The sequence below is a fragment of the Nycticebus coucang genome, chromosome 10 (genome assembly GCF_027406575.1).
Source record: "Nycticebus coucang isolate mNycCou1 chromosome 10, mNycCou1.pri, whole genome shotgun sequence".
Classification (NCBI taxonomy): Eukaryota; Metazoa; Chordata; class Mammalia; order Primates; family Lorisidae; genus Nycticebus; species Nycticebus coucang.
Window position 1 is genome coordinate 122,690,692 of NC_069789.1, and position 114,426 is coordinate 122,805,117.

Below are 114,426 nucleotides of genomic sequence, written 5' to 3' on the forward strand. Positions count from 1 at the left end.
ACTCTCAGGCCTTGAAAACTGACATGAAATCCACCAGTCAGAAGTGCACGTGGAGGAGACCAGCAAGGTGCCAGGCCCCCCCCCACTCCTCCCACCCCCCCTAAGCAGGTGTCCAGCCCTTCCAGCAAGCTGGTTCCTCCATCCACAGGAGCATCACACCTCCAGGGCTAAGGCGGCAGGTCATGGTGCCACCTTGTCCTGCATCAATCTTATGGCACACTGGTTGAAAATCACTGCTGTGCACTGGGTGCAGTGGCTCATGCCGGTAACCCTAGCATTCAGGGAGGCTGAGGTGGGTGGATTTTTTTTTTTTTTTCAGTTCTTTCAGCAACATTTATTGTTAGGTGGATTGTTTGAGTTCAGGACTTCCAAGACCAACCTGAGCAAGAGTGAGGCCCTGTCTCTACTAAATGTAGAAAAACTAGCTGGGCATTGTAGTGGAAGCCTGTAGTCTTGCTACTCAGGAGTTGAGGCAAGTGGCTCTCTTGAGCCCAAGAGTTTGAGGTTACTGTGAGCTACAATGATGCCATGGCACTCTACTCAGGGTGACAGAGTGAAACTCTGTCTCAAAAAACAAAAAACAAAAACCCATAAAACAAACCACGAAGCAAAGCAAAGAAAATCATTGCTGTAGAGGATTAGTATTATTATTGCTGTTGTAATTATTACTCAGTGTAATTATTACTCGGGGCTGCCATGAGTAACATGAGTAGTACCCTGCACTAGCGGAACAGAAATCTGAGCCAGGGCCTTTTTCTTCACATCCAACGTTCAACAGGACATGTGTACAGAGAAGGTGAATTTTTAAATTCTCACTAAGTTACATCACAGAGAATAGGGCAGCCCTGGTACTATTCACACCACCTCTGACCACAAAAGCAGATTTCAGCCCTTTGTGAGAACATTTACCTATTTTATAGCCTCCTTAGCTGTGTTGACTTCTTTTGAGCATATCACAGATTTCTTAGCCTTTTTGAGGCACTTTTGTTGTCAACTTAAGCAAATGTCAAGGCAACACTGAGGGACTATGAGAATTCTCAGGCTGCTAAGTACCAAGGACAGGACGGGTGCCCCCTTGCCAAGTGTCTCTCCTCCCTGGCACTGCTGTCCTTTTGTGCTGCAGGGAAAGGAAAAAGACCCAACTCCACATCACAGAAGGCACGTGTGCTTGTGTGCGCATGCGTGCACACACACACAGATCCACTTATCTTCTTAGAGGGATTTTGCAGGTTCTTGGAAAACCGAATGATATTTGTGCTGGAACTCAGACCTGGAGAAGGTATCAAGAGAACTCATGAGAAGTAGATCCAGGCCTGGGTACATACCCAACAGAGTTGAAAGCAGGATCTGGAAGAGTTATTTGTATGTCCATGTTCATGGCAGTATTATTTATAACAGTCAAAAGTGGAAGCAATCCAAGCATTTACCCCTGAGCGAATGGATAAATAAAATGTGGTGTATACATACAATGGAATGTTGTTCAGCTTTTCAAAGGGAGGAAATTCTGACACATGCACAAACCTTCAGGACATTATGCTAAATGAAGCCAGTCACTGAAGGATGATTACTGTATCATTCTACTTATATGAACCACCTATTGTGGACAAGTTCATAGAAACAGAAAGTAGAATGGATTGGGGAAGAAGGGAAGGGGGATTATTATTCAGTGGATATACAGGGCCAGTTTTGCAAGATGGAAAGAATTCTGTGGATGAATGGTGGTGGTGGGGTGATGGTCGTGGAACAGCATGGAAGTATTTAGTAGGTAATGAATTGTACTCTTACAGAAGATTAAAATGGTAACTCATATGTTATGTGTCTTTTACCATAATTAAAAAGACCAAAAGAAAAAAGACAAATTGAAAAAATTATAAAAAAGAAGAAAAAAATAGAAAAAATTTGAAAAGAAAGAAAAGAAATAGATCTAGGCCAAAATGCCCCCTGGAGGGTCCAAGTCTGAGGACCTCTCTTTTCCAGCCATGCTCATGAAATGGGATGAGGAGCCGCTGAGCCGAGGGTTGGTACTTTCCTGGCACCCGGGATCCTGCTCCAGGTTTCCCTTTGCATGCCTGGGACTGTAGAATTTCCTGCCCAACGGCCTCAAGTTCACATTAAGTGCCTCAGAGGTCTCCTGCTTAGGCCCATCCTCCAAGGGCAGCCTGTGCCTCTAGAGTCTCCCACTTAGGCCTGAGGGACGGTCACTTGATGGTTGGATATGGGTGTGAATGAAGCTCTGATCATGTGGGCTGAGGTGTCCACACGTGTGTGGGATGGACCTGGAGGTGGGAGGAGGAAGGCAGGCCAGGGCTCAGACTATTGCATTCCTGTAAGGAAATCTGAGGGCAGAGAATATTCAATTCAAATCTTGCTTTCCAGGCCATTGTGCGAAATTAAATATTCTTATTTATTTATTTATTTATTTATTTAGATAGATAGAGTCTCACTCTGTCACCCTGGTTAGTGTGTCCTGCCATTGTCATAGCTCATAGCAACCTCAAACTCCTAGGTTTCAGCAGTCCTCTTGCCTCAGCCTCCGGAGTAGCTGGGACTACAGGCGCCAGCCACCACACCCAGCTGATTTTTCTATATTTAGTAGAGATGGGGTCTCGCTCTTGCTCAGGCTGGTCTCAAATTCCTGAGGTCAAGGGATCCTCCCAACTTGACCTCCTGGAGTGCTAGGGTTACAGGCATGAACCACCATTCCCAGCCTAAATTATTCAAACTTAGAGCTGTTAAAACTTTAAATTATTCTGAGCCTTGAAACAAATGTGACTCTGTAGCCTGAGTCCTGCAGCAGGCGATTGCAACTTTTGCTTTTTCCTGTAAATTATTTGGAATAATTGAGTGGCACCACAGATAAGGCCCCCTCAGAACATTATTCTTCCTCATGGAATGCTGAAGCAATCTTCCTCAGAATGTACCAAGCAGCGCATGAAATCACTGCAGTATACATACTGGCCTTCTACAGAAAATATTGCAATTCTGCTAAAATTGCTTCTACCTGTATAAGTGAAACCTTAACTTCCCCACTTGGGAGCACTGACCCCATCCCTTTGTAGTTTGTGTTTCCCGGGTGGCTATCCTCCAGGTTTGCTCTTGAGTAAGCTCTATACTAAATGATGTTTTCTGAATCTCCTTAGATGTCTTTGTCAGGGAGAGTGGGGAGGGCATGCTTTATTTTATAATTATTAGCTTCATCTAACACCACCGAATACTCAGAGATTGGTGTGTGGGGCTTCATGGATGTCCTGAACTAAACAGGGTGCTTGCATCTCCTTTCAGGCTGAGACTCTCTTTCTGTTTCTGAGATTGTTCGCAAACTAAAGACTCAGAGCTGATAGTTTTCTTTCTCTTTGCTTTTATCATGTCAACTGAGGAATGATGAGTGTCATCATTTTGGAAAGGAGAGCTTTATCTCTCATTTTTCCTGCAGGATGGCCAATCTGACACGTTAGGAAGCAACACCCTCAGACAGAAGCCCAGAGATTGAAGGGAACAGAAATTTATGCTCGGTAGGGTGACCAAATATACATATTCAACAAGACATAGGAGGAGTCATGAATATTTATGAAAGGAGGAACATGAATGTGTGCAAATGAGCTTTATGCTGCTCCACAGAATCCATATTCAAAAAGTGTCGTCTTTACCATGATACAAGGGTGGAGTTTGGGATCCTCTGATATCAAAGGGTGAAGCAGGGACATAAGACCCCTCCCTCAGCCAGCCTGAGCAAGAGCAAGACCCTGTCTCCACTAAAAATAGAAAAGCTAGCCAGGGTTGTGGCTGGCGCCTGTAGTCCCAGCTACTCGGGAGATTGAAGCAAGAGGATTGCTTGAGCCCAAGAGTTTGAGGTTGCTGTGAGCTGAGCCCAAGAGTTTGAAGTTGCTGTGAGCTATGATGACACCATGGCACTCCACCCTGAGGAACAGAGTGAAACTCTGCCTCAAAAAACAAACAAAAGAACCCCTCATTGTGCATTCTCTATAGACTGGTCAGAACTACCCCATGGCTGGTGACTTCTTATCAGGAAGGAACGTTGGTCAGTTGTGTAGAAACTGCAAAAAAGGATGAACAGCATTAGTGGTTGGTTGAAATCAGCAATAGAGCAAAGTCTTTTCAAAAGGGCTAGTTCTGCTTAACCCTTAAGGAAGAAAGCTTAATGGCCTTTAAAGAGGGAGGGATTATGATGAGGTGTGTCTGGCCTCCATCCTGTTATGGCCAAGAACTCAGTTTTATTTATTTTCATTTTAAAAAATTTTTATCTAGGGCGGCGCCTGTGGCTCAGTCTGTAAGGCGCTGGCCCCATATATTGAGGGTGGCGGGTTCAAACCCGGCCCCAGCCAAACTGCAACCAAAAAATAGCTGGGTGTTGTGGTGGGTGCCTGTAGTTCCAGCTACTCGGGAGGCTGAGGCAAGAGAATCGCTTAAGCCCAGGAGTCGGAGGTTGCTGTGAGCTGTGTGAGGCCACGGCACTCTACCGAGGGCCATAAAGTGAGACTCTGTCTCTACAAAAAAAAAAAAAAAAAAAAATTTTATCTATTTACTTTTTGAGACAGAGTCTCACTTTATTGCTCTCAGTAGAGCGCTATGGCATCATAGCTCACAGCAACCTCAAACTCTTGGGTACAAGTGATCCTCTGCCTCAGCCTCCCAAGTAGCTGGGACGACAAGTGCCAGCCATAGTGCCTGGCTATTTTCAGAGACAGGGTTTTGCTCTAGCTCAGGCTGGTCTCGAACTCTTGAGCTCAGGCAATCCACCCAACTCAGACTCCTAGAGTACTAGGATTATAGGTGTGAGCCACTGCGCCTGGCTGAGAACTCAGTTTTATTTATTTATTTATTTTTTTTTTGAGACAGTCTCAAGCTGTTGCCCTGGATAGAGTGCTGTGGCGTCACAGCTCACAGCAACCTCAAACACTTCTTAAGCGATTCTCTTGCCTCAGTGTCCCAAGTAGCTGGGATTACAGGCACCCGCCACAATGCCTGACTATTTTTTAGTTGTAGTTGTCATTGTTGTTTGGCAGGCCCGGGCTGGATTCAAACCACCAGCCCTGGTATATGTGGCTGGCGCCTTAGCCGCTTGAGCTACAGGTGCTGAGACAGATGTAGGAGTATAAAACCAGCCTCATTTTAGCTTAGGACAGCTCTGTGGGGCACCACAGCCTGTGGGAGTGAATGGGTCCTGGCCACTTCCCAGTCCACCACTGCCCACTGCCCAGTCCAGCTGCCCTTGCTCCCCAATAGGTGCTGTTCCCAAGAGGCCTCTGCAGTGAATCTCTCAGTCTTTGTTTCTAGGGAGACTCAGCTCACAGATGGGGTGGACCTGGGGGTTCTCTCTTGATGGGTTCCAGGGCCTAACAGTTTCCCATGAACCCCATCCTTCATGGTGACACCCCGTGTCTCTATCACTCATTGACACACACAAATACCCTACTCAGACCAAAACGTACGGACACTACCCTGTGAACCATGCACCCAATTGCTCATGTGGGGGTCAGGGAAGGCCTCTCTGAGGTGACTTCTGAGAAAGTTCCAGAGAGGAGGGAAAAAGCTGTGAAGATGTCAGAGGGAAGAATACTCCAGGCAGAGGGAACAGCCAGTGCAAAGGTGCTGAGGTAAGAAAAACCCTGGAATCTGCAAGGACATTGAGAAGGCCAAGTGTGTTGGAGTGAACTAGGAGAAGAGTATACAGATGAGCTCAGGAAGGAGGGCTGGAGGCCAGATTATATAGGGTCTTCTGGGTATTTGGATTTTACTCTGAGTAAAACAGGAGCCACGGGGGAGTTGAGCAGAGAAGAAACATGAACTAATAAGTTTTATAAGAACACTATGGCTTTGTTGTTGAGAATAGACAATTGGTTGTATTGATAAGGAAAATAGCTGACCATTGTGAGCATTTCCTAAATACCATCAATCCACCGGATCCTCACAACCACATAATATAGGTTGTGTCATTATGCCCATTGTATACAAGAGAGGTTGAGTCATTTGCCCAGGGCCACATAGCTTGTATGTGGAGGTGCTGGATTCAGCCTGTACCTTGAGGATGTGGTGCCCTCTGAACTGTCCTGGATGACAGCGTGAGGCATACCCAGAGGCCTGATGTCCACAAACCTCTGAATCTAATGAAGAACATGTCATGTCTGTGTTTGGCATCTAAATGTCCCCGAGGCAGTGACATTTCTTTGGCCCCACTTTTTGGTCAATCTCTTGCTGTATGAGTTCTGCTCCATTCAGAAGGGGTGGGAAAAAGAAAGTCCAGACTATGGGATAGCTTATTGCTTTGGCCACCTACCCCTACCTCTACCTCCCAGATGTCAAATCCAGGATTTTTTTTGTCTGTTTTCGAGATAGAGTCTCACTCTGTCACCCTGGGTAGAGTTTTGTGGTGTCATAGCTCACAGCAACCTCAAACTCTTGGGCCCAAACTATCCTCCTGCCTCAGCCTCCTCAGTAGCTGGGGCTACAGCTGTGCCTGCCTAGTTTTTCTATTTTTAGTAGAGATGGAGTCTCATTTTTGCTCAGGTTGGTCTCAAACTCCTGAGCTCAGTTGATCCACTTGCCTCGGCTGGGATTATAGGCATGAACAACCACACCTGGCCTTAAACCTACAATTGTATGTATTAACTACAATCTCCCTGTTTTTTACAATGAATGTTCTCCCTGCTCCCTGCGAGTCCGTGTCCTGGCACCCACTTTGACAATATCAGGTTAAGGACAGAATGGGCTGGTCCCAATCTGTAACTGTGGATGATCAGGAGCCCACATCTGACTGAGGGGCTGGTTGTCTCCATTCAAGCAAAAAAGATGCTCAGAGTGGAATTAAGCAAATTCTCTTGAAAATCTGTGCTACAGTCCCCCTGCTCCTACATAAACTCATAAAAGCACAGTATATTAGAGTTAGAGAATAGCCCAAAGTGACCATCTAGATCATAGATACAAAGATTTGGTGCTTTTATTTCACTTCCTAATTCTTTGCCCACTACAGGCATTAACAATCAACCCCAGCACTCTTTCACACTAAGCCTCAGAGTCCTTCTTAGATCCCCATTATCAAATGAATGAAGTTAACATATGAGATAAAGTCTATCTATAGCTCCAGATCTAGACCACAGGTGCCACTGTCAGCACACTGATTTTACTTGCAGAAAATGTGAAGCCCAGAAATGTGGAGATAATTGTACATGGTCACACAGTAATCCAAAAGGCAAAATGGGGGATTTGGGACCCAAATCTCCTGAGTCTCATCCAAGATGCTCCAAGATGGTCAGTGTGAGCCCTTGTTCTCTGTGAAGTAGACCTTTGACCCATAGATCCCCATAGATCCCAGAAAGGAATGATCTTGTTTCAAGTCTCACCTGCTGCATGCCAAGGAGAAAGGCATTAATGACGTCCTGCTGCTGAATTGTGTCCAGAGTGACCTCATGCTCCCTCATCACCCAGACCGCAAACTCCTTCCACTTCTCAAAAACCTCAATGAAACAGCTTGTGGACAAGCAAGGTGCCTCTATAGAGTGGGGAAAAGGTCAAATCGGGACGAACCCTAGCGATAGTGTTTTAGCTGTGCTGTTCCCTTTGCCTTAAACACTGTCCCCCATCCTCCCGCTCACTTTTGCTGGCTCACACCTTCTCATCACTTACATCTTAAGTTGGATGTAATATCTTCTGGAAGCCTTCCCTGACCTCGAGACTGTGTCAGGCAATGCCTCTGTGCTGCCACAGTCCCCTATGGGTCCTTGATCCAAAGCTTACTCCTTTTTTGTGAAGGGGTTCCCAGCATTGACCATTCTGAGCTGTCACTGCCTGGTGATGGGTCTTTCTCCCACTCTGGAGTGAGAGCTTTGTGAGGGAAGGTCCCAGATCTCTCAGTTACCTCTGTATCTCAGTCACCTCCACATCACCCAGCACAGGCTGGCATGGGGTAGTGGATTCAGTGAATGACAGTTGAATTGAAGGTTAAATTTTTGTTTTCCTGACCACTCTGGGTCATCAGTGTCTGGTGATGGTCTGTTTACCCCCACTGAACTGTGAGCCTCATGAGGACAGGACTGGGGCTGTCTTGACCACTTCTGTGCCTCTGGTACCCAGCAAAGAGCTGGACACAGCATAAGGTTCAAGGTTGACCTGAATTGAATGATGGGAGCTTGGAAGGATTGTGGCACCAGGGGAAAGAGTGGATTCAGGTATCTGCCCCTAAGATGGATCTCCTCGCTTTATGTTTTCAGCCCACAGCCTTAGGAAAGTCTTAAAATCCTCATCCTGGTAGTCAAAACAACAGTGAAAGACCACAGAGCTGATGATGTTGGAGATAGACGGTGAACTGGGAAGGGGGTGGTCAAAGCTGTTTTGTGCAGACCCTAGGAGGGGTCAAATGCTCTTTTAGGCACCAGGATGGGTTCCCATCACCTGCTACACAGAAGCCAGAGGGATTCCTGCAAAGCACACATCTGACCATGTCACTCCCATGCTAAAAAGCACTCTGTCTCCTCAGTGCTCTCACAACAGAGTTCAAGCTCTTAACAAAAAAAGCCTCCCATGTCTGCTGCCTAATGGTCACTCCAGCTTTTCCTTTCACCAACTCCTCCCACACTCTGGGCTCCAGAATGGAATTTTTCACCATTTCTCTGGAGTACAAAACTTCCTCATCCCTGGATGCTTGCTTGTAATCTTTCCTCTTCCTTTTTCTTTTCTCCCCAAATAAACCTCTATTCACCCTCAAAGGATCAGCTCAGACACACCACCAGCACCCCTTCTTTGAGCCCCTCTCCTACTCTTGGTCAAGAACCTTGTCTGGGCTTTCTTTCCCCATCATAGACTGGAGGTCTGTGCTGTGAGGGGGGAGCACAGGGCCCTTCGTACCCCATCGGTGGGTCCTGACCTATCCTTATGTGGGGTAACAGGAGTGGTGGTCAGTGAAAGCCATCTGGAGGAGTGGATATCTGAGCTGAGACCTGAACAGCAGCAGGAGTAGTTGCGAGCCATGTTAGCGAGTACATGCTAGGAAAAAGCAAAAGCACATTCCAGTCAAGAGTCTGGCCTCTGTGAAAGCTCTGAGGATGTACCTCAGGGAGGTTGTGCAGACCGTGCATTGTACAAATGTGCAGAACTAAGTTGAGGCCAATTATGTTTGTTTTCAGCCCACAGACACAGACACCTGGATTTGTGTATCTATTATGATAATTTGTTAGGAGAAGGTCATCAGGTGTCTTGAGAAAGAAGCACCTTTTCTAATTCAGAGAGATGCTATGTATCTTAGCAGTAGCCCTACCCCAGAGTCTCTCAAAGATTTTACATTGAATATATACAATTTATTATTCTTTTTTTTTTGGCCAGGGCTGGGTTTGAACCCACCACCTCCGGCATATGGGACCGGCGCCCTACTCCTTGAGCCACAGGTGCCACCCACAATTTATTATTCTTTTAAAAAAGAATGTTACCTTTATATTTCTGCTTGAGATATAAATGTTTGGTTTGAATGATGAGAATAAGTACTAGAGACAATGGGCATCTTTTCTGTTTATTCCAGTGAACTCCCATGAAAGAAGAGGCTCTTTCAGTTCAGTGACAGCCAGCTTATCAGATCTACAGCCTGGTACTTCTTGAGCAGGACCACTTCAAAAAGGCTGGATGTGGTGAAAGTTAAAGATAAAGATGGCAAATAGGGAGAATTCAATATGTTCATGCAGTTCAGTCTGATGTCTTTACATGTTCTCTAAAATTCCATATTTGGTGACAGCCAGGACCGAGACCAAGGCCCATTTTTCTTCCACTGTTCCTCGGATTCTGCACTGTTGCCTTGGAGGGACAATAGGTTTAGCCTGTCTGGGAGGTGGTGGGTGCCATGCCCTTGGCAGCTTGCTGAGCCAACCAGTACTTGTATCTTTTGGTCTTGGGCTTCTCAAAGTTCACAACAGACATAGGTACTCTCACAGTGTCAAGCCCATTTACAGTCACCTCACACCAGTATTCGCCCCGCTGTGTGATAGGCTCTTCTGGTAACTTTAATGTATGTGGGGCGACCACAACACCAAGATTCTTGAAAAAGTGGCGGGCAACTATTTCTGGGTTCAGCTCCCATTTGACATTGTTTTTCATTCCCACCTCGAGGTGACAACTTCTTAGAAATTTCACCGTCGCCTCACCTGCCTTGGTCTGGATTTTTTCTAATTTTCCTTCTTGTCTCAGCAATTTTTCCTCTTCAAACAGCTTCTTGTTTTCGGGGGATGCATATACAGCGAGTCCTTGAGGAAGGAGTCGATTACGACCCACAGATTTCTTCACTGAGACCAGGTCACCCCGGACTCCAAGTTCCTCTACAGACTGCGTAAGGATGAGCTCCAGGTTTTCTTTGGGCCGATGTTTAGTGTCCTCCACTAGCTTATAGACCCGGTGTCGCCGGTGCAAGCGCGGCTTTCGGCCCTCCCCAGCCAGCGGCACCTTCCACCAGCGCTCCACGATGACCGTGCCGCAGTTGTGAGAGAGGCTGAAGTCGCGCTGCGGGCCGAGGGTGCCCACTTCAAGTCGCGACCGGAGGAACTCCCGGATTCCTCCTCGCCGCAGCAGCTCAGCGCCCACCCGCAGAAGAGCTCTGCCTGGAGCCCTGACCGTGGTCGCCGCCATGTTCCCGCGCACAGAGCGAGACCCGAGAAAGGACCTCGGCGTCCTGCGGCAGAAAAGGCCCCCACGGGGCTGCCCGCGGCGCGCCTGAGCAGGCGCAGCTTTGGTCTAAGCCGAGCTGGGGGGATGGGGCTACAGCTTCACTGCTTCGCCGGCGTCGCCGTGACATAGGAGAACTGAGACAAACGCTTCCTGCTCCGTGATTCTGCATTTTCTTCACTACTCTCGCTATTGGGGGGCGGGGCGGGGGAAGGACGCCCATAATCACTGACAGATTATGGAATGCGTGTTAGGTGGAGTGACACTCGTATCTTTTTTTTTTTTTCTTGGAGACACAGTCTCGCTTTGTTGTCCCCGTTAGAGTGCTCTGGCGTCAGAGCTCACAACAGCCTCAAACTCTTGGGCTCAAGGGATTCTCTTGTCTCAGCCTCCCGAGTAGCTGGGACTACAGGCGACCGCCACAACGCCCAACTAATTTTAGAGACAGGATTTCGCTCTACCTCAGGCTGGTCTTGAACTCGTGAGCTCAGGCGATCCGCCCGCCTCGGCCTCCCAAAGTGCTGGGATTACAGGCATGACCCACCCCGCCTGGCTTCACCCCTACAATTTATTATTGTATTGATTGATTAAGAAAAGGAATGGACGCAAATGCCAGGACTATTTTTAAGGATAAGAATCTCCTAGGACCCTTTCTAGAGCCTCTGGGGGTTTGGAACCACTATCTGGAAAATGTTGACTAAGTCAGACTGTGCTTAAGAATGATGAAAAGGGTCAGAGAGAGGATGGGGCTGGTACGAGGTGATGTGGTGAGAAGAGGTGGTCTTGGACCGGAATGAGCTTGATAGGTGCAGGCAGGTGCACACATACTGTACACACAAGTCTGATGTCCCTGACCAGGGGTCCTCACCACCATGGCTCTAACTCCCCATCTTCCGGGATCTGCTCTTCCACACCCACTTGCTCAGACACAGGTCTGGAGAGCGGGCAGGGCAGAGCTCCTCAGAGTCCTCCACTGCTCACTCTGGCTGGAAGCATTCCTTTCAGGGAAAGCTGTGGAGTCTAAAAGCAGGAATAGCATTCCCACGGATGAGAAAAGGGAGGCACAGAGAGGTTGGGTAACCTGCCAGCTGTTAGAGATCCTCTGCTCCCAGCATCTGGACACCTAACCACTCACTGTGATGCATCAGAGAGAAACTTTGGTGTGGACTTACCTGAGCCTGGTGTCCCCTAACACTACCCGCTGCCTGGGTCTCAAGCTAGCCTCTGTTGGTCTCTGGAACAGCCAACTCCATGCACCTATTGGAGGCTTCTGCCTGCTCCACCTGAGCCTTGAAGCTGCACAGTACCGCTGGGGGGTTAGGTCCGGGCACACTGTGACCATTGGCCTGTGTCTGCCCCTGGACTGCAACAATAGGGCTAGTGGCCTTGAGCCCCAAGAGACTGCCACGTGTCTGTCCTTCCATCTGTGTCTGAATATCTGGCAGAAGATAGTCATCTCTCTCAGTCTCCATCTCCCTCTCGCTGTGTTTACTTCTTTTCCTGGGTTTTTCTGGGCATTTCTGTCTTTCTGTCTCTTCATTCCTCTCTGCCTTTCTCCATCTGATTCTGAGAGTTTGTTCCTCTCTGTTCTGCTCTTGTCTTCCTCCCTCTCATTGCTTCTTTCAGAGTCCCTCTCTATAGACCACTATCTCTTGGTTTTCCCATATTTCTCTGTATTTCTGCCCCTTTTTGTCTTTTGGTCTTTAGGGAATGTCTTTCTCTCTCTGACCCATTCTTGCTTTCTTATCCCCCCTCTGGGTCTTTTGCCCTCTCTGTGTCTGTGTCACAGTGATTTTCCCTGTATCTGCATTTCTCACTGTCTTTATCTATGATTCTGTGTCTCTGTCTCTTCTGTGTCTCTTTTTGCCTTTTCCCCCTCTCTCCTACTTTGTCTGTCTTTATTTCTTCCTGTCTTCCTGTCTCTGGGTTTCTCCATGTTTCTGCCTCTGGGTATTTCTAATTTATTTATTTATTTTTATTTCAGGTTAATGTGAGGGTAAAAACAACCAGGTCACAATATTTGAATTTTTTAGATAGAGTCTCTCTTATAGTTGCGTCCTGACCTGCTGGGAGAATGGGGACTGGAGACCCCATTCTTGGCAAAGGAAAGCACCCCAAGAAAAAGAGGAAAACTAAAAAGTAAGCTGAGTGAGTTGGAACAAAGAAAAGTCAGCTAGTTTACATTTAAGCTAGCCATTGGTAACAAGCTTCTTGCCTTTTCTGAAATTCTAGTCTGTTGCTGATACAGCTTACAAACACCTTGCTCGGTCTGTGAGCACTCTGAGGACAATAATGGTCATAGAAGAGGTATGATAAGTCCTAAGAAAAGATGTATCTTCTGGGCGGCGCCTGTGGCTCAGTCCGTAGGGCACCGGCCCCATATACCGAGGGTGGCGGGTTCAAACCTGGCCCCGGCTGAACTGCAACCAAAAAATGGCCGGGCGTTGTGGCGGGCGCCTGTAGTCCCAGCTACTCAGGAGGCTGAGGCAAGAGAATCGCTTAAGCCCAGGAGTTGGAGGTTGCTGTGAGCTGTGTGAGGCCACGGCAGTCTACCGAGGGCCATAAAGTGAGACTCTGTCTCTACAAAAAAAAAAAAGAAAAGATGTATCTTCTGGGGCATTTCCTGCCCATTAAACAGGCAAAGCAGATACCCATTGTGGAGATTTGCATTTGCCTGGGGCAGAGACCAAGGGAGTAGCTTGAGCTCTGAAATATGGGCAGAAGAGCTTATATCCCTTATAGAAGAGGAAAAATCTTCTGTGTTGGTGATGGGAGGAAAATGCCTTCATCCTACCAATCCCTCAGAGGAGATTAACGCTAGTGGCTTTTTTAATTTTTTTTTTTTTGATACAGTGAAAAGTTATATATTTAGAATTAGCCTGCTGGACTTGGTTTAGATGATCCCAATTTTGTTGGCAACATCCAAAGCATCATAATCAGGAGCCAGTTGAACATAAGCCTTCTTCTCACCATCAGGCCTGATCAAGGTGTTGACCTTGGCCACATCAATGTCATAAAGCTTCTTCACAGCCTGTCTGATCTGGTGCTTGTTGGCTTTGACATCTACAATGGACATAAGTGTGTTATTGTCTTCTATCTTCTTCATGGCAGACTCAGTGGTCTGGGGGAACTAACTTGATGATGGCATAGTGGTCAAGCTTGTTTCTCCTGGCGGCACTCTTCCGAGGATATTTGGGCTGCCTCTGGAGCCTCAGAGTCTTTGGCTACTGGAAGGTGGGTGAAGTATAGATCTTGCTTTTTATGTGGCTGTGGATGCCTTATTAGCACTGCCTTCTTGGCCTTCAATACCTTGGCTTTGGCTTTGGCTTTGGGAGGGGCAGGAGCTTCCTTCTTCGCTTTTGGCGCCATCTTGTGAAAAGAGCACGCTGGTGGCATTTTACTCCACAGAGAACTAGCGGAGCTTAAAGCCTCCCTAGAAATCTGTGTGTGTGACCTGAAGCAGGAGGCTCTCCCAATCCAAGGCTCAGATTTCAGATTACTGAAGGCCACCCTTAAATTAATTATAATAACAATAGAAGCTGATATGATCAATCTGAGAAACTGCTGACGTCTTTGTTCCCTCCTTCATCTTACCCTCTGGGCAAATAGACTTCGGTAAAATCAGAGTGGAACAAACATTCTGGGCCCTTGCTGGAATCCCATGGTGGGCAATGGACCCCTGAATTCCCACTTTTAATTCTACTCTATGTCTCTTGTCTTTCTTTACCATTGCTTCTAACTCCATATTTCTTCAGTTGATTGCTGCCAGTTTCCACAGGTCTCAGCGGACACTGTTCTCAGGGTGGGACCCTGACACTGCCCCTGAAAAGTATTTATTTATTTTTGAGACAGAGTTTCACTCTCTTACCCTGGGTAAAGTGCTGTGCCATTACAGCTCACAGCAACCACAAACTCTTGGGCTCAACAGATCCTCTTGCCTCAGGTGATAGAGTTAATGTAGGGACCTGCCCTAATAGAACCAACCCACCCAGGAAGAAATGAATGCATGAATGTCCTACCCAGGAAAGAGTGAAGCTGCCAATCCCTATCCCTCTGACCCTTTAAATTCCCATCCACCTTAACCCATGTGCTGACTCCTTTCTTGGGCTCAGCTTGCTCACATCTGGCTGGAAACAAAGGCAGTGTTGGGGATCAGCTTGCTCGCACCTGGGTGGAAATAAAGGCCGCATTGCCCACACAGAACCTGGACTCCAATTTCCTTTCGTTCATGTCTCAGAATAATCTTTTATTTTTGGTCCTCGACCTCTCATTTTTGGTGCTGAGAACCAGGGATAAACCTCCTTGGGAGGCCGAGATATACCCTGTAAGACCCAACTAGACAGACTCTTGTTCTGACAAGATGAAGGGAAATTGTGGTGGGGGGGCAAGGGGAACTTATCTGACCTCTCACCAAAAATCCTTCAATTTAATGGTGAGGTGAGCATTTTTCTAGAGCCCCTTTCTGAACTGTTTTAGCCTTTCTTTCCTTTTCTCCACTCCAACTCCTCTTTCCCTCTCCCTCCATCTCCGGGCCTCTTAAGCAGTCATATATAGCCCCTCTTTGAGCTTTTTAAAAATTTTCTTTCCTTTCCTCACTCTGGGCCGAAAAATTCCCATGGTCTGCGCCTCCTAAATCCGGTACTGGTCATGGACTAACCCTGGTGAGTCAGACTTGCCCATCCAGTGTGTCATGTTTGGGGCGACCTTCCCCGTGGGCCTGGTCCACTCGTCCAGCTGGCTAAAGGTCACACATGGAGGCCTGGTAATCTCCTTGATCCCAGCCTCTGCCACCTCCTTTCTCCTCCTCCCCACAAGTTCTCTTTGCATCATCTCTTTAACCTCATTTATTTATATTTTTAATCTCCAGTTTCTGATACGGGAACTGCTCAGTCACGTATTCCTGCTTCTTCACCTTTAAACTGCCTTTTAACTGACCTCAAGCCCCTACAGCTCTATCCTGACCTTAAACCTAAATGCTTCATCTTTTTCTGTACTACTAGTTGACCTATGTACAAGGTAGACAATGGCTCACAGTGGCCTGAATATGGCATCTTTGACCTCTCAATGCTCACTGATCTCAATAATTACTATTGAAAATTAGGCAAATGGTCAGAGATTTCCTATATCCAGTTGTGCCCAAGTCATGGGGTACCCCTCATAAATCACCCAAAAACGAAGTCCGATGCAAAAGCAAGAGGTGGTTTATTTACAAACCTGGGCCTGGGCTTCTCTGTTCCTGTCACAGCAGGAGAGCAGAGAAGCCCCAACCGCAGAGGGAAGAGCAGTTTTAAGGATCCAAAAAGGAAAAAGGGAGAGGGGATAGGGGCTTAGGGACCTAAACAATGTTTGAGTTGGGCTGATTGCTTAGGGGAAAGATTTACTTCTACTGGAGCCTGGGGTGGGGGAGGAAGCAGGTTGCCTATCACCTTTGGTATGCAGCTGCAAATTGAAGGCTGTGGGGCAAAGTGGGGTCAGTGAAGGCTGTGAGACAAAATGGAGTTAGTTTTAACAAAATGGAGTTAACTTGGTCCTTTCATTCCCCCCCTTTTCTAGTGCATAGAAGATCCAATCATGGGGCTTCAGCAGGTTCTATGGGCCCTAGCTCCATGCTATCGCCAGTGAATCCAGGGCTGAGGGAAGTATACTGTGCCTGTAAAACCATTATTTAAACCACATTGATCCTGGATCAGATGAGGGCTAGTAACTTATTAATTATGCAGGGACCGAAAGTTAACAGTAGTAATAGGATTACAAGTGGCCTGCTATAGTCAAAATTAAGGTTGTGAGCCAGGGGGATTTACTGAACACAGATTTATACCAGCTTTGGGACTGTTCCCGTTCAAGTTTCCTCAGGCTTTAGCCACGTGTTGACCAGCCAGCTCCCAGTATGTGGCTGGAGCAGGGCATGTTGGATGTCAGGATGATGGTGTAAAGTTGTTTTTTACCTTGGTTTCAGGGGGACCAGGTTCTGATTCTAGACTGAGACTTGGTCCTCTTGATCTTCCAGAGAGACAAAAAGTACAGACACAAAAGACTGAAAGTCCTCAAAGGGCGTTGCTCTATACGACTGGATTCCTGGGGGTACCGCTGGTCCTTGGCATGCGTTGAACTGGCTGCCGGTGACACACTGTAGACTGACAGTTTTGGCCAGGGCTGCCAGATGGGAGATGTAGAAGTACTGGCCCAGCAACTTCATGGAATACTCCTGTCACTATGGTGGCTCCTAGAATCTGGGAGACTGCTACTCATCCATCTGGCATCTTTATTTATCCTCTCTCTGTTTCCTGGCTCCTCTCTGCTGCTAACTATTCCTTTTCCTCCTGGGAGTAGATAGGGGTGAGCTCTGGAACCCAGGGGATGAGGGTAGCTACTCGTGATACCTGGTAAGGCTGGGATGCAGCCCTTTTTCCCTTAGTACTAACCCTAGTGTTCTCTTTAGCGATGGTGGAAGCATTTATTTGATGTCCACAACAGTGCATAACTGCTACTTTCTGCAGTTTCTATACTGCCTCTAAAAACTGAAGTTATCTCCTGCTGATATTTAATGTCTTCTTCTTCTTTTTTTTTTTTTTTCAGAATTTAATAGTCCCTTCTCCTTGTACAAGTCCTGTGTACTTGGAGAGTCAGAAAAGTATTTAAATTTTTCCCTTGACTTAATTCTAAGGTTCCAGTCAAGGCAATTAACTCAGCCTTCTGAGTCAATGTCGCTTGAGGGAGGGGCTTAGCCTCCACAGTCTCTGTTAAGGTGACTACTGCATACCCAGCCTGCTGCTCACCTTGCGCTGTCACGTAACTGCTTCCATTTACATACAAGTTCTAGTCTGCATCTGTCCAGGGCTGGTCACACAAGTCAGGTCTGTTAGAGTACACATTATCTGTAACTTCTGTACAGTCATGCTTAGTCTCTCTTCCACTGACTGAAAGGTGCGTGGCTTGGTTCAGAGTGTTGCATTAGAGAGCCAAAAATGTCCTTTAGTGTCCATTAAATTGACCACAGAGTGCAGTACTTTCACTCTGAGACCCTTCCCTAAAGTCAGCTTATCGGCTTCTTGCACAAGGAGAGCAGTAGCAGCTAGGGCCCGTAAACAGGGTGGCCATCCTCTTGCCACTTCATCTAACTGCTTAGAGAGGTAGGCTACAGGCCTTCGCCAGGACTCAAATAGCTGGGTTAACACCCCCCCCCAGCCATTTTATTTTTCTCTGAGATATATAGAGTAAAGGGCTTGGCGAAGTCTGGCAGTTTCAATGCAGGTGCAACTATCAGCCTCATCTTTAGCTGGGAGAAGGCATGTTCTTGTTTTCCTTCCCACTCCAAGGGTTCTCCCTCCTCTCTTTTAGTTGCCTCATACAAGGGCTTAGCTCAGACGGCAAAGTTGGGGATCTAAAGATGACAGAAGCCAACTGGGCCTATGAATTCCCGAACCTGCTTTCGGCTCTTGGAGGTGGGGAGGTGATTAATGACCTGCCTTTATTTCATGCCTAGATATCTCTACCCCTGCTGGATAGTAAATCTTAGATAACGTACTTGCTGCTGGCAGACCTGGGCCTTCCGCTTAGATAGCCACATACCTCTAGATGTCATAAAAGACAGTCCATGCCTCAGGCACAGCCCTCCTGGGTAGGGTGTCCTGAAAGGAGATCATTGACATATTGGAACAGCACACATTCTGATTCCTCAGTTAGGAATTTCTGGAGGTCACAAGCCAGCGCTTCTTCAAATATCGTGGGTGTTTTGAACCCCTATGGCAACCTGGTCCAGGTGTACTGTTTTTATGTCTGGTCTCTCTCACTGGAAAGCAAACAGCTTCTGGCTTCTTAGAGTCAGCCTTACACTGAAAATGGCCTCTTTTAAGTTCAGACAAGTGGGACACTTGGCTTCTACTGGCAGCAAATTCAGCAGAGTAGAATGCAGTGTTTACAGTTATATCACTTACTAAGAAATTCTAGAGGGCGGCGCCTGTGGCTCAGTGAGTAGGGCGCCGGCCCCATATGCCGAGGGTGGCGGGTTCAAACCCAGCCCCGGCCAAACTGCAACAAAAAAATAGCCGGGCGTTGTGGCGGGCGCCTGTAGTCCCAGCTGCTCGGGAGGCTGAGGCAAGAGAATCGCGTAAGCCCAAGAGTTAGAGGTTGCTGTGAGCCGTGTGACGCCACGGCTCTCTACCCGAGGGCGGTACAGTGAGACTCTGTCTCTACAAAAAAAAAAAAAAAGTTAAAAAAAAAAAAAAAAAAAGAAATTCTAGATAACATTTAATACTGCACAAGTTTTCCAATGTAGCCAACAGGTAACTTTTGTTGAGTCTTAAGGTTTCAAAGTAAATATAATTATTATATGTAGTTCTATATTCTTTGGCCAGTCTCTTAGTCCTATTTAATAGATCAATTTAGTAAAATAGTTATATCTCATTTTAGAGTTGACAGTACAGACAAGGCTGGGATTTAATACAGGTAGGCCACAGCCTTTTCCCCTCCTTTTAAACTATTTTTCTCTCTCCTAATTCTTTCTTTATTGAAGGCAAATTATAGTAGAACTAACTTATTTGCCAAAATAAACTGTACTTTCTTTCTTTTTTTTTTTTTTTTGTGGTTTTTGGCCAAGGCTGGGTTTGAACCCACCACCTCCAGCATATGGGACTGGCGCCCTATCCCTTTGAGCCACAGGCGCCGCCATAAACTGTACTTTCAATATACGGGGTCTGATTATTTGCATAAAGTGCAGTAAGAATCATTAATTATTAGCCATCTAGGTTCTTCTTTCTTTTAAAATTGGCTTTGCTGGAGCCTTTTATAAGGAATCTCAGGTTGGACTTTTTGAAAGCCTTTCAGAGCCCAGGTTTCATCTGTGCCATTAGATACCTGTATGCATTGGGTAAATCTCTCTTCTCTTGAGGTCCCAAAGCACATTTCGATTCCCGGACCCGTCAGCAAGTGACCTTCGTTACTTACCACAGATCAGGAAATGTTACTGATGGGTATCTGGCCAGTTTTCTAAAGGGCTTTTTTTATTGGCCTTATAAAGTCAACCTTAATTCTTTAATGCAGTCTGGATACCTCTGGAAATGTTATTCCAGCCAAAGCCTTGATAAAATGACCAGTGCATTCATCATGTCATATAAAACAAAAGATTCTTATTGAACTTATGCAAATAACTGTATTGTCATAAATTAAGAATACTTACAAATGGCTTTCAAATTCTGGAGAAATCAAGGAAGGAGAAAAAAATACATGTTTCAAACTCTGCTCATAAGTACATACATTGCTTGAAAAGCTACAAATAGCTCAAAAGACAAAAAGTTATTTTCTTGACTTCTGGGAAACAGAACACAGAAAGAATCAACAATATTTCGAACAAAAAGCCATTATAAAGTAGCCCAGTTCCATGTAACTGATTTCTGTTTTTTGTGAAGTTAAGTTAGCAATACTTATAGACATGTTATCTTTCTAATGAAAGTTCTAAAAATCTGCTTTTAGTCCGAAGGTATTCAATTTTTAAAGACATCAGTAATTTGAATTCGAGAGAATTTGTCAGCCTCTCTTAATATTTCTTTTTAGGATAAACTTTGGACTCAGCCAGTTACATAAAAAATACCTTTTTTAGATGAATTAGAATTATTATGGACAATATGTTAGGACAGATCAAGGCTTTATAATATTGGAACATATATGACCATAATTCACACAAAATTAATCACTATTTCATATTTGACAATGTTTCTTATTTATTTATTTATTTATTTTTGTTGTTGTTGTTGGCCTGGGCTAAGTTTGAACCTGCCAGTCCCAGTGCATGTGGCCAGCATTGCAACTACTGCCCTACTGGCACCAGACCCCAGATTTAGAGTTTTTATTTTGGAAGTTTGTTAAATATCAAAGGCCTAAAACATTTGTTTAAAGAAAATTACAAGCTAAAAGATTTTAAAGGAAATACATAGTCAACTGGATTACATGTAAATTCTTTCACAAATTCTCTGTTATGAGCTTCATTTAACCTGCACAGACCATCTACAAACATTCTAAACTTTCTTTAAATTTTGCCCTGCCTTTCACTTTCATACACGACCATTCTGTTTCAGGACAAAATTTATCACACAAGATTCTTTCTTTACACAATGCCATTCTTCTTTCTGTTTAATTTCTCTTACTCTCAAAAACTCACTTTCTACAAAACAGGATCCCAGTTTACCATGAAGTCACCCATTCACTCAGCCAAACTGATAATTAGAAGGTTTAAAAGGCAAGAATCTTATCCTTTGACAAAGACTCAGTTTGTAAAAATATTTTTCTATTTATACAAATTACTAATGCAAAGGGCCAATAATAAAGGCCCTTTATTATTGAGCTTTACCCAGGCATCAAGATTCCGGCAGCAGCGCTGTAACACTTGGGAGGCAGGCCTGCCCTGCGAAGGGCGGGCCCGGGAGCCACTTTCTTCACAGGGCCTTCTCTGCCATCCTGGAGCTGGTTGACATGAGCCCTGTGGCGGCCTGTCGCCAGCTGGGGGGTGGTCCCCTGCCGCGTGGCCCCTGGAGAGAAAAAAAGTCCTCCAGGCCCAAAGGTACGACCCGCCCCCTCTCCCACCCTCACTGCGTCTCCACCCCATAGTTGCTGGGACGGAGGGTTAATGCGAAATGGATGGGGGAGCAGTCGAGCTATGGGAGGGGTGGCCTGCCCCCCTGGGAGAGCACCAGCACAACCCCTGCGGGGGGGGGTTCAGCAAGGGGTGATAGGTGAAGGGCAAAGTAGATCTTTGCACTTCCTGCAAAATGGAGTAAAACGGCGCAGAAGGTTTGTAGGGTTAGGGGAGTTAGGAGATTCTCACGCACTGAGAGAACCGAACTGCTTGGGAAGTGCTTTCAGCCAGGGAGGAGGAGATGAAAAGTGCCAGTGGGTGGCCATCCAGTGTATAACGCAGGCCATTCATTTCTGCAAAGAGTCACAAGTTTATTTCTAGACACATTGAAACCGTACTCTCGGGCTTTGTCCTTGAAATCCTGGAAATGAGCTAAAGTTAGGGAAAGGGGCATTGTCTATGTCTGTCCCATGTCACCCTCTAAATATAATAAGACTCACACAAAACAAATAGCACACAAGGTACTGCCAGAAAGCAAGAGCCTGCCCTTGCTGGTTTCCAGACAAAACTGAAAATGAGACAACGGTGTAACTTCACCCAGTGGTCGCAACCCGCCTTGTCTCTCAACCAGAGGAATCACCTGGTCCTTTTGACCAGGAACTGGGGTTTCCACGTCCCAGTCTCCCATCTATGGGGCACTTCCTTTCCTACTCTGTCGGGGGTTCTGCGTCCAGACTGTAGACTTAACAAATGAAACCAACACAGAATAGGACAAGACAAATAGACAATGCCGGCACACATGCACTCACCTCCGGAGTAGGTTCTCGGTGATTTTTGGGGGCAAATCCCGGACGAGCCCACAAATGTTGTGCCCAAGTTGCGAGGTACCCCTCATAAATCACCCGAAAACCAAGTCCGATGCAAAAGCAAGAGGTGGTTTATTTACAAACCTGGGCCTGGGCTTCTCTGTTCCTGTCACAGCAGGAGAGCAGAGAAGCCCGACCACAGAGGGAAGAGCAGTTTTAAGGATCCAAAAAGGAAAAAGGGAGGGGGGATAGGGGCTTAGGGACCTAAACAATGTTTGAGTTGGGCTGATTGCTTAGGGGAAAGATTTACTTCTACTGGGGCCGAGGGTGGGTGCCATTGTCGCTCGGGGCAGACATACTGGAGCCTGGGGTGGGGGAGGAAGCAGGTTGCCTATCACCTTTGGTATGCAGCTGCAAATTGAAGGCTGTGGGGCAAAGTGGGGTCAGTGAAGGCTGTGAGACAAAATGGAGTTAGTCTTAACAAAATGGAGTTAACTTGGTCCTTTCGCCAGGATTTCCTCCTCTTCTAAAACATTCCTTCTGCTCTCACAATGGCTCCCTGTGGCCCACAGCCAAACACTATTAGTTCCCTCTGGCTCAGCGGCTCAGTCTGGGGCCCTGGACAATGCCCAAAGTTCTCCGCACTCCTGCTCAAGCTCTCCCCAAGGCAGTTCAACTGAGTGCCAAGTCCAAAAGCACTGAAACAGTTCATAGGCTACGCACATGTTCTGCTCTGTTCTGAATGAAAGCTAACACAATAGGTGCTGCCCCTTGTTAGCCGGGGGCCTACGGTCAGACCAGACCAGGAGGGAAGTTCTAGAACACCTATCAGCCAGTGGCCCAAGCCACATCCTTCAATACAGTTTTATCAATATAAAAAATAAATAAATAAATACATAAAACATTCCTTCTTTGTGTTTGTCTTGTGAACCTTCCCAAATTATCCTGGTGCAGGCCAAACTACCCCTCCCTGAGCCCTCTGAATCTCCATTGTCTTCTTTTGACCCACAGACAACCCTCCCCCTTCTGCCTTTCCATCCCCCCCTCAACTTACTCCCTTCCTACAGAATTCCACTCTATCCCCCCACCCCTCCACCACCCCACCCTCCTTCAGCTGCACATGGACAAAAAAAGATGGTATCCTGGGGTGGGTGGAAAAGGAAAGATAGCTACCCTGGATGACAGGGAAGGAAACATGGTGGACCCAATTTCTCCACCTTATACTAGATCTGTCCACACATTTAGGCCTTCCATTTCCAGATCACCACAACCTCTAAACCCCCTCTGAGAGGTTGTGGGAACGGAATGCATCATCAGGGTTCATATCCCTTTTTCTCTGTCAGACCTGACCCAAGTAAGTCAGAAACTAGGTTTGTTCTCTACAGATCCCACAAAATACCCTCAAGAATTTAGATCTCTGACTCGGTGCCTGTAGCTCAAGCAGCTAAGGCACCAGCCAAATACACTTGAGCTGGCGGGTGTGAATCCAGCCTGAGCCTACCAAACAACAATGATGGCTGCAATCAAAAAATAGCCTGGCATTGTGGTGGGCACCTATAGTCCCAGCTACTTGGGAGGTGGAGGCAGGAGAATCGCTTGAGCCTGGGAGTTAGAGGTTGCTGTGAGCTGTGATGCCACAGTACTCTACCCAAGGCAACAGCTTGAGGCTCTGTCTCAAAAAAAAAAAAAAAAAAAAAAAAAAAGAATTTAGATATCTAACCCAATCATATGATCTGACCTGGCATGATTTTTATGTTATCCTCACCTCCACCCTATTAGCATGCATTTTTATCTCTTGGTCTCCACCCAATATCTTAAAGAAAACTCCAAAAATCTCACCAAGGGCCTCAGACCCTCCAGTGAAATCTCATTGACGTGGCCTTCAAGGTCTTCAATAACCTCTCAGAGCTCCAGTCATTGGCTTCTGCCATTAGACAAAACCTGGCTACTTTTTGAAACTCCTCTGGGCAGTCCAAAAAATGAAAACCTCCCCTGGGACTGTGTTTTAAGTACAATGGGCTGGTACACTGGACAAAGCAGTGCTTGAATCCAAATGCTCCTCCCAGACTGTGGAGGTCCTCACTGGAAGTCTGACTGCCCAGGTCCTTCTGAGGATCTGGTTCACAACCACTCCCAGGACCTGGCTGCATTTCCCAACCTCCTGTGCCTAGCTGCTGAAGAGTGACAATCCTCTGGATGATCATGAGAACGCAGTATTTTTGCTAGTGGAAGGTTAGCCAATCTCTTTTGTAACAATCACAGGAGTAAGCTCTTCTACACTTCCATTTTACAAAGGTACTTTAAAACAAAGAGAGATCTCAAGGAAGGAAAAAACACCAGTCAATAAGACGATGAAACAGCGATCAGCAAAAATAATGCTCATGTCCTCAGAACAGTTATCTGTCAACCAAACCTTACTGGTCTGTGAAGAGATATGTACAGGAAGAATATGGAAAGTTTTAAAGCAGTTTGTTGGGAGTATTTTTGTTTTCAGTTGGAATAAAAAAAAACAAAAACAAAGAGAGATCTTGGTGGTGTGTATTGATGGTAATTGACTGCGCCCTTATGCTACTCTACCTTTGTGGTGTTCACTCTCTGGACACTCTTTCTCATATTCATTCCTTATTATTCCTTCATGCAGCATCCCCCTACTAGGGTAGGGTTATCCTCTCAAGTTTACAAGCAACCCTAATGATTTCTGCCAGCTTTTAAACACCTCCTTCTCAGCTGCCCTGAACTCTTCTCTCCCCCTCAGATGATTCTGTAGGGTTTATAAAGCCTGATTTCTGTTCCCTCAATCCAGCTTTTACAGTGACAAACAGACTGTGAATTACCTAATCCCTAGTCCTTATTTGATTCCTGGCCTTCTTGGTTATTTCCTATTTTAGGGCCACTAATTATGATCTTTCCCATTCTCAGTTTCAGGCCAGTAATCCTCTGCCTCATCTCCTAATTTATTGACCAGCCAGTCACCCAAAAAACAACTGCTCATATCCTTTCCCTACTTGGATATCAACCAATTCAGATTGAAGACCCAAGAGTGTCCCTGGATCCCAGGAATGTCACTCCTTTCCCCTTCCCATTTTCCTTACAAGTAGCCCACACCACCCTTCAACTGCAGGAAGCAGTCAAAGAGACACCAGGCCCATTATCCACTTCTGCTTCCTTATAATAGACTAAAAAGATGGGAATGGTAGAGTCAATGTAGGGATCCACCCAAATCGAACCAACCTGCCTAGGAAGAAATGAATGCATGAATGTCCCACCCAGGAAAGAGTGAATGTGCCAATCCCTACCCTTCTGACCCTTTAAATCCCCATCCACTTTAATCCATGTGCTGACTCCTTTCCCAGGCTCAGCTTGCTCATACCTGGATGGAAATAAAAGCCATGTTACTCACATAGACTCTGATTTCCTTTTGTTCACATTTTGGAATAATCTTTTATTTTCAGTCCTTGACCTCTCTTCAGCCTCCTGAGTAGCTTGGGACTATCCACAATGCCCAGCTAATTTTTCTTTTTCTTTGTTGAGACAGAGTCTCACTATGTTGCCCTCAGTAGAGTGTTGTGGCATCACAGCTGACAGCAACCTCAAACTCTTGGGCTTAAGCCATTCTCTTGCCTTAGCCTCCCAAGTAGCTAGGACTACAGGTGCCTGCCACAATGCCCAGCTATTTTTGTTGCAGTTATCATTGTTGTTTATCTGGTCCAGGCTGGGTTCAAACCCGCCAGCCTCAGTGTATGTGGCTGAGGCTGTAACCACTGTGCTATGGGTGCTGAACCTCTTTTTTTTTTTTTGAGACAGAGTCTCACTTTGTTGCCCTGGATAGAGTGCCGTGGCATCTTAAATCACAGACAACTCAAACCTCAAACTCTTGCCTCAACCTCCTGAGTAGCTGGGACTACAGGTACTTGCTACAGCTCCCAGCTAGCTTTCCTCCCCTATATTTAATAGAGATAGGTCTCACTCTTGCACAGGCTGGTCTCAAAATCCTGAGCTCAGGCAATTCACCTGCCTTAGCCTCCCAGAATGCTAGTGTTACCAGAATTTCTTTCTTCAGTAGGTTCTTGGTCTTGGGGATTTGAAGAATGAATCCACAGACCACAGATCAGAGGTAAGATAGGATTTTATAGATATAGATTTTATAAGCTTTTATAAGATAGCCTTTATAAGATAGATAAATCTATCTATCTTATATTTAAGGATAAATCTATCTTTTTAAAGATAGATTTTATAAGATAGCTTTTTTTTTTTTTTTTTTGTAGAGACAGAGTCTCACTTTATGGCCCTTAGCAGAGTGCCAAGGCCTCACGCAGCTCACAGCAACCTCCAACTCCTGGGCTTAAGCGATTCTCCTGCCTCAGCCTCCCAAGCAGCTGGGACCACAGGCGCCCGCCACAACACCCGGCTATTTTTTGGTTGCAGTCTGGCCGGGGCCGGGTTTGAACCCGCCACCCTTGGCATATGGGGCCGGTGCCCTACCGACTGAGCCACAGGCGCCGCCCTATAAGATAGCTTTTTTACAAAGCACCAGAATTCTGGCAAAGGGGAAGACTCAAGTTGGAAGTCTCCCTCTGGGTCCTTTGTCTAGGGGTATATATTACATTTTGGCCAGGTTTGGTAGCTGGAAAACATCTTTACAAACTTAATGAGTGTATTAACAAATGAATGAATGCAGCCCCTCCTCTAGGGCAAGGTTATTAGGTCTTTGCAGTTTTTATCTCAAGGAAAGGATTAGGGCATGTGCTCTCTACTCAAGGTGGAACCAACCAAAATGTTTCAGGCTGCTTTGTTCATGACCTTGCTAGAGCCCAGAGGGTGTGGCCTAGAAAGGGCAGCCTATTTGTGCCTAGAGATAGGGGTCTGATTTCTGAGCTCACCTGGGCCTAGAGAACGTGGGGTGTCCCTGTTCAGCCCTGAGTGGGCAAATCCTGTACCACTAGGATTATAGGCATGAGTCACCATGTCCGGCCTTGGTGATTTCTGATTAGAAAATCTCTGCACTGCCTCACCTCTCACCATTCCTCCCGCCTCTATCACTCAGGCTCTGCTATCTCCCTGTGTCCCCAATTTCTCTCAGAGAGGCAGCATAGTGAAATGGTCACAATAGCAGGATGTAGAATTAGATTTTGGGGGGTTGACACCTGATTCTACCTTAAGCTAGTTGTGCAACCTTGGGTGAGGGCTCAATCTTTCTGTGCCTCACTCTCTCCAGCTATCTAGGGGGCTGGCAGCAATACCTACTTCAAAAGATGAGAACTCAGTGAATTACCCAAGGTAAAGCACTTCATGCTTCCCTATCAGTGCTTCCTGGGTCTGGAAAGAGGACCCAAGCCAAGCTTAGTGCCTGATCACAGGGCAATGTAAGAGCCAAGTCCTGGAGTCAGGAAAGTCCATGGTGGCCCCTCTCCAGGGTCAGGAAAGTGCAGGTTGCACTTTGATGATCCTTTCCTCCTGGGTCAGAGGAGTATGGGTGAGGCTGAGCCCAGCAGCTTTTACTATCAGACTCAGATAAAACATTGGCCTGCCTCACCCTCAGGCATATGGGCAACTCAGTTACCTGTAGCCCCTAGATCAGCATCTTTGGTGGTGGCAAGCAGTTTGTTTAGCTTTTCAATCAAGATACTAGCTCCCTGTTTTTTAATTTTTTAATTTATGATGGTGTCTTGCTCTGTCACCCAGGCTGGTATGCAACAGCACAATCATAGCTCACTATAACCTTGAACTCCTAGGCTGAAGTGATCCTCTTGCCTCCTGAGTTGATAGGACTTCAGGCATGTGCCACCATGCTTGGCTAGTTTTAAAATTTTTTGGTAGAGATTGAGTCTTACTGTGTTTCCCAGGCTGGTCTTGAATGCCTGGCCTCAAGTGATCCTCCTGTCTTGTCCTCCTAAAGTGTTGAGATTACATGCATGGGCCACCATGCCCAGCTGGGTTCCCCGTTTTAAGTGACAGAGAAAGAAAAAGTCAGGCAGAGGCAGCAGAGGTGGGCACAATCACTCATGTATTGGTTGATTATGGACAGACCCCTGCCAGGACCAGGGAGGAGGCAGTGATGATGGAGACAGACCCGAACCTAGTAGATAGATATCAATCAAACTCGACTCAGAGGCCGGGTGTGGTGGCTCACCCCTAGTACACTGGGAGGCCAAGGTGGGTGGATTGCCTGAGCTCAGGAGTTGAAGACCATCCTGCCCCAGCTGGCGTCTGTAGACCCACCTACTCAGGAGACTGAGGCAAGAGGATGGCCTCAGCCCAAGAGTTTGAATTTGCTCTGAGCTATGATGCCCCGGCACTCTTCCTTGGATGACAGAGTGAGAGTCTATCTCAAAAAAACAAACAAACAGACAACAAAACCCCAAACTTGACCTAGTGTCTGTGCTCCTGGAGCTCAGAGTTTACAGAAAGAAACACAGATATAGAGAAAGAGAGAGAGAAAGAGAGAGGGAGAGGTGCAGAGAGCACCACATTACCAGAAAAGGCCACAGACAGGAAGACAACCATCAGGTCAATCAGAGAGATGCAGAGTTCAAGAGACAAAGGCTCCTCGGGGAACTGTGTCTTGATGTCTCCAGATCACAGCCTCTCTGTCTTTCTCTGCCTCTGGGTTTCACCAATTTCATTTTTCTCATCCCCTCTCTCACTTTCTGTCATCGTCTCCACATCTATGTCTGTTACAGAAAAGGAGAGGTGGAGGAGAAAGGCACTGAACACCTGCAGGCCACTAAAAAACAAAAAAGAATGTGGACATTTGTGAGGGACACTATTTGGCCTACACAGAGACCAAATAAGTGGAGAAATAGAAAATCTAAATTGGTCAGGCAACCCATATGATGAAGAGGCAAATTCCCTATCCATTAAATGGAATTCCCTTAAAAATTCCAGCAGATGTTTTTTGGGGAGGTAGAAATTGAGAAACTGATTCTGAAATCAAAATAGAAATGCAATCTATCTATCTATCTATCTATCTATCTATCTATCTATTGCTTAATATACCACAAAAAAATTTTTTTTTGAGACAGAATCTCATTCTGTTACCCTGGGTAGAGTGCTATGGGGTTGTCATACCTCACAACAACCTCAAACTCTTGGGCTCAAACACTCCTTTCACCTCAACCTCTGGTTGGTCTTGAACTCGTGAGCTCAAGCAATCAACCCATCTTGGTTTCCCAGAGTGTTAGAATTACAGGCATGAGCCACCATGCCCAGCTACCACAAAAATTTTGAAAAAGATAACTCTACTACCTGATGGCAAGAATTATTATAAATCCAAAATAATGAAAATAGCTTAGTATTGGGATCAAAAGCAACAAAATGAAGACTAGAAGAATAGAGCCCAAAAAATTAACTCATGCATGTGTATAGCTGTTTTTTGACCATCATGCCAAGGAAATTCAGTGAGGAAAGTATATATTTAACAAATATTGCTGGAAAAATTGGATGTCTAGATACTACAAAGGAACTCTGATCCATACCTGCCACCTCATGCAAAAATTCACTCAAAATGGATCATAGCACTAAACTGGAAATATCTATATAAAACTATAAAATCACTAGAAGGAGACATAGGATCAAACTTTTCTGGCCTTGGGCTGGGCAGAAGTTTTAGATTTGATGATTTTTAGAAAAATGATGATAAATTCAACTTTATCAAAATTAAAAACCTTGACTCCACATAATACACAGTTAAGCAGATAACAAGATGGGCCACGCCCATAACTCAGTGGGTAGGGCACTGGCCACATACACCCAGGCTGGTGGGTTGGAACCCAGCCAAAAAATAGCTGGGCGTTGTGGCTGGTGCCTGTAGTCCCAGCTACTTGGCAGGCTGAGGCAAGAGAATCTCTTAAGCTCAAGAGTTGGAGGTAGCTGTGAATTGTGATGCCACGGCACTCTATTGAGGGTGACATAGTGAAAGTCTGTCTCAAAAAAAAAATAAAATTATAATGTGATATTTCCGTACACTACCAAACTGGAGAAAATTAAAAGGTCAGACCTTACAAGATAATGGCAAAAATATTGTGCAACTGAAGCTCTCCGATATTGCTGCTGGGAATGTAAAATTTTACAACTTCAGGGTTGGCACCTGTAGCACAGTGGTTATGGTGCCAGCCACATGCACCGAGACTGGTGGTTTCGAGCCCAGCCAGGGTGAACTAAACAACAATGACAACTGCAACAAGAAAATAGCCGGGCATGGTGGCAGGCGCCTATAGTCCAAGCTGCTTGGGAGGCTGAGGGAAGAGAATCTCATAAGCCCAAGAGTTGGAGGTTGCTGTGAGCTGTGATGCCACAGCACTCTACCCAGGGCAACACCTTGAGACTCTTGTCTCAAAAAAAAAAAATTTTTTTTTTCTTTTTACAACTTCAGAGAACAATGTGGCAGTTTTTGGCAGTTTCTGGCAGCTTCTTACAGTTTGTGAACCTATCGTATGACCCACTTATTCCACAACTAGGTATCTACTCAAGAGAAATGAGAATATATGTACATACAAAGATTTGTGTGCAAATGTTCATAAGCAGATGTAAATGTCAAAAAAAAAAAAAAAACACCTGGAAATAACCCAAGTATCTGTCAACTAATGAATGGGTAAATAAACTGTGCCTTACCCATACAGTGGATGAGTCTCACTGATGGAAAGGAATGAGCTTCTGGTATCCACAGCAACATGAGCGAAACTTAAACAAGTTGCTCTGTAACGAAGTATGACAAACTTAGTGGCTAAATCAACACAATTTCTTCTCTTACAATTCTAGAAACCAGAAGTCCTAAAGTAATCTCACTGGGCCAAAGTCAAGGTGTTGGCTGGACTGCCTCCCTTAGGGCAGGTACCAGATGCCCTTTTTCAACTTTTAGAGGATCCCTTGGTTCACAGCCCCTCTTTGTATCACCCCCACCTCCCACTTTCCTTCTTCACATCTCCTAAGGCCCCTTATGACCATCTTGCCACCCTCTTAGAAGGATCCTTATGATTATATCTTCAGCCTGCTTGGATAACCCAGGATAATCACTCTAGCACATGACCCTTAATTTAATCACATCTGCAGGCTTGGTGCCTTGTAGCTCAGCGGCTAGGGCACCAGCCACATACACCAGAGCTGGCAGGTTCAAATCCAGCCTGGGCCTGCCAAACAGCAATGCCTACTACCCCCCAAAAATAGCCGGGCATTGTGGTGGGCGCCTGTAGGCCCAGCTACTTGGGAGGCTGAGGCAAGAGAATCTCTTTGTTGGGATGAAATGTCTGTTAAGTCCGGATGTTGAATGGTTGAGTTTAAATCTAAAATTCCTTTGCTTAGCTTCTTTTTGGAGGATCTATCCAGGACTGCTAAAGGGGTGTTAAAATCTCCAACTACTATGGAAGTGGAGGAAATGGAGTTGCTCATGTCTGTTAGAATTTCTCTTATAAATTGAGGTGCTTTGTGGTTGGGTGCATAAATATTAATAATTGAAGGCTACGTTGAACAGTTTGATGAGAATATTTCAGATTGTATATGAAACCCACACATTGTACCCCTTGATTACACTAATGTACACAGCTATGATTTAACAATAAAAATAAATAAATTAGGGTGGCGCCTGTGGCTCAGTCGGTAAGGCACCGGCCCCATATACCGAGGGTGGTGGGTTCAAACCCGGCCCCGGCCAAACTGCAACCAAAAAATAGCCGGGCGTTGTGGTGGGCGCCTGTAGTCCCAGCTACTCGGGAGGCTGAGGCAGGAGAATCACTTGGGCCCAGGAGTTGGAGGTTGCTGTGAGCTGTGTGAGGCCACAGCACTCTACCAAGGGCTATAAAGTGAGACTCTGTCTCTACAAAAAAAAATAAATAAATAAATTAAAAAAAAAAAAGAGAATCTCTTAAGCCCAAGAGTTTGAGGTTGCTGTGAGCTGTGACACCACAGCACTCTACCCAGGATGACAGCTTGATTCTCTGTCTCAAAAAATAAAATCACATATGCAAAGTCCCATTTGTCATATAAGTAACATTAGCAGGTTCCAGGATTAGGTTGTGAGCACATTTGGGAGGCCACTACTGGTAACCGAGTAAACTGAGAGTAAAGCACTTCATACATTCCAATCAGTTCTTCTCTGGGGGCAGGATGAGGTCCTAAGCTTAGTGCCAGATGACACAGCATAGCAAGAGCCAGGTCCTAGGGTCAAGGGAGTCCATGCTGGTGCTTTTCCAGGGTCAGGAAAGTACAGGTTCCACCCCTTGAAAACATTATGTGTCTGTCTGTCCCTTTCTCCTGGGTCAAAGAAAGTGCCAGGTCAGGGTCCTGGGTTCAGCAATGTGAGAAGGGTGCTACCTGATGGTGGAAAGTCATGCTCAGGCTGAGATAAGTGAACACAGACACATTGTTCCCATTTTCATCAACTATGGACTGACCCTGCCAGAGGCTGGGCATGTGCAGCTCTCAGTGGCGATGGAGACAGAGGGGAGCCCATCAGTCAGACTGGACTCACTCTCTCTGGGACTCAGAGTCTCAAGGGGAAAACAGAGACACAGGAACGGCAAGACAGTGTCAGAGAAATTTTCTGCGCTCTGAAGCCAGCCAGAGGAAGGAAGCAAACTGCGCAGCCCTAACTAGTCAGAGCGAGCAGAGACCAAGAGGCCCTGAGCGCTCCACCTGCCGGGTCTCTGGCTCTCTCTTTCCACCTGACCTCCTTCCTGTGAGCCTCCCCGCTCGGCATCTCTTGCCCCTCCTTCTGTTTCTCCCATTGCTTCCACCTGTTGTTGTCATAGAAGGGCTGGTGAAGAAGGAGGGAACAGACGCTGAACATGTGCAGGCCTCGCAGAGTTGGGCAAGGGCGGGCAGCACCGACACGCAAGCACAAATGACCTGCACACGTGGACACACGCGGTTTATGTGTTAAATTAGGTTACAGTTTGCCACGGTACAAAGGCAGCGTTAGGCCCAATTTGATTTAATCGAACTACTCCCTTTTCAGGCCAGCCACTTTCATTTTTTTTTTTTTTTTTTGGCCAGGGCTGGGTTTGAACCCGCCACCTCCGGCATATGGGACCGGCGCCCTACTCCTTGAGCCACAGGCACCGCCCTTGATTTTTTAAATTTAAATTTAAATGAATTATTTTTGCAACAAAGTCTCATTCACCATCACCCTGGGTAGAGTGCCATGGCATGATAGCTCAAAGCAACCTCCAAGTCTTGGGTTCAAGAGATCCTCCTGCCTCAGCCTCCTGAGCCGCTGGGACTATGGGTGCCTGTCGTATAACTTGGCTCCTTTTTCTTTTCTTTCTTTCTTTCTTTTTTTTTTTTTTTTTGTAGCGACAGGGTCTTGCTCTTGTTCAGGTTGGTCTTGAACTCCCGGGTTTAAGCAATCCACCTGTCTTAGACTCTCAGAGTGCTAGGATTACAGGCATGAGCCACTGTGCCTGGCCCCTGTCACTTTTGAACATACAGCACCAGCACATCCATCATAAACAGGCAAGCACGGCTGCCCATGTGAAACCGCATGCATACACAGACGCCTGCACAGTGCAGGAATATGCATATAACACACCCAGACCCATATACAGAAACACACCCCACAACATTCTAATACAAACATCCTTCATGTTCTAAAAATCATACAAGCAAGCCTCAACAACATTGTTTGTGAGGATGAACAAACAGGCAAACCAAGTAGATAAGTGCATGCCCATACACACCCACAAAAATAAACATATACTCTCACCCTCACACAGTGGCACATTCGTGTAGACTTTGGTACCCGTACCACCGTATCCCGGCCAGCCTCTAGGGAGGGGGTAAAGGGATAGGGCACAGTGGCACCCAAGCAGGAAGGGTGGGTGGTTGCACCTTTCTTCTAGGTTAACACTCCTGACAATGATGAGAAGGGGGGAGGGGACTGGATGAAGTTTCATAACTGGGTGCAAAGGCAGAGTCAGGATAAAAGGCTCAGCTGGCCGCTGCAGTGAAGACTGTCAGACTGAGACCATGGAGCTCAGCGTCCTCCTCTCCCTTGCAATCCTCACAGGCCTCTTGCTACTTTTGGTCAAGGGCCGCCCAAAGGCCCATGGCCGCCTCCCACCAGGACCCCATCCTCTGCCCTTCTTGGGGAACCTTCTGCAGATGGACAGAGGGGGCCTACTCAGATCCTTCCTGAAGGTAAGATGCAGACGGACAGGGTCTGAGGATGGGCTGGTTGCTGCCTCCATCTTGGGGAATCCCCCCACTGTCGGGCCGGCATATCTAATTGTCCAACACAGACCATTGTGCTACCTTGCTTGGAATTTCAGTGTTGGCTGACTTAGTATGGCAATCTGCCAAATAATTTTGCTGGCAGAATCCGAAAGCAGGAAAAGCTGAGAGAATGGTGTAGAGGCTGGTTCAGGCGAGCTGAGGGGTGAGACAGAGGAGAAGTCAGAGGGTAACAGGGTCATGTCATGTAGGGCCAAATAGCCCACATTAGGGACTTTACATCTTATTCTCAACAAAGAGGGAGAGCACTGGAGGCCTTGGTGAGGGTTAGGGATGTTAACTAATTACATTTTCATAGAATTACTTTGACTTGGAGGACGGTGAAAGGACTATAGGGACTATAAGAATGGAAACAGAAACAGCAGTGAAGGGCTTTGCAGAGATCAATGCAAGACATTTTTAAGTACACATAACCATTTTTATGATTTTCTTTTTTTTTTTTTTTTTTGTAGAGACAGAGTCTCACTGTACCGCCCTCCGGTAGAGAGCCGTGGCGTCACACGGCTCACAGCAACCTCTAACTCTTGGGCTTACGCGATTCTCTTGCCTCAGCCTCCCGAGCAGGTGGGACTACAGGCGCCCGCCACAACGCCCGGCTATTTTTTTGTTGCAGTTTGGCCGGGGCTGGGTTTGAACCCGCCACCCTCGGCATATGGGGCCGGCGCCCTACTCACTGAGCCACAGGCGCCGCCCTTCTTTTTTTTTTTTTAGAGACAGTGTCTCACTTTGTCACCCTTGATAGAGTGCCATGACGTCACAGCTCACAGCAACCTCCAGCTCTTGGGCTTAGGCGATTCTCTTGCCTCAGCCTCCCAAGAAGCTGGGACTACAGGTGCCCACGGCAAGGCCTGGCTATTTTTTTGTGGCAATTTGGCCAGGGCTGTGTTAGAACCTAACACCCTTGGTATATGGGGCTGGAGCCCTGCCCACTGAGACATAGGCACCACCTCATTTTTATGATTTTCGTGTCAAAGTTTTATAGAAGTTGAATATCACCCTAAAACTGTGCACAGCTCAATAAATTTTCACAAACTGCACACACTCATGTAATTCAGATGCAGTCCTCAGAACCATTCCCCACACACTCCTCCACACCCTCCTGCTACTATGACACCACAGGTTGGTTTTATCTGGGCTTTCCTGTCGGAGAAATAGAATTATGACGCATGGACTCTGTTGTCCTTCAACTCAACATTATGTCCGTGGGTGCTGGCCATGTTACTGGGGTGGTTTGCTGTTTTGTTGCTGTAGAATATTACCTTACAAAAAGCCCTCAGTGTTTATTCTAGCTCTATGTTGACAAGCACTGTGGACACACTAGATGAAAGGGTGACTCACATTCTAGGTGGGACAGAGAGGAAAGCATGAGATATTAGCACACTACTAAACATGGTGCACGATTTAAAATGTGTGAGCTATTTTTTTCTGGAGCTTTCCATTTAATATTTTCAGACTGGGTTGACTGTGGGTAATTGAAAGCAGGGAAGGTAAAACTGGTGATCATAAGAAGGATGACTCTCTCATTGACATCCCGGAGAAATCTGGCCAGACTCAAGGATATGAATGGGGATGGCACTAGATTTAGGGAACCAACCGATCGGAGCAGAGCTGGGCTAGGTCACGTGCTAACCCTTTAGTTGCTGGGTCTTGGGGAAGATTCTAAGTACCAGTCCTCCGGTATGTGAGTGTTTTAATAGTTTGACCACTAAGGTGTGTGCTGACTAATATAACCTGGGCTGTGGGTATACTTGGCAGCTCCGGGAAAAATACGGGGATGTCTTCACGGTATATCTGGGGCCAAGGCCAGTAGTCATGCTGTGTGGGACAGAGGCCATAAGGGAGGCCCTGGTGGACCAAGCTGAGTACTTCTCTGGCCGGGGCAAAATCGCCATTGTGGAGCCAGTCTTCCAGGGACACGGTGAGAGCCTCCAAGGCACTGGGAAGGTCAGGTGGGGGATGCATCAGGGAAAGGGGGGAAACAGATGGAGAAGGACCAAGAGCCTCCCTCCAAGGGCCTCTGCAACCCATCCCTCCCACACTCCAGGCGTAGTCTTTGCCAATGGGGACCGATGGAAGGCTCTCCGGAGATTCTCTGTGGCCACCATGAGGGACTTCGGGATGGGAAAGCGGAGCGTGGAGGAGCGGATTCAGGAGGAGGCTCAGTGTCTGGTGGAAGAGCTGCGGAAATCCCAGGGTGAGTCCTGGGGGTGATGGCAAAGACAGTGAAACCGACTAGCTCTCTGGGAGGCTGAGATGGCTGGATCACTTGAGCTCAGGAGTTTGAGACCAGCCTGAGCAAGCATAAGGCCCCATCTCTACAAAAAATAGAAAAACTAGCTGGGCGTTGCGGTGAGTGCCTATAGTCCCAGGTACTTCAGAGGCTAAGGCAGGAGGATTGCTCCAACCCAGGAGTTTGAGGTTGCTGTGAGCTATGATGATGCCATGGCACTCTACCCAGGGTGACAAAGTGAGACTCTGTCTAAAAAAAAAAAAAAAAAAAGACAAAGAAGGGGAAGAATGTGTGGGCAGAGACAGAGACAGACAGAGCCTGAGAGACCACCAGCTAGAGGGACAGGGACCAGAGAGAAACTGGAAACTACAGGGAGGCACAGATGGAGGGAGAGAAATGCAGGGAGTCTGAGGAAGAGGGAGATGTGGGGTGTGGAGCATTCAAGAAGAGCTCAAAGATATATAGCTGGTGGTAGCACACTATTTACTGGGCTCAGGGAAACCAATTCATGGATCAATTCTGTCTGTCAAAGGCAAAACCAGAATTTATAGAAAAGAAAGGAAAAAGAGAAAAGGGAAAACTACAGGCAATTTGAAGATTGCGAACTGTTTCCTTTTCCTTGGGTGAAGTGTGATGAGCTGCCAGTGAGCAAAGAGGCCAGGTGGGTGTTCTGCTCTCAGGCCGTCTGAGGGACCATCAAGGAAGCACCTTTGGTTATTTTTAACTTTGTAATTTTTATTTTTGAGGACAGGGTCTCATTTGGTTGCCCAGGCTGGAATACAGTGGCATGATCATAGCCCGCTGTAACCTTCATCTCCTGGGCTCAAGTAATCCTCCTACGCCAGCCTCTTGAGCAGCAGGGACTAGTGGCATGCACCTCCAGGCCTGGCTAATTTTTTAAATTTTTAGTAGACACAGGGTCTCACTATGTTGCCCAGGCTGGTCTACAACTTCTGGTATAAGATGTTCTCCTGCCTTAGTCATCCAAATCGCTGGGCCTAGAGGTGTGAGCCATCACACCTGGCCCCTATTTTTAAATTCTCCATTACTGTGTGTTTATGGGACATATAGGTGACAGGGTCCTTTTCTATCTCATTTATGCCAGGTTTTTACCATCATTCTTACCAAAATTTCTCTCTCTTTTTTCTTTTTATTGAGATAGAGTCTTACTCTGTTGCCCTGGGTAGTTTAAGTTCATGGCAACCTTAAACTCTTGGGCTCAAACGATCCTCTTGCCTCAGCCTTCCAAGTAACTTGGACTACAGGTGCCTGCCACGATGCCTGGCTAGTTTTTCTATTTTTGGTAGAGATGAGATCTTGCTCGTGCTGAGGCTGCTCTCAGACTCCTGAGCTCAGGCGATCCCCCTGCCTCAGACTCCCAGAGTGCTAGGATTACAGGCGTGATCCACTGCACCTGGCCACCAAATTTCTTAAGAGAGTCTTGGACATGAATGTTGAAGATGGGAGGAAGATTAGAGACATAGGGAGCAGCAGGGATGGAGAGACTGAAAAGGACAGGATGATACAGACACAGTGAGAGAATCAGAAAAGAAGGAAGAGATGGCGATAGAAGGACCCCCCAAAAAGAGAAAGACGCGCGGAGACGTGCACAGACACACAGGGAGACTCAGAGAGCCAGAAATGGAGGGAGGGAAAACCAAAGACAGACAGATGAGGCTCAGGAAAACATATGCAGAGGAAAATGACAGGTGAAATCCAGAGAGACAGGCCACACCAACCTGATGTTATGGACACATATAGCCCAGCACTGCTCCAGTCCAGGACAAGGCTGGGCCTCTGTACACAGGCATCAGCTAACAAGTGCAGAGCAACTCCCAGATGCCTGGAGAGTCCTAGGTATGGACAGAAGAGACAAAGGGGCAGTCACAATAGACATAGAGAGATCAGGGCTTTTTAATTTGCACAAGCAATTGATAGAACACCTACCCTGCCCCTGGGACGAAACCCTTTCACTCACAGGTGCAGGGTGAGGACTAACCACCACACAGACTGCAGCTGGGTTGCCTGGATCTGCATCCTGGGCCCTGTAATGAATACTGTGTTTTGTGGTCAGATTACTTAAGCTCGCTGTCTTCCCATCTCTAATATGGGAACAATAATAGAATTGTACCCGTCTCATAATGTCATGGTGAGAGTAGATAAAATGCTGTGTGAAGTGCTCAGAACAGGGCCTGGCACACGATGCACGCCATGTATGTTCATATATCATGACTGAGCCATGGTGGACAGTCAGAGAGACAGGGTGGGGACAGCCAAGGTTCCCCAGGCTTCTGAGTCCACGTTCCTTGACCTGTGGCCTCTTCCACCAGGAGCCCTCCTGGACCCCACCTTCTCCTTTCAGGCCATCACTGCCAACATCATCTGCTCCATTGTCTTTGGGAAACGCTTCCACTACAAAGATCAAGAGTTCCTGAAGCTGCTGGACCTATTCTATCGGTCCTTCTCACTCATCAGCTCTTTATCCAGCCAGGTCAGAGAGATGGAGGTGTGGGCGGGAGGAGGGATAAGGTGACATCTAGGGCAGGGGAAAGGGATGATGTGTTTGGGGGCCTAGAAATGCAGCTTATCTTACTGCTGGAATAAAGAAAGGGACAAATGGAGAGACAGGGACACAGACACCTGGGGACAGGGACAGAGAGACTGAGGGAAAGGATGGGGCATGATGGGAGGAAGAAATAGAGACTCAGAGAAAGATTTGGGAGAGGGAGAGAGATAAAGGGATCCTGGGAAACAAAACTGATACTAATGTGTGAATGAGAGAGAGAGAGAGAGAGAGAATGAGAATGAGTCAGACGTTCGGGCCCTGATTCCCCTGTGTCTTTGCTTCTTTGTCCTTGGTAAAGCCCTCCACCTGGGAAAATTCAAGGGTATATGACAATAGAGACCACAGTTCTTCCATTTCCCCCACTTCTTCCTTTCCCTGTTTACGTATTTTTAAAAATCTTTCCCCAGATTATAAAGTAAAATGCTGCTGCTTTAGAGCAAATAATAAAGTTTCCATCGTGGACTGAGCTGGAAATATGCCGATTGCACACTAAGATTATTAAACTGCAGAGCAGTAGGTACAGCTGACATGCTGGACCAGCAGCGTGTGTCAGATTCCCACATGGGACCATCACAAATCGGAATTCCCAGCACATCCTACTGGAGGGCTTGATCTGGAAAGTCTGGGATGGGTCTCCGGGGACATACTTGGGACAAGCCCCACAGAGGATTCCAATGTTCTCTTCCCACGGAGAACCATGGAGAGAGCCCAGCCTGGATGGAGACCCCCAACAGTTAACAGTGGCTATCTCCAGAAGAAGGGATTAAGAAGGAACTTTCCATCGTATTATTTAATAGATACATTTTTGCATTTCCTGTAATTGTAAGAAGTTTGACGTTCTATTTATCATCGGATAAAGCAATAGAGATATGCTCCAAAATACATAAATGGTCCCAAGCTGTTGACAGGCTCACCTTGTGAACACTTTGTTTTAGCCAATGTCATCTTTAGCAAGGGAGATGGGGAGGAGCGGAAACAGAGAACATCTGGAAACAGAGAACAGATGAGAAAAACAAGGAAACAGGTTGAGGTAGACAGTGAGAGGTACAGGGAGATGATAAGTGAGGCACAGAGGCAAAGGGGGGGAAGGGACAGACGGGGAGGTGTGGCAGAGACCTAGAAAAAGACTCAAGGGTGAGGGAGGAAGATGCAGGAAGAGTTACCTCTGAGAATAACAGATGGAAGGAGCGAGGGAGTCAGTAAGTGAGGGAGAGAGAGGAGAGAGACTCCGCATGAAGGTACTGGGCCTGGGAGGTTACCCACTTCACGGCACGTGCCCTAGCCTGACCTCACCGCCTCTTCTCTTTTGTAGGTGTTTGAGCTCTTCTCCAACTTCTTGAAGTACTTTCCCGGCACACACAGGCAGGTCTACAGAAACCTGCAGGAAATCAATGCTTTCATCGGCCACAGTGTGGAGAAGCACCGGAAAACCCTGGACCCCAGCTCCCCGCGGGACCTCATAGATGTTTACCTGCTCCGAATGGAAAAAGTGGGGCCTGGGAGAGGGAGAGGGACGCGGAGGGGAGGGGGGAAAGATGGGGAAGAGAGAAGAAAGGATAAGAATAGGGAAGGGAAGGGGCGGGGAGGGACGCAGAGAGGACTGAGGGAGAAAAGGGAAAGAGCAGAGGAGATGAAGAAGGGAAAGAAAGGCGAGGTGAAAGGAAGGAGAAATCAGGGAAGAGGAGAGAGAGAAAGGGAGAACGTAGGCCATGGGAGGAATTCAGGGCAAGGGGCGAAACTACAGGAACAGGAGAAATGATCCGCAGAGGCGGAAAGAGACTGGGAGTCAGAGGAGCGACACACACCAGAGGTAGGGAGAGAGGGAGAAACGGCCAAAGAGAGGCTGAGAGAGACACAAGGCTGGACATGCAGAGCGCCGAGAAAATCAAATGCGCCAGACAGAGTGAGAGACCTTGAAACAGACGGAGGCCACCTGAGACGGGGTGGTGTGAGCACTGTGGCTGCAGCCTCCCCTGACGCTCCCCTCCTCTCTGCTCTGCACCCAGGAGAAATCCAACCCCAACAGTGAGTTCAACCATAAAAACCTCATCCTCAACACACTCTCGCTCTTCTTCGCTGGCACCGAGACCACCAGCACCACTCTCCGCTACGGCTTCCTGCTCATGCTCAAATACCCTCAAGTCGCAGGTGGGCCAGGGACATCCCATAAGGGAATTCCACTCCCTTCTGAGCTACAAAAGTGGGGCTAGGGCTCCTTATTCCAGATCTCTGCTGGCTTTGGACTAGCCTTCAACTAACCCAGTTCCTTCTTAAATTTTTATTTCAAAATATGACGGGGCTGTAACTGTTTAAGGTTACATGGATTGCCTTTGTAACGCTTGAGTCCCAGCTACAGGAGTGTCTGTCATCCAAATAGTGTTCCTTGTGCCCATTAGGTAGGTTTTTGCCCCCTTTCTTCCTTCCCCTCCCCCAGGTGGTTTCCACTGAGTTTTACTTTCCTCTGGGCACATGCGTGCTCGTAGGTAATAGTGAGTACATGTGGCATTTTTTCGTTCTTGAGATACTTCGCATAGGAGAGCGGTTTCCAGTTCCACCGAGAGTTATGTGTGGATGTGTGAACAAGAATCTGTTGAACTATTATCTTCCATCACTTAAAGACTTTGGAGATGTGTTTCAATTTTTTTTATTTGTACAACTATACATGCAATGTATATATGCAATGCACAGTGGTCATGTCAGAGCTTTCAAGGTATCCGTTGCCCGAATAACATACATTATACTCACTAAGTAATTTCTCGTCAACCACCCCCTCTCCACGCCCTCACCTTCCAAGTCTCCACTGTGGCTCTTTCCACTCTCCACGTCCATGTGTACACATTTTTTGGCACCCATGTGTGAGTGCGAACATGACATATTTGACTTTCTGTGCCATCCCTTTAAGATGGATCCATTTATCCACCCACTCTTTCATCTGTCCATCCTTTTATTCATTACTTCACTGATTCTTTTATCTATGATGTATCTAAAGACACACCCTTTCCTTCATTTATTGGGGTAAATTGACCTAAGAGTTGATCCTTTGGAACCCTGATAAGTTGAATGGTCTATTTGTCCTTGATTCGCTGGCTCATTCATTTATGCATGAATCTGCCTATCTTTCTACTAACAGGTTTCATTCCTTTATTCTTTCATCAATTAGTCTTTCAATTCATCTTATATCCAGCCATCCCTTCCTTAATTTATCTACTAAATAGTCCACTCATTCTTTCATTCCTTATTTATTGATAACTCCATCTTTATTTACTCATGCTTCACTCATCTAATTTTTTCATTGATTGATTTGTCTAATGAACCATTTATTAATTAGTGATTCATTAATTGATACACCTGTTGATTTATAAGTAGAGAGATACGTCTACTTATTGGTTTGTTCATTTACTCATCAATCTTTCCTTTCTTAAATTGATCTATCCACCAATGCTTGATTTATGTATCTATTTATCTAGTTGGTCATGGATTAGTCTATTGATTCCACTCATATTTTATGAGAAGCTAGCATGGTGCCTCACGTATAATACACATATAATAAATACTAATTTGTTTTCTACTCAGAGAGTTTTTTTTTTTCAGTTTTTGGCTGGGGCTGGGGTTGAACCCGCCACCACCAGCATATGGGGCCAGCACCCTATTCCTTTGAGCCACAGGTGCCACCCTACTCAGAGAGTTTTGACAGGTTTTGAGCTTGGAATTATTGATCAGAAATTCCACTTAAAATTGTGTGTGTGTGTGTGTACCTGTGCATGGGGGCATAGAATCTACAACACTCATTAGATTTGGACGGGTAAGAATTCTTTTTGCTCCCTCGCTCCTCCCCTCACCCCAAGATGACTGCTTTGAGGTATATCAATGATTTAACCCTTTAACATTTTTTCTGGTATCATGAAAGCAGTGAGGTGTTTCTTTGAAATGGAGTTCACTAGTTCCCTTTTTTTTGCAGAGAAAGTCCACAAGGAGATTGCACAGGTGATTGGCACACATCGCCCTCCAGCCCTCGATGACCGAGCCAAAATGCCATACACAGATGCTGTCATCCATGAGATTCAGAGATTTGCAGATCTCATCCCCATTGGTGTGCCCCACATAGTCACCAAAGACACCCACTTCCGAGGGTTCTTCATCCCCAAGGTGAGACCAGCTGGGCCTCCACATCTCCCCTGGGTGGGCATCCTGGGTTCTCTTTACCACAAAATTCAACCTCTTGTTGGTTTCTGAGAGTCTTCCTTGTGTTTTGTGTGTGGCCAGGCATGGGAATATCTTTTTTTTTTTTTTTGGGACAGAGCCTCAAGTTGTCACCCTGGGTAGAGTGCTATGGCATCACAGCCCACAGCAACCTCCAGCTCCTGAGCTCAAGCAATTCTCTTGCCTCCACCTCCCAGCTAGCTGGGCCTAAAGACACCCACCACAATGCTGGGCTATTTTTTGGTTGTAGTTGTCATTGTTGTTTGGCAGGCCCGGGATTGATTTGAACCTACCAGCTCTGGTGTATGTGGCCTTAGCCACTTGAGCCACAGCCTCCGAGCCGGAATATCTTTTTTTTTTTTTTTTTTAATTCAACATTGATTTTAGAAATTAAATACAGCACCTGTAGCTCAGTGGCTAGGGCATCAGCCACATACACCAGAGGTGGCGGGTTCAAATCCAGCCCGGGTATACCAAACAACAATGGCAACTACAACCAAAAAAATAGCTGGGTGTTGTGGCAGGCACCTGTAGTCCCAGCTACTCGGGAGGCTGACGCAAGAGAATTGCTTAAGCCCAGGAGTTGGAGGTTGCTGAGAGCTGTGACGCCATGGCACTCTACCAAGTGTGACATAGTAAGACTCTGTCTCAAAGAAAATAAAAGAAATTAAATGCATTATTGCAGAGAAGAGATATAACCAAACTGCTTGGTCAGCGACTGACAAATCACAGTTCCATGTCAGAAACATGGTAAGTTTTCGTACAAATGTTTTGGTATGTTTATGGTAAGTCAATAAGGAATAAAGTTTTGATACTTAAAACTCCTAGAATCTCAAACTTTTACCTTTAATTCTCTGAAAATTATTTTGTAGAACTTGTAATAATAATAATAATAAATATACATATATTCATCTGTGGATTTATTTATTTATTTTTTGAGAAAGAGTCTTACTCTGTTGCCCTGGGAGAGTGCTGCGGCATCAAAATTCACAGCAACCTCAAACTCTTGGGCTTGAGCAACTCTCTTGCCTCAGCCTCCAAAGTAGCTGGGACTACAGGTGTCCACCACAACGCCCAGCTGGGTTTTCTTTCTTTCTTTTTTTTTTGTAGAGAGAGATTCTCACTTTGTCACCCTCAGTAGAGTGCAATGGCGTCATAGCTCACAGCAACCTCCAACTCCTGGGCTTAGGTGATTCTCTTGCCTCAGCCTAACAAGTAGCTGGGACTACAGGTGTCTGCCACACGCCTGGCTATTTTTTTGCTGCCATTCTGTCGGGACCGGGTTTGAACCTGCCAGCCTCGGTATATGGGGCCTGCGCCCTACCCACTGAGCCACAGGCGCTGCCCTGGATTTTCTATTTTTAGGATAGTCGGGTCTCATTCTTTTCTTTTTTTTTTTTTCAGGGTCTCATTTTTGCTCAAGCTTGTCTCAAACTCCTGAACTCAGGCAACCCACACACCTTGGGCTCCCAGAGTGCTAGAATTACCGGGGTGAGCCACCACCCCAACCTATATGTAAAATCTTTTAAACAAACATTGATCCTGAATCTCGTATTGAACAAAAATAAAAAACAAATAACTCTGGCAGTACGCACATTAAATACTGTGAAAGAAAATATCCTCGGGCGGCGCCTGTGGCTCAGTGAGTAGGGTGCTGGTCCCATATGCTGGAGGTGGCGGGTTCAAACCCAGCCCCAGCCAAAAAAAACCACCAAAAATAAATAAATAAATAAATAAAAGTATACGTTTATTTAAAAAAAAAAAAAAAAGAAAATATCCTCACAATGCTTGGTGCCCATGGCTCAGTGGTTAAGGCACAGGCCACATACACCAGGGCTGACCAGTTTGAACCCGGCCCAGGCTGCTAAAAACAATGAAAACTAATACAAAAAAATATCTGGGCACTGTGGTGGGCACCTGTAGTCCCAGCTACATGGGAGGCTGAGGGAAGAGAATTCCTTGAGCCCAAGAGTTCGAGGTTACTGTGAGCTATGACGCCACAGCATTCTACCGAGGACAAAAAAGTGAGACTCTGTCTCAACAAAACACAAAAAAACCCCAGCTCCTTATGTAATCCACAAAAAAATATATTTTTCCTTTTTACTTTACTTTTTTTTTCTTTTTTTAGAGACAGAGTCTTACTGTACCGCCCTCGGTAGAGTGCTGTGGCGTCACAGCTCTCAGCAACCTCTAACTCCTGGGCTTAGGCGATTCTCTTGCCTTGGCCTCCTGAATAGCTGAGACTACAGGCACCCCGCCACAACACCCAGCTATTCTTTTATTGCAGTTTGGCTGGGGCTGGGTTCGAACCCAGCACCATTAGTATATAGGGCCGGCACCCTGCCTACTGAGCCACAGGCGCAACCCATACTTTTTTTTTTTTGAGACAGAGTCTCACTCTGTTGCCCTGAGTAGAGTGACACGGTGTCATAGCTCATAGCAACCTCAAACTCTTAGGCTTAAGAGATCCTCTTGCCTTAGTCTTTTTTCTATTTTTACTAGAGACAAGGTGTTGATCTTGCTCAGGTTGGTTTCAAACTCCTGAGCTCAAGCAATCTACCTACCAAGGTCTCCCAGAGTGCTAGAATTATAGGTGTGAGCCACCCCACCCCTCCTATTTTTTTATTTAATTTATTTTTTTATTAAATCATAGCTGTGTACATTAATGTGATCATGGGGCACCATACACTAGTTTCATAGACCGTTTGCCATATTTTCATCACACTGCTTAACATAGCCTTCTTGGCATTTTCTTAGTTTAAAACATAACTTTAAAAAAAGGCAATTCAGGAATGGGAATGTCTTTTGATCTTGTAACCCTCCCTCAGAACACAGAAGTGTTTCCCATCCTGAGCTCTGCTCTCCATGACCCACGTCACTTTGAAAAACCAGATGCCTTCAACCCTGACCACTTTCTGGATGCCAATGGGGCGCTGAAGAAGAATGAAGCTTTTATCCCCTTTTCCTTAGGTAAGTTGAACCCGAGATCCCTTTCCCAGACACCAGAATGTAGATTCCATCCCCTCCTTGAAACAATAAGTCCTTGTTTATTGAGCACTTAGTATATTGTTGTTTTTTTTTGAAACAAGTCTCACTCTGGTACCCCAGGTAGAGTCTGTGGCATCATAGCTCACAGTAACCTCAAACTCGTGGGCTCAAGTGATCCTCCTGCCTCTGCCTTCTGAGTAGCTGGGACTATAGGTGCCCACCACTAGGTCTGGCTGGTTTTTGTTTTCTATTTTTAGTAGAGTTGAGAGGTGTTGCCCTTGCTCAGGTCTTGTTTTCTCGAGCTCAATCAACCCACCCACCTCGGCCTCACAGACCGCCAGGATTACAGGCATGAGCCATCGCCCATAGCTGAGGAGCTGGATTCTAAGCTGAGATGTTCATAGCTAGAAAGAATGTTTGGGCACTGCAAACAGCAAGCCTGAACGCAGAAATGTAATGGCACATTTGAGAAACTAGAAGAGCTTGGATCGTCAATCACTCAAGGGAAGAAGTCAAAGAGCTCAGCCGGGCAGGGCTTTGAAGTCTGGGAAGGAGTCTGGATTTACACTGTAGCTCTCGGGAGGCGGGTAAGGTAGTGACATGCTCTGACTTGTCCCAGTTCCCATTCTTCACTCTGGCTTTTTTAAGAGAACAACTTTAGGCAAATTAAATTTACCAGAATTTATTTGAGCAGAGAAATATTTCATAAATTGGGCAGCATTCTGAAGCAGGAAAAGTTCAGAGAGATATACCCAGCCATGTAGACAAGCAGTATTTATTCACAGAAAAAGAAAGTGACTTACAGGCACAGCCTAACTGATGACAGCTCAGAGTTTGCCTTATTTGGACCCGTCTGAGCAGTTTTCAGCCTGTGATTGGCTGAAGCTTGGCTGTTATGATTGGCCAAGACTCAGTTACTTGTTTTAAGAATATACTTTCACATTAGATTGTAGTTTGTTTACATATTAAGGTAGGTTACAGTTTGTTGTGTATAGTGGCAGTTTTAGGCCAAAATTAATTTAATTTAGCAAGCCCCACCCTGCAAAATCCCAATATCCAGGTTTCTCATCTTTTGGGAGCAAGACAGTCCCAGGAACAAGTCCCTAGTCTTCAGTCTTATCAGCAACTTCAGCGACCCGGGGCTCTGGCCCAGCCTCTGTTTCTGCGTCGTGCAGGGCGCTTCTTTCTCAATGAACTTCAGCAAGGGTTGGGAACACACGGGGTGGTGGGATAAGGGTCAACGATTTCATTTGCTAGACCCATCCTAAATGTTAAGAAAGGCAGAGAAGTGGAGAAATAAGGACAGAGACAGACAGGCATGCTGCAGAGAGACGATGACGGTGAGAACCAGAGAGAGGGCGGAGAGATACACAGAGAAGGGAGGCCGAGCACACACCTCCGAGAATCCATGCCCCTCCATGTGCATCAGTTCCATTCACAGTCTTTGTAGAATTCATATATTTTGCAGGAAGGTTTGAAGCCTGTTGATCTCAGGCTGAGGCTAGAAGACCGCCCAGAGATAGACACACACACACACACACACACACACACACACACACACACACACACACACACACACACAATATCAGAAACACACCCCTACCCGAACTCCTGGAAACAAACACAAGATAGGAACTACCCATCTAGGATTCTTCTTTCTTTTTGAGACAGACTCTTACTCTGTCACCTTTGCTAGAGTGCTGTGGTGTCATAGCTCACAGCAACCTCACACTCCTGGGCTTAAGTGATGCCCTTGCCTCAGCCCCATGCCCAAAGTTTTCCATTTTTAGTACAGACAGGGTTTCACTCTTGCTCAAGATGGTCTCAAACTCCTGAGCTTAAGCAATCCACCCGTGTTAGCCTCCCAGAGTGCTAGGATTACAGATGTGAGCCACTGTGCCTGGCCCACGTCTAGAATTCTTTGTTCTTTTTTTTGAGACAGAGTCTCACTCTGTCACCCTGTGTAGAGTGCTGTGATGTCATAGTTCACAGTAACTTCACTGAACCATTATTATTTTTTTTTTTTTAGAGACAGAGTCTCATTTTGCCGCTCTTGGGAGAGTGCTGTTGCATCACAACTCACAGCCACCTCCAGCTCTTGGTCTTAGGCAATTCTCTTACCTCAGCCTCCCGAGTAGCTGGGATTACAGGCACCTGCCACAAGACCTGGCTATTTTTTGTTGTTGCGGTTTGGCTGGGGCTGGGTTTAAACTCACTACCCTCGGTATATAGGGTTGGAACCCTACTCACTGAGCCACAGGTGCTGCTCACTCACAGCAACTTCAAACTCTTGGGCTCAAGATTTCCTCTTGCTCAGCCTCCTGAGTATCTGGGACTATAGGTGCCACCTATAATGCATGGCTAGTTTTTTCTATTTTTTGTACAGACGGGGTCTTGCTCTTGCTCAGGCTGGTCTTGAACTCCTGAGCTCAAGAATTCCACCTGCCTAAGCCCCCCCTCCCCCCGCATGCTAGGATTGCAGGCATAAGCCACCATGCCCAGCCAACATCTAGGATTCTTAATTCAAGTTGGGTACTAGTCTAAGAAGTTTTACAGATACGTTCTTTAATCTCACGAGAGCCCTCTTAGATAGACACCATGCTCCCCATATGAGAAATGAAGAGCACTACACATATTGTCAGAAAAATGCTCACATCTCCATATGCAGAGGTACATCTATGCACACAGAGTCAGCCAGATGGCGTCCTTAAACCGGCGGGGTTGCCACACCTTTTGAAAATCTAACAGATGCTACAAACTCTTTCCTAGAGAAATGAGCACAGCATATCTACCCAAAGATTTGTACCCAGTTTCAGAGGGTTTGGGAATTACCCAAAAGTTCATCCTGAATTCCATGTTAAAGACCAATCTCTCATGCACATTTGTTTCCATAAACACAGTGTTTGGGGAGGGCAAAGAATATGCACCTGTGTCCACAGTGATGATTTTCCTTTTGTGCCACAGGGAAGCGCATTTGTCTTGGCGAAGGCATTGCCAGGACCGAATTGTTCCTCTTCTTCACCACCATTCTCCAAAACTTCTCCTTGGCCAGCTCCATGGCTCCTGAGGACATCGACCTTACGCCCCAGGAGTGTGGTGTGGGCAAAGTAGCCCCAGTGTATCAGATCCGCTTCCTTCCCCGCTAAAGGGGCTGAGAAAGGGGCCAAAAGACTCCAGGATCACTAAGTGTCCCCACCTCTGAAGACCTGGCCCCCAACCTCCACCACAACTGGCTGACTGTGACATACCTGTTGAAAGGCAATGTCCTTCCTCCTCCAGGGCACTGTCGTTTGAGGTCACATCACCAGTGAGTGCAGAAGCAAGATTCACACCCTGGCTCCAGAACCAAAAATCTTCTTCACAGCTCCTTCTGTTTTCATGTACATATTTTTAAATTAAGATAAAATTCACATAGTATAAAATTAATGATTTAAAGCATGTGATTTAGTGGCAAATGATTCATTCACAATGTTGTCTAACCATCACCACCTAGTTGCACACATTTTTATCCCCCCCCCCAATATTCTGGAACTATTATGCAGTTATTCCCCATTCCCCATTCTTCCCAGCCACTGGCAAACATCAGTCTGCCTTCTGTCTCCATGGATGTACCTATTCTGGCTATTTGGTATAAATAGTATCATATCATATGTGATTTTTTGTGTCTGGTCTTTCACTCAAGAACAATATTTTTGAGTTCAGCCACGTTTTAGGTAGCAGTCTTACACTACCAAAGTCCTCCGTCATCCTCACACTCTGCTGTCCCTTCTTACTTCTCCCCTCTATAAAAGGGTCCCACTATTGCCTTGAGTTTTCCTTCAGATCCCCTGAGAATCAAATGACCATAAAAAACTTGGTCTTCCCAGGTCCGGAGGTGATCTGTGTCATTTTGCGTGTGACTTATTTATGGTAAGGTCCCTATGTTTCAGGAAGATGAGGCCCAATGGAGAGAAAGAGCACCCAAACACCATGTTTATAAGAGGAAGGGCTTTATTTCAGCTGGTGGAGTGAATGGCACAGAAGAATACAAAATGACCATGCTCCCTGACTGGCTTGGTCTTTCCCATTTTATCTCCAGTCACAAAGTTCCAACCCACGGGTACCTTTCTCAGGGGTCAGTTTGATTCAAGCTGGAGAAGCTGTTCCAGCCCCCACAGGACTACAAGATTTCACAGAAGTGGAAAATTGCAGGTCCTGGGAAGTTAAGTCTACAAATTGCTAAGAATTGCATCACCATGGGGAGGATCCTGTAGGTGTATCCTTGGGGTCTGTTCTCCAAGACCTCACCCTTGCTGGGTATCATTTCTCATTTCCCCCTTTTGAGACTCTATATATATTTTATTTTTCTTTCTTTCTTTTTTTTCTTCAGCAATATTATTTTATTTATTTATTTATTTTATTGTTGGGGATTCATTGAGGGTACAAAGAACCAGCTTACATTGATTCCATTTGTTAGGTACATTCCCTCTTATAATTGCGTATAAATTGCCCCCAAAGGTGTGTCACAGACCTTGAGCCCCCCACACCCCTCCCTCCTTCCCTCTCTCTTCTCTCCCCTTTCCCCACCCACTCCACCATGTACTAGATCATTGATTGTCCTCATATCAGAATTGAGTACATAGGTCTCTTGCTTATCCCTTCTTGTGATGCTTGACTATGAATAATGTGTTACACTTCCATCCAGGTTAATACAAAAGATGTAAATTCTCCATCTTTTTTAATGGCTGAGTAGTATTCCATGGGATACATATACCACAGCTTGTTCATCCATTCCTGGGTTGGTGGGCATTTAGGCTGTTGGCACATTTTGGTAATTGTAAATTGAGCTGTGATAAACAGTCCAGTGCAAGTGTCCTTATGGTAAAAGTATTTTTTTTCTTCTGGGTAGATGCCCAGTAATGCAATTGCAGGATCAAATGCAATCCCAAATCTGGTTTGAGTTATTTGAGGATTCTCCATACTTTCTTCCAAAAAGGTTGTATTAGTTTGCAGTCCCACCAGCAATGTATGGGTGTTCCCTTCTGTCCACATCCACGCCAGCTTCTGCAGTTTTGAGATTTTGTGATGTGGGCCATTCTCACTGGGGTTAGATGATATCTCAGAGTGGTTTTGATTTGCATTTCTCTAATAATTAGGGACAATGAGCATTTTTTCATATGTTTTTAGCCATTCATCTGTTTTCTTTAGAGAAGGTTCTATTCATCATCCTTGCCCAGTGATCTAAGGGATTGTTGGCTCTTTTTATGTTGATTAATTCAAGTTCTCATTATTAAGCTTTTGTCCAATTTAAAATATGCAAATATCATTCATAAAGCAGACCCTAACAGATATGAACAACTTGGTATCTTCCTGCACTATAATTGTTGGAGATTTTAACACCCCTTTGACAGTTTTGGATAGATCCTCCAAGAAGAAAATAAACAAAGAAATATTAGACTTAAACCTGACCCTAGAACAAATGGACTTTACAGACCTCTACAGAATATTTCACCCTAATAAAACTGAATATACATTCTTCTCATCAGCCCCTTCTCATCATCCTCCAAAATAGATCATATCCTAGGACACAAGTCTAACCTCAGAAAATTTAAAAGTATAGAAATTATTCCTTGTATCTTCTTGGACCACCATGGAATAAAAATTGAACTCAATAGCAATGGGAATCTCCATACTCAAACAAAGTCATGGAAGCTAAATAATCTTAGGATGACTGATAGCTGGGTCAAAGATGAGATTAAAAAGGAAATCACCAAATTTTTGGAACTAAATGATAATGAAGACACAAGTTATCAAAACCTGTGAGATATAGCAAAGGCAGTCCTAAGAGGGAAATTTATAGCATTGGAAGCCTTCATCAAGAAAACAGAAAGAGAGGAAGCCAACAACTTAATGGAACATCTCAAGCAATGGGAAAAAGAAGAACATTTCAAGCTCAAACTCAGCAGAAGAAAAGAAATAACCCAAATTAGGGCAGAATTAAATGAATTTGAATTAAATGAAATTGACAACAAAAGGATCATTCAGAAGATCACAAAACAAGAAGATGCTTTTTTGAAAAAATTAACAAAATTGATAAACCTTTGGCTAATCTAACCAGAAATAGAAAAGCAAAATCTCTAATATTGTCTATCAGAAATGATAAAGGAGAAATAACAACAGACACTTCCAAAATTCAAAAAATCCCCAATGATTACGACAAAAATCTCTGTTCCCAGAAATATGAAAATCTGAAGGAAATGGACCAATACCTGGAAGCACGGAACCTTCTTAGACTCAACCAGGAAGAATTAGAAATCTTGAATAGGCTTGGGCGGCACCTGTGGCTCAGTGAGTAGGGCACCGGCCCCATATGCTGAGGGTGGTGGGTTCAAACCCAGCCCTGGCCAAACTGCAACAACAACAACAACAACAAAAAGAAATCTTGAATAGATCTATATCAACTACTGAAATAGCATCATCAAAACAAAATATGCCTAAAAGGAAAAGTCCAGGACCAGATGGCTTCATATCTGAATTCTACAAAACCTTTCAAGAGGAACTAGTACCTATGTTATACAACATTTTCCAAAGCATAGAAAAAGAAGGAATACTTCCCAACACATTCTATGAAGCAAATATCACTGTGATACCCAAACCAGGAAAGGATCAAACAAAGAAGGAAAATTAAAGACCAATATTGTTCATGAATATCAATGCAAAAATATTCAATAAAATCTTAGCAAACAGGATTCAACAACACATCAAAAAAATTATATACCATGATCAAGTTGGTTTTATTCTAGGCTTACAGGTTTAGTTCAACATACGCAAATCTATAAATGTAATATATCACATCAGTAAAATAAAAAACAAAGACCATATGATTCTCTCAATCGATGCAGAAAAAGCCATTGATAATAGCCAGCATCCTTTCATGATCAGAATTCTTAAGAAAATTGGCATAGACGAGACATTTCTTAAACCAATACAGCCATTTACAGCAAACCCACAGCCAATATCATATTGAATGGTGTAAAATTGAAAACATTTCCACTCAGATCAGGAATGAGGCAAGAATGCCCACTGTCTCCACTGCTATTTAACATAGTTATGGAAGTCTTAACTATTGCAATCAGGCAAGAGAAGGCGATCAAGGGTATCCAGATAGGGTCAGAGGAGATCAAACTCTCACTCTTCACTGATGACATGATCCTATCCCTGGAAAATCCCAGGGACTCAACTTCAAAACTCTTAGAAGTAATCAAGGAATACAGCAGCTTCTCAGGATACAAAATCAATACTTAAAAGCCAGTAGCTTTTATATACACCAACAATAGCCAAGCTGAAAAAACAACCAAGAACTCTATTCCTTTTACAATAGTGCCAAAGAAGATGAAATATCTGGGAATTTACCTAACAAAGAACGTGAAAGATCTCTATAAAGAGAACTATGAAACTCTGAGAAAAGAAATAGCTGAAGATGTTAACAAGTGGAAAAACATAGCTGGGTAGAATGCTCATAGCTAGGGGGAATCAACATTGTTAAAATGTCCATACTACTCAAAGCGACCTACAGATTTAATGCAATCCCTATTAAAGCACCATTGTCATACTTTAAAGAACTTTAAAAAATAGTACTTCGTTTTATATGGAATCAGAAAAAAGTCTCAAATAGCAAATACATTACTCAGAAATAAGAACAAATGAGGAGGTATCACATTATCAGACTTCAGGCTATACTATAAATCTATAGTGATTATGACAGCATCAAAACAAAAACAGAGTGGTAGATTTATGGAACAGAATAGAGAATCAAGAGATGAACCCAGCTGCTTATCGTCATATGATCTTCGACAAGCCTATCAAAAATATGCAGTGGGGGAAAGACTCCCTATTTAACAAATGGTGTTGGGTGAACTGGCTGGTGACCTGCAGAAGACTGAAACTGGACCCCCATCTTTTAGCATTAACAAAAATTGATTCTCACTGGATAAAAGATTTAAACTTAAGACATAAAACTATAAAAATACCAGAAGAAAGTGCAGGGGAAACACTTGAAGAAATTTTCCTGGGAGAATATTTTATGAGGACCCCCTGGGCAATTGAAGCAACACCAAAAATCCATTTCTGGGATCTGATCAAACTAAAAAGCTTTTGTACAGCCAAGAGCACAGTAAGTAAAGCAAACAGACAACCTTCAGAATGGGCCTAGATTTTTGCAGATTATGCTTCTGACAAAGGTCTGATAACTAGCATCTACAGAGAACTCAAACTAATCAATCAGAAAAGAATGAATAACCCCATTTCTATGTGGGCAAGAGACTTGAACAGAAACTTCTCTGATGAAGACAGGCGCATGGCCTACAAACACATGAACAAATGCTGATCCTTAATCATCAGAGAAATACAAATCAAAACCACTTGGAGATATCATCTAACTCCAGTAAGATTAGCCCACATCACAAAATCCCAAAAGTACAGACATTGGCGTGGATCTGGAGAGAAGGGAACACGTCTACACTGCTGATGGGAATGCAACCTAATACGACCTTTTGGGAAAGAAGTTTGGAGAACACTCAAGGAACTAAAAGTAGACCTACCGTTCAATCCTGCAATTCCTGTACTAGGTATATACCCAGATGATCAAAAATCATTTCACAACAAAGACATTTGCACCAGAATGTTTATTGCAGCCCAATTCATAATAGCCAAGATATGAAAACAGCCCATGTGCCCATCAACCCATGAATGGATTAACAAATTGTGGTATATGTATACCATGGAATACTATGCAGCCATAAAAAAGATGGAGACTTCAGCTGCTGTGGTCAAAGAGGAGCCTAGAGTGACAGTTTTCCTCGACGGTCGCGGTTCTGTTTGCTGTAACTGATCAGCAACATTTTGGGAAAACACAGTAAAAAAAAAAAAAAAAAAAAGATGGAGACTTCATATCTTTTATGTTTACCTGGATGGAGCTGGAACATATTCTTCTTAGTAAAGTATCTCAAGAATAAAAAAGAAAGTATCCAATGTACTCAATTCTACTATGAAATCAATATATAACCACCTACACACTCATATGAATGGGAAAACATAACTATAGTCCAGAAAGTAGAAGGGAAGAGGAGAGAGGGAGGGGGCCGTGGGAGGAGGGAGGCTATTTGGGGAGACCTCACCTAATGTGCATGATGCAATGGTACATTTAAAAACTATTAAGAAATGAGTATAATTGTGATGGATGTGTTACTTAGTTCAATGTAAACATTTCACATTGTATATTGAAGCAGTACCCTGAATCCCATAAATGCATTAATGTACAAAGTTATGATCTAATAAAAACTTAATTAAAAATAAATAAATAAAATTAAAATTAAAAACAAACAAACAAAAAAACCCAACAAAATATGCAAATATCCTTTCCCATTGTGTAGGTTGACTATTTGCTTTGGTTACTGTCTCCTTAGCTGTACAGAAGCTTTTCAGTTTAATTAAGTCTCATTTGTTTATTTTTGTTGTTGCAATTGGCACAGAAGTCTTCTTCATAAAGTCTTTCCTCAGGCCAATATCTTCAAGTCTTTTTCCCCTGCTTTCTTTGAGGGTTTTTTTTTTTTTTTTTTCTTTTCAGTTTTTGGCTGGGGCTGGGTTTGAACCTGCCACCTCTGGCATATGGGGCCGGCGCCCTATTCCTTTGAGCCACAGGTGCCGCCCTTCTTTGAGGATTTTTATCATGTCATGCCTTACATTTAGGTCTTTTATTCATTTTGAATCAATTTTAGTGAGTGGAGAAAGGTGTGGGTCCAATTTCAGTCTTTTGCATGTGGATATCCAATTCTACCAGCACCATTTTTTGAATAGAGATTTTTTTCCCCCGGTGTTATGTTCTTGTTTGGTTTATCAAAGATTAGGTGGCTGTAAGATGTTAGTTTCATCTCCTGGTTTACTCTTTGGATCCAGATGTCTATGTCTCTATTTGTGCCAAGACCATGCTGTTTAATCACAGTAGTCTGTAGTACAGCCTGAAATCTGGTAGGCTGATGCCCCTGACTTTGTTTTTTTTTTTTTTTTTGTAGAGACAGAGTCTCACTGTACCGCCCTCGGGTAGAGTGCCGTGGCGTCACACGGCTCACAGCAACCTCTAACTCCTGGGCTTCCGCGATTCTCTTGCCTCAGCCTCCCTAGTAGCTGGGACTACAGGCGCCCGCCACAACGCCCGGCTATTTTTTTTTGTTGTTGCAGTTTGACCGGGGCTGGGTTTGAACCCGCCACCCTCGGCATGTGGGGCCGGCGCCCTACTCGCTGAGCCACAGGCGCCGCCCGCCCTGACTTTGTTTTTATTACCAAGAATTGACTTAGCTATACAAGTTTTTTCTGGTTCCATACAAAATGAAGAGTTATTTTTTTCCAAGTCTTGACAGTATGATGTTGGTATTTTAATGGGGATTGCATTGAATATTACTTTAGGAAGTATAGACATTTTATTTTATTATTATTTTTTTGAGACAGAGTCTCAATATGCTGCCCTCGGTAGAGTGCCATGGCATCACAATTCACAGCAACCTCAAACTCTTGGGCTTCACAGATTCTCTTGCCTCAGCCTCCCAAGTAGCTGGGACTACAGGCACCCACCACAATGCCCGGCTATTTTTTTGTAGTAATTGTAATTGTAATTGTTGTTTGGCAGGCCAAGGATAGGTTCAAACTCGCCACCTTTGGTATATGTGGCTGGCATCCTAGCCGCTGAGCTACAGGCACAGAGCTGAAGTATAGACATTTTATTAATGTTGATTCTTCCAGCCATCAACATGGTATGTTCTTCCATTTGTTAGTATCTTCTGTTATTTCTTTTCTTAGGGTTTTGTAATTTTCTTTTTTGTTGTTGTTGTTGCAGTTTTTGGTCAGAGCTGGGCTTGAACCCACCACCCTTGGCATATGGGGCCAGCGCCCTACTCCTTGAGCCACAGACACCACCCTGTAATTTTCTTTTCTCCCTCTTTCTTTTTCTTTCTTTCTTTCTTTCTTTCTTTCTTTCTTTCTTTCTTTCTTTCTTTCTTTCTTTCTTTCTTTCTTTCTTTCTTTCTTTCTTTCTTTCTTTCTTTCTTTCTTTTTCTTTCTTTCTCTTTCTTTCTCTTTCTTTCTTTCTTCTTTTGGTAGAGACAGAGTCTCACTTCATTGCCCTCAGTAGAGTGCTGTGCTTTCACAGCTCACAGCAACCTCCAACTCCTGGGCTTAGGTGATTCTCTTGCCTCAGCCTCCCTATTAGCTTGGACTACAGGTGCCTGCCACAACGCCCGGCTATTTTTTTTTTTTTTTTAACTTTTTGGTTTCAGTTTTATTTATTTATTTATTTATTTTTTATTAAATCATAGCTGTGTATTTTTTTTATTGCAGTTTGGCCCGGGCCAGCTTTGAACCTGTCACCCTTGGTATGGGGCCAGCACTCTACTCACTGAGCCATAGGTGCTGCCCCCCATAATTTTCTTTATAGAGGTCCTTCACCTCTTTTGTTAGGTATATTCATAGGTGTTTCATTTTCTTTGAGGCTACTGTGAAGGGGATTCTGTCCTTAATTAGTTTGTCATCTTGGCTGTTACTGGCATATACCAAGGCTACTGACTTGTGGACATTGATTTCATATCCTGAAACATTACTATATTTTTTGATCACTTCCAGGAGTCTTGGGGTTGAGCCTTTGGTGTTCTCTAATTATAAGATCATATCCTCAGCAAAGAGGGAGAATTTGACCTCCTTTGCTCCCATTTGGATGCCCTTTATTTCCTTCTCTTGCTTGATTCTATTGGCTAGAACTTCCAGCACTATGTTGAATAGTAGTGACAACAGACAACAAACTTGCCTGGTTCCAGTTCTAAGTGGAAAAGCTTTCAGTTTAACTCCATCCCGTAAAATATTAGCTGTAGATTTGTTGTAGATGGCTTTGATCAGTTTAAGGAATGTGCCACCAATGCCTATATTTGTCAGTGTTCTAATTAGAAAAGGATAGTGGATTTTATTGAATGCTTTTTCTGCATCTATTGAGAGGATCACATTTTCTTTGTTTTTGCTTCTGTTGATATGGTGAATTATGTTTATGACTTGCATATGTTAAAGCAAAAAAAAATTATAATGTGATATTACTGTACACCTACCAAACTGGCAAAAATTAAAAGGACAGACCTTACAAGATAATGGCAAAAATATTGTGCAACTGTTGCTCTCCGATATTGCTGGTGGGAATGTAAAATTTTACAACTTCAGGCTTGGCACCCGTAGCACAGTGGTTATGGTGCCAGCCACAGGCACTGAGGCTGGTGGTTATGTTGTGCCCAGATCTCGAAATCCCCCACAAAGACCACCAGGGAGCTGAGTCCGATGCAAAAGAAAAAGAACCTTTTATTGAAAGTTTGAACTTGGGCTCCTGGGGACTCCGCTGCAACGGATCCGAGCCAGGAGCCCCGAGCTCTGGAGCAGGGGTTTCTTATGGTCCTGCACAGGGGTTTCTTATGGGCATGCACAGGGAACAAAGGGGGTGCTTCTGGATTGGTTAGGTGGGGAATTCCTGATTGGTGGGTGGTTGACTCATCATTTCGGGAAATTTCCTGGGCTTGCCTGGGCTTGTCTGGAAAGGGAAACTTACTGAGTGAAATGGCGTGGGAAGTGAAACTTAACTCCTAAGATGGCGCTGGTCTGGTTCTTTCATTCCCCCCTCTATTTGTAAATTTAAGGACCCAATCATGGGTCCGGTACCACGTGTGTTATCTCTAGCTTTCTGTCTGAAAGGGGCTGATACTGGCCTCTTAAGACCAGCAGTTGTATGGCTCTTACACATTCCTGTACAAAAGTGATGTGCCCATTGATAATGCAAGGGCCCACAGTCAGGAGTAGGAGTAATAACATCAGGGGACCAGCCAGGGCTGATATCAGAGTTGTTAGCCAAGAGAGATTTACACCAGCTCTGATTATTTTCTCTTTCTAATTTACGCTTCTGCAAGCTCTCCTGCACAAAGGCTATGGAATCTTTCATTATTCACGAGTGATCAGTGTAAAAACAGCATTTTTCACTTAGAGCAGCACACAACCCTCTTTTTTTTTGTTTGTTTGTTTGTAGAGACAGAGTCTCACTTTATGGCCCTCGGTAGAGTGCCGTGGCGTCACACAGCTCACAGCAACCTCCAACTCCTGAGCTTAGGCAATTCTCTTGCCTCAGCCTCCCGAGCAGCTGGGACTACAGGCGCCCGCCACAACGCCCGGCTATTTTTTGGTTGCAGTTTGGCCGGGGCTGGGTTTGAACCAGCCACCCTCGGTATATGGGGCCGGCGCCCTACTCACTGAGCCACAGGCGCCGCCCACGCCCGGCTATTTTTTTGTTGCAGTTTGGCTGGGGCCGGGTTTGAACCCGCCACCCTTGGTATATGGGGCCGGCGCCCTGCTCACTGAGCCACAGGTGCCGCCCCCCTCTTTGTTTTTCTAATGTCCAAAGTTTAATTAAGGCAAGTTCCTCGAGGAGTTTCCTCAGGCTTCAGCTGTGCGTTGACCAGCCAGCTCCCAGTATGTGGCTGGGGCAGGGCATGTTGGACATCTTTAAAGTTACCTTTACTTCTCAAGGGGCAGTGAAGCTTTATTCAGCTAGCTGTGATGACTCCAGGTGAGGATTTTTTTTTCATCTTCACTGGTCAGGATGATGGTGTAAAGTCCTTTCTACTTTGGTTTGAGGGGGACCAGGTTCTGATTCCAGACCTAAACTCAGTCCCTTGATCTGGAATTTCTCGAAAGGCATTGCTCCGATGACTGGATTCCTGGGGGTACCGTTGGTCCTTGGCACACGTTGAACTGGCTGCAGGTGACACACTGTAGACTGACAGTTTTGGCCAGGGCTGCCAGGTGAGAGATGTAGAAGTACAGGCCCAGCAACTTCATCAAATATACCAAGAATCTACTAGATCTTCACCACGGTGGCTACTAGAATCTGGGGGACTGCTACTCGTGCGTCTGGCATTTTTATTCATCTTCCCTCTGCTTCCTGGTTCCTTTCCGCTGCCAACCATTCTTTTTCCTCCTGGGAGTAGATAGGGGTGAGCTCCGGAACCCATGGGATGAGGGGAGCCACTCACAACACCTGGTATGGTTGGGATGCAGTCCTTTTTGCCTCAGTACCAAGCCTAGTGTTCCCCTTAGCGATGGTGGAAACATTTCCTTGATGTCTACAATAGTGCATCACTGCTACCTTCCAGAGTTTCCATACTGCCTCTAGTAACTGAAGTATCTCTTGCTGATACTTAATGTCCTTTTTTTCCAGAATTGAATAGTCCCTTCTCCTTGTACAATGCCCTGCGTACTTGGAGAGTCAGAAAAGCATTGGAATTTTTCCCTTGACTTAGTTCTAAGGCTTCAGTCAAGGCAATTAACTCAGCCTTCTGAGCCAATGTTTCTTGGGGTAGGGGCTTAGCCTCTACAGGCTCTGTTAAGGTAACCACCGCATACCCAGCCTGCCGCTCACTTTGCACCGTCACGAAACTGCTTCTATCTACATACAAGTCCCATTCTGCATCTGTCCAGGGCTGGTCACGCAAGTCAGGTCTGTTAGAGTATGCATTATCTGTAACTTCTGTACAGTCATGCTCAGTCTCTCTTCCACTGACTGGAAGGAGCATGGCTTGGTTCAGAGTGTTGCATTAGAGAGCCAAAAATGTCCCTTAGTGTCCATTAAATTGACCACAGAGTGCAGTACTTTCACTCTGAGATCCTGCCCAGAGTCAGCTTATCAGCTTCTTGCACAGGGAGAGCAGTAGCAGTAGTTAGAGCCTGTAAACAGGGTGGCCATCCTTTTGCCACTCTATCTAACTGCTCAGAGAGGTAGGCTGCCGGCCTTGGCCAGGACTTAATCAGCTGGGTTAACACACTCACAGCCATTTTATCTCTCCCTGAGACATACAGAGTAAAGGGCTTGGTCAAGTTTGGCAGTCTCAGTGCAGGTGCAGCCATCAGCCTCATCTTTAGCTGGGAGAAGGCATGTTCCTGTTCTCCTTCCCACGCCAAGGGCTCTCCCTCCTCTCCTTTAGTTGCCTCATACAAGGGCTTAGCTAAGAAGGCAAAGTTGGGGATCTAAAGATGATAGAAGCCGACCAGGCCTAAGAATTCCCAAACCTGCTTTTGGCTCTTGGAGGTGGGGAGGCGATTAAGGACCTGCCTTCATTCCATGCCTAGATTCTTTTCCCCTTGCTGAATAGTAAATCTTAGATAACGTACTTGCTGCTGGCAGACCTGGGCCTTCCACTTAGACACTTTATAGTCACATACCTCTAGATGTCATAAAAGACAGTCCATGCCTCGGGCACAGCCCTCCTGGGTAGGGTGTCCTGAAAGGAGGTCATCGACATATTGGAACAGCACACATTCTAATTCCTCAGCCAGGAATTTCTGGAGGTCACAAGCCAGCGCTTCTTCAAAAATCGTGGGTGTTTTGAACCCATGTGGCAACCTGGTCCATGTGTACTGTTTCCATGTCTGGTCTCTCCTGCTGGAAAGCAAACAGCTTCTGGCTTCCCAGAGCCAGCCTTATACTGACAAAGGCCTCTTTTAAGTTCAGACAAGTGGGCCGCTTGGCTTCTGGCTGGCAGCAGATTCAGCAGAGTAGAATGCAGTGTTTACAGTTACACCATTTACTGGGTAATTTTGGATAACATTTAATTCTGCACAAGTTTTCCAGTGTAGCTAACAGGCGACCTTTGCTGAGTCTTAAGGCTTCAGAGTAAATATAACTATTATATATAATTTTATATTCTTTGGCCAGTCTCTTAGTCCCATTTAATAGATCAATTTAGTAAAACAGTTACGTCTCATTTTATGAGTACAGACAAGGCTGGGATCTAAATACAGGTGGACTTTTTCTTGACTTTTTCCTCCTTTTAAACTATTTTTCTCTTTCCAATTTCTCTCTTTACTAAAGGCAAATTATAGTAGAACTAACTTATTTGCCAAAATAAACTGTACCTTTAATATATGGGGTCTGATTATTTGCATAAAGTGCAGTGAAGAATAATTAATTATTAGCCATCTAGGCTCTTCTTTCCTTTAAAATTGGCTTTGCTGGAACCTTTTATAAGGAATCTCAGGCTGGACTTTTTGAAAGCCTTTCAGAGCCCAGGTTTCATCTGTGCCATTAGATACCTGTATGCATTGGGTAAATCTCTCTTCTCTTGAGGTCCCCAAGCACATTTCAATTCCCAGACCCATTAGCAAGCGACCTTCATTACTTACCACAGATCAGGAAATGTTACTGATAGGTATCTGGCCAGTTTTCCAAAGGGCTTTTTTTATTGGCCTAAAAAGTCAACCTGAATTCCTTAATGCAGTCTGGACAACTCTGGAAATGCTGTTCCAGCCAAAGCCTTGGTAAAATAACCAGTGCCTTCATCATGTCCTATAAAACAAAACAGATTCTTATCGGACTTATGCAAATAACTGTATTGTCAGAAATTAAGAATACTTACAAATGGCTTTCACATTCCAGAGAAATCAAGGAGAGAGAAAAAAATACATGTTTCAAACTCTGCTCATAAGTACACCCATTGCTCAAAAAGCTACAAATAGCTGAAAAGACAGAAAATTATTTCTTGACTTCTGGAAAACAGAACACAGAAAGAATTAACAATATTTCGAACAAAAAGCCATTACAAACTAGCCCAGTTCCACGTAACTGATTTCTGTTCTTTTTGAAGTTAAGTTAGCAATACTCATAGACATGTTATCTTTCTAATAAAAGTTCTAAAAATCTGCTTTTAGTTCAAGGGTATTCCATTTTTAAAGACATCAGTAATTTGAATTCAAGAGAATTCGTTGACCTCTCTTAATATTTCTTTTTCTTTTTAGGATAAACTTTGGACCAAGCCAGTTACATAATAAATACTTTTTTTTTTAGATAAATTAAAATTATTACCGACAATATATGTTAGGACAGAAAAATGCTTTATAATATTGGAGCATATATAACCATAATCCACCACAAAATTAATTACCATTTTCATATTTGATAATGTTTCCTATATATTTTTAACAAATTAAATAAGTTTAATTTGTTTTCCCATGACTTTCAGTGGTCTTAATATTTCAAGAAGACCAAATTTAAAGTTGTGGGTGTTTTTTGTTGTTGGCCTGGGCCAAGTTTGAACCCACCAGTCTCAGTGCATATGGCCAGGGTTGCAACCACTGCCCTATGGCTGCCAAGCCCCAGATTTAGAGTTTTTATTTTGGAAGGTTTGTCAATTATCAAAGGCCTAAAACATTTGTTTAAAGAAAATTACAAGCCAGAAGATTTTAAAGGAAATACACAGTCAACTGGATCACATGTAAATTCTTTCACGAATTCTCTTTTATGAGCTTCATTTAACCTGCACAGACCATCTACAAACATTGTAAACTTTCTTTAACTTTTGCCCTGCCTTTCACTTTCTTACATAACCATTCTGTTTCAGGACAAAATTTATCACACAAGATTCTTTCTTTACACGATGCCATTCTCCTTTCTGTCTAATTTCTCTTATTCTCAAAAACTTAGTTTCCACAAAACAGGATCCCAGTTTACCATGAAGTTACCCATTCACTCAGCCAAACTGATAACTAGAAGGTTTAAAAAGCAAGAATTTTATCCTTTGACAAAGATTCAGTTTCCCTGACAATTTAAACAACCAAATTATTACATTTTACAAATGAGAGACATTTATGAAATGCAACATTGATACAGGATTTTCCCACTCAGGGCTGGACAGGGAACCCCCATTTTTCAGGCTCAGGTGAGCTTAGACATCAGACTCCCATCTCCAGGCACAAACACGTCGCAGGCCACACTTTCTGAGGAATAAAGCAGTTCTAAATTTTTTTTGGATGACTCTACCTTGAGGGGGAAGCACACACCCTAATTTTCTCCCAGATAAAAACTGCTAAGACTTAATAACTTTGTCTAAGGCTGCTTTCATTCATGTGCTAGAATATTTATTCAGTTTGTGAACATATTTTTCTATTCATACAAATCACTAGTGGCAAAGGGCCAATAATAAAGGTTCTGATCCTCACCCGGGCCTCAGGATTCCATGAGCATGGCTGCGGGGGGTGGGGGTGGGGGCTGTAACACTCGGGATGCGGCCTGTGCCTTGAAGGGCGGGGACTCCGAGTCGCCTTCCCCGATGGGCCTTCTCAGTCATCCTGGAGCCCATCGGTGCACTGCCATGGTAGAAATGCGTGGCTTTTATGCGAGTCTCTGACTCACGCACGTGTTAGACTCCTTGGTCCATGTTCCAAGACCGGTGGGGTGGGTACCCGACATTGCCACCGACCCCGTGGGCTCGCTTGGCTTTTTTCTCGCGTGGCCCCTGGAGAGAAAAAAAACAGTACCCCGGCCTGAAGCTGGACCTGCCTGGGGCACACTGGGGACAGTCCGCCCTGCCCGCCCTCAATACTCCCCACCCCGTCTGCTGGGACAGTGGGCTAACGCTGAGGGGGTGGGGGAGCAGTCACGCTGTGGGAGGGATGGCTGGCCCCCAGGGAGAGCACTGGCGCAAACCCTGGTGGGTGGTGGAGAGCTCGGTGATGGGTCTCGCTTCTTCGCCCCGGGGGTCCATGGCCAGCAAGGGTAGAACAATAGTCAAGTGGGCTGCCGCCTTTCGATGAGCTCACTGCCTGGTCACCGATGGCGGGCTTGCCATGACAGGCTTTCCCTCCGCCACTTCACTGGGAGGTGGGTGTTTGCCCTGCTGGGGATTCAGCAAGGGGTGATAGGAGGAGGGCAATGTAGATCTTGGTCTGCACTATCCTGCAAAATGGGGTAAAGCAACGCAGAAGGTTTGTGGGGTTTCTGGTTAGGAGAGTTAGGAGATTCTTGCACGCTGTGAGAATCAAACTACTTAGGAAGTGCTTTTAGCCAGGGAGGGGGAGATGAGAAGTTCCCTCTGGAAGCCAGGCAACATTGAAGGTTGGCCACTCGGTCCTGCAAAAAATAATCAGTTTAGCTTTTTTTTTTTTTCCACCACAAGTCCCAAATTTTGAGCTCTGAGTTCAGCCACACTAAGATATCAACATAACACAAGACACACAATACACTGAAGACATACAAAATTGACAGTCTGCAGAAACAATAGGACGACCATCTCTGACCGTGCTGTGGGAGTGACCTGCTTCATCCACCCAGAAAAACTACAAGAGGGGTACACCACACACTGAGGGTACCACATCTCAAGGGGGGGTGGAAGGTCCCTTCCAGGAGGGGCCAGGACATCTCCTCGGCAACCCTGGCCGGCAGCCTCCAGCGAGTCTGCTTTGACTTTACACTGACCACTTTTACAGATTCCAGATTTCTAAAAACAACCACAGCAGACAAAACAGACACTTACCACATAGCGGCCCTTCGGGTTGGGGTCCTCAAGGGGTCTTGGGGGACTTCCTGGCCAATGCACCAAATGTTGTGCCCAGATCTCGAAATCCCCCACAAAGACCACCAGGGAGCCAAGTCCGATGCAAAAGCAAAAGGGCCTTTTATTACAAGTTCGAACTTGGGCTCCCAGGGACTCCACTGCAACGGATCCAAGCCAGGAGCCCCAAGCTCTGGAGCAGGAGGGTCTTATGATCCCGCGCAGTGGGTGGGCGTGCACAGCTTGAAACAAAGTGGCGCTTCTGGATTGGTTCGGTGGGGGTCCCTGATTGGTGGGCAGTTGTCTCATGATTCTGGGGAATTGCCTGGGCTTGCCTGGCCTTGTCTGGAAAGTGAAACTTACTGAGTGAAATGGCGAGGAAAGCGAAACTTAACTCCTAAGATGGCGCTGGTCTGGTTCTTTCAGTTTCGATCCCAGCTGGGGTGAACTAAACAACAATGACAACTGCAACAAGAAAATAGCCGGGCATGGTGGCGGGCGCCTGTAGTCCCAGCTGCTTGGGAGGCTGAGGCAAGAGAATCTCATAAGCCCAAGAGTTGGAGGTTGCTGTGAGCTGTGATGCCACATCACTCTACCCAAGGCGACACCTTGAGACTCGGTCTCAAAAAGAATTTTATTATTATTTTTTTCAACTTCAGAGAACAATGTGGCAGTTTTTGGCAGTTTCTGGCAGCTTCTTACAGTTTGTGAACCTATCGTATGACCCACTTATTCCACAACTAGGTATTTACTCAAGAGAAATGAGAATATATGTACATACAAAGATTTGTGTGCAAATGTTCATAAGCAGATGTAAATGTCAAAAAAAAAAAAAAACACCTGGAAATAACCCAAGTATCTATCAACTAATGAATGGGTAAACAAACTGTGGGTTACCCATACAGTGGACGAGTCTCACTGGTGGAAAGGAATAAGCTTCTGGTATCCACAGCAACATGAGCGAAACTTAAACAAGTTGCTCTGTAACGAAGTATGACAAACTTAGTGGCTAAATCAACACAATTTCTTCTCTTATAATTCTAGAAGCCAGAAGTCCTAAAGTAATCTCACTGGGCCAAAGTCAAGGTGTTGGCTGGACTGCCTCCCTTACCCCTTCTTGGAGCTCTGAGAGGAGAGCCAGATGCCCTTTTTCAACTTTTAGAGGATGCCTACATCCCTTGGTTCACAGGCCCTCTTTGCATCACCCCCACCTCCCACTTTCCTTCTTCATATCTCCTAAGGCTCCTTATGACCATCTTGCCACCCTCTCAGAAGGATCCTTATGATTACATCTTCAGCCTGTTTGGATAACCCAGGATAATCACTCTAGCACATGACCCTTAATTTAATCACATCTGCAGGCTTGGGTGACTTGTAGCTCAGTGGCTAGGGTGCCAGCCACATACACAGGAGCTGGCAGGTTTGACTCCAGCCTGGGCCTGCCAAACGGCAATGCCAACTACCACCAAAAAATAGCCGGGCATTGTGGTGGGCGCCTGTAGGCCCAGCTACTTGGGAGGCTGAGGCAAGAGAATCTCTTAAGCCCAAGAGTTTGAGGTTGCTGTGAGCTGTGACACCACAGCACTCTACCCAGGGTGACAGCTTGAGACTCTGTCTCAAAAAATAAAAAAATCACATATGCAAAGTCCCGTTTGTCATATAAGTAACATTAGCAGGTTCCAGGGTTAGGTTGTGAGCATATTTGGGAGGCCACTACTGGTAACCGAGTAAACTGAGAGTAAAGCACTTCATACATTTCAATCAGTTCTTCTCTGGGGGCAGGATGAGGTCCTAAGCTTAGTGCCAGATGACACAGCATGGCAAGAGCCAGGTCCTAGGGTCAAGGGAGTCCATGCTGGTGCTTTTCCAGGGTCAGGAAAGTACAGGTTCCACCCCTTGAAAACATTATGTGTCTGTCTGTCCCTTTCTCCTGGGTCAAAGAAAGTGCCAGGGTCAGGGTTCTGGGTTCAGCAATGTGAGAAGGGTGCTACCTGATGGTGGAAAGTCATGCTCAGGCTGAGATAAGTGAACACAGACACATTGTTCCCATTTTCATCAACTATGGACTGACCCTGCCAGAGGCTGGGCATGTGCAGCTCTCAGTGGCGATGGAGACAGAGGGGAGCCCATCAGTCAGACTGGACTCACTCTCTCTGGTACTCAGAGTCTCAAGGGGAAAACAGAGACACAGGAACGGCAAGACAGTGTCAGAGAAATTTTCTGCGCTCTGAAGCCAGCCAGAGGAAGGAAGCAAACTGCGCAGCCCTAACTAGTCAGAGCGAGCAGAGACCAAGAGGCCCTGAGCGCTCCACCTGCCGGGTCTCTGGCTCTCTCTTTCCACCTGACCTCCTTCCTGTGAGCCTCCCCGCTCGGCATCTCTTGCCCCTCCTTCTGTTTCTCCCATTGCTCCACCTGTTGTTGTCATAGAAGGGCTGGTGAAGAAGGAGGGAACAGACGCTGAACATGTGCAGGCCTCGCAGAGTTGGGCAAGGGCGGGCAGCACCGACACGCAAGCACAAATGACCTGCACATGTGGACACACGCGGTTTATGTGTTAAATTAGGTTACAGTTTGCCACGGTACAAAGGCAGCGTTAGGCCCAATTTGATTTAATTGAACTACTCCCTTTTCAGGCCAGCCACTTTCATTTTTGATTTTTTAAATTTAAATTTAAATTTAAATGAATTATTTTTGCAACAAAGTCTCATTCACCGTCACCCTGGGTAGAGCGCCATGGCATGATAGCCCACAGCAACCTCCAACTCTTGGGTTCAAGAGATCCTCCTGCCTCAGCCTCCTGAGCAGCTGGGACTATGGGTGTCTGTCATATAACTTGGCTACCTTTTCTTTTCTTTTTATTTTTTATTTATTTATTTATTTTTGTAGCGACAGGGTCTTGCTCTTGTTCAGGCTGGTCTTGAAGTCCTGAGTTTAAGCAATCCATTTGTCTTAGACTCCCAGAGTGCTAGGATTTCAGGCATGAGCCACTGTGCCTGGCCCCTGTCACTTTTGAACATACAGCACCAGCACATCCATCATAAACAGGCAAGCACGGCTGCCCATGTGAAACGGCATGCATACACAGACGCCTGCACAGTGCAGGAATATGCATATAACACACCCAGACCCATATACAGAAACACACCCCACGACATTCTAATACAAACATCCTTCGTGTTCTAAAAATCATACAAGCACAGACACATATGCAAGCCCCAACACACACATGTGAGGATGAACAAACAGGCAAACCAAGTAGATAAGCGCATGCCCATCCACACCCACAAATATAAACACATACTGTCACCCTCAAGCAGTGGCACATTCCTGTGGATTTTGGTATCTATACTACCGTATCCCGGCCAGCCTCTAGGGAGGGGGTAAAGGGATAGGGCACAGTGGCACCCAAGCAGGAAGGGTGGGTGGTTGCACCTTTCTTCTAGGTTAACACTCCTGACAATGATGAGAAGGGGGGAGGGGACTGGATGAAATTTCATAACTGGGTGCGGAGGCAGAGTCAGGATAAAAGGCTCAGCTGGCCGCTGCCGTGAAGACTGTCAGGCTGAGACCATGGAGCTCAGCGTCCTCCTCTCCCTTGCAATCCTCACAGTCCTCTTGCTACTTTTGGTCAAGGGCCGCCCAAAGGCCCATGGCCGCCTCCCACCAGGACCCCCCCCCTCTGCCCTTCTTGGGGAACCTTCTGCAGATGGACAGAGGGGGCCTACTCAAGTCCTTCCTCAAGGTAAGATGCAGACGGACAGGCTCTGAGGATGGGCTGGTCCCTGCCTCCATCTTTGGGAATCCCCCCACTGTCGGGCCGGCATATCTAATTGTCCAACACAGACCGTTGTGCTACCTTGCTCGCGATTAACTCCCTTAGGTGCCTGAGGGCCTCGTCTTAGCAAGGGGGAGAGAGAGAGAGAGAGAGACAGTCTTCGAGGAAGAGCAACAGTTCCAATAGGAGAGTGACTCTTAGCAGTCTTGGAGGAAGGTTGCAGGGCAGGCGCCCTGCAGGTAGGAGGACAAAGGAGCCAGAGTGAGCAAACCATGAAAGAATGAGAATGAGAAGCTGGACTGACCGCTCCTGCTGCTGCTGATAGCTACCATCCCGTGGCTATTTAACCACAGGGGCAGAGACTACCAAGCACTGATGTTCTCGTCTTACGTGCTCGTGTGTTAGCGAGAGCCGAATCCCTTCCCCATGCCCTTATCACCAAGCTGGTACCGAGCTGTTACATCACAGGTGTTTCTCATAGTTACAGGGAATTCAAGGCTTACCTCTCACTTCTCCTGTCCTTTGAGTTATGTGGTCTGCTACACCCCACCAGAAAGAGTGAGACTGCCTTTCAAGCTCTGGGGTGGGCTGTCTTCAGTTGATGGGTCATGAAGGGCTTTTTTTTACCTGGAGAAAATATACTTTGTCATAATGTGTTAAACTTTGCACTACTGAGTCATGACAGAGTTTATGAGAGTGGGAGACATGTATTATTAGGAGCATGAGTCTTCCAGTAACTATTTAATAACGTCAGTCCATGATTTCCCAGTGGGAGTGGATCTGATTACCGTCAATCACTAACACTTTTGACCAAAGCGAACCAAATCAACTGAATTAGCTTTGCCTCATGACTTTGTGTTTGTGATACCATATTTATAACTTATCTAGAAACCAACACTTCCATCACTGGAGATTTCTCCAGGAATGCTCCACAAGGGAAATAAATGCCTTTTCTAATAACCTTTTAGCTACTATGATGGCATTGGCCTTACTGCGTAGGAAGCCTTCTGTCCAGTAGGAAAGCAGGTACTGAATGTAGCATTGAATGAGAGCACTGAAGGCTCTGGAGGTGTTGAAATGATTCATCAGGTGCCAGGAATGGATCCTCTAAAGTTTTCATTGTCTTACCAGAAGTATGAGCTTGACAAACCAAACCAAACATTGCTATAATCCATTTTAGGAACCATGGGACAGTCATAATATTTTGTTACAGTTTGTATCATTTTATCTCTATCATGTTGAGTCATGGAGTGTAGAACTTTTAATGATGGAAGCTTTAAGGACTCAGGAAGGACCCCCTGGCCATCCAGGCTCTCCATGACTACATGCTTACCATTGGATTAACATCCCATTAAACAGGCTCAGCACCTGTAGCATAGTGGTTACAGCTCTGGCCACATACAAAGGTGGTGGGTTAAAACCCACCCCAGGCCAGCTAAACAACAACGACAACTGCAAACAATGACAACAACAACAAAATAGCTAGGTGTGGTGGGCGCCTGTAGTCCCACCTACTTGGGAGGCTGAGGCAAGAGAATTGCCTAAGCCCAAGAGTTTGAAATTGCTGTGAGCTGTGACACCACAGCACTCTAGCGAGACTCTGTCTCAAAAAAAAAAAAGCCATTAAACACCAACTTTGTTTCTCCAATTCACATGCATAGCATTGTTTATTAAAAAGGTCATCATAGGTAATTTACCTTGCATCACTTTTATGGAGTTAATCAAATTATGTATCTTAACAATTTCAGTGTTGGCTGACTTAGTATGGCAATCTGCCAAATAATTTTGCTGGCAGAATCCTAAAGAGGGAAAAGCTGAGGGAATGGTGTAGAGGCTGGTTCAGGGGAGCTAAGGGGTAAGACAGAGGAGAAGTCAGAGGGTAATAGGGTCATGTCATGTAGGGCCACATAGCCCACATTAGGGACTTTACATCTTATTCTCAACAAAGAGGGAGAGCACTGGAGGCCTTGGTGAGGGTTAGGGATGTTAACTAATTACATTTTCATAGAATTACTTTGACTTGGAGGACGGTGAACGGACTATAGGGACTATAAGAGTGGAAACAGAAACAGCAGTGAAGGGCTTTGCAGAGATCAATGCAAGACATTTTTAAGTACACACAACCATTTTTTTTTTGTTGTTGTTGTGGTTTTTGGCCAGGGCTGGGTTTGAACCTGCCACCTCCGGCATATGGGACTGGCGCCCTACTCCTTGAGCCACAGGCACCACCCACACACACAACCATTTTTATGATTTTCTTTTTTTTTTTTTTAGAGACAGAGTCTCATTTTGTCACCCTTGATAGAGTGTCATGGCATCACAGCTCACAGCAACCTCCAGCTCTTGGGCTTAGGCGATTCTCTTGCCTCAGCCTCCCGAGCAGCTGGGACTACAGGTGCCCATGGCAAGGCCCTGGCTATTTTTTTTGTTGTTGCAATTTGGCTGGGGCTGTGTTAGAACCTAACACCGTCGTTATATGGGGCCGGAGCCCTACCCACTGAGCCACAGGCACTGCCTCATTTTTGAAGTTGAACATCACCCTAAAACTGTGCACAGCTCAATATATTTTCACAAACTGCACACACTCATGTAATTGAGATGCAGTCCTCACAACCATTCCCCACACACTCCTCCACACCCTCCTGCTACTATGAAACCACAGGTTGGTTTTATCTGGGCTTTCCTGTCGGAGAAATAGAATTATGACGCATGGACTCTGTTGTGCTTCAACTCAACATTATGTCCGTGGGTGCTGGCCACGTTACTGGGGTGGTTTGCTGTTTTGTTGCTGTAGAATATTACCTTACAAAAAGCCCTCAGTGTTTATTCTAGCTCTATGTTGATGAGCACTGTGGACACACTAGACGAAAGGGTGACTCACATTCTAGGTGGGACAGAGAGGAAAGCATGAGATATTAGCACACTACTAAACATGGTGCACGATTTAAAATGTGTGAGTTATTTTCTCCTGGAGCTTTCCATTTAATATTTTCAGACTGGGTTGACTGTGGGTAATTGAAAGCAGGGAAGGTAAAACTGGTGATCATAAGAAGGATGACTCTCTCATTGACATCCCAGAGAAATCTGGCCAGACTCAAGGATATGAATGGGGATGGCACTAGATTTAGGGAACCAACCGATCAGAGCAGAGCTGGGCTGGGTCACTAACCCTTTAGTTGCTGGGTCTTGGGGAAGATTCTAAGTACCAGTCCGGTATGTGAGTGTTTTAATAGTTTGACCACTAAGGTGTGTGCTGACTAATATAACCTGGGCTGTGGGTATACTTGGCAGCTCCAGGAAAAATACGGGGATGTCTTCACGGTATATCTGGGGCCAAGGCCAGTAGTCATGCTGTGTGGGACAGAGGCCATAAGGGAGGCCCTGGTGGACCAAGCTGAGTACTTCTCTGGCCGGGGCAAAATCGCCATTGTGGAGCCAGTCTTCCAGGGACACGGTGAGAGCCTCCAAGGCACTGGGAAGGTCAGGTGGGGGATGCATCAGGGAAAGGGGGGAAACAGATGGAGAAGGACCCAGAGCCTCCCTCCAAGGGCCTCTGCAACCTATCCTTCCCACACTCCAGGCGTAGTCTTTGCCAATGGGGACCGATGGAAGGCTCTCCGGAGATTCTCTGTGGCCACCATGAGGGACTTCGGGATGGGAAAGCGGAGCGTGGAGGAGCGGATTCAGGAGGAGGCTCAGTGTCTGGTGGAAGAGCTGCGGAAATCCCAGGGTGAGTCCTGGGGGTGATGGCAAAGACAGTGAAACCGACTAGCTCTCTGGGAGGCTGAGATGGCTGGATCACTTGAGCTCAGGAGTTTGAGACCAGCCTGAGCAAGCATAAGGCCCCATCTCTACAAAAAATAGAAAAACTAGCTGGGCGTTGCGGTGAGTGCCTATAGTCCCAGGTACTTCAGAGGCTAAGGCAGGAGGACTGCTCCAACCCAGGAGTTTGAGGTTGCTGTGAGCTATGATGATGCCATGGCACTCTACCCAGGGTGACAAAGTGAGACTCTGTCTAAAAAAAAAAAAAAAATAAGACAAAGAAGGGGAAGTATGTGTGGGCAGAGACAGAGACAGACAGAGCCTGAGAGACCACCAGCTAGAGGGACAGGGACCAGAGAGAAACTGGAAACTACAGGGAGGCACAGATGGAGGGAGAGAAATGCAGGGAGTCTGAGGAGAGGGAGATGTGGGGTGTGGAGCATTCAAGAAGAGCTCAAAGATATGTAGCTGGTGGTAGCACACTATTTACTGGGCTCAGGGAAACCAATTCATGGATCAATTCTGTCTGTCAAAGGCAAAACCAGAATTTATAGAAAAGAAAGGAAAAAGAGAAAAGGGAAAACTACAGGCAATTTGAAGATTGCGAACTGTTTCCTTTTCCTTGGGTGAAGTGTGATGAGCTGCCAGTGAGCAAAGAGGCCAGGTGGGTGTTCTGCTCTCAGGCCGTCTGAGGGACCATCAAGGAAGCACCTTTGGTTATTTTTAACTTTGTAATTTTTATTTTTGAGGACAGGGTCTCATTTGGTTGCCCAGGCTGGAATACAGTGGCATGATCATAGCCCGCTGTAACCTTCATCTCCTGGGCTCAAGTAATCCTCCTACGCCAGCCTCTTGAGCAGCAGGGACTATTGGCATGCACCTCCAGGCCTGGCTAATTTTTTAAATTTTTAGTAGACACAGGGTCTCACTATGTTGCCCAGGCTGGTCTACAACTTCTGGTATAAGATGTTCTCCTGCCTTAGTCATCCAAATCGCTGGGCCTAGAGGTGTGAGCCATCACACCTGGCCCCTATTTTTAAATTCTCCATTACTGTGTGTTTATGGGACATATAGGTGACAGGGTCCTTTTCTATCTCATTTATGCCAGGTTTTTACCATCATTCTTACCAAAATTTCTCTCTCTTTTTTCTTTTTATTGAGATATAGTCTTACTCTGTTGCCCTGGGTAGTTTAAGTTCATGGCAACCTTAAACTCTTGGGCTCAAACGATCCTCTTGCCTCAGCCTTCCAAGTAACTTGGACTACAGGTGCCTGCCACGATGCCTGGCTAGTTTTTCTATTTTTGGTAGAGATGAGATCTTGCTCGTGCTGAGGCTGCTCTCAGACTCCCAGAGTGCTAGGATTACAGGCGTGATCCACTGCACCTGGCCACCAAATTTCTTAAGAGAGTCTTGGACATGAATGTTGAAGATGGGAGGAAGATTAGAGACATAGGGAGCAGCAGGGATGGAGAGACTGAAAAGGACAGGATGATACAGACACAGTGCGAGAATCAGAAAAGAAGGAAGAGATGGCGATAGAAGGACCCCCAAAAGAGAAAGACACGCGGAGACGTGCACAGACACACAGGGAGACTCAGAGAGCCAGAAATGGAGGGAGGGAAAACTAAAGACAGACAGATGAGGCTCAGGAAAACATATGCAGAGGAAAATGACAGGTGAAATCCAGAGAGAGAGGCCACACCAACCTGATGTTGTGGACACATATAGCCCAGCACTGCTCCAGTCCAGGACAAGGCTGGGCCTCTGTACACAGGCATCAGCTAACAAGTGCAGAGCAACTCCCAGATGCCTGGAGAGTCCTAGGTATGGACAGAAGAGACAAAGGGGCAGTCACAATAGACATAGAGAGATCAGGGCTTTTTAATTTGCACAAGCAATTGATAGAACACCTACCCTGCCCCTGGGACTAAACCCTTTCACTCACAGGTGCAGGGTGAGGACTAACCACCACACAGACTGCAGCTGGGTTGCCTGGATCTGCATCCTGGGCCCTGTAATGAATACTGTGTTTTGTGGTCAGATTACTTAAGCTCGCTGTCTTCCCATCTCTAATATGGGAACAATAATAGAATTGTACCCGTCTCACAATGTCATGGTGAGAGTAGATAAAATGCTGTGTGAAGTGCTCAGAACAGGGCCTGGCACACGATGCACGCCATGTATGTTCATATATCATGACTGAGCCATGGTGGACAGTCAGAGAGACAGGGTGGGGACAGCCAAGTTTCCCCAGGCTTCTGAGTCCACGTTCCTTGACCTGTGGCCTCTTCCACCTAGGAGCCCTCCTGGACCCCACCTTCTCCTTTCAGGCCATCACTGCCAACATCATCTGCTCCATTGTCTTTGGGAAACGCTTCCACTACAAAGATCAAGAGTTCCTGAAGCTGCTGGACCTATTCTATCGGTCCTTCTCACTCATCAGCTCTTTATCCAGCCAGGTCAGAGAGATGGAGGTGTGGGTGGGAGGAGGGATAAGGTGACATCTAGGGCAGGGGAAAGGGATGATGTGTTTGGGGGCCTAGAAATGCAGCTTATCTTACTGCTGGAATAAAGAAAGGGACAAATGGAGAGACAGGGACACAGACACCTGGGGACAGGGACAGAGAGACTGAGGGAAAGGATGGGGCATGATGGGAGGAAGAAATAGAGACTCAGAGAAAGATTTGGGAGAGGGAGAGAGATAAAGGGATCCTGGGAAACAAAACTGATACTAATGTGTGAATGAGAGAGAGAGAGAGAGAGAGAATGAGAATGAGTCAGACGTTCGGGCCCTGATTCCCCTGTGTCTTTGCTTCTTTGTCCTTGGTAAAGCCCTCCACCTGGGAAAATTCAAGGGTATATGACAATAGGGAACCACAGTTCTTCCATTTCCCCCACTTCTTCCTTTCCCTGTTTACGTATTTTTAAAAATCTTTCCCCAGATTATAAAGTAAAATGCTGCTGCTTTAGAGCAAATAATAAAGTTTCCATCGTGGACTGAGCTGGAAATATGCCGATTGCACACTAAGATTATTAAACTGCAGAGCAGTAGGTACAGCTGACATGCTGGACCAGCAGCGTGTGTCAGATTCCCACATGGGACCATCACAAATCGGAATTCCCAGCACATCCTACTGGAGGGCTTGATCTGGAAAGTCTGGGATGGGTCTCTGGGGACATACTTGGGACAAGCCCCACAGAGGATTCCAATGTTCTCTTCCCACGGAGAACCATGGAGAGAGCCCAGCCTGGATGGAGACCCCCAACAGTTAACAGTGGCTATCTCCAGAAGAAGGGATTAAGAAGGAACTTTCCATCGTATTATTTAATAGATACATTTTTGCATTTCCTGTAATTGTAAGAAGTTTGACGTTCTATTTATCATCGGATAAAGCAATAGAGATATGCTCCAAAATACATAAATGGTCCCAAGCTGTTGACAGGCTCACCTTGTGAACACTTTGTTTTATCCAATGTCATCTTTAGCAAGGGAGATGGGGAGGAGCGGAAACAGAGAACATCTGGAAACAGAGAACAGATGAGAAAAACAAGGAAACAGGTTGAGGTAGACAGTGAGAGGTACAGAGAGATGATAAGTGAGGCACAGAGGCAAAGGGGGGGAAGGGACAGACGGGGAGGTGTGGCAGAGACCTAGAAAAAGACTCAAGGGTGAGGGAGGAAGATGCAGGAAGAGTTACCTCTGAGAATAACAGATGGAAGGAGCGAGGGAGTCAGTAAGTGAGGGAGAGAGAGGAGAGAGACTCCGCATGAAGGTACTGGGCCTGGGAGGTTACCCACTTCACGGCACGTGCCCTAGCCTGACCTCACCGCCTCTTCTCTTTTGTAGGTGTTTGAGCTCTTCTCCAACTTCTTGAAGTACTTTCCCGGCACACACAGGCAGGTCTACAGAAACCTGCAGGAAATCAATGCTTTCATCGGCCACAGTGTGGAGAAGCACCGGAAAACCCTGGACCCCAGCTCCCCGCGGGACCTCATAGATGTTTACCTGCTCCGAATGGAAAAAGTGGGGCCTGGGAGAGGGAGAGGGACGCGGAGGGGAGGGGGGAAAGATGGGGAAGAGAGAAGAAAGGATAAGAATAGGGAAGGGAAGGGGCGGGGAGGGACGCAGAGAGGACTGAGGGAGAAAAGGGAAAGAGCAGAGGAGATGAAGAAGGGAAAGAAAGGCGAGGTGAAAGGAAGGAGAAATCAGGGAAGAGGAGAGAGAGAGAGGGAGAACGTAGGCCATGGGAGGAATTCAGGGCAAGGGGTGAAACTACAGGAACAGGAGAAATGATCCGCAGAGGCGGAAAGAGACTGGGAGTCAGAGGAGCGACACACACCAGAGGTAGGGAGAGAGGGAGAAACGGCCAAAGAGAGGCTGAGAGAGACACAAGGCTGGACATGCAGAGCGCAGAGAAAATCAAATGCGCCAGACAGAGTGAGAGACCTTGAAACAGACGGAGGCCACCTGAGACGGGGTGGTGTGAGCACTGTGGCTGCAGCCTCCCCTGACGCTCCCCTCCTCTCTGCTCTGCACCCAGGAGAAATCCAACCCCAACAGTGAGTTCAACCATAAAAACCTCATCCTCAACACACTCTCGCTCTTCTTCGCTGGCACCGAGTCCACCAGCACCACTCTCCGCTACGGCTTCCTGCTCATGCTCAAATACCCTCAAGTCGCAGGTGGGCCAGCGACATCCCGTAAGGGAATTCCACTCCCTTCTGAGCTACAGAAGTGGGGCTAGGGCTCCTTATTCCAGATCTCTGCTGGCTTTGGACTAGCCTTCAACTAACCCAGTTCCTTCTTAAATTTTTATTTCAAAATATGACGGGGCTGTAACTGTTTAAGGTTACATGGAATGCCTTTGTAAGGCTTGAGTCCCAGCTACAGGAGTGTCTGTCATCCAAATAGTGTTCCTTGTGCCCATTAGGTAGGTTTTTGCCCCCTTTCTTCCTTCCCCTCTCCCCCAGGTGGTTTCCACTGAGTTTTACTTTCCTCTGGGCACATGCGTGCTCGTAGGTAATAGTGAGTACATGTGGCATTTTTTCGTTCTTGAGATACTTCACATAGGAGAGCGGTTTCCAGTTCCACCGAGAGTTATGTGTGGATGTGTGAACAAGAATCTGTTGAACTATTATCTTCCATCACTTAAAGACTTTGGAGATGTGTTTCAATTTTTTTTATTTGTACAACTATACATGCAATGTATATATGCAATGCACAGTGGTCATGTCAGGGCTTTCAAGGTATCCGTTGCCCGAATAACATACATTATACTCACTAAGTAATTTCTCGTCAACCACCCCCTCTCCACGCCCTCACCTTCCAAGTCTCCACTGTGGCTCTTTCCACTCTCCACGTCCATGTGTACACATTTTTTGGCACCCATGTGTGAGTGCGAACATGACATATTTGACTTTCTGTGCCATCCCTTTAAGATGGATCCATTTATCCACCCACTCTTTCATCTGTCCATCCTTTTATTCATTACTTCACTGATTCTTTTATCTATGATGTATCTAAAGACACACCCTTTCCTTCATTTATTGGGGTAAATTGACCTAAGAGTTGATCCTTTGGAACCCTGATAAGTTGAATGGTCTATTTGTCCTTGATTCGCTGGCTCATTCATTTATGCATGAATCTGCCTATCTTTCTACTAACAGGTTTCATTCCTTTATTCTTTCATCAATTAGTCTTTCAATTCATCTTATATCCAGCCATCCCTTCCTTAATTTATCTACTAAATAGTCCACTCATTCTTTCATTCCTTATTTATTGATAACTCCATCTTTATTTACTCATGCTTCACTCATCTAATTTTTTCATTGATTGATTTGTCTAATGAACCATTTATTAATTAGTGATTCATTAATTGATACACCTGTTGATTTATAAGTAGAGAGATACGTCTACTTATTGGTTTGTTCATTTACTCATCAATCTTTCCTTTCTTAAATTGATCTATCCACCAATGCTTGATTTATGTATCTATTTATCTAGTTGGTCATGGATTAGTCTATTGATTCCACTCATATTTTATGAGAAGCTAGCATGGTGCCTCACGTATAATACACATATAATAAATATTAATTTGTTTTCTACTCAGAGAGTTTGTTTTTTTTCAGTTTTTGGCTGGGGCTGGGGTTGAACCCGCCACCACCAGCATATGGGGCCAGCACCCTATTCCTTTGAGCCACAGGTGCCACCCTACTCAGAGAGTTTTGACAGGTTTTGAGCTTGGAATTATTGATCAGAAATTCTACTTAAAATTGTGTGTGTGTGTGTGTGTACCTGTGCATGGGGGCATAGAATCTACAACACTCATTAGATTTGGACGGGTAAGAATTCTTTTTGCTCCCTCGCTCCTCCCCTCACCCCAAGATGACTGCTTTGAGGTATATCAATGATTTAACCCTTTAACATTTTTTCTGGTATCATAGAAAGCAGTGAGATGTTTCTCTGAAATGGAGTTCACTAGTTCCCTTTTCTTTGCAGAGAAAGTCCACAAGGAGATTGCACAGGTGATTGGCACACATCGCCCTCCAGCCCTCGATGACCGAGCCAAAATGCCATACACAGATGCTGTCATCCATGAGATTCAGAGATTTGCAGATCTCATCCCCATTGGTGTGCCCCACATAGTCACCAAAGACACCCACTTCCGAGGGTTCTTCATCCCCAAGGTGAGACCAGCTGGGCCTCCGCATCTCCCCTGGGTGGGCATCCTGGGTTCTCTTTACCACAAAATTCAACCTCTTGTTGGTTTCTGAGAGTCTTCCTTGTGTTTTGTGTGTGGCCAGGCATGGAAATATCTTTTTTTTTTTTTGAGACAGAGCCTCAAGTTGTCACCCTGGGTAGAGTGCTATGGCATCACAGCCCACAGCAACCTCCAGCTCCTGAGCTCAAGCAATTCTCTTGCCTCCACCTCCCAGGTAGCTGGGACTAAAGACACCCACCACAATGCTGGGCTATTTTTCGGTTGTAGTTGTCATTGTTGTTTGGCAGGCCCGGGATTGATTTGAACCTACCAGCTCTGGTGTATGTGGCCTTAGCCACTTGAGCCACAGCCTCCGAGCCGGAATATCTTTTTTTTTTTTTTTTTTTAATTCAACATTGATTTTAGAAATTAAATACAGCACCTGTAGTTCAGTGGCTAGGGCATCAGCCACATACACCAGAGGTGGCGGGTTCAAATCCAGCCCAGGTATACCAAACAACAATGGCAACTACAACCAAAAAAATAGCTGGGTGTTGTGGCAGGCACCTGTAGTCCCAGCTACTCGGGAGGCTGACGCAAGAGAATTGCTTAAGTCCAGGAGTTGGAGGTTGCTGAGAGCTGTGATGCCATGGCACTCTACCAAGTGTGACATAGTAAGACTCTGTCTCAAAGAAAATAAAAGAAATTAAATGCATTATTGCAGAGAAGAGATATAACCAAACTGCTTGGTCAGCGACTGACAAATCACAGTTCCATGTCAGAAACATGGTAAGTTTTCGTACAAATGTTTTGGTATGTTTATGGTAAGTCAATAAGGAATAAAGTTTTGATACTTAAAACTCCTAGAATCTCAAACTTTTACCTTTAATTCTCTGAAAATTATTTTGTAGAACTTGTAATAATAATAATAATAAATATACATATATTCATCTGTGGATTTATTTATTTATTTTTTGAGAAAGAGTCTTACTCTGTTGCCCTGGGAGAGTGCTGCGGCATCAAAATTCACAGCAACCTCAAACTCTTGGGCTTGAGCAACTCTCTTGCCTCAGCCTCCAAAGTAGCTGGGACTACAGGTGTCCACCACAACGCCCAGCTGGGTTTTCTTTCTTTCTTTTTTTTTTGTAGAGAGAGATTCTCACTTTGTCACCCTCAGTAGAGTGCAATGGCGTCATAGCTCACAGCGACCTCCAACTCCTGGGCTTAGGTGATTCTCTTGCCTCAGCCTAACAAGTAGCTGGGACTACAGGCATCTGCCACACGCCTGGCTATTTTTTTGTTGCCATTCTGTCGGGACCGGGTTTGAACCTGCCAGCCTCGGTATATGGGGCCTGCGCCCTACCCACTGAGCCACAGGCGCTGCCCTGGATTTTCTATTTTTAGGATAGTCGGGTCTCATTCTTTTCTTTTTTTTTTTTTTCAGGGTCTCATTTTTGCTCAAGCTTGTCTCAAACTCCTGAACTCAGGCAACCCACACACCTTGGGCTCCCAGAGTGCTAGAATTACCGGGGTGAGCCACCACCCCAACCTATATGTAAAATCTTTTAAACAAACATTGATCCTGAATCTCGTATTGAACAAAAATAAAAAACAAATAATAAAAAACAAATAACTCTGGCAGTACGCACATTAAATACTGTGAAAGAAAATATCCTCACAATGCTTGGTGCCCGTGGCTCAGTGGTTAAGGCACAGGCCACATACACCAGGGCTGACCAGTTTGAACCCGGCCCAGGCTGCTAAAAACAATGAAAACTAATACAAAAAAATATCTGGGCACTGTGGTGGGCACCTGTAGTCCCAGCTACATGGGAGGCTGAGGGAAGAGAATTCCTTGAGCCCAAGAGTTCGAGGTTACTGTGAGCTATGACGCCACAGCATTCTACCGAGGACAAAAAAGTGAGACTCTGTCTCAACAAAACAGAAAAAACCCCCAGCTCCTTATGTAATCCACAAAAAAAAATATTTTTCCTTTTTACTTTACTTTTTTTTCTTTTTTTAGAGACAGAGTCTTACTGTACCGCCCTCGGTAGAGTGCTGTGGCGTCACAGCTCTCAGCAACCTCTAACTCCTGGGCTTAGGCGATTCTCTTGCCTTGTCCTCCTGAATAGCTGGGACTACAGGCGCCCCGCCACAACACCCAGCTATTCTTTTATTGCAGTTTGGCTGGGGCTGGGTTTGAACCCAGCACCATTAGTATATAGGGCCGGCACCCTGCCTACTGAGCCACAGGCACAACCCATACTTTTTTTTTTTTGAGACAGAGTCTCACTCTGTTGCCCTGAGTAGAGCGACACGGTGTCATAGCTCATAGCAACCTCAAACTCTTAGGCTTAAGAGATCCTTTTGCCTTAGTTTTTTTTCTATTTTTACTAGAGACAAGGTGTTGATCTTGCTCAGGTTGGTTTCAAACTCCTGAGCTCAAGCAATCTACCTACCAAGGTCTCCCAGAGTGCTAGAATTATAGGTGTGAGCCACCCCACCCCTCCTATTTATTTATTTATTTTTTTATTAAATCATAGCTGTGTACATTAATGTGATCATGGGGCACCATACACTAGTTTCACAGACCGTTTGACATATTTTCATCACACTGCTTAACATAGCCTTCTTGGCATTTTCTTAGTTTAAAACATCTTTAAAAAAAGGCAATTCAGGAATGGGAATGTCTTTTGATCTTGTGACCCTCCCTCAGAACACAGAAGTGTTTCCCATCCTGAGCTCTGCTCTCCATGACCCACGTCACTTTGAAAAACCAGACGCCTTCAACCCTGACCACTTTCTGGATGCCAATGGGGCGCTGAAGAAGAATGAAGCTTTTATCCCCTTTTCCTTAGGTAAGTTGAACCCGAGATCCCTTTCCCAGACACCAGAATGTAGATTCCATCCCCTCCTTGAAACAATAAGTCCTTGTTTATTGAGCACTTAGTATATTGTTGTTTTTTTTTTAAACAAGTCTCACTCTGGTACCCCAGGTAGAGTCTGTGGCATCATAGCTCACAGTAACCTCAAACTCGTGGGCTCAAGTGATCCTCCTGCCTCTGCCTTCTGAGTAGCTGGGACTATAGGTGCCCACCACTAGGTCTGGCTGGTTTTTGTTTTCTATTTTTAGTAGAGTTGAGAGGTGTTGCCCTTGCTCAGGTCTTGTTTTCTCGAGCTCAATCAACCCACCCACCTCGGCCTCACAGACCGCCAGGATTACAGGCATGAGCCATCGCCCATAGCTGAGGAGCTGGATTCTAAGCTGAGATGTTCATAGCTAGAAAGAATGTTTGGGCACTGCAAACAGCAAGCCTGAACGCAGAAATGTAATGGCACATTTGAGAAACTAGAAGAGCTTGGATTGTCAATCACACAAGGGAACAAGTCAAAGAGCTCAGCCGGGCAGGGCTTTGAAGTCTGGGAAGGAGTCTGGATTTACACTGTAGCTCTCGGGAGGCGGGTAAGGTAGTGACATGCTCTGACTTGTCCCAGTTCCCATTCTTCACTCTGGCTTTTTTAAGAGAACAACTTTAGGCAAATTAAATTTACCAGAGTTTATTTGAGCAGAGAAATATTTCATAAATTGGGCAGCATTCTGAAGCAGGAAAAGTTCAGAGAGATATACCCAGCCATGTAGACAAGCAGTATTTATTCACAGAAAAAGAAAGTGACTTACAGGCACAGCCTAACTGATGACAGCTCAGAGTTTGCCTTATTTGGACCCGTCTGAGCAGTTTTCAGCCTGTGATTGGCTGAAGCTTGGCTGTTATGATTGGCCAAGACTCAGTTACTTGTTTTAAGAATATACTTTCACATTAGATTGTAGTTTGTTTACATATTAAGGTAGGTTACAGTTTGTTGTGTATAGTGGCAGTTTTAGGCCAAAATTAATTTAATTTAGCAAGCCCCACCCTGCAAAATCCCAATATCCAGGTTTCTCATCTTTTGGGAGCAAGACAGTCCCAGGAACAAGTCCCTAGTCTTCAGTCTTATCAGCAACTTCAGCGACCCGGGGCTCTGGCCCAGCCTCTGTTTCTGCGTCGTGCAGTGAGCTTCTTTCTCAATGAACTTCAGCAAGGGTTGGGAACACACGGGGTGGTGGGATAAGGGTCAACGATTTCATTTGCTAGACCCATCCTAAATGTTAAGAAAGGCAGAGAAGTGGAGAAATAAGGACAGAGACAGACAGGCATGCTGCAGAGAGACGATGACGGTGAGAACCAGAGAGAGGGCGGAGAGATACACAGAGAAGGGAGGCCGAGCACACACCTCCGAGAATCCATGCCCCTCCATGTGCATCAGTTCCATTCACAGTCTTTGTAGAATTCATATATTTTGCAGGAAGGTTTGAAGCCTGTTGATCTCAGGCTGAGGCTAGAAGACCGCCCAGAGATAGACACACACACACACACACACACACACACACACACAATACCAGAAACACACCCCTACCCCAACTCCTGGAAACAAACACAAGATAGGAACTACCCATCTAGGATTCTTCTTTCTTTTTGAGACAGACTCTTACTCTGTCACCTTTGCTAGAGTGCTGTGGTGTCATAGTTCAAAGCAATCTCACACTCCTGGGCTTAAGCGATGCCCTTGCCTCAGCCCCATGCCCAGACAAAGTTTTCCATTTTTAGTACAGACAGGGTTTCACTCTTGCTCAAGATGGTCTCAAACTCCTAAGCTTGAGCAATCCATCCGTGTTAGCCTCCCAGAGTGCTAGGATTACAGATGTGAGCCACTGTGCCTGGCCCACGTCTAGAATTCTTTTTTCTTTTTTTTGAGAAAGAGTCTCACTCTGTCACCCTGGGTAGAGTGCTGTGACGTCATAGCTCACAGTAACTTCACTGAACCATTATTATTTTTTTTTTTTTAGAGACAGAGTCTCATTTTGTCGCTCTTGGGAGAGTGCTGTGGCATCACAACTCACAGCCACCTCCAGCTCTTAGTCTTAGGCAATTCTCTTACCTCAGCCTCCCGAGTAGCTGGGATTACAGGCACCTGCCACAAGACCTGGCTATTTTTTGTTGTTGCAGTTTGGCTGGGGCTGGGTTTAAACCCACTACCATTGGTATATAGGGTCGGAACCCTATTCATTGAGCCACAGGTGCTGCTCACTCACAGCAACTTCAAACTCTTGGGCTCAAGATTTCCTCTTGCTCAGCCTCCTGAGTAGCTGGGACTATAGGTGCCACCTATAATGCATGGCTAGTTTTTTCTATTTTTTGTACAGACAGGGTCTTGCTCTTGCTCAGGCTGGTCTTGAACTCCTGAGCTCAAGAAATCCACCTGCCTAGGCCCCCCCCCCCGCAGCGTGCTAGGATTGCAGGCATAAGCTACCATGCCCAGCCAACATCTAGGATTCTTAATTCAAGTTGGTTTCTAGTCTAAGAAGTTTTACAGATACGTTCTCACGAGAGCCCTCTTAGATAGACACCATGCTCCCCATATGAGAAATGAAGAGCACTAAACATATTGTCAGAAAAATGCTCACATCTCCATATGCAGAGGTACATCTATGCACACAGAGTCAGCCAGACGGCGTCCTTAAACCGGCGGGGTTGCCACACCTTTTGAAAATCTAACAGATGCTACAAACTCTTTTCTAGAGAAATGAGCACAGCATATCTACCCAAAGATTTGTACCCAGTTTCGGAGGGTTTGGGAATTACCCAAAAGTTCATCCTGAATTCCACGTTAAAGACCAATCTCTCATGCACATTTGTTTCCATAAACACAGTGTTTGGGGAGGGCAAAGAATATGCACCTGTGTCCACAGTGATGATTTTCTTTTTGTGCCACAGGGAAGCGCATTTGTCTTGGCGAAGGCATTGCCAGGACCGAATTGTTCCTCTTCTTCACCACCATTCTCCAAAACTTCTCCTTGGCCAGCTCCATGGCTCCTGAGGACATTGACCTTACGCCCCAGGAGTGTGGTGTGGGCAAAGTAGCCCCAGTGTATCAGATCCGCTTCCTTCCCCGCTAAAGGGGCTGAGAAAGGGGCCAAAAGACTCCAGGATCACTAAGTGTCCCCACCTCTGAGGACCTGGCCCCCAACCTCCACCACAACTGGCTGACTGTGACATACCTGTTGCAAGGCAGTGTCCTTCCTCCTCCAGGGCACTGTCGTTTGAGGTCACATCACCAGTGAGTGCAGAAACAAGATTCACACCCTGGGTCCAGAACCAAAAATCTTCTTCACAGCTCCTTCTGTTTTCATGTACATATTTTTAAATTAAGATAAAATTCACATAGTATAAAATTAATGATTTAAAGCATGTGATTTAGTGGCAAATGATTCATTCACAATTTTGTCTAACCATCACCACCTAGTTGCACACATTTTTATCCCCCTGGTCCAGATGGCTTCACACCAGAATTCTATCAAACCTTTAAAGAAGAGCTTATTCCCATACTGCAGAAATTATTCCAAAAAATTGAGGAGGAAAGAATCTTCCCCAACACATTCTATGAAGCAAACAGTATCAGGATACCAAAACCAGGAAAAGACCCAACTAAAAAGGAGAACTTCAGACCAATTTCATTAAGGAATAGAGATGCAAAAATTCTCAACAAAATCCTAGCCAATAGATTACAGCTTATCATCAAAAAAGTCATACATCACGATCAAGTAGGTTTCATTCCTAGGGATGCAAGGCTGCTTTAACATATGCAAGTCATAAACATAATTCACCATATCAACAGAAGCAAAAACAAAGACAATGTGATCCTCTCAATAGATGCAGAAAAAGCATTCGATAAAATCCACTATCCTTTTCTTTTTTTTTTTTTTTTGGCCGGGGCTGGGTTTGAACCCACCACCTCTGGCATATGGGACCGGCGCCCTACTCCTTGAGCCACAGGCACCGCCCCCACTATCCTTTTCTAATTAGAACACTGACAAATACAGGCATTGGTGGCACATTCCTTAAACTGATCAAAGCCATCTACGACAAACCCACAGCTAATATTTTACTGGATGGAGTTAAACTGAAAGCTTTTCCACTTAGAACTGGAACCAGGCAAGTTTGTCCTCTATCATCACTACTATTCAACATAGTGCTGGAAGTTCTAGCCAATAGAATCAAGCAAGAGAAGGAAATAAAGGGCATTGAAATGGGAGCAAAGGAGGTCAAACTCTCCCTCTTTGCCGAGGATATGATCTTATACTTAGAGAACAGACTGAAGAAAAATAAAGATACAGGAAGTCCAGGGCATCAAAGAAGTCCAGCAAAACACCCATCTCATCTGAGCCCCTCTTGCAGGCAGCAGAAAGAAGTTGAAGGAGAAAATGGAACAGCCATTACAAGAGGACGTGGACATGGAAGATGTTTCTTAAAATTCTTATTGTCTGTAACCATTTCTATATGGACATTTGAAAATGTTCTTTGGAGACTAGAACTTCTAAGTTATTGATTTATTTTTTAATAAGGTCATTCAAATGAAAGGGACTTAAAAATATTTCACCTACATTGCTGTCTGTAAAACATCAGATAGTATGGCTGTTTGATTGCATCTCAGTGTTAAACCTTCACTGATAGATGTGCTTATGTAAATTATGAAAATTCTGCTTGTAAATACAGAAGTGAATTGTGGGCATAAAATGGTTATTCTATTTGGATAATGGCCCAACAGCATTTATACAATAACTAAGGACATGGGCGGAGCCTGTGGCTCAGTCAGTAAGGCGCCGGCCCCATATACCGAGGGTGGCGGGTTCAAACCCGGCCCCGGCTGAACTGCAACCAAAAAATAGCTGAGCGTTGTGGTGGGCGCCTGTAGTCCCAGCTACTTGGGAGGCTGAGGCAAGAGAATCGCTTAAGCCCAGGAGTTGGAGGTTGCTGTGAGCTGTGTGAGGCCACGGCACTCTACCGAGGGCCATAAAGTGAAACTCTGTCTCTACAAAAAAAAAAAAAAAAGAACAATAACTAAGGACAAAAGTTGTGGCTAGTGATAGGTAAAAATAAAATTTTCTTTGCATTAAAATAGTCCCTTTATTAATGTTATCTAAAAGATATAAGGAATTAACAATTTGTGACTATTAATTTCCAATAATATCTTTTATTTTAATCAATATTCCTGTTTGGGGTTATTAGCATCTTTCAAGACTATAATGGCCTTGTATCATAAAGCCTGGACTGAACTGTTTTGGTCTAGTTTAACTGTTTTAATAGGTAGTAATGAATGTTGGGGATGAAAGTTGAATAATCTTTGCCTGACGTGGCACTGTATAATTTCCACTTTGGGGAATACTCAGTTCTAACTTGTGACTCCTGATAGAATAGGCTTTATTTTTCTAAAGGAATACCAGTGGCTTTTAAAATTTGTTGTGTGATTTTCTTTATAAAAGCTCCTAATTGTTTTCGGAAAATAGAATTTATGGGTAAAACATCTGTTCATTAGTTGCAGAAAAAATAAAACCATTTTAAAAGTAAAAACAAATGATAGCTCTGTGAGGGCAGGTTCTCATTTATTTAGTTACTGTGGTTTTGATTATTTGCTTTGCTCTCCCTGGATCCCTGCCAACCCCCCCCCCCACCAGCCCCAGTATAGTGCGTGGCAATAGTATGGTTAACAACCAACAATGGTGGAATACGCCAGGCATGGTGGCTCATGCCTTTAATCCTAGCACTCTGGGAGACCAAGGTGGGAAGATCACCTGAGGTTAGGATTTCGAGACCAGCCTGAGCAAGAGCAAGAGCAAGACCCCAACTTTACTGAAAATAGAAAAACTAGCTTGGCATGATGGTGGGTGCCTGTAGTACTTGGGAGGCTGAGTCAAGAGGATGGCTTGAGCCCAGGGGTTTGAGGTTGCTGTGAGCTATGATGCCATGGCACTCTACCCAGGGCGAAAAAAAAATTGTGGAATAAGTAAGAGCTGCATCCTCAAGGTATCCAAAGGGCTTAAACACAGTTTTTCTGTATGGGCACAATGGGGCCCCATATTGCATGACTGGTTCAGGGCATTTATAGACCTCTTTGGTCAAATGTTGGGTTAGGGAGTCCCACTTCTCCAAACCTGAGGGCTGCATGTCTAGAGTTCTTAGCTCTCTCTCTGGAGTGGGAAGGAGGGAGCTCCCTAAAAGAGGACCCAGGGAGACCTCTAGTACATTCTCAGCCCTGGATGGTGGTTAAAAGGAAAAAAAAAATCATACTTTAGGTGCTGGCTGGTGTGACCCTGGCCAAAACGGAGCACTAGAAGGTCCTATGCTACTCCTCAATTTTTTTGCAAGACTTGAAGTTGTGAAAGTAGAATAAAAAGAGCAGATCCTGCTAGAGGAATCTCAGGAGACTAAGTATGCAGGCTCCATTAAAAGATGAGAAAATGGATATGGGACTGGACTGTGTTGAAGAGTGTACCCATGTTATGAGCTAAGTTGTGTGGCCCCCTCAGATTCATATGTTGAAGTCCTCACTCTTAAAGCTTTAGAATGGGACTTTATTTGGAGACAGAGCCTTTAAAGGGGTGATTAAGTAAAATGAGGCTATTAGGGAGCGTCACAATCCAATAAGACCCGTGTCACTATAAAGAGAGAAAATTTAGACATAAAGGGAAACCAGGAGTGCACCTTGCAAGGACAATGAGAAGGCAGAGCAAGGAGAGAGGCCTCAGAAGAAGTTGAACCTGCTCACACCGTGATCTTCCACTTCTGGTCTCCAGAACTGTGAGAAATAAGTTTTTGTTGATTAAGCCACCCTGTCTGTGCCATTCTGTCATGGCAGCTCTGTCAAACTAATATATCCCCTCAAATCCATGTTCACCTGAATCCATGTCCACATGACTCTTCATAGAAAAGGTCATTAAAATTCCTTTTGTCTAGAAAATCTCAACTTAGGGGCCATAGCTAGGATTAAAAGGCTTGTAGGTGACCTTAAATTATATCCAAAACCCATTAAGGGCAAATAGTCATGTAGTCCAGTTCAGGAGGCGTGTTGCATTCAATAAAGCATTATTTGAAAATAGCATCTTTGCAAATGTAACTAGTTAAGACAAGGTCATACTGGATTAGGGTGGGGGGCCCTAATCCAGTGACCGGTGTCCTTATGAGAAGAGAAAACATATAGACAGAAAATGTTGTGTCAAGAAAATGTCATGTCAACACATTCACAGATGCACGGGTAGAGTGAAAGCCATTTGATGATGGAGGCAGAAATTAGAGTAATCCATCTGTAACCTACGGGATCCCAGGACCCCAAGAATTGCTGGCAAGCACTTGAAGATAGGAAGAGGTAAAGAAAGATCCCTGTCAGTGTGACTTGATGCAAATGAATAACACTCAGTCAATTTGCATTGAACTGAGGGGCTGGGGAGGCCAACACCAGCAAGCACTCTGCAGGGAGAAAGTAGGGTGTGGCCCCCTCCGAGGTTCCTCACTGGCTTTTATTTTTTTAAATAATGAACGTTTATTACATGAACTAAGACAGGAAAGAGGAAGGCTTCTTGCCTGTAGCGCAGTGAATATGGCACCAGCCATGTGCATGAAGGCTGGCGGGTTCAAACCCAGGGCCAGCTAAAAAATGACAACAGCAACCAAAAAAAAAAAAAAGATAGGAGAGAGGAAGAATTATTTGCCTTTCCGGGCCTTGGTTTTCCTCAGATAGAACTCCAGCTCTTTGCCTTCTAGCACAGAGCCATCTGCTTGGCCACACTGGCCTGGTCCTGATGCAATGCATGCAAGAAGCTGGCCCTGTTGCAACTGCTCCTCCAGAAGACTGCTTATTTTGGCGTTCTTTTTCCTTTCATCATATTTCTTCTGAATTTTTTTTTGTTTAAAATCTCTTCTTCTGGAGTCAGCGTGGCTCCTTCCTTGTGGCTCAGGGGCAGTGCATAGTGGGACTCATACCACTGTCGGTGTGGTGTGCTGTCAGTAAGCACGATGCAGTTCTTCACCAAGGTCTTGGTACCAACAGCTCATTATTGGATGCATTGTAGACAACATCAATGATCCTTGTGTTCCTAGTACAACACTCTGAGCCCCGAGAGAAGTTCCCCACGTCCAGCCTCAGGGCATGGTATTTCTTGTTACCTCCCTGGACACGGACTGTATGTATTGGGGGGGGGCAATCTTAGTGTTAGCTGCGGGGCGTCCCAACTCACACTTCCTCTTCTTGTGGCAGGGCTTTCTCTTGCCTCCAGTCTTGCGGCACTTGTGCCAGTTGTCCTGAGAATGCCCATTGCTCGGCGCTGGCTAGAAAGAGCTCCTCACTGGCTTTTATTGAAATTGCAGGCATGAGAAAATAATGCACAGTGGAAAGCTTCAAAGAGAGAGTAAAGGTTACAAAACAGTTTTTCTTTTCTTTTTTTTTTTGAGACAGAGTCTCATTTTCTTGCCCTCGGTAGAGTGCTGTGGCATCACAGCTCACAGCAAACTCCAGCTCTTGGGCTTAGGCGATTCTCTTGCCTCAGCCTCCCGAGTAGCTGGAACTAGAGGCGCCCGCCACAACGCCCAGCTATTTTTTTGTTGTTGTTGCAGTTTGGCAGGGCCAGCTTTGAATCTGCCACCCTCGGTATATGGGGCCAGTGCACTACTAACTGAACCACAGACACAGTCTGCATGATTGCACTCTTAATATACCCTGTTTACTGCACTTCTGTCTTGCCTTAATCTTATCACTGCTAAATTAGGACTTAGGGCTGGGACAGTATGCTGTGTCTAGTGAGTATTGTTTTCAGTACTCATGGCCAGCAGTGATTCTTGGCTTTTTCCTAGATTACTCTGTCCCTAGTGCCTAGCACTTTTAACCATATTCTCTATCCTACACTCCCCTAGAGCCTTCAGAGAGAGTGTGGGCCTGCTGACACCTTGATCTTGGATGTCTAACCTCTAGAACTGCAAGAGAATAAATTTCTGTTTTTTAAAGCCATCCCTGTTGTGGCACTTTGTTGTGGCAGTCCTAGGAAACCTACCTTGAAATTATATGTTCATTCTGAGAAGCTGAAGCCATATGGTAGGGGTTTCAGTGGTGGAGTGGGTCAGGCTCCTTATGTGTCCTGGATATTTGCAGCTCAGGCCCAGGCTGACTATTCATAGGAGAGATCATTAAAATTCCTTTGCCCAGTAAATCTTTTTTCTTTTCTTTCTTTTTTTTTTTTTTTTTTTGAGTCAGTCTCACTTTGTCACCCTGGGTAGAGTGCCATAGTGTCACAGCTCACAGCAACCTCAAACTCTTGGCCTCAAGTGATCCTCTTGCCTCAGTCTCCCAAGTAGCTGGGACAACAGATGCCCAGCACAATGCCTGGCTATTTTTAGAGATGGGGGTCTCACTCTTGGTCAGGCTGGTCTCGAACTCCTGAGCTCAGGCAAACCACCTGCCTCGACCTCTCAGAGTGCTAGGATTACAGGCATGAGCAACTGTACCCGGCCTATGGATTAAAAAAAAAATTTATTAAATTAAATTATTAAAAATTATATTTTAATTCTATATTTTTTCTATATGATATTTTATTTATTTAATGATAAAAATGATAATTTTATTCTAAAAGACTTTATCTCTCCCCCGTCAAAAAGTAGAAAATAATATTGAACTGTGTGTTGTCTTTGACTATAAGCAAGGGAGTCAGAATTTAAAGCAAAATCACAGGACATGATCTTTGCTAGTTTTAGCACAGGTTTTATATCAGTAAGAAATAAATCTTCTATGTTAAGTTAATGAGATTTTGGGATTTTGTTGTTGTGACTAAATTGAGGTTCTAAGCACATAATTCTTGGGATTTTATTAAAATCTTCTTTCCTCTCTTCCTCAAATTCATCAGCTCTCCACAATTCCCTGAAGACACTGCCTTATCCCCAGACCATTCCCTCACCCTCATCTCTTGGGTCATCACTTTGTGGGTCATCACACATTACTCAACTGGCTGTGCTTCAGCCAGAGTAGCTCCTTTGGAATTATACATTGTCTTACGCTCTCACTGAGAACTGCCACAATTCCACCACTATCTCTAGTCTCCTCTACAGTCTCCCTTCTTCCTCGGTTTACCAGATAGAATTGGCTGTAGTCACTCATATGTCAATCATTTCTTTTGTGTTCATTACTGATGTATTATGCATTTGAGTGTGGTCGTGGGGTGGATTCATCTGAAAGTAACCATAAGAAAATAACATGGGATTAAATAAGATAATTTAATTCTCTTCCCCATCCAGAGGCATCTCGCCATTCAGAGGTTGCCAGTCCAAGGTTAATATGGTGCTCCCCAAGGTCTGGCGCTTCTATCTTGTTGCCCTACTATGCTTGTTTTCCATTCCCAAGATCACATTATGGTGTAAAATGAGTGCTGGAGCCCTAGCCACTGAGTTCATTTTCCATCTATCGTAAGGGGGTGGGGGAGAAATAGAAGCAAAAGAGAGTCAAGGATTTAAAACATGTTTATTAATGGATATACCAAGAAGGGACCACCTGGCCATTCTGCTATACCTCATTGTCCATAACCTAGTTATGCTCCCACAGCTAGCTGTAAGTGAGGCAGGGAAATTTAGACTTCACTCTAGACGGCCACATACCTACTGACACGCTGGAGTTTCTATTACTGTGGAAGAAGGAGAGAGCAAATTTTGGGAGACCATTGGTGGTCTCCATTACAATGTATATTTTTCTAGGGGTAAAGTTCACAGCTTTTGTAAGATTCTCAAATGTGAAGGGCCAAAATCTGTTTATGAACTACTAAAATAGGGGGCAGAGACAGAGATAAAGCTAGACAGAGACAGAGGAAAACACAGAAGGGTCTTTACAATAGAAAGTCTCGATTGGACTGGAAGTGGTCTTGGAACTTCCTGAAATTGTATGCAAAACTGTATGATACTGGGGAGGTGCCTGTGGCTCCAAAGAGTAGGGTGCTGACCCATATACCGGCCAAAAACTGCAAACAAAACAAAACAAAAACTATATGACACCCACATTTTTCTATTGGGAAGGAGGTAAAGATTTCCTCAAAATTTCAGAAGGGTCGGGGCGGCGCCTGTGGCTCAGCGGGTAGGGCGCCGGTCCCATATGCCGGAGGTGGCGGGTTCAAACCCAGCCCCGGCCAAAAAAAAAAAAAAAAAAATTTCAGAAGGGTCCATAGTTCCTCAAACATGGGTAAGAACAACAGATATTTTTCTAGTTTCCCATTTTGCAAACAGGAAAACCAAGGCCCTGGAGGTAAGGTACTTATTAATTGAGTGAGGCAGTGGTATAGAGGGAACCAGACTTGAAGCCTCACCACTTGACACTCAAAACTAATAATAGTTCATTTCATTTATGAAACGTATAGGTACTTTGCATGTTTAACTCAATTAATCCTTGCAACAACCCTGAGGCAGGTAGAGATTTTACATCTGAAGTAACTGAGGCTAAGACAAGTAAGGTGACTTGTGTGGTCATACTTAGTAAGTTGCTCATAACCACAGTTGCACGCAAAATGCCTAGCATAGAGTTCAATACTTGGAAACTGTCCCCGGCAATTTTTTTTTTTTTGAGACAGAGTCTCACTATGTTGCCCTGGGTAGAGTGCCATGGTGTCACAGCTCACAGCAACCTCCAACTCTTGGGCTTAAGTGATTCTCTTGCCTCAGCCTCCCAAGTAGCTGCAACTACAGGTGCCTGCCACAACGCCTGGCTATTTTTGTTGTTGTTGTTGTCATTGTTGTTTAGCAGGCCTGGTAAGGGTAAGAACCCAGTGTATGTGGCCAGTGCCCTAACCACTGAGTTACAGGAGCCATGCTGTGTCCCTCGCATTCTTATTTTCACTTGATCCAATCTGGGAAGGCAATGGAGCAGGCAGAAGGAATTTGGGTAGGAGACAGGACCCTCATAAAAATGATTAATCTTAAGTAGAGAGAAGCTCCAGAGTCATACATCTATGATCTGGGTATGCTGAGATTTGAAGTTAGAAATGTCTGAATCTAGACCTGCCATTCGATCCTATAATTCCTTTACTAGGTTTATACCCCAAAGACCAAAAGTCACAATATGACAAAGACATCTGTACCAGAATGTTTATTGCAGCCCAATTCATAATCACTAAGTCATGGAAGAATCCCAAGTGTCCTTCAACCCATGAATGGACTAGCAAATTGTGGTACATGTATACCATGGAATATTATGCAGCCTTAAAGAAAGATGGAGACTTTACCTCTTTCATGTCTACATGGATGGAGCTAGAACTTATTCTTCTTAGCAAAGTATCTCAGGAATGGAAGAAAAAGTATCCTATGTACTCAGCTCTGCTATGAAGCTAAATTATAGCTTTCACATGAAGGCTATAACCCAACTATAGCACAAGACTATGGGGAAAGGGCCAAGGAAGGGGAAGGGAGGCGGGAGGTTTTGGTGGAGGGAGGGTAATGGGTGGGGCCACATGTATGGTGCATCTTAGAATGGGTACAGGCGAAACTTACTAAATGCAGAATACAAATGTCTACATACAGTAACTAAGAAAATGCCATGAAGGCTACATTGAATAGTTTGATGAGAATATTTCAGATTGTATATGAAACCCGCACATTGTACCCCTTGATTGCACTAATGTACACAGCTATGATTTAACAATAAAAAAAAAAAAGAAAAAGAAATGTCTGAATCTTTTCCAACATGCACACACACACAATACTTTTATAAAAACATTCACAGAAGCTCAGTGCTGGTAGCACAGTGGTTACCATGCACCGAGAATGGCAGGTTCAAACCTGGCTCAGGCCTGCTAAACAACAATAATAACTGCCACAAAGAATAGTGGGCGCCTGTAGTCCCAGCTACTTGGGAGGCTGAGGCAAGAGAATTGCTTAAGCTCAAGAGTTTGAGGTTGCTGTGAGGTTGCTGTGACACCACAGCACTCTACTGAGGGTGACATAGTGAGACTCTGACTCAAAAAAAGGAAAAATTCACAGAAACTTTATTCATAATAACCAAAAACTGGAAATAGCCCAGGTGTTCATTAATAGGCAAATGCATAAACAAATGGTAGTATATTCATACAACGCAGCTGAACAATAGTTAACTGATGAACACAAAATGAATGAATCTTAAATATTTATGCTGAGATAAAGAAGCCTTGTACATACACTTATGTTCATAGCAGCATTATTCACAATAGCTAAAGCACCCCAAGTGTCCATTAATGGATGAACGGTTAAGCAAAAACGTGGTATTTATATATGCAAAAGAATATTAATCAACCTTAAAAGCCTTTCCAATCCAATTTTTCTTTTGTAGATTTCTCCTTGTCCCAGACCTCTTTTGTCAATTCGGGGCTAGTAGATTTGCAGGACTCCTATTCCTAGCAGGGAACTTTCCAGATACTTGTAGGGTTTTCAGGTTTGGATCTGGGAAGAGCCCCTTTGCTTAGGATAGTGTTGTGCAGATTGCTCTAACTAGAGTCTACCCACAGACATCATAGCAGCAGCTGGATAAAGTCGTCTTGGGTCTCCGGGTTGTGAGTGTTTTCTTAAAGCAGGTCACAGTGTGCTGGCAGCTTGAAGCTGGATGTTCCAGATGGAGAACTGAACTTTGGAGCAGTTCTTCCAGTCATGTTTTGGTGGTGGAGGCTCTGGGATGGGGTTTTGGCATCTAGGTGCAATGCTAAAGACTTAGGAATTCTTGAGTCTCATGCCTGGCAGGATTTCTGGGGGCAGAGGGACAGAGTCTCAGCTCCAGTGTGAGAGCCTCAGAGCTGGGCCTGGAGAGAAGCCTGAAGCAGAGCTTATTAGCAGAACCTCTGAGCCAGAAGCAGGGCGATGTAAACAGCGGGGCTGATCTGACCTGTAGGGCAGGGTAAGTGCCAAGTAAGCATGGGGAAGAAGGGCTCCAGGGGCCAAGTCAGGGCAAGGAAGTGCAGGCTGCTTTACAGGCACGAGGGCCTCATGGATGCCAGGTCAGGTAGGCCGAGGTTGGTACCAGCAGCCCACAGACTGCAGAGCTCTTTCCATCCCACTCAGGACCTATTTAAGGGGTTGTCCAAGGCCCTACAGGTCAGAATCTGCTGTCCCTTAGTGTGAGAGCCTAAGAGGAACACCTGTTCAACATTTTTTCATATACTTTGGCCATTTTGTATGTCTTCTTTTGAAAGATGTCTATTCAGGTCATTTACCTATTATTAAATTGTGGCATTTTTTTTCCTTGTTGTTGAGTTGTTTGAGTTTCTGATATATTTTGGATATTAACACCTTATCAGGTATATGGTTGGCAAATATTTTGTACCATTCCATAAGTTGTCTCTTCACTCTGTTGATCATTTTCTTTTTAGTGCAGAAACTTTATAGTTTTTGGCATAATCTCATTTGTCTGTTTTTGTTTTGATTACCTATCATTTGAGGGACATATCAAAAAAATCATTACCAAGACCAACATGGAGCCTTCCCCTCACATTTTCTTTTGGTAAGTAGTTTTACAGTTTTAGGTCTTATGTTTAAGTCAAGTCTTTAGTGTTGTATTTGTGTTAATCTAACCAGGAGTTGGGCTGCAGTAGAAGTTTGCTGTTGTCCCAGTTACTGATGTTGAGGTTTTTGTTAGGGGCACCAAAGATTTCAGATTCTTCCAGTGACTTTTTTTGGGTCTCACTTCTGATTCCTGGGTTTTACATTTTGTGGTGACCCCCATAGAGGGGGTCACCTGTGACTCAGAACTGTGGCCTTCACATATGTTTCTACCCCTCCTCTAGGGGCAGAGATTTTGTCCTTGAATAGTGCCAAGTATTTTTTATGCATAATCACAAGTAGTAATTCTCATTAATAATTCTATGGCAGATAGAGAAAGAAGTTTTCTTTTTCTGTAAAGAAGCTCAGAGAGAGAGGGCGGCGCCTGTGGCTCAGTCGGTAAGGCACCAGCCCCATATACCGAGGGTGGCGGGTTCAAACCCGGCCCCGGCCAAACTGCAACCAAAAAATAGCCGGGCGTTGTGGCGGGTGCCTGTGGTCCCAGCTACTCGGGAGGCTGAGGCAAGAGAATCACTTAAGCCCAGGAGCTGGAGGTTGCTGTGAGCTGTGTGAGGCCACGGCCCTCTACTGAGGGCCATAAAGTGAGACTCTGTCTCTACAAAAAAAAAAAAAAAACAAACAAAAAAAAGAAGGTCAGAGAGATAAGAGTCACCTGCCAATAATCACAGAACAAGAACTTCTGGGCTTAGAACTGTAACACAATCTGTCTTTTGGCAAATTTCATGTTCTTAACCTTTAAAAATGTAAAAGAGAGAAGTAGTGATGGGTGGGGCAGGAGAGAGAAAGGAGAGGAAAGACAGAGAAAATGTGAGAGGAGAGAGAGAAGAAAGAAGAGGAAGAAATACAGTTGAGGACACTCTTGGAGAGAGGAGAGAGGATAAAAAGGAAAGGGGGAAGATATAGAAAGAGATGGAAAAAGAAGAGACGGGAAATAAAGGTAAACGAAAAAAGGGGGTAAGGAGAGAGAAAGGAAGAGAGGAAGAAGGGAAGGGGGAGGAAGAATGGATTAGTCTCAAAATGATAAAAACATTATTCTTAAAATAGATGGTTTCATATGTTAAATATTATTTAATTCATTAATGAGGAAAGTACATGTAAACAATGCTGGTTCTAAACACAAAGGGAACACTGCGATTTTAAAGGCATACTGATAAAACACAGAACTGGCTGTTAAATTTTCATGCCTTATTGTTTAAACTGCAGGGATTATTTTCTTTTTTGTTATTGTTGGGGATTCATTGAGGGTACAAAGAACCAGGTTACATTGATTGCATTTGTTAGATAAAGATCCTCTTATTTTCTTTACCATGAAGAGAAAGTCATCATGATTTAGCAGTTTTACGTAAGTGTTAGACAAAAACTTAGACAATAATCAATTGTGCAAATGGACAAACATTACATTTTGGAATGAGATTAAATAAACCTGTGAGGGAATATGTTTAGCTTGACTTTAAAAAGTCCCATAATCATTTTTCCCTCATTTCCATGTTTTAGGTAATTTTTCTTAGCTAAAGGAAAGAGATCAGAAGCCCTATTTACTTACTATCCTTTCAACTCACCAAAAGAAAAATCACCCGTGTGCCAAATTCAGCCTCTAGAATTTGGTTCCTGGGACTCTATAAGCTCATTCCTGGTTGAGACTGACAGCAACAGCTGTCCACTGGCTGTACCTTTCCGCTCCTGATGAAAACATCCAGGAGAATGCGATGGGTAATCCTGTCCCTTCCCCAGAAGTACTTACTTTCCTAAAGCTGATCACCCACTCCCAGTGGGAAGAATCCACAGAAAACTGACAACTGGATTTCTAGGGTTTTCTGATTTTTGTGGTGTAAATCTACTCAGTGTGGCCAGTTTCAACCAACCTACATGCCATCACTGAACATGGAGTTGGGAAGAGATGGCGGAGCCACACCATACAGTATTTTCACCAGACAGACACACTGAACATAAATAATCTCAATAGCATAAATAGTGATAAAATGTGGGAAAATAATTAGGAAGTGATGGGCTTTGAGTATTTTTTTACCTTCTTCCAAAAGCATAATGCATTCAATTTTAGTTTACATGATTTTCACATAACTACTAAACATTCGATAATCTGCTCTTGCACAGGTTTCACTATACCACTGCTCCTCAGCTATATATAAATTCTGCATTAAGTCCTTCTGAGTCTCCTGTCCTGGAAAGAAGGGAACTTATGGAGGACAATGCCTAGTACTAGCATTCAACACATGCACACTGGTGTGGCCCTCTGAGTTATCAGAGGCATATTCTGACAGAAGTTGGCATCTTAGTTCATTTGATATTGCTATAAAGCAATAACTGAGGCTGGGTAACTTACAAAGAAGAGTATTTAGCTCTCAATCTGCAGGTTGTACAGGAAGCATGACGCCAGCATCAGCTTCTGGGAAGGGCTTTAGCTTCTTCCACTCATGGCAGAAGGCAAAATGGAGCCAACATGTGCAGAGACCACATAGTGAGAGAGGAAGTAAAGGGGAAGGGAAGGAAGGTACCAGGTTCTTTCTACTAATAAGCTCTCAAGCAACTACCAGAGCAAGAGCTCACTCATTAGCTCAGGGAGAGCACCAAGCCATTCATGAGGGATCTGCCCCACGACACAAAAATCTCCCATGAGGCCTCATCTCCAACAACAGGGAATAAATTTCAACATCAAGTTTGGGGGCATCCTAACTATAGCAGGTGGTAAACGGGTAGCTCAGCCACTTCTTCAGGATCAATCACCCCATAATTCAGCAGGTAAAGGGGCCTGTTCCATCTCCAACCAGTGTCTGTGCTGCCTGGTTGTTAAATATATTTATTATCATCACTTGCAAGTTCTAAATCTATACATTTATCCTCTTTCTAAAGAATCTTGCAATGTCTCCCACCTGATAATCTGTATTCCATGATGGGATTGGAAGTACCACTGAACTCTGAATTTAAAATGTTCTCAGAAACCCTGTACTAAAAATATTTGAGAAACTCAGAACTAAAATGTTTCTAAAGGCTTAGTGCCAGTAGCATAGTGGTTACGGTGTTGGCCACGTACACCGAGGCTGGAGGGTTTGAACCCAGCCCGGGCCAGCTAAAACAACAATAACAAACACAACAAAAAAATAGCTGGGTGTTGTGGTAGGTGCCTATAGTCCCACCTACTTAGGAAGCTGAGGCAAGAGAATCGCTGAAGCCCAAGAGTTTGAGGTTGCTGTGAGCTGTGATGCCACAGCACTCTACCGAGGGTGACATTGTAAGACTCTGTCTCAAAAAAAAAAAAAATGTTTCTAAGACCTCTTCAGGGCCTGACATGCTGTAGCTCTTTGCTGACACCCTATCCTAAAATTTGAGAGTGAGAGAAGTTGGGGTGGGTACAAGCACCAGCAGGACTTCACAATGGAAACGTGAGATTATGGCATTAAATTACATTAACACCCAGAATGTGCAGGAAAGAACAAATCATTATTGTCATCCTAAGCCACTAAGTTCTGAGCTGCTTTGTTATGCAGTATTAGATAACTAACATGCAGGTATTTTAATAATTATGATAGAGGACAGCTAATTTTCGATTAAGGGAGAGAGATCAAGCTTCCCTCTTGAATAACTTTAAGTAGTTAAACATGATAGTCACTTTAAAGAAATATAAATAAATATATTAGTGGTACTCAGACATCACAAAACAATATATCTTTACTCAGGTGGGAAGATTATAGGTTATATAATCATCCTGCAGAGAAAACGATCTCTTTCCTCATGGAATCCGTGCCCAGAAAATTTGAATCCCAGGGTGTTCGGATTTCTGTATAAGCTAATCTCCCAGAACCTATTTAGGCAGGATCTGGCGCCCAGGATACAACCTTCTGGTCTGTTACCACCATGGAGCTGGGAGGAGCCTTGACCATCTTTCTGGAACTCTGCTTGTCTTGCCTGATCATCCTTTTTGCCTGGAAACGAATCAACAAGGGAGGAAAGCTGCCCCCAGGTCCCACACCAATACCTTTCCTGGGGAACCTGCTACAAGTTCGCCCTGATGCCACATTTCAGTCTTTCATGAAGGTGAGTCTCCTCTCTTATGGTTGGAAGGAAATAATGCTGGATACACATGGAATCTCATGACATATCAAAAATAGATTCTTAGAAACACAGACTTGCCAAATCCTAGCATTCTTAAATTCTAGAATCATAAAATTTGGAAGCAAAAATTCCTAGAGCATTGAAATAAGACTCCCACAATTTAAGGACTACAAGGACCCTTGACCTCAGGTTGTCTTAGAACTTTGAGACTTCGTGTTATGAAATCATATCATTTGTGAAATTTAATATTTCAGGAAGAAGCATGAGTCTTGTCATACTTCTAATCCAGGTTTAATATTTTACAGATGAGGTATCTAAGTCTTTCAGAAAGTGTTGATGGGTTCTTGTCCACAGGACCCAAGATTTCTGTGCCCCTTTCCCAGTAGTAGTATTTCCAAACCCAGAGGTTAGCTTTATTCATTATTCCCACGTTTATATCACCCTGAAGTCTCCATCGTCTAAAACCCTTGATTGGTCTACATTTGGTATTCTGATTAACACCTCCCCTTGTGTCTTCCTTCACTCCCAGCTCAGGGAGAAATATGGCCCCGTGTTCACTGTGTACATGGGACCCCGGCCAGTAGTGGTGTTATGTGGACATGAAGCAGTGAAGGAAGCTCTAGTAGACCAAGGAGATGAGTTCAGTGGCCGTGGAGAATTGGCTACAATAGAGCAAAACTTCCAAGGTCATGGTAGGTAGCAACAACAACAACAAAAATAAATGATTATGATGTGCTCCTCATGTTCCACTTTCTTTGATAATCGCTCTACATGAATTTTTATTGCAGCAACTCCTTTCAGAGAAATACTACGCTGTCTTATAAATGAAAAAGCTGTGGGCACGGAAGGTTAGCTTCTGTCATATAGCAAGTGGTGCATCCAGTTTATATTGAACTCACACTATCTGTCCCTGGAGTGTTTTCTGAGTCACTGCTATTCTTTTAATTCTTAGATTACTGAGTGATACTCTTTCTGTAGCCCCTAAAACCTTCATAGCCAATGTTACTTTTCATCTTCATACAGACATATACATACCTCTCCCGTAGGTCTCTGCCTCCCTCTTTAGGTAGATCCCTTTCTTCAATACATTCATCTCTAAATGCCCATATCCTTCACTTTCAAGCAGGCTTACCCCATTCTTTCCACCTTTTCATCTATCTATCCTGGCACCTTTTCTTCTTCATGTTCATTGAGCCATAAATAATTAATAAAAACTCATTTATTAATTATTTTTTCTATACAATGTCTTTTATTCTGTTATCTACACATCTATCAATTAATGTTCTCTTTCTCTATCCATCATTTCATCCATCCATTCATTAACCCATCCATCATTCATACATCTATGAGTGGATATTGACTGAAATTATTTTGGTGGATTGATGAGTACAAGAAAGAGTTTATGACTGGGATATCTGATGGATGGTTGGATGGATGAAAGACTTCATAGCTGGGTGAAACTTTAATAGATTTATGATTTGAGACAGATAAATAATGGTTGGAAGGCATCGGAATGAGACTCTAACCAATTCATACATTTGGTAATTTTGAAATTTCTTCTTATATGGTAACTCTTTTTCTTTAGATATGTTGATGTAGAAGTGTGAGTTTCTGTGTACACATATGTACATATATCTAGAGAATCCAAGTGTTATTCACAAACTAACATTAGTATCCCATTTTATAGTACCCTAGATGCATTCTATCCTTACTTCCCTCCAGCTTCCACGAATTTATCCATTTACTTATTTATTCATTCAGTTCCACTTTTCCTTCTTGTAAGAACTCTCTTTGTTGTCCTCCGATCACTCCTAAAGTGATTCCCTTTTCTCCCACCTCAGTCTAGTGTGATTTGAAGATCTTGCACTGAGGGAACATTAGTCTCATCATTGAGCCTGGAGGATTGAAGGACTTCCTTGACAGCAGCATGTTTCATAATCTATCCCAATCATTGTCTAGCACACAGTTGAACACAGGAAGGGGAGGGGAGGGCAGGCAGAGGCCTGACACTAAGATCCCTGCAGGTGTAGTTATGGCCAATGGAGATAGATGGAAGATTCTCAGACGCTTCTCTCTGACCATCCTTCGAGACTTTGGGATGGGTAAGCGGAGCATTGAGGAGAGGATCCAGGAAGAGGCCGGCTACCTACTGGAGGAATTGCGGAAGACCAAGGGTAAGGAGGCCACAAGGGGGCAGACACTAGGTGACTGGTGGTTACAGAAAGCCCAGTCATGAGGAGATGGGCCTTGGTGGGAAAAAGCTCTGGCATGGGAAAGGATAGAAAATATTAAGGATTCATTGGGATTTCTGGCCAGGTTTCATGTTAAAAGTTAACATGGGCCAGGCATAGTGGCTCATACCTGTAATCCTAGCACTCTGGGAGGCAAAGGCAGGAGGATTGCTTGAGCTCAGGAGTTGGAGACTGGCCTGCCCAAGAGTGAGACCCATTTCTACTAAAAATATAGAAACTAGCTGGGCCTGGTGGTTTGCTTTTAGTCCCAACTACTCAGGAGGCTGAGGCAAGAGGATACCTTGAGCCTAGGAGTTTGAGGCTGTGGGAAGTTAAATGATGGCCTGCACTTGAGCCAAAGAGACAGAAGAAAAAAAAGTTAACATGGAACCTTTAGAGACCACTTGTCTAGAAATTTTAATAATTGGATCTCAGGAAGTCTGTGAGCTCCTGATATCATATGCATATTTTATATACCTTTCTTAAGACAGGATTAAATTTCACCATATTATATAGTTTTTATTTTGGTTTAACAAAAATAATATGGTGGGTTTGGTGGCTCATGCCTATAATACTAGCACTCTGGGAGGTGGAGGTGGGAGGATCACTCAAGCTCAGAAGGTCAAGACCAGCCTGAGCCAGAGTAAGACTCTACCTCTACTAAAAAGAGAAAAATTAGCCAGGGGTTGTGACAGGCACCTGTAACTCCAAATACTTGAAGGCTAAGGCAGGAGGATCACTTAGACCCAGGAGTGAGAGGTTGCTATGAGTTAGGCTGATGCCATGGCACTCTAGCCTGCCCAAGAGAGTAAGACTCTGTCTCAAAAAAAGCACAAACACAAAAACAAAAACAAAAAAAGGACATAACACAAAATTTGCCATCTTCACCATTTCTAAAAGTGCAATTCAATAGTATTGATTATATTCACATCATTGTGAAATAAATCTTTAGAACTTTTCTATCTCGAGAATATGAAGATCTCCAATAATTTCATTATACTTTTTTTGTGTGTGTGTGTGTGTGGTTTTTGGCCAGGGCTAGGTTTGAACCCACCACCTCCGGCATATGGGACTGGCGCCCTACTCCTTGAGCCACAGGCGCCACCCAATTTCATTATACTTTTAAAGGAGTACAGCCCCACCAAAAAAAATAAGGTCTGGAAAACTGACGTCTACAGAGGAAAGAACAGAGGCTGAGAAATACAGAAATAAGTAGATAAGAAATAAAAAGAGAGATATTTCTCTAAATAAGAGGTTCATGGATGAGTAACGTAGTCTATATAAAGGCCACACATGTCCACATTCCCACAGCAATTTGTTGTGAAACTGTAAATTGGTGAATATGTGTGTTGTTTCAGATAAATTACCTCCAAATCCTCTGATGTGACTAGCAGCCTGTTTCACACATGGTGGAGCTGAGGCCTAGGGAAGGATTTTCTTAATAACCCAAATATCAATCAGTGGTAGAATTCAGAATTTAGGCATTCTTTTCTTTTTAATTTGTCCTTTGCCATCACTTCTTTCCACAAATACATGACTCTCCAAAACCAATACACATAAGCAATGAGGACAAAACATAACTATTAAGCTCTGCCAGAATTTCAGTGGGAAGCATTTTATATGGATAATTATAATGAATCCTTGTAAACCAATAAAGTGGTTTCTAAACCAATTTGCAGATTGGGAAATCTAGATTCAAAACACAAAAATGAAGTACCTCACACATGCTATTAAGAAACACAGCCGGACTCAAATCCATGACGGAATGATTCCACACCCCTTCTTCCTAATCAATGCTTCCAACACAATTTCTATCACCCAGGTGCCCCCATCGAACCCACCTTCTTCCTGAGCCGCACCGTCTCCAATGTCATCAGTTCTGTTGTCTTTGGAAGTCGCTTCGACTATGAGGATAAGCAGTTCCTGCACCTGCTGCAGCTGATGAATGAGAGTTTCTTTGAGATGAGCACGCCCTGGGCACAGGTGCCACCTAGCCACCTCTCTGCCCAGTTAACTGAACAGTTAACTGAGCACTTTCTTATGTCCCACTCAATCCTCCCACAACTGTGGGAGGCAAGTACAGTAGAACCCCCCCATCCAAGGGATATGTTCCAAGACTCCCAGGAAACGCCTGAAACGGCGGATAGTACTAAATCCTCTACATGCTAAGTTTTTCCTATACGTGCATATCTATGATAAAGTTTAATTTATCAATTATAATATACTCCACAAAAAGTTATGTTACTGTGCTAGGTCTCTCTCTCTCTTTTATTTTATGTAGTGTTTTCATAAAATAATTGTCTGAGTGTAAATGAAACAATGGAAAATGAAGCCATGGTAAGGGGGAGCTGCTGTTTCAATATGACTGAGTGTCCAAGAAGCAAAAGGGCCTCAATCACTTCTTAGACCCAGCACCAGATGTTGAGCCCAGCTGTCTGATTCCACTCAGCCCTTGGTGCTGACCACTGACAAATCCCCTTTGCTGGTTCCCACAGCTATATGACATGTACTCTGGAATCATGCAATATTTGCCAGGAAGACATAATCACATCTACCACCTGATAGAGGAGCTCAAGGACTTTGTTGCTTCCAAGGTCAAGATCAACGAAGCATCCCTTGACCCCCAAAACCCACGGGACTTCATTGACTGCTTCCTCATCAAGATGCACCAGGTGCCTCCTCCGCTTCCCGAATCCTTCCTTCTCACCTCCTCCCTCTCAACTGCCTGCACAGTTAATCCCATCTAGAAATGTGAGGGGGAGAAAGACCAAGTTATTGTTTCAAATTCTTTAATTTTACATGCAGATGAGATGTAAATACTATAAAAGTTTACATTCTTATACCTTAAAAATAAACTGTGAGTCTAGATATTTTAGAAAAATAGAAACTTAGGGGCGGCGCCTGTGGCTCGGTGGGTAGGACGCCGGCCCCATAAACCGAGGGTGGCGGGTTCAAACCCGGCCCCTGCCAAACTGTAACAAAAAAATAGCCAGGTGTTCTGGCAGGTGCTTGTAGTCCCAGCTACTCGGGAAGCTGAGGCAGGAGAATTGCCTAAGCCCAGGAGTTGAAGGTTGCTGTGAGCTGTGATGCCAAGTACTCTACCAAGGGTGATAAAGTGAGACTCTGTCTCTAAAAAAAAAAAAAAAAGAAAGAAAAGAAAGAAAAATAGAAACTTAAACATTTCACTTTTTGAATCATCTGACCCAAACACATAACTATAGTCTTTTAACATATTAAAATTTGGAAAAGATACAAGTTTTAAGTCTTGTATCTTATCAGTTTTAAGTCTTAAAACTGAAGAGTTTTAAATTAAAAGGCTTAGAGATGTACACATTTAGAAACTTAATACATCAGTATCATCAATTCTTAGAGTTTTATAAATTTATATTTTCTATCATATAATAAGAACGTAAGCATTTGGAAGTTGATGATCATATACACGAATGTCCCAAAACTTTCCAATCTTCCAAGGCATGCAACGTTCTTCTCCCCTCATTTCCCCCATTTTTCACCCCACACTGCCTCTGCCTTGCTGTTCCTCTGTCACACCAGGAACATTTCTGCCTCAGCACCTTTGCCCCAGCTCATAGTTTACCCACACACTCATAGTTTACCCGACTATGCCTCCCCACACACAGGGAGAAAATAAGAAGATCAAGGCAGAAGACAATGACTCTGAACTATCCCCCTCACTTTTAGGATCAAAACAATCCCCACACAGAATTCAACCTCAAGAACTTGGTCCTCACCACTCTGAACCTCTTCTTTGCTGGCACAGAGACTGTGAGCTCCACCCTGCGCTATGGATTCTTGCTTCTGATGAAGCATCCTGAGGTGGAAGGTGAGTGTCCACCCTGGGCTGCTTATCTGGTACCTCCCACTCTCATCAGAAGGAAGATGTAACGCGAAAACTTAGAATCCCACAGTCTGCGAATCTTCACTCTTTAGATCCTCAGGATACAGAGTCTCAAAATCTCTAAGAAATGGGCATTATTTCACTGACTGTCCTACCAAAATCAAACAGAGTCCATCTCCCTCAAGTCACGTGTTGGTCAGGTTTGGGACGCCCTTTAATGTAATGTCCCACTTGGAGTCTGCATTTCCTTCCCATGGCTGCTGTAACAAATCACCACAGATTCATTATCTCACACTTCAGAAGTTCAAATAGACTTTCACTAGGCTGAACCCCAGTTAGAAGTTGACGCCTTCCCTTTCTCAGAGCTGCATTCCTTGTACACCTTCTACAGAGTCCATGACTCTTTCCTTCAGCTTCAAAGCCATTAGCACGACATCTTCAAACCTGACTCTGCTTCTGTTGTCACACCTCCTTTTCTAACTCTGATCCTCCTGCCATTCTTTTATACAGGTACAGATTATTAATATAGGGCCAATCTGAGTAAACCAGGTCATTTCAGGATCATTTCAAGATCCTTAGTTTAATGTCATCTGCAAAGTACCTTTTGTATATTTGTAACCCTTACAAATGTAATATTCCAGAGTGTAGGAGGTGAGCATCTTTGATGGCCATTATCGAGCCAACTACCCTGCCAAAATACAATAGAAGCCCACAGATTATAATCTGGTCTTGTTGCACAGCTCCACTAATGAGGAACTCATTAAGGCATAAGGAAAATCACCAACGATAGCCCCTCTTCCCACTGATACTGTTGAAGACAAGCCAAAAGACTTCTCCTGGTACACAAGAGAGACTAGTTGGTTTCCACTCAAATGTTTCTAATCTCACCTCCACTGTCCGAGTTTTCTTGCATGCTCTAAACAATACAATATGCAGTACATAATTATGTGCTGGGCACAGTCATAATTTCTTGCATACTGGACTTCATGTGATGTTTACAACTCCCTCACATGGTCAGACTATCACACCCAACATGAGGATGAAGAAACAGAGGTCTACGAGGTGGAGTTATTTGCCCTAGGTCACTCATCCATGAAGAGCAGCAGTGGTGTAATTAATTCATCACTGTCCCATTAGTGTTTGGCATTTCCTCCATCCTGTTCAAGTTACACAGGAACATTCCTGCCTCAACCTTTGCCCTGACTGTTGCCTCTCCCGGACGCTCACTTGGTTTACCCATCTATGCCTCCCCATACACAGGGAGAAAACAGCCTGTCTCTTTCCTAGGTGGTCAAAAATCTGTGTTTGAAAGCCCAGCTGGGCCCAGGACACTGCCTTGCTCATCAGTTTCCATGGGTCCTCAGTTTTTTCCAGTAAAGACCAAACATCCCAGCTGGCATTCAAGTCTCCAGGCTGTGTGTCCCCCCACCCTCACCCCCATGCTGGATGAGGAATTACTGAGCACCACTAATGGGTTAGGAAATAGAAAGAGGCCATCCAAGCACACACGACTTGCACATCAGAGCTCACTTTCTCCTGGGGACAGAAATGCATTATCTGTCCCGACTTCTCTCAAAAATATCTCTTGTCCTTTCTTATGTCCTTCTCCATTCTGTTTTCTGGATGCTTCCAGCCAAGATCCATGAAGAGATTGACCAGGTAATCGGACCACAGCGGATCCCAAGTGTCAATGACCGGGTCAAGATGCCCTACACGGATGCCGTGATCCATGAGATACAGAGGCTACTAGACTTTGTACCCATGGGTGTCCCCCACAAAGTCATCCAGGACACCCATTTCCGAGGCTACCTTCTGCCCAAGGTGGGGTTGCAGCTTCATTGCCACCTCGTCACCCTCCTGTACCCCTCCTTCCTCCTCGTTCCCTGGCCCCATAATCCAACACTGATTTCTCTTAACTTCCCCCTTTTGCACCCCAGGGCACAGATGTATTTCCCCTGCTTGGCTCAGTCCTCAAAGACCCCAAATACTTCAGCTACCCAGATGCCTTCTATCCCCAACACTTCCTGGATGAGCAGGGCTGCTTCAAGAAGAGTGAAGCCTTTGTGGCTTTTTCCTCTGGTAGGTTTCCATGGTCTAACTCCCCTGACACCAGGTGTGTGCTGGATCTACCCTTCAGCCATTGCTCTGTATTTGAAGTTCAAGTCAAAATGGGAAGTTGAAGATTCTATCATAGGACTACACAATTTTAGAATCCCAGAATCAGGGGATATTAGAAACATTGACTCTGATAATTAGAAAAACAGTTAGTCTTGGAGTAGCACTAAACAGGGTGTCAGCAAACTTTCTGTTAAGGATCAAATACAAAATATTTTCATTTTTCCAGCTAGATGGTCCCCTTGCCATTTTACTATGCAAGCAACCATAGACAACTTTTAAATGAATGAACATGCATGTGAACCAGCACCGAAACTTGAAATCACACAAATCACAAAATATTATTTTGCTTTGTTATTTTTTTCTTAACCATTGTAAAATGCAAGAAGCATCTCTACTTGGTAGGCCATATGAACACAGACAGTAGGGCAGATTCATCCAATAGACAGTAGCTTGCCCACCTGAAGCATAAAATTTTTATACAAAGGCATTTTAAGGGTGTATCAGCTAGGACCTAGAGTCAAGTGAGTGGCTGGGAAACTGGACTTCACTCCACTAGGAACAAACTGTGGCACCTCAGGTGAGTTACTTCAGCTCCCCATCTGTGAAGTGGAGATTACTCTCTCCCACAGTCGGACTGGGCATTACCAGGAGTAAGCATTATTTAAGTGAGAGTTCTCACGTTTTTCCTCACCAGAGTCTGACACCTGATAGACATTTGATAAACCTTTGAGGAACTGGAATGAACACAAAGATCCTTTAAAACCATTCACCTTTGGGATGGAAGGAGGCCTAGCCATCAGAGAAGTAGCTGCCCCGTGCTGGGTCCCTACAAGTGCAGGACCTAATAAGTCCTACAGTGGGTACAATCACGACCTCAAAGATGCTACTGAGGCTCCGTGGGTGGTCAATTTACGTGCTCCAGACACCTCTGTCCCCTGCGCAGGTGTGACGTTCCCCCCTGCCCTTTCTTCTGCCTGCAGGAAAGCGTGTATGTCTGGGCGAGGCCTTGGCACGCATGGAACTCTTCCTTTACCTCACTTCCGTCCTTCAGAACTTCTCTCTACGCCCCCTAGTGCCACCCGCCGACATCGAAGTCACTCCCAAGCTCTCTGGTTTTGGCAACATCCCGCCGACCTATGAGCTGTGCCTTGTGCCCCGCTGAGCGCCCCCTACGGGGCGAGAAATGAACAGTAAAGAACAGAGCTTCGCTCTCACGGCATGAACCCATCCTCTTCATCTTGCTCCTTCCCACAATATCCCTACAAGACGGCACCATTTTCCTGTCATGGCTTCACAATCAGCTAGAGTCATCTGAAACTATACAGTAGTATATCCTCTACATGAAGAAAAGCAATGTCCTGTCCAAGATTTCCACCTAAGCCAGCAACTTTGATGCTGACTTCATCACGTCTGCCTAAGTTTCCATCTGCACCAAATTTTTCTTGTAGATTCTATGTCTTTACAATTGTCCCTTTTTGTGTGGGCCCTGGTAATGATCAAAACGTGATCTACAGTCCTTTCTCATCTTGATTCTCATCTTCACCCACTAGCTACCCAAAAGTCAACAAAGAATTCAAGACTGTTGTGTGCAGCATGTTTATTGTGTATTTGTGTGTGACACCAATGTGGGGCACAGGAAACAACTTGAAATGGGTGCTTTGACTTCTTTTTCCCTGTCTTCTCTGCCAGCCCCCTCCAGTGATTTCCTCTGGTTGGGGCTCCCCTGAAACACCCCAGCCTCATCCATTTTGCTGACATGCTACCTTTCCCCACCATCATGTCTTCTTCTCAACTTGCTTTCCTGGTTGCTCCCATTACAGATCCCCATTCAGAATATTCCCCTCACCATTTTGAAGACAGTTCAATTGTTTACAGCTTGTATTATTCCAGTTTCAAATTCCATCAACTTGGTCAACAGATGAAAACCTTCCCTCATGTTTCATTTATTCAAGCACTATTTATTGAATACTCAAAAAATATCAATACATCATTCAGGTATTTGGGATACATCAGTGTGCGGAAACAACAAAGACTCCTATCATTGGAGAGCTCACACTCTAGTGATGAAGGTAGGCAATAAAGCATAAATGTAATAAATAAATTATTATAGTGTGTTACAAAATCAAAGCAGTGGCTGGGCACCCATGGCACAATGGTTACGGCACCAGCCACATACACTAAGGCTGGTGGGTTCAAACCCAGCCTGGGCCAGCTAAACAACAACGATGACAACCTCAATGAAAAATAGCTGGGTGTTGTGATGAGCACCTGTAGTCCCAGCTACTTGGGAGGCTGAGGCAAGAGAATTGCTTAAGCTCAAGAGTTGGAGGCTGCTGTGAGCTGTGATGTCACAGCACTCTACTGAGGACAACATAGTGAGACTCTGTCTCAAAAAGAAAGAAAGGACAAAAAAAGCAGGAAAGTGGGATACATGTTTTGGAGTGGAATGTTGTCATGGCATGCTTGCCGATATATGACAAGGCAGTGTTCCCTTGGAAAACAACAGAGTCATAAGTCAGGAGGATGTGTATTCAGGAATCCACAAGGAGACCAGTGCAGCTGGAGTGAAGGAAGGCAGAGAGTAGGAATAAATAAGATGAGAAGAGGGAGCCACTGAGGCCCAGACAGTGTGAGGCCCTGTGGGCCGAGGTAAGGACTTGGCTTTTACCTTGAGAGTGATCAAGGTCCTTGGGGAGTTACTGAGCAGGGGGTGACATGCACTGGCATATTTTACAAGGCTCACACTGACCATGGCATGATGACTAGATGCAGGAGGTTTTGTGTACAAAAGCCAAACCAATCAGGGGGCTACTGGATGTGGTAATGTTGGCTCAGACACAGCAGAACCAATGGAGATGGGAAGAAGATGGTGGATTTAGAATCTATTGTAATGTCTCAAATGGCAGGTTTGCTAATGAATTGTATGTAGGGTGTGAGAGCAAAGGACTTTAGGGCATGACCCCAGGATCAAATGTCCTCCTTTTTCACCTCTCCTTCCAGGGCACTTCAGGACCCTTAACAGTCAGGGTTCCTATTCTTTTTTGTTGTTGTTGTTTTTTCTTTGTTTTTATTAAATCATAACTGTGTACATTGATGCTCTTATGAGCTTCAGTGTATTGATTTGATATTCAATGTGAAATGCTTACGTTGAACTGATTAACACATCCATGACAAAAAATGAATTTTGCTACTAAAAGAAGCAGGGCTATTGCCTACTGTAAACTGATTGTTTAGGTCACAATCAGGTATTCTGGGAATACCAGAAAAACAGGCAAAGAATATGAGTAGTCAAAGAAGACAGAGTAGGGAAACACCAGCCAAGGTGAGGCCAAAGCCTTCCAGCCCTTAGTCACTGGCCACCTCTGCCAGGGAACACTGGACTCATTGCTGCCAAGGCAAGACAACTTCCTGATTGTGTCTATGATTTTCTTTCACATCCTCAATTCAAAATTTTATGTGTGCAGTCACATGTGAAAGCCTTAGGGCTCAGAGTAAGGTGAGGAAGGATAAATGGCTTCAGCTTCTGTGGTGGAATGCAAAGCCTTGCCTGTGATCAATGACTTCAACATGTGGGCTTCTTGCAAAACTGGAAAACACTTTTGAGACTGAGTATGTAATAAATGATAAATGCCCCCATGTATTATGGAACACATGAGCACACCTAGATCTATGTAAATTTCACTTATTATTATCTGAAGTAACAGAGACTTGCACTATCTTTGTGGCCAGGCATCTCTCAGTCCTCAGTGAGCAACTTTCAACTGTAGCAGATGTGATATTAGTATTGTGTTGGTCATACTCTACACGTCTCCTGGCTTAGACCTGAAGCAAGTGTGGATTATCTCTCCTCCTCGTTGTTATTTTCACTCTTTGAACATCCACATGATAAAGATTCAAAAGGTAAAAAGTAATTTAAAACCAAATTTCCCTACCCAGGGGATAGCAATGTTACCAGTTTCCATGTATTTTACACACAAATAATAACTTACTGTATCCAGTGTATCAGTAGCAATGGGTTAGATGTAGTTCAACAAGGTCAAAGTTAATTCCTCAGTTCCAAAGTGTGTTGGCAGGTGACTCTGCTCATTGTCATCACTTAGGCTGCACCCTAACAGGTACCTCCATGGCCACCATGGTAGAAACTATGGAGGGTCCCAGGTCAGCATTAAATTCTCTGGCCCAGAGGACATACATATTACTTCTCACCTCCCAGTAATCAGAAATAGTTTCATCGCACAATAGTGAGGGATCTGGGAAGTTCAGGTTCCATATGCCTTGAAGGAGAAGAGCGCCCGATAGCAAGAAGCAGTACTATTGATTCTCTAATGCACTTCTGCTTCTTCCTGTATATGAAGTATAACCTGGGAGGGATGTTCCATTTCTGCATTCATTTCTGCAGCTGCATGGGAATATACTAGATGTCCTACATGTATTTGCCCTCCCATCTCCACTCTCAAGCCTGATCTGACTTTTACAAAAGTGGTTCTATAAATTGTACCACCCAAGTTCCTTTACCTTTTCTCTTTTGTATGATTTGGGCAATGAAATGTTGAGCGCTGAGCAATATCACTTATTTATTCTCTAGCTGATTTTTTTTTTCATTTTGGATTACTATGAGGGTACATACAATTAGATTACATTGTTTGCATTTGTAAGGTGAAATCCAAGTTGCTGTTGAGTCCTTCACCTAGGAAGTGTGCCATATACCCCTACACTGTACCCAATAGGTGGCAACTTACCAAGCCTTCTTTCCCCTATCCCCTTCTTGAATTTGTTTTGCTCTCTTATGGGCCTATTGTTCTACTAGTAACAGATTGCTACTCAATACATGGGGTGCTTGCTTTTCCATTCTTGATATAGTTGGCTCAGGAAAACGTTCTCCAAGTCT

General features: G+C 44.8%; 3 protein-coding genes and 2 pseudogenes across 4 annotated transcripts; 3 read left to right on the plus strand and 2 right to left on the minus strand.

Annotated features, from left to right (window-relative positions):
- Nucleotides 1–9,498: 9,498 nt before the first annotated feature.
- Nucleotides 9,499–10,700, minus strand: LOC128595956 (39S ribosomal protein L9, mitochondrial). The gene has a single exon (XM_053605197.1). It carries the CDS (start codon nucleotides 10,618–10,620, stop codon nucleotides 9,814–9,816), a length of 807 nt encoding a protein of 268 aa, XP_053461172.1. The 5' UTR covers nucleotides 10,621–10,700; the 3' UTR covers nucleotides 9,499–9,813.
- A 23,204-nt stretch (nucleotides 10,701–33,904) lies between these two features.
- Nucleotides 33,905–88,295, plus strand: LOC128596715 (cytochrome P450 2B6). 2 transcript variants are annotated; one of them, XM_053606369.1, is made up of 9 exons: nucleotides 33,905–34,158; nucleotides 72,675–72,837; nucleotides 72,964–73,113; nucleotides 75,446–75,606; nucleotides 76,995–77,171; nucleotides 77,689–77,830; nucleotides 79,647–79,834; nucleotides 82,565–82,706; nucleotides 85,662–88,295. In XM_053606369.1, the coding sequence occupies exons 1-9, from the start codon at nucleotides 33,988–33,990 to the stop codon at nucleotides 85,841–85,843; spliced, it is 1,476 nt and encodes a 491-aa protein (XP_053462344.1). In that variant the 5' UTR covers nucleotides 33,905–33,987; the 3' UTR covers nucleotides 85,844–88,295. The 2 variants fall into 2 exon arrangements, with proteins under 2 accessions (XP_053462344.1, XP_053462343.1); XM_053606368.1 differs by lacking the exons at nucleotides 72,675–72,837; nucleotides 72,964–73,113; nucleotides 75,446–75,606; ... (3 more) ...; nucleotides 82,565–82,706; nucleotides 85,662–88,295 and adding exons at nucleotides 36,007–36,169; nucleotides 36,296–36,445; nucleotides 38,812–38,972; ... (3 more) ...; nucleotides 46,076–46,217; nucleotides 49,200–49,700 and having other exon boundaries at nucleotides 33,910–34,158.
- On the plus strand, nucleotides 55,005–55,131 carry LOC128597956 (uncharacterized; annotated as a pseudogene).
- Nucleotides 88,296–90,422: 2,127 nt separating the features above from the next.
- Nucleotides 90,423–92,695, minus strand: LOC128596594 (40S ribosomal protein S8-like; annotated as a pseudogene).
- Nucleotides 92,696–101,105: 8,410 nt separating this feature from the next.
- LOC128596681 (cytochrome P450 2G1) lies at nucleotides 101,106–110,700 on the plus strand. Its single transcript, XM_053606294.1, has 9 exons — nucleotides 101,106–101,315; nucleotides 101,863–102,025; nucleotides 103,358–103,507; nucleotides 105,387–105,547; nucleotides 106,060–106,236; nucleotides 107,264–107,405; nucleotides 109,054–109,241; nucleotides 109,358–109,499; nucleotides 110,519–110,700. Exons 1-9 carry the CDS (start codon nucleotides 101,136–101,138, stop codon nucleotides 110,698–110,700), a joined length of 1,485 nt encoding a protein of 494 aa, XP_053462269.1. The 5' UTR covers nucleotides 101,106–101,135.
- Nucleotides 110,701–114,426: the final 3,726 nt, after the last annotated feature.

Excerpts from the sequence above, each read along its gene's own strand:
- LOC128596715 (XM_053606369.1), top strand. The coding sequence starts at position 33,988 with ATGGAGCTCAGCGTCCTCCTCTCCCTTGCAATCCTCACAGGCCTCTTG. Across the intron at positions 72,838-72,963 it reads GCCAGTCTTCCAGGGACACG|GCGTAGTCTTTGCCAATGGG; the intron begins GTGAGAGCCTCC and ends CCCACACTCCAG. Across the intron at positions 77,172-77,688 it reads ACCTGCTCCGAATGGAAAAA|GAGAAATCCAACCCCAACAG; the intron begins GTGGGGCCTGGG and ends CTCTGCACCCAG.
- LOC128595956 (XM_053605197.1), bottom strand. The coding sequence starts at position 10,620 with ATGGCGGCGACCACGGTCAGGGCTCCAGGCAGAGCTCTTCTGCGGGTG.
- LOC128596681 (XM_053606294.1), top strand. The coding sequence starts at position 101,136 with ATGGAGCTGGGAGGAGCCTTGACCATCTTTCTGGAACTCTGCTTGTCT. Across the intron at positions 103,508-105,386 it reads GGAATTGCGGAAGACCAAGG|GTGCCCCCATCGAACCCACC; the intron begins GTAAGGAGGCCA and ends TCTATCACCCAG. Across the intron at positions 105,548-106,059 it reads TGAGCACGCCCTGGGCACAG|CTATATGACATGTACTCTGG; the intron begins GTGCCACCTAGC and ends TGGTTCCCACAG.